The 132,448-nt window shown below is 40.5% G+C and overlaps 1 protein-coding gene, 1 non-coding gene and 1 pseudogene across 5 annotated transcripts; 2 read left to right on the top strand and 1 right to left on the bottom strand.

The window, feature by feature from the left end:
* Positions 1-26,526: 26,526 nt before the first annotated feature.
* ENTPD1 (ectonucleoside triphosphate diphosphohydrolase 1) lies at positions 26,527-128,927 on the top strand. Of its 4 annotated transcripts, none has more exons than XM_037050860.1 (10): positions 26,527-26,854; positions 76,372-76,499; positions 97,202-97,319; positions 98,676-98,826; positions 102,255-102,414; positions 103,113-103,352; positions 104,618-104,875; positions 117,499-117,615; positions 121,950-122,087; positions 124,181-128,927. In XM_037050860.1, the coding sequence occupies exons 1-10, from the start codon at positions 26,839-26,841 to the stop codon at positions 124,385-124,387; spliced, it is 1,533 nt and encodes a 510-aa protein (XP_036906755.1). In that variant the 5' UTR covers positions 26,527-26,838; the 3' UTR covers positions 124,388-128,927. The 4 variants fall into 4 exon arrangements, with proteins under 4 accessions (XP_036906755.1, XP_036906757.1, XP_036906754.1 ...); XM_037050859.1 differs by lacking the exon at positions 26,527-26,854 and adding an exon at positions 52,756-52,894; XM_037050861.1 differs by lacking the exon at positions 26,527-26,854 and adding an exon at positions 68,494-68,642.
* Positions 91,004-91,516, bottom strand: LOC118990301 (uncharacterized protein KIAA1143 homolog; annotated as a pseudogene).
* LOC118990324 (small nucleolar RNA SNORA66) lies at positions 121,457-121,589 on the top strand. The gene has a single exon (XR_005067199.1). It is a non-coding gene; the product is annotated as a small nucleolar RNA SNORA66 (small nucleolar RNA).
* Positions 128,928-132,448: the final 3,521 nt, after the last annotated feature.

Genomic DNA, 132,448 nt, shown 5'->3' with positions numbered 1-132,448 from the left:
GACTGTCTCACTACTCAATCAGCCATAAGAAGAACTCAAAATACGTTCTGGGGAAGACCGCAATCTCTCTAACCACTCTCTCACTACTTATTGGTCAGATTAATATTTATAATCACATTACTATTTATAATTCATGTAAGTGCAGGCATTTAAAAATACATATTATTAATTATGCTACTATAGTTGTCCCATTACCCACCCCCCTTATTCTCCTTCACCCTGCACACCCCCTCCCACCTACATTCCCCTGCTTAGTTCATGTCCATGGGTCATACATGTAAGTTCTTTGGCTTCTATATTTCCTATACTATTCTTAACCTTTCCCTATTGTAGGTAGAAATAGTAGATTTCAATCTACAATTTATGCTACTTATTCTCCGTACTTTTTCCCCTCTCTCCCCATCACACTCCCCTGTTGATAACTCTCCATGGGATCTCCATTTCTGTGGTTCTGCTCCTGTTCTAGTGGTTTGCTTAGTTTGTTTTTGTTTTTGCTTTTGTTTTAGGTGTAGTTATTAATAATTGTGAGTTTGCTGTCATTTTACTGTTCATATCTTTAATCTTCTTTTTCTTAGATAAGTCCCTTTAACATTTCACATAATAAGGGCTTGGTGATGATGAACTCCTTTAACTCAACCTTATCTGGGAAGTAGTTTATCGACCCTTCCATTCTAAATTATAGCTTTGCTAGATAGTGGAATCTTGGATATAGGTCCTTGCCTTTCATGACTTGGAATACTTCTTTCCAGGCCCTTCTTGCCTGTACGGTCTCTTTTGAGAAATCAGCTGTTCTTATGGGACCTCCTTTGTAGGTAATTGTCTTTTTTTCTCTTGCTGCTTTTAAGATTCTCTCCTTATCTTTAATCTTGGGTAATGTAATTATGATGTGCCTTGGTGTGTTCCTCCTTGGGTCCAACTTCTTTGGGACTCTCTGAGCTCCCTGGACATCCTGGAAGTTTATTTCCTTTGCTAGATTGAGGAAGTTCTCCATTATTTGTTGAAATAAGTTTTCAATTTTGTGGTCTTCCTCTTCTCCTTCTTGTACCTCTATAATTTGGATGTTGGAACATCTAAAGATGTCCTGAAGGTTCCTAAGCCTCTCCTCATTTTTTTTGAATTATTGTTTCTTCATTCTTTTCTGGTTGAATGCTTCTTTCTTCCTTCTTGTCCACACAGTTGATTTGAGTCCCAGTTTCCTTCCCATCACTATTGGTTCCCTATAAATTTTCCTTTATTTCACTTAGCATAGCCTTCAGTTTTTCATCTATTTTGCGGCCAGATTCAACCAATTCTGTAAGCATCCTGATTACCAGTGTTTTGAACATCTGGTATGTTGGCAATCTCTTCATCGCTTAGTTGTATTTTTTCTGGAGCTTTGATCTGTTCTTTCATTTGAGACATTTTTTTCTCTTGGTGTGCCTGTTATGTTGTAAGGGGTGGAGCCTTAGGTGTTCACCAGGGCCAGGTAACCCACATCGCTGAGTTGTGAGGCCATATGTGGGGAAGGGGTCTGAGAGGAAACAATGGCACTTGCTCTGCCCTCTGCTGAATTTCAGTCACTCCCCCTACTACCCACAAGCAAAGTGGGCCCTTCTGGTACTGATTCCTGGGTGGGTGGGCTTGTGTATGTTCTAACACCCTGTGGGTCTCTTCAATGAACTCTCCTGTGAGGCTGGGAGTTTCTTCCACTGCCGCCTTGACCCCCACAGGTGTTTTCAATCAGAGGTTTGAGAGGCTTTCTTTCCCTGCACTGGAATCCTGGGTTGCAAGGTCTGTTTCAAGCCCCAGCTGTTCCTCCAGGTTTATCTGCAAATAAATGTGGGACCACCTAAGTGCAGGCATTTTTAAAATCTAGATATGGTATCCACTATTGTTACTTTTATCATGGCTATTGACAAGTAATTGTGGAGTAAAATAATTTTTTCACAGCTAAAGAAACCTAAAATATTAGTAGGCAAGTGGTAGAAGTATTTTAATTTTGACTGGGGCTCTCTTAGCATCCTGAAACTAACACCAAAACAATATTATTTATTTATTTGATTACTTATAGTAGTCTGATGCAAAAACCCAAACCAATCAAGAATTTTTATATTTGCAGTGGCTGTGGTGTAAACATCAGAGTATACACATAAGGATTCTTTTTTATTTTTTAATATTTTGTTTATTTATTTTTAGAGAGAGTGAGAGTATGGAAGAGAGGGAGAGAAACATTCATGTGTGAGAGAAACATCAATCAGTTGTCTCTCACACACTGCAACTGGGGATCCAGCCTGCAACCCAAGCACGTGCCCTGACTAGGAATCGCATTGGTGACTTTTTGCTCTGTGGGACAATACTCAACCAACTGAGTATGCCCATCGGGGCTTCACATAAGCATTCTGTGAAAGTTAAATTGAACATACCTTCCATTACAAATGTTTTAAGATTTCTGGTCTAGAAAGCAGCACAGGTAAATGTAGTATGTGCATCTTCTCACAGTCGCGTAAAAATTGAACTAAACTACAGAACAATCATCATTTAGAACCACCTAAAATCTAGCTAAACAGAAGTCCTACAACTAGGGACTTAAAGAAGAAGCTTAAAGAAGAAGTATATCAACTAGGAATTTAAGAAAAAGAATGGTAGGAAAGGCAGAGATGTGGAAGCGCCAGTCTAACACCCAAGTGTGGTGGATAACTGGGAGGGGTGTCTTGGCTGTGGAAGTCCCCCCTGGGGAAGGAGGGGTCTCGGTTCCATACCAGGCCCCCCAGCCCAGGGTTCTAATGCCGTGAAGAGAAGTCTCCATTACTTCTGGCTATAAAAACCTGCAGGAATTGTGGCTGAGTGAGACAAAGAACTTCTTTAGTTCCAAGGCAGTTTCTCTTAGAGAGTCCATGCATGGACTTCCTTGGGTCACTCACTCTCAGCTCTAGCCATGGGGCAGCAGCCTGCAGGGCGCCAGGGACGTACAGATGGAACTGAAGTGTCCGGCATCAGGGCAAGAGCTGGGGTGGGGCAGCTTTCCCCCAGACAAAAAGGCACAGGCCATTGTTCTGTTGGCATAGGCCATTGTTCCTTTTCTGAGACCCCCCCTCCACAGATTCAGCAGGCAGGTACCATATCTGAGTCTCCATCAACCTGGATCACACTGTTTGCTCTCCTGCTGGTGATTCACTGACACCCTGTACCACCCAACTTGTAGGCCCAACCCAGTGCATTTCCAGTGGCTTTTCTGTGTTAATGACCTGTCTTGGCTCATGATTCAGTCTTTCCTAAAATCTCTCAAACAAGCAGAATCTGGCCAAAGCTTGCCTATACCTCTCACTAGGGTGCTCAGTGAATTTAATGAGGACTTTCACAACATAAAAATATATATATAAACCATAAAAAATAACTAGTCAGAAATGAAGTATATACTAACTGAAATAAAGAATAATTTATATGGAATCAACAGTAGAGTAGATGAAGCTAAGCATCAAATCAGCAATTTGGTATGTAAAGAAGATAAAAACACTCAATCAGAACAGCAAAAATAAAAAAGAATCTAAAAACCAAATGAGGAGTGTATAAGGGTCCTCTGGGACAACTTCAAGGATACCAGCATTCATGTCATAGGGGTGTTGGAAGGAGAAAAGAGAAAGCAAGAAATTGAAAATCTATTTGAAAAGATAATGACAGAAAACTCTCATAACCTGATGAAAGAAATAGACACACAAGTCCAGAAAGCACAGAGAATCCTGAACAAAAGGAACCCAAAAAAGTTTACACCAATACACATGATAATTAAAATGCAAAATGTTAAAGACAAAGAAAGAATCTTAAGAGCAGCAAGAGAAAAGCAGTTAGTTACCTACAGGGGAGTTCCCATAAGACTGATTTCAGTCAGCTGATTTCTGAACAGAAACTTTGCTGGCCAGAAGAGATTGGCTAGAAATATTCAAAGTGATGAAAAGCATGGACCTACACAACCAAGATTACTCTACCCAGCAAAGCTATCACTTAGAATCAAAGGGCAGATAAAGAGCTTCCCAGACAATAAAAAGCTAAAGGAGTTCATCACCACCAAACCAATATTACATGAAATGTTAAAGGGTCTTTTTTAAGAAGTAGAATAAAATATAAAAATATAAATAAGAAAATAGTGATACATAGATATCTATCAATAATTGGATCTAAAAAACAAAATAAATGAGCAAGCAGAAGAGAAACAGATTTTTAGATAGTTGCCAGATGTGGGGGGCATGAGTGAAAAAGATAAAGAGACTAAGGAGTACAAATTGGTTGTTATAATATAGTCACAGGGATATAAAATACAGCATAGGGGCTATAGTCACTAATATTCTAATAACTATGTACGGTAATAGATCAGTATGAGATTTATCTAGATGATCACTTAGTGAGTCATATAATGTCAAATAACTGGGGTGTACACCCAAAACTAATATAACATCGTATGTTAACTGTAATTGAAAATAAAAATGATTTAAATAAAAAAATGTAATCCTAGTATAAGTTTATTATTGTTTTAGGTATTACAAATTGAAAGAATCTTGAGCAAGTTTAGATATACAAAAGAATAAAATAGTAACTGTCTAACCACTGAATATACTTCATTTTACTTGAATACTCAGTTCTCCAATATGCATTTTGTTTCTCTCAGAGCATATCAGATAGTCTAACATTATAAATGGCGTTCCTACCAATTATATTCAGAGAAACAAAAATATAGACAATGAAAACTATCTACATGGACAATGACATCATTTTATAAAGATTTTGAAAAAGTGGTTTTCTTTAGTTTTACTGGGAAGAGAGGCTATGCAAAAAACTTTCTTTACTGAAGTGGTCACTCCTAAGCTGCAGTATCCGAAGTGCAACTTATCAAAGTTCAGGAGGCCAATATCTGTTTCCTCAAGAGGGTATAATAATGGAGTGTGGAAGCTTTCCTGATGTCAATCAGAAAGCTAATTAAAGTAGACTTGCTTTAAGGAAAAGGGCAAAGCCTTTTCCTTCCTTACACTTATAAATCTTCCTGCTCCCACCTACTGCAGACTTGAAACAATAGAGTCAACAATAAGAGTGGCATCGTTATATTCACTCTTGTAAAATGCTTTATTTTATTTTCTTAATGACTTCGTCTCCACCTTCCCCTACCTTGTGGGTGGGAACTGACAAATACTTCTTTCCCTAGTCGTGGTACATTTAAAAGCAAACAGTCTCCCCTCCCCAAAAGTTTTTGAAAACTTTAGCCCAGCTCTGACTAGTGTAGATGAATGGGTTGGGCATCAGTCACCCTGCAAACCCGAAAGTTGCCAATTGGATTCCTGGTCAAGGCACGCACCTGGGTTGCTGGCCAGGTCCCTGTTTGGGGGCCTGCAAGAGGTAATTGATTGATGTTTATCTCAAACATTGATGTTTTTCTCCCTCTTTCTCCCTCCTTTCCCCTCTCTCTATAAATAAGTTCTTAAAAAAAAGAAAAAGAAAAGAAAACACTAGGCCAGCCCAGTGAGAGACTACACTGGTTGAGATCTTCAGGCAGTAACACTGTGAGAGCCAGCGTGACAGCCGTGAAGGAAATATCACCTTTGTTCTACACATTTCTCTGTGTTAGTGATATCCTGAGTCCTTATTTGTAACAGGGCAGAAACTCTTAAATCTCCATTTAGGAGCAATAATGATAAGTTTATTATTTACTTGGACTTGGTGAATGCACACAGATATTCTGCCCAGTATTTCTTACTATAATCTAATGGCGCCTCCATCATTAGGCTCATTTTTTGACATTATAAGGGAAGTAAAAAGAGAACTAATTGAGATGTTGGGCATAATTACGAGATCATCGTAAATGCTGAGGTACGTAAGGATAAAAGAGGAAGGGTTTAAAAGAATTAAGCACAATGTCCAAAATAAAAGGAATAACTAGTGGGGAATGAGTGAAGAGAGCAAAATGGAATCAGTCCAGCTAAGCTGACTTAAAATGGAGCCTGTATAGTCAAGCCAACAAAACCAGTTCAGACCAAGTTGGTTGAAGCATGAGGAATAGATTTTATTTTACTTTAGCCCGAGGACTTAAACATTTGAACTTTAGAGTTGTGCGTCAATGCCTGGAGATAAAAATGTAAATCCCGTAGATAACCCTCTGAAAAGCTTAGGAAAGACTGTTCACAGGTTCAGACCTTCTGACATCCATTTTCCAGACAACCGACATCTGGAAGATTACTATCTCGGGCCAGTTCGAAGGCTTAAGAATGCAGGAGTGAGTTTCTCCAGAATGAAGTTTTTATTGTAAGAACTCTTAGCTTTTCTTTCGTCTTCAGAACACCCTGGGCATTGTCTAGTTGCATTTCCAGTTTGCAAACCCTAAGGCAGCTGAATAAATCTTTGCCATTTATCTCTAGTCAAAGCCTCCTAACTCTTTGTGCTCAGTGACGCTAGAGAAAAGAATGAATATGGCTGTTTGCTAGAAACTGATGTGTAATTAATTGAATATAGATCTTTTGGGTGGGGCATCAGTGGTAAGAAAATAATTGTATGTAAAGACATATTATTTACTTATACTCTGTCTCATTTAATAAAAAATTTGTGGCAGTAGATATTTTATGTAAACATCTTCCTAAATAAAAAAACATAATGAAACAAAAACAGTGACACTCCTTTCCTTAATGGTTAGGAAAGGTGGTTAAACGTGGCATTGCTTCTCGTCTCTCTGAAACGGTGAAGGTATACTAACACCTCACATTGGTAATTATGAAAACCTTTGTAATCATTGAGCATTTTCACAATATTTTGTTAGGTCAGTAGGACCTTGTCCTATCATAAGGATGAAGAAACTGCATGAAATGCTAAGTGACTCCCCAAATTAGCATCATTCTTAATTATTAGAGCCAGAACTAGAACTTAAGTCTCTTCTCACTTAAAGTAGTGTTCTTTGTACTCCTGGACCAAGGTTTTTTCTAGTCACAAGTTTCTTTGGTTTTAGTGAGTATGCAAATGTATCATAATACTCTTACAGTCAAACAGCGCTGTCCAAGATTTTAAATGAAGAAATTTGGAAACAGTGGAAGGCAGATGTACGGGGCACTCTGATCCACAGATCCACTGTTTATCTCCTCCGCCCTGCTGTGTGCCCTGGGAGGTCATCTGGAGCAAACTGCATTAATGGGTTTCCGGTTAGGTTCAGCAGGAGGCTGGAGAGTGTGTGAAGGGTAAGGTTGGGTGGTAGTTATTTCTCAGGTCCTTTCCTGATGGCAGTAGCTGTACACCTTAACTGAGAGTGTAACAGACTCTGTGGTCCCCACCACTTACCATCGGTGTTCGCTGTTTCTTATAAACAGTGGTGGCTTCTTCCTGCTACTCTCTGCCTGAGGCCTTTTTCTGGACATGAAAGCATGCCCAGCCCATGTGCAGGGCAGGCCCGACGTGCTGGACAGTTGATATCCCCAGGGGGCAGCCCTTAAGCAATGGTACATGGGAATTGGTGGACAAACAAGTCCACTGCCTCTCCCCTAAGTTGGGACAACTCTGAGCTGTGTTCTTTACCATCTCCCAGAGGTCCCTGTTAAGAGGGACCCCACTTGCACTCAGTGGTGATCTGCTGGTCAGAAAACCCTGCCCTGGCCTCCTTTCTTGCCACCTCATTTTCCTACCCTCTTCCAGTACCTCCTGGGATTGCTTCCTAAATAAACCATTTGTGCTGAAATCTTAGTTAGCTTCAAGGTCTGCTTCTGACAGAACCCAGCCCATTACAGAAGATGCAGTTCTTATCAGGCAGCTGTCTCCTGTGGCCACAGCTTACTCTGTGGAGTCCAGGAGCCACTTCCTTCCTCTCCTTGCCCGTGCAGGCCAAGCGTAGTCCTGGATACCCATTGTTGCTAGTTCCAGAGTGATTCATCATCCTATCTACGCACAGCTGCAAGACAGGCTGGGCAGTGTAGTTTGTATGCCGGGTGGCTAAACAATGCGTATTCTTTTAGTTAGGAAGAACATGAGAATAAGAGTGAACGTCTAGCAGTCTCGGCCACAGGGGCACACTTTACATTCCAGAATTTTTTGGAGGCATGTTGTGACATAATTAAATGATTGAAAGCAACACTGATGCAGTCAGCAAGGATTACAAGGCAATTGCCATCATCATATGGTCAAAAGCATCACGGTTACCTACGGGCTGCTCTTCAGAGTGGCTGCCGTCTGGGAAGAGCTGGTTCTGCCCCGGCTGCACTCTTCTTGGAGGCAGGGTTCTTGCAGTTTCTCTGTAGCGCCGATCTGTTGACACGCGAACCTCATGCTTCTTAGTTACAGCAAAACTGCTCCACACCCAGTATCTGATATGCTTGGTTTCATATCTCAGGCATTGCTGTAACAATATTTATACTCATTTGTAGCAAAAATAAATTTTCTCTTTACAAGTCAATAAAAATTTGGAGAGACTGCTGGGTGGAACTTGATTTCATTGAGTGCAGTGTTTGACCACCCCTGTGTTAGGTATTTAAGGGCATAAAAAATGAGTAATAGTCCCTTCAATCCAGAACACTGAGTCCAGTGGTGATGGAGGGTGGGGTGAGGATTGACTGGAAAGTTGGGGTGGGAAGGAAAACACCAGGGTAATTGTCTGGATACTTTGTTAAGATGTTAATTACCATGAGTCCTGAATCCTACCCTGGTTTATTGTTGAAATTACAGAAGGTGCCCTGAAGCAGTAGGGAAGAAATAAAGGCGGGCAGCTCTGAGGGCTGGAGGGAGAGTGGAAATTCCGAAGCACTGAAGAGGGGCTAGATGTCAGTGGGCCACGGGTAGTGGGGACTCTCTCGTGTTCTGTGGTCCTGTCCCGGGCGGTAACATCTCACAATGGATGGCCGTATGGTGCCCATTGAACTTAGCTTGTCCTTACTTAGCACTGGAACACAAAACCTGTCACATTTCTAGGCTGGGCAGTCAGAATATAAAAAAGGATCAAGGTAGGTGAGAGCTTAGAAGTCCCCTCTCCATTTTCTGATCCTTGCACATATCTCCCAGAGATATGTCCCTTGCACATTCTGGTGTAAATCAGGGAGATAAAGGGATTCCAGTAATGACCGTGATGGACTTTCTTGCCAGCTCAGAGGAGTTGAGAGGGAGTTAAGCTGATATAAACAAAACAAAGATAACAACAGGTGGACACCTACATGTGGTGGTTTAAGAATGAATCTGCCCTGTGCATAAATAACTGAGACAAAAAGCAGAATATGGCTCTATGGGAGGCTACGTGACAAAACATAGCTTATAATACATCATGGCCCATTATTTGCTGTGTGGAAATACTATAGTTTCTTTCTTTCTTTTTTTTTTACAAAGCTTTATCTAGGCAGAGGAAGCAACTAGAGGGCAGTTAAACAGAAAATGTGGAAAGAATTCTTTTCCTCACTGATTCTCTTCTGGCTTGCTCCTATTTTATAACACAAAGCACAGTACCAAATAATTGTCCATGTGGTAACTATTTATGTAAGTCGAGTATTGATGAAATATTTTCTGATGATTCCTTCTACTTTCCCATAGTCTGATGGCAACGCTTGAGCGCTTCCTGTCAAATGCATGTCGCTCATCCTCTGGGTTAGGGAGGCAGAGCAAACAGTGTGTCGTCTGCAAGGCATGATGGCACACAGTGCGGATCTCTCTGCTCCCCCAGCTCTCCCTCCCACAGACACCCTTCTCTGCCTGCAGCTTACTCTTTGTCATTCCAGAGGCTTCAGAGCAGAGACCTCTATGCAATTTCTATTTTTCCTGGAAGAAATTATGGCGAACAGGAGTGTGGGTAGGCTTAGAGACATTTTCTATATATAGTCTGTATGTTCTTGATTCTAAAACACTTGGTAGAAACAGGTTTTTAATGGTTTGAGATTTAGCATGGATCTTGCAGTCATTGTCAAAAGAAATCTGTCCGTTTCCCAGCAGAACTGTAAGTTGTGCTGTGTTTGTCATTGTGCACGAGCATGCTCAGTGTTGCGTGGAAGGGAATCTCTTTATCTGATTGCCAACTCGGAAGGGCTGTTTGTCAGGGTTCTTAATGCAAGTGAATTTTAATTTAATTCTATACTCCTAGTTGGCTTTTAAAACCTTTTAAATATTATAATCCAGCAAACCTAAACTTTTTAAGTAAAGATTACCTGTTATATGATGAATTACTTTTAAAACAATAGGGGTTATCACAATCTTTGAATCGGGTCAGAAAAATCTCAGAGGTGGGAGAGATTTGTTTGACCAATTCACATTCTGAGAAAGAAGTTTGCTTGGGAGCGATCCATCTAATGAAAGGTTCTAGCTAAATTTTCCCCCTGAAGTGTTTTAAAATTTTTGTTTGTTAATTTGAGAGAAAGAGAGAGAGAGAGAGAGAGAGATCAATTTGTTGTTCCATTTAATGATGCATCCACTGGTTGATTCATGTATGTGCCCTGACAGGGATGGAACCCACAACTTTGGCGCATTGAGAGAATGCTCTAATCAACTGAGCTACCCCGTCAGGACATTGTCTAAAACTGTTACAAAAATGTTTAATATTTAGTAGAAATAATAGAAAAGGTGTATGAAGAAAAAAACAGTAAACACCTTTGCTCCCCTCCATCCATTTCAACCCTCCATTCCTCACCCAGAAGATGGTCCTTCCATGTCTTTTTGATGCTCATGCATGAGGCGCATCAGTAGGTTTTTGTTGAAAAATTGCCATGATTGATTTACATGAAGCCCAAGACAACCTACAGCAGATTTGCCGGGGCTGCCCTCAATGCCCTCAGACCTCTTCAGTATGTCTGTGTGCGCCAGCCCCTGGTGTAGTAGGCCACCCGAGAGTCCCTGTGTCCCTTTGCGAGCAGGCCCTAGGGTTGCTGGAACACGCTTTGCCTGTGTCAAGAGGGCCTAGAGGTGCCTAGGCATTCACGTCCCACCCTTTATCTCTGGGCCAGTGACTGATTAGCACAAATACCACCTCTGGTGCTCTTGCCCGCCTCATCACTATGACCTAGTCAATCCTTCCAGGGGACTTCCTGACTTTGGTTTTTGACACTAAAAACAATGCTGTAATACACAACTTTGTACAGATTGTCCCCGACTTATGATGGTGCAAAAGTGATACAAATTTAGTAGAAACTGTGCTTCCAGTTTTGATCTTTTCCCGGGCTGGCAATGTACAATAGGATACGCTCTCTGCGGTGCTAGGCAGTGGCGGTGAGATGATTTTTCCCAACTGTAGGCTCATATAAGTGTTCTGAGAACATTTAAGGTGGACTAGGCTAAGCTATTGGTAGGTTAGGCGTATTAAATGCATTTTCAACTTACAATACACTTAACTTACGGTGGTTTGTCAGGAGGTAACCCCATTGCAAATTGAAGAGCATCTGTACATACAAGATATCCTTAAGTATTCATTTACAGTGGCGTTTCTGGGTAAAAGGCATTCTCTACTTGAGCCTGCTGAGGTTGAACTGTGCTGCTACTTGCTACAAGGTTGAGATGAGGCAGTGGAGCTGGAAGGCTGTAGTGGGGTCTAAGTGAAAGAAGTGGGCAAAAGAATTTTGGTTCTTTCTTTCAACAAATATTTACTAGTCTCCTATCGTGTGCAGATTTTGTGTAGGCTCTACGTATTCAATGGAGAACAAAACGGAAGTGGTTCCTGCCCTCCTGGAGCTTGTCAAGTGGGGGCAGAGGGAAAGACATTAAGCTGTAATCTTACAAGTAAATCTCTGCAGACTGAGTAAGTGCTACAAAGAACGAACAGGGTAACCTGCAAGAATATAACTGGGGGTAGCCAATTTCGAATGGCAGGTCAGGGACAACTTCTCTAGGGAAGATACAGTTATTAGAAAATAAAAAATTAAAAATTTTCCAATATTTAGATTATTTACATATCCTACAATTCATTCTAAAACATCTTATTTTATTTTGTATGTATTAGAATTAAATAGACTTGAATTTGAGTTTTGCTTCAACAGGAATGACGGCATCTTTTTACTACATTCCTCAGAAACTCCCTTCTCTATCTTATCCTGTCCAACACCCCCTCCTGTCATGGTTATCTTATTTTAAAAAATTGTCGTATTTGCAAGGTGGAGTTTTCTGACCTTCCAGCCTCACCTCTTTCCTGGCTCACTTCAGACTGGATGCTAGAAGGAGCTTTAACGAGGTGGGGAAAAGTGACAAAGAGCCTGCAGCAGAGTACCAGGAAATCCATAAGCATGAGAAGTGGCCGTATTAGCAGGAGAAATGTTTGTCTCATAAATGTATCAGGCTGAGGAGTCTAGAGGGTCTGAATCCTACCACGGCTCCCACTTCGTGAAAATACCTGATGGAACTCATTAACTAAGGACGGGAACCTCGAGGATGGGGTGCAAGGGAAGGCAGTGAAGTTAAAGAGACCAGAGAGGACAGAAGAACTCAGAGGCCCAGAATAGTCTCTGAAACATGGTAGATGTTCAATAAATATTTGCATAAATGAATGTGTAAACGATGCTCATCAGGGGTAGATTGTCCATAGACTGATCAGCAGCTCTGTGGGAAAAAGTAAGGCACTGTTTTGCATTGTGCGAACATGACAGTTTAATGATTAGAATGTTTTTTAGTGATATCCTGTGCCTGCCTGGATTTTTAAATTCTAAGGGCTCAGGTAAGAACACATCCCATCCTCTCTTAAGATGGGGGAAGTATTCAATCTGAACAAAGCAGGAGTGTAGGCAAACCTGGGGCCCAGGCGGGGCTGAATGTTGAGGCCGTGCATCGAGGGCTGAGTCCACTTTGCCTGACCAGACCACCAGTTACTGTCCGGAGGCTTGGGTACCATCCTCTTCTGGCCTCCAAACAGGATGCAGTGGTCAGTCAGTTGGGAACCAAGAAGTCCTGTGTGACTGGAGTCCTGAAAGGCAAATTTGTCAGAGAAATGCATAACCCTGTTGGTGACAGGGAGCAGACCTCTTCTCGCCTTAAACCAAGTCTTATCATAAGTAGACTGGGCATAATTATGACCACCTCCTAACTATGCTGAATAGCTAGCTCGAAGGGTAAGATGTGAAAAAGTCCTGATTTACGTTTAATTTTCTTATGGAAATTTGAGAGAGATTGGAATAGCTAATTAAGGTCAGCTATTTATTAAGCACTTACGTAAAACACTGGACTAGGTGCTCTAGGATATGGGAGGATGTGGACGGGGAGGAATGAGAGAGGATTTGTAGTCAGATTGAAGAATATGAAGTCAGACTCTGGATTGTATACATGAAACACTGTAAATGGGGCGGGGGGAAAGCCAGTGAGGCATAGAATTAAACAAGGCACTTAATCAGGCTCTCAGAACTTGGAGGAGGAGGGGTTGGCTGGAAGACTAAAGGTTTAAGGTTTGGACTAGACCTTGTTGGATGAGTCAGGAGAACCACCTAGGCTAAGTAATGATCTCGAAAGTCTGGAGATCGCTATTATCTTTGCCTGCTCTCCCATTTCTTCAGGCTCCACTGCTGGCCCCAGGGGATGGAGGGCCTAATGTAAAGGAGAGCAGGGTGCCTGACCCGAGTGTTGCCCCCAGGGTTTGTCACCCCTGTTGACCTCTGCAGAGGCAGAGGCATTAACAGTAACACCGGAGCTTTCTGCTATAGACTGGCCTGGTATTGTGGGCTATTGTCCTCAAAAACTGGCTGTGTGCCGTCCTGCTGTTACGGTCTTGAACCTCAGATTCTGGAGGCTATGTGTTCTTTACAAGTTTCCCCTGCTTCTAGGACCAGCAGTGTCTGGAATTAGAAGATGGAAATTTATGCCCTTGGGAATCTTGATTGCTTGGCAAATATAATCCTGGACATTGTGAGTCAGTTAAATGTGGTAAATTTTTCTTCACTCCAACTTTGCCCCTTCTCAGAGCTACTTTAAGTTCTCTGGCAATGTTCCCATGTAAGGGTGGCCCTTTGGAGAAGCGTAGGCATTTTCCTTCCTTTAATTATTTTGTTCAAGTTCAGGAACCAGCAGTCAGTAACTCCTTCCTGCCCAACCCTGGCCACAGAGTTTCTGACTTCTCCCTAGAGATGGTTATTTGGAAACTTTTTGAGCCAGTGGAGAATCAACTTAGAGGCTTTTTTTTTTTTTCTTTTAGACCAGTGGGGATATCATGTGTCATGGATAGAAAGATTTGAATACTACCATTATCACATTGAGTCTATATAACCAAGCTATTTCCATGTCTTGGCATACAGCCCGAGTTAACTTGGCTTTGCTGGATGTAGCTACAATGAATTCTGTTTGAACAAGAAATCATGTGTAACAAATGCTTTTGCAAAACCATGTCCATTTAGCAGTGACTTTAATAAAGATACGTTTCAGCAAGAGGTTTTGGTACAGCAACCGAATTTAAACATCTATACGATGCTTGACTTAACATTTAAAAAATAAACTTTTTATTTTAGAATAAATTTTGATTTACAGAAAAGTTACGAAGTAGTACAAAAAGTTCCTATATACTCCACACCCAGTTTCTCTTGTTATTAGCAACTTCAGTTAGAGTGATACATTTGTTCTAATTAATATGGAGACATTATTATTAACTAAAGTTCATACTTCATTCCAGTTTTTCAACTTTTTTTACCCAATGTCCTTTTCTGTTTCAAGATACCATCCAGGAATGAACATTACATTTAATCCTCATGTCCTCTTGGCCGTGACATTTTCTCAGACTTTCCTTGGTTTGGATGACTTTGACTGGCCAGGTATTTGTAGAATGACAGTCAGCTGGCATTTGTCTGGTGTCTTTCTCATGATTAGACTGGCGTCACATGTCTTTTGGAGGAGGGCCACCGAGGTGAAGTACCATTCCCATTACATCCTCCCAGGCGTGTGTGTGATCGACATGACTCATCGCTGTCGATGTTGACCCTGGCCACCTGGCCCAGGTGGTGCTTGCCGGGTTTCTTCGCTGTGAAACCACCTTGTCTCCCTCCCTCTTCGCACTCCAGTCTCTGGAGGTAACCACTACGTGCGGCCTGCACTGAGGAGTGTTACAGTCCACCTTCTAGGGGTGGAGTATCTACGTAACGCATTTATAATTCTTCTGAACAGCAGATTTATTTATTCTCTCTCATTTATTTACTTATTCAATAATTTATATCAGCATGGAGACATTTGATTTAAATTTTGGGTTATAATTAAACACTGCTTCGTTGTTCAAAGTGTTCTAGTTTTGGCTGTTGGGAGCTTGTACAGTTGGCTCCTGTGTCAGTTTAATACTCCCCCACTGTGATGTTTTTTGGTCACTTCCTTATTTTCTAGTCCTACGAGATGCTCCAAGCTCACCTTGTCCATTTCCTGCCCCCGGCCTAGAATCAGCCATTTCTCCGGAGGACACACAGATCTTGGGCTAGGTATGCTCGTTGCTACTTGGGTATCATTGTTTCTAATGCTTTGAGCAAAGGAATAAACAAAGATTCTAAACTTTGTATACACACAACTATAAATATTGCTGTATTTATCCACGTGCAGTCGAAACTAGGGTTCATACCGATGCTTCCAACTGTAATCCGTCACCACACGGATTGTTTCGGCCGCCTGCCCTTTCTCGTCTAAACCCTCTCCCTCCGACAGCGAGAACCCCAATTCCTACTGTCGTTTGGAGTGTTTCCATTCCAATTGACACGGATAGTGCTCTCAGAATGATGAACCACCATCCCCATGGGAAACGGTTTTAGCAAGTAGAGTAATGTGGTTTTGTGCAATTCCTTCTGCCTTTAGTCTTACATCCTCCCCCCTAGGTCAGCACTTTTCCCTACCAGCCTCAGTGCAGTTTCATACATTTGTAACATAGTTACATTATTTTGTCATAATGTACACTCCATTCTGGGATCCCTTAACTTACTGAATGATTTAAAAATGTTTGCGTACATTAAAGTTCATTCTTTGCCCTCTAGACTTCTGTAGCTTTGACAAATGCACAGTTATGCACCCACCATTACCGGATCACACTGAGGAGTGTTCCCTAAAATCCTCTGTGCCTCACCGATTCCCTGCGAATCTGTTCCCTTACCCCAGTGAATCTCTGGCAACCACGGTCTGTGTACTCTATTTAAAATAGCTTTTAAAAATTAGTTTTATAAAGTTTTGGAGCTTCTGTACATTGATTGGGCCTCTCTAGATGGTGAATAGTTTCTTTGGAAATGAATGTCTTTGACCATAAAGAAACTACAGCTGTTATTAATTATTATACCAGCAACTCATGGATTCGGGGCATGCCTCTTGAAGTGGCATTAAAATTTTATGATTTTAAGGAAGTGGCATTTTACTCATTATCTCTGCAGACCTTGAGACATTTAGAGGAAACAGGGCACTTGGGGTGGGGCAGGAGGATGAAAAAGGTAAAGAGGATATTGCAACAGAAAATGTGACAGATTTCACCTCTTGCAGGGAAATGGAGGGGCACTGGTTGTAACTCAAATAAGAGTGGTCACATGCAAGTTGTGAAACACTTCCCATAAGATGCAGTGTATACCACACAAACTTCACTGAATACCAAGATCAGATTAGACATGTACCTGTAGTTTAGGACCTTCGCTTCAATTCTGCAAACTCCTTTATAAGCGTGTTCACTGCTCAAAGTTGCTATGCTATATATACTCTAGGCCTACCTTCTGGTGCCACTGTGTGGCACATACTTGCCCTGTGGAAGAGGGGGCCATTCTGCAACATTCAGGGGCATTCCCTGCATCAGAGTTCAGGGCATTGCCCTCTGGCTACCCAGGCCACTGGCTTATCCCAGAAAGACAAAGACATGGGTGAACTCAGGTCATCTTACACCCTTCAGTCCCCTCTCTCAACATGGCTCCAGTTCCACAGTTGTTGAATATATAAGATGACTTTAAATTTGGGGAAGGGGGTGGAGAGGTCCTTTGTACAGTAGGAGGGAAGGAACTTCTGCTCTCGTTTTCCTCAGGTACCCTTGGTTGCTTCTGAAAAATAAATGGAAGACATTGAAGAGGGGAAAGATAAGAGGCATGAGAAGAGAAAACAATGTATTGTGTAATCTGAACACAGATATGTGAGAAGGAAAGGAACGCACACTTGTTCCGTGCCAGCTCTGTGGTAGAGTGTCTGTTAGAAGTGCGGACCCTGAAAAAGAAGATATCTACTAAGAAGGACTCCTAACTAAGAAGGTGGCTAACTGGGCTCAAATTAAAACAAAAACAAAAACCCAGAGCCTAGCAGCCATTTCTATACAAGGATCTCTCATGCAACCTGTACTGCAGGGAGAAGCTTGCACTGAACTGCCTACCTGCACTATGTTTCTGCCATTTGGGCCAATCCTTATAAATGAGTTCTTGGAATCCTATTTCAACCAATCCTATTTCAATCCTATAGGACTGAGACTTTCTCCATCCAATCAGAGTGGTACAGCTATATTTCCCCCATCAGCTTCTTCACAAACCAATCGGGACAGTGCCTTTTGGACCAATCAAATTGTGAGGATTTGGGGTCCTCACTTGCATGAGGACAGGCCAGTCAGGGACCAGGGCTGGGACTTCTGTCTATGTAAGTCAGCTCCCTTCTGGCTTCAGGAGTGCACCTTCCCTTTCCACTGAAAACAGAAGACTGCGTCTTCTCAGCTGGAGCTGAAATACCAAACGTATCTCTCAGAAGCAGAGCAGGCCAGCGCAGGCCAGGGCAGAGCACAGAGGAGCAGAGGAGACTGGCGCAGAGCTATCTGGCTGGACAGGGGCCTGACTACTGGGCCACCCAACTCCAGGGCCACCTCAGAGCTGCACTGTTTTCACAGCTGTGCTGTGTCTCAGTTGAGCCTGTTTGCGCTCAATAGTTCCCTCCTTAACCGTGTCCCAAATTAGAGATTCCTATTGGCACTGAATTGGCACCAATGACCATCAGTTGACAGAAGTTCTCCCCCATCCCCTACAGTGACTCTGTGCAGTAGATGTAAAGAAAAGAAATCTGTATGGGACAGATAAAGAAACATTCAGAGAGGCTCACTAACTCGTCTAAGGTCTCCCACAGTAACGATTTGCACCTAGATATAGTTAACTCTAAAGCCCTGGCAGCACAAAAAATCAGCTAAGCTCTTTAAAAAAAATTTTTTTAAACCTTGCCTGGGTCGTACCCCAGACCAAATAAAATTTCAATCTCTAAGGGCGGAGATGGGCAGCAGCATATTTTGAGTGTCCCAAGTGATTACAATGTGCAGCCAGGGCTGAGAGCTGTGTTTCTGCTCTGAGAGACAGCGTCTTTCCTACTTTTCCCCTACAAGAAGGGAAGGGGCATTTTCTGCACCAATATGCCTTTTAAATACTCTCAGAGCACTTCTAGATCCACCCCACCGCTGGTTCCGACCCCCTTACACAGAGAGATGCTTATCATCTCTGGATAACTGGAAGCAAGCAGATGAACCGGAGCCAGAGGTTATTATTGATGGTAGAGAAGTACAAATTCAATTGAGTTACACTGTCAAAGCACTATGTTAAATAGTGCCAAGAAAATTTGCTATTAGTTTCAAAATGTGCTGCCAGTTTTGTTTTTTGAATATTAACACATGAACACCAAATAGTACTGACTTGCTATCTTGGTTTATGGCAGGAGTGGGGGTTTGGGGAGGGGTGGTGGTTAAGAAGATGGGGGTTGAGCCCTGGCTCGTGCAGCTCAGTGCCCTGAGTGCTGGCCTGCAAATCAAAGGGTCACAGGTTCAATTCCCAGCCAGGGCACATGCCTTGGTTTCAGGCCAGGTCCCTAGTAGGAGGCACACAAGAGGCAACCATACATTGATGTTTCTCTCTCTTTCTCCATCCCTCCCCCTCTGTCTAAAAATAAATAAAATCTTTAAAAAAAAAGAAGATAGGGGTCGGGTCTATTGCTGGTGGGAAAAAATCTATGAATTCCTAAGGTTAGATTTGCCAATTACCATACAATATATAACATTTACCCCATGATTCTTGAAGTACTGTTATTTAAATGTCTATGGTATCCTTATCAATTATAAAAATCCACACTTTACAGTCTTCTTTTAGCTTTGAAAGCGACCATGAACATGAACAAGGACTTTTAAAAAATATCAAAAGGGGGCCCTGGCTGGTGTAGCTCAGTGGATTGAGCGCAGGCCTGCGAACCAGAGGATCGCGGTTCGATTCCCAGTCAGGGCACATGCCTGGGTTGCAGGCCAGTTCCCTGCAGGCCAACTCCCAGCAGGGGACGCGCGAAAGGCAACCATACATTGATGTTTCTCTCCCTCTCTCCTTCCCTTCCCCTCTAAAGATAAATAAATAAAATCTTTAAAAAAATATCAAAAGGTCAAACATTTTGAACACTGTGTCACAGATTACAAAGAACATTTTAGTTCAAATATAATAAAAGTTGAATGGATAAATAAATGAATTCTTGGAATTGACAAAACATGTTATTTTGTATAATAGTTTCCCTGGGCATTTATTTTAAGATACATAAAACCAGAGCACCTTCTTTCGTTAGTTTTATCAATAGACTTCTGTTTTAATGGAGAAATAGAAACAATATAGAGACCATAACACTCGTCACACCAACCACCCGGCCCTGACCTCCAGTGAGGCAGAAACTACCATCACTATTCTGTCCAATTTGCGTGATGCCTGCTCGGGCACTGTTGGGTGTATGGAGAGCGCCTCAAGCCATCAAACCACACCATGGATATTGCACACTGGACAGAAAACCACACTTTGGATATGGTCCTTCTGTTATTGAACTCAAGGGTTTCACCACTTAGGGTGTTCCCTTTAAGAATGAGACATGGTTGTCCTCAGGTAGTTTTATTTACTGGCAGCAAGTACAGGACATTGGGGGTTCGTGTCCGAAACTTAGAGCAATGAATCTGCATCAAATTTTGCGTTAAGCTTGAACATTCCTTCACAGAAACTATTTGGATGATTCGAAGGCTTTTGGGGACGATGCCATGAATGCAGTGCAGGTGAAAGTGTGGCACAAATGCTTCAAAGATGGTCGAGAGTCTGTTGAAACTGATCCACGTTCTGGAAGGCCTGCAACAAGCAGAGCACCTGAGTATGTTGAACATGTGCTGCCTGCAATCCACAAAGATCAGCGACCGATGGTGTGAAAACTAGAAGCTGATCTGGAGATTCTGACGCAGGATCTTGGCATGAAATGTGTCATGGCAAAATCTGTTCCATGGCTTCTGGTACCAGAAGGAACAATGTTCCCAGAGCAGAAGGAACGTCGTGCTGCAGTTGCTAATGGCTTGATTCAAACTGTTATCAATGAACCAGATTTCCTCAAGAGTGTTTTGAACAGGGGAAGAGATGCTGGGAGAACTGTGTGAGGTCCAAAGGGGCCTACTTTGAAGGGAACTGAGGTGTCACTGTCCTATATACAATGTTTCTGGTATCTTCTTCAATAAATGTCTCTATTTTTCACATTTACAGAGCTGGATACTTTGTGGACAAACCTTGTATATGGGCAAAAGTAGGCTTACAGTATGCAAAACACAGAGTTTTTGTTTTTTTTAAATCCTCACCCAAGGACGTTTGTCTCTTGTTTTTTAGAGAGAGGAAGGGAGAGAAACACTGATGAGAGAGAGAAGCATCAGTTGGTTGCCTCCCATACACACCTGGGCCAGAGATTGCAGGCACCCCAACTGGGATTGTACACGCAGGGGATCAAACCTGAAACCTAGGCCTGTGCCCTGACAGGGAATGGAACCCACAACCTTCCAGCTACGGGATGATGCTCCAACTAACTGAGCCACACTGGCCAGGGCTAGAGTTAACTCTTGTATTATTGTTTATTAATTACTGTATTCTTTTTCGTATGAAAAACTGTGCGTACTTTTGTAATTTAGTATACACACATGCACGCTAAATTACCTGTTGGTTTCCCTTTTGCAGTTGGCTGCACCTGTGGGGCTGGGTTTGGGTACCTGTCAAGCTTCTCCTGTTGGCAGCTTTCTCTGCAACATACTGGATATTTTACATTTTAACATTTAGTAAGAACCACCCAGACCTTGAGACTCTCGTCCCAGTTAACACTTTCCGACTTTTTACATCTAATATTACATTCCATAAATAAATTTAAGAATGCCTTGCCTTGACTGGTGTGGCTCAGTGGGTTGAGTGTTATCTTGAAGGCTGAAAGGTCACTGCTTTAATTCCCAGTCAGGGCACATGGCTGGGTTACTGGTCAGTCCCTGGTCAGGGGCATGTGGTAGGTGACCATTCCATGTCTCTCTCAAATGCCAATGTTTTCCTCCCTCTCTCCCTCCCCTAAATAAATAAACAAATAAATGAATAAATCTTTAAAAAAAGGAAATTTAAGAACACCTTGATATTGTTGCCTGATTATTGTGCTATGGACAGCTTGCACAGTGAATATATTGTTCTGGTTTACATTGGTGTAACAGGTTTTTAGCTTTAACCAGTGTGTTGTTCAATTAACTTTATTTTCTTATAAATAATCTGTAAATGAAATGCTCAGCCTGTTTTGTGGTGATCACCTTGTTGATTAGGGCAATTTTTAAAACCGAACCTTGCCATCCCCACTCCCAAGTATAACCATCCCTCACTGCCTTATGTAATTACTGCATTCCCTCCCTGCCTTATGTAATTACTGCATACCATCAGACAATCTTACACTTTTAACCTAAGATTCTTCTCAATTTTTTATTGCAGAAAATTGCAAGTATACAAAGTGAACAGTAAATCAAACCCCTGCATTCCTGTTACCCAGTTTCGACAAAGATGACCTCGTCCCTAATCTTATTTTAGCTGCACCTCATCTACGCCTTCTTTCTTAAACCAGTCCCAGATTTCTTCTGTACATATTTCTGCATATGTCACCAAAAGAAAGGATTTCTGCACAATAATAGACTCAATACCTATATCATGCCTTAAAAATTAAGTTCTTAATATTATAAAAGATATCCCATCAACATTCAGTTTTTTTCAATGGTCTCCGAATTTCTTTCAAATTGGTTTGAATCAGAATTGAAGGTATTGCATTTAGTTGGCATATCTTTTAAATCCTGTTTAGTCACAGGTATCTGATATTTTTCCTTCCTTGCAATTTATTTGTTTAAAAAATGGAGCTGTTTTATAGTGTTTCCTCCAGACTAAATTTTACGGATTAAATTCCTATAGTGTCTTTTAACATGGTTCTCTGTGCCCCGCATCCTGCAAATGGGCAGTTGTATCTAGAGACTCCAGTTTTTTGGCAAGAACACTTCAGTGGGGGTGGCGTGTGCTTTCATCAGAAGGCCTGCAATGCACGGCTGCACTTCCTTTTGTGACATAAGCCGTCATTGACTATTGTCTAGCGTCATTACTTGATTAGCTGCATGCACAATGGTGATACCCTAATGTTGCCAATTTTATTCATTATCTGGGATACTTTGAGGAAATTTCCCCTCATCAAATATTGGGTTGTCCTGTGGTATGTTTCGTGCAGCAAAGGCCTGCTGAATGTTGCTGTTTCCCCCTCTTATTTACTTGTTTTAAGAAAAATGAATTGGTTCTGAAGGTGAACAATGATTTATAGCATCTTTACAAACACCTGGGTGGTAACATATCTGGTGTGTTTCAATCCATTTCACTTATTATTTCTTATTGCTGCTCCCATTTTTACTACATTGGCTAGTTGGCTCCTGAGTCCTTTTGACACAACTCTAGCAGTTTTAGATAGTGTTCTTGCTTGCTGGTGTGACGAAATATTCCAGTCTCATCTTTCATACTTCCTGCCTCAGTCTTGGAATCAGCCATTTTCCCAAAGAGCCTTGGTTTGTTTGAACAGAAAAGAGTATTTACAGAGCACAGTCTTGTGCTGAGGTAGGAGGTAAATAAAGACCTACAGGGAATGAGAAAGTGAGCTGTGTGGATATTTGGGAGAACAGCATTCCGGGCAGCAGGAACAGCAGCTGCAAAGACTCTGAGGCTAGAACAGAGGAAGCAAGGAAAGGCAAGTGGCAGGAAATAAAGTCAGGGAGGTGGAGGGGGCCGGGCCAGTTGGAAGGGCTTTAGTTTTGCTTGGAATGAAATGGAAGCCACTGGAGGGTTCTGAACAGAGAAATGATATGATTTATTGTTTTGTTTTGTTTTCATCGGATCACTGTGGGTTTGGGGGGTTAAGAATGGACTCAGCAGGGTTAAGAAAAGAATCTGGAAGAAGGCTATCACAATAAACCAGGGAGCAGTGAAGGAAATGAGAAGAGGTCATGTTCTGGAATATTCTGAAGATGGAAACCAAAGGGTTTGCTAAAGAAGTGGACTTGGATTGTGAGGAAATAGAATGCAAATGTGACTCTGTGGTTCATGGTCTGAGCCATAAATGAAATTGTAACACATCATGGTAATATGACGGGCATCTCTCTGTGGGTCAGTGCTCTGTCTGTGGAGGAAGGGGGAAGCTGAAGTGAGAGCAGGCAGAGGCTCACGAAAGACTGGACAAACTGAATCACAAAGGATATGTTGGAGGACAAGGTGAACGGGAGGGGGGGGGAAGGGCATTCTGAGCAGAAGGAACGACTCGTGTAAATGCAGAGTCATGAAAGCACTGTGGGTTGGAAATTATAACCCATTTTTAGGGAACGGGGACCTTTGGCAGGTAATGAATCTAGACATGTAGAGAGAGAGAGAGAGACCTTGTGTATTCCATGGTAGGAAACTGAATTTTATTTTATGAGTGATAAGGAGACTAGAATTTTAAAGCCTGAGAATGACATTATCAGGTGTACATTGTAGATGTACATCCCCACCTCCCTGGCCCCCTCCACCTCTCTGACTTGATTTCCTGCCACTTCCCTTCCCTGCTTCCTCTGTTCCAGCCCTTTTCACAAGCCCCTTTACCCCTGGGAGTGCAGCTTTTATTTTCTACGTCCTGTTACAAATAACAATAATATAAAGAGTGATGATATTTTTGTTCACACATCTATTTTATAAGATAAAATCTCAGGCCTTTAAAAAGATGCACAAAACCCCCATCTTTTTTGTAATTATCCTTGAACAAATGAGAAGTAATATTTACTTATCTATCGTGTTTTCATGATGCCAAGGAGGGTGTGAACACCGGACCATATGATTCAATTGTAGCACAAAGCGTATTACCATAAAAGCATTGAATGTCAAACAAAGGTTCATATAGTATGAGTTGGGGCTAAAAACATTCTTCTGTTACTGTGTAACTCTGATGAACTTTAAATTTTTATGAAGTGCTAGTTATTATGATGACTTTTTCCCTCTTCTGGTTGAACCAGAAGTTGGGTACTTTACTTGATGGCTTCTCTCTCTGTGACAAAATTAAAGAAGATTGTGTCGATTGTTGAAGTAACCTTTAGTCAGCAACGTGATGTCCAAGTGGACGACAGGAGTCTTTGAATTTTAATTTTGTGTGGAACAGAGAACCATTGCCTCGTGCCCAAAGTGGGCTCTCCAGGGCTGCTCAGGGCGGTCTGTCTGTTCCTCTCACCTGCCTCCTCACTCCTTCCGGATCTGCCCCACCCCCATCACTGTTTCCTTTCTAGCTTGGATGGTCTGTTTCCCATTCTGTTGTTCACAGGATGTTCTGTGGATGTGCTGTTTTACAATATTTTTTCCAAAACAATGATGCAAGGCAGTTACAAACCCATTACAAAAACTGTTGGTTTTCCCACATATCCCGCTGTGTTAGTTAAAAACAATTTTATGTCAATAGGACAAATATCAAACAATGTTCTTTACTAGAGATGGAGTCTAAACTGGCTCGTGAGGAGACATCCATTGTTTTCTTTTTTCATTTACTATAATTAGTTGTTATTACAAATGAAAAATCCTGTGACTATGAACCATAGACACAGGTTAAGGCATCAAACGTTTGCTGAGCACATACTGGGGGCAGGCACTGCGCAAGGTCACAGCAGAGATGCCCAAATGAAAGAGTCAGCCCTGCTCTTACTAAAAAATGAAAGTGATTGAAACACAGGCATGCACTAAATAACATTTTGGTCAACAGACTGCATGTACAAAGGTGGTCCCATAAGATTATAATGGAGTTAAAAAATTCCTATCCCCTAGTGATATCGTAACCATGGAAACAGCATAGTGCAATGCATTACTCAAGTGTTTGTGGTGATGCTGGTATAAACAAAGCAACTGTACTGCCAGCCATGTAAAAGCGTGGCATGTACAATTACGTACAATGCGTAATACTTGATAATGATAATAAACAACTATGCTCCTGGTTCATATATTTACCACACTATACTTCTTACTGTTATGTTCGAGTGTACTCCCACTTAGATAAAAATAGTTTGCTATAAAAGTGTGCCATGTTATGTGGGCAGCAGCCTCATACCTCTTGTGTTTAGAGTGTTTCTTGGTTGCATCATTTTGTCTTGCACTTGATGTAATCTGTTGTTTAGTACAGTAACACGCTGTGCAGGCTTGTACCTAGAAAAAATGGTCTTTACCATAGAAGCCAGGTGTGTAGCAGGCCACCCCATCTAGGTGTGTGAAAAGGCACTCTGCCATGTTGGTACAAGGACAAAATTGCCTAGCAGTGCAATTCTCAGGACATAGCATGTGTCATTAAATGGCACATGCCTATGTGGTTCAGAATATATTTTCTATATAGGAGTCAAATACAATCTATAGTGGTTAAAAATGTACTGGTTTATGTGAAGAAAATGTCTTATTGTATATTTGGATTAAAAAAAAAATTTCTTGCTGGAGAAGCAATGCAGAAAAAAAAAACCATGAACTGGGAATCAAGAACCAGATCTATATTCCTCCTTTGCTGCTATTCATTCATTCATTCAACCATTCATCAAATACTCACAGTGAGGCTGCACCGTGGGAGAAGCTGTACTAGGTTCTGGTGAGTGTGGTTGCAACTAGGAGAGACCAGCTACCCGCTCTTTTATCTTTGTGAACATGCGTGGCTTCACTGTTCCACGGCCCAAACCCTGGTTAGACTAGATGTCTGAGGTTTCTCTCAAAGATAAAATGCTCGGGTTTCTGATGGCCTCTTCCAGGGAGAGGCTCCCCAGGCAGCCTTAGGACTTGAGGACTTACCTTCCTCTCAGAGGGATTAGCTTTTGTCCTGATTTCAAAATAACTTCACATACAGTTCTGAAAATCTTTTGGTCAGCGTCTTATCAGCATTTGGCTCATCTTGGTAAAGCCTGGGTGTGGTAGTTCCTCTTCAGAAAACTTCAGAGGCAGGAGTCATAGTTTGGAAGAAAAGAAAAAAGTGTACAACTTGGGTCAGTACGGCGCTGGAGCTGTTCTTCGCAAGCAGCCTCCTCAGTGTTCCATCAAGCCTTCCCTCCAATTGCAGGACTTCTCCTGCCTCGGCATCCTGGTCCGTCGCTTGGGTGATCCATTGCTTCTCGGGTCTAATAAGCCCCATAAAGGGCTTGCTCATCAGGAACCAGCAGTGCTCAGCTTCCTGGGAGGGGGAAGAACTGTCCCTGCATCCCAATTTTCCCAGTGGGTATCAAGGTAACAAGTTTCTTGTTATCTGGCTTCAAAACTGCAGTACGTAAATAGCATTTTTGCTTGCAGCCAAGATACATTTTGCAAGGGGGATGGGTGGGTTTCTGTAACAATGAGAGAGGAAGAGCGCGCGCGTGCGAGACATTTGAACACGAATACAAAAAGTTACAACCCTGGGAAGCTTTCTTGTAGCTTTACGGAAATGAGCGGCAGGACTTTCCTCGCCAAGGCCAATCTGTCGTTTCCAGTCAATGAAAAAGACGGAGTTTGAGGTTCCTTCCTAAACGGGCCGGCTAGTTTAGCCCCTCCCACGAGCCGGAGGGTCTGTTATATCTCTGTTCCTTGAGTACCTCTCTCACTGAGACCGACCACAGCAAGCAGAGACTGAAAAAAAAAAGAGCAAAGAGGAAGAAAACAAAAGCTGCCAATTATGGAAGATGTAAAGGGTAAGAGCAAAACTGATTTGATCCGAAATCCTTAAGAACAAAAAAAGAAAAAAAAAAAAAAGAAAACAGAGGAAAAAAAATCCAAAGCCCAGACCAAAAGCAAGTACTTGGAAAACCAAGAGGCAAAAAGCCCTAAATGAACTTTCCCACCCTCTCCTTCTGAGAGGAGGCAGAGAAAGAACTTTGGGAAACTTTTTAAGACTGCAAAGCCCCGTGGTTGTTGTCTAGGGTGGCTCTTGAGGCAGCTGAAGGGGATCATGAATATTCATTATCCACTTGTACTCAGATTTTTTTAAAGAAGTAAATGACTTCTTCCGTCCCCTTGCAGTTTAAGAGGCAGCTGCCTCATTAATAGTCCAGAGTCGTCTTGCTTCGGTCCGCGTACCTCGGCGTGTTTGCTTGAAGATGCTGGGCTCAACGTGCAGATTTGTTTTGTTCTCGAATTTCCTGTGTGCTTTCCTGTTGTGAAGTTAGCAAAGGCTTCTCTGCAGGGAGTTAGAGAAGTTAATGTGGCAAGAGGCTGTCACAACAGGACCCTAGAGTATGTCTTGCAAAAGACTGAAAATTTCTTGGAAGGAGTCTGGGAGTGTGTACTTGTATGGAAGGGGAGGGGTGGGGAGCCGGGGAGAGAAGGGATGGAGGGCGGGAGGGCGGTTTTATCTTAAAAAAGCAAGGCATATTTGACTATGTTTAGATTTTGTCTAAAAACTACAACAGCAGGCTGCTTTGCACAAATGGTGTGCAGTCTCTGTCTTTTACCTCTTTTGGTCATTTTCTGCGGGGACGGAAAGCTAGCTGCTTGCCGGTCTGCGGGAGCCAGGAGGAATGTCTGCAGCCGTGTGGGTGCCTGGGGTTGCAAAGCTTCTTCATTCTGTCTCATGTCGAATATCCCCACACGTTTTATCACATAGAATGTGGAGGAATGGGATGAGCAACCGGCAGACTTCTTAATAAGGATAATAATGATAGCTGTTAACATTTACTGAGCCTTTCCTCTGTGCCGGGAGCTGTTCTAATAAGCTCGTTACTCGTGTCATTTACTACTCATGTTAACTTATGAAATGCGTGCTACGTACCATCCCCATTTTATAGATGATGGAATTGAGGTAGTGCGAGAGTAGCTGGCCTCCCTTGGCATCAGACAGTAAGTGGTGGATTTGGGTGCTGGCGGGGGGACACAGCGTCCGCCTGCTGGCCTTTCTTTCCTCCCCGACCCCCCCCCCCCCCACGTTGCTCTCACTACAACCAGCCCCACTGATTCCAGGTTTGCAAATTCTTGGGGCCACCGGTGTAATGATACTGGTGAAATTGCATGTCTGCAAAGGAATTTGTGCTTTCCTATCAAGTTAACATACTTTTTTTCTCATTTGGTACTCATGGTTCTTCTTTGTGGTAGAACCTAGGTATTGTCATTATTTCCTTTGACAAAAGGGAGAGGCTAAGGCCAGGAGGGGTTAGGTGACAAGAATGACATAGTGAAGCTAGACCAGAAATCCCCGCCTCTGGTTTCCCCTCTAAGCAGCAAGCCCAGTCATCAGTGTATTTTTGTCCCCACCCCAGCCACTTTCAGTTCCCCAAAAGACCTTGCTTCTTTCCTCCCCGCCAGGCTGTTGCTAGAAACTTACCTCTTTCTCAAAGGTTAATCTGGCTCTCTCCTTCCCCTTTAGTCTGGAGCCACACTTCCTGGCTTTGAATTCCAGCTCCACTGTTTACTGCGTGCCTCCGTTTCCTCGCCTGTAAAAATGAAGGGATAGAATATCTACCTCATAGGTGTGTTGTAAAGACTAAACGAGGGATTCATGCAATGTTCTCTGAACAGAGCCTTCTGCATATAGTACATACGCAATACCTATTAGCTGTTGCAATCTCTCCTTCATACCTCATCTTGATTGTTAGCTTCCTGTTTAAGCCATCTCTAACCCTTCCAGCCTTGGATTAAGCTCTGCCTTGGGCGTTTCTACAACACCTCTGATGGTCTAAGGCGGCTTATCAAACTAGTCTAGTTGCTGCCTTCTGCATTGGCTCCTCCCTCCCCCAACTCTAATTTCTTTACTCACCTTTGGATCTTCAGTGTCTAGAGCAATGTTTAGCCTATAATGGGCACTCAGTGAATGTTTAGTAAACTAACTATTACTTTAGTTGATGTTCATACTAGAGTAAGGAGGCTTGTTAAAGAGGGGAAATTTAAGTTTGTTGTGGAGCTCCTGCCAGTACATACAGCTCCTGAGCAATTGCTAAAGACAACCCCTCTAAGTAAATGAAAAACAAAACACGTCCCTCCTAGGCGGGCAATATTCAAAGCTGATGCGGCCTCCGTGCCAGGGCACCCACTTTGGCCAGTCTTTCAGAATCCTCATAGAACATCTGGTTCCAGATGAATAAAACATCTGGTTCCAGAAAAAATGCGTCTCCAGCCCCATTTTATAGCATAGTCTAAAACAATGGACTCTGGTAATAGAAGAAAACAAACACTACCGAGGTCGGCCCTGGGTAAAATCATGAAGTGCCTTAAATTTGCTTCTAACGCCCTTTCTTTCCTCTTCTTGGCATACCTTCAAACCAATTTGACAAATATTATTGCGTCTACCATTTGTAAGTCGCTGTGCCAGATGTGTGTGATATAAACAGTTTGCTCACAGTCTAGCAGGAAAGACAGATGCATATACAACCAACTCTAATTAAAGCCAGACTTGGTAAAATGCTAGTAATAATAGCTGACATTGACTCAATATTTATTATGTACCAGGCACTGTAATTTTTTTAATGCATTGTCTCATGTAATCTTCAGAACATACCTCTGGTATAGGTTTCTGCATCTGACAGCTGTGAAGGGAAGTTACATGGACAAGGTCATACAGCTAGTCACAGGCAGAGGAGGAATTTAGATCCATATAGTTAGGCTACAAAGCCCTGGGTCCTAATGAATAAGTTCTCCTACCTCCCTAATATCTGTAATACAAAACCAAAGAAAATGCCATGAGAAACAGAATAGGGACTGATGGTTTCTGGGAGAACTTCTTGAAGGATGACACTCCAGTGGGACCTAGAAAGATGGGTAGAGTCTGGTGCCCGAAACAAGCCTCTCCTGAGTCTGAGCAAAGCCGCAGCCCAGATCTAAAAGTTAACAGCTCTTTTACCTTTTCCACATTCTGAGCAGGGAACCTATTTACATGTCCGTCCTGGAGATTTGGAGGCAGAAGTCCAAAGTTCAGCCCTGACTATAAATTTGGGGATTACCATTCCTTGACTAGTGTGGCTCACTGGGCTGGGCGCTGTTCTGAGAACCAAAAGGGTGCTCGTTCCCTTCCTGATCAGGGCACGTGCCTGGGTTTCTGGCCAGGTCCCCCATTTGGGGGTTGAGAGCATGTAAAAAGCAGCTGATTGATGTTTCTCTCACACACCAATGTTTCTCTTCCTCTCTTTCTCCCTCCCTTCCCCTCTCTCCAAAAACAAATAAAGTCTTAATAAATTTTATATTACCAGTCATGTAATAAAATAAATCTTTACAAAGTAATCAGCTGCATATGGAATAATTTTCTTAATCACGATTATCTTGCATGGTCATCAGGCATGTGTGGCAAACAGTTTTTACAAATGCCAATGATTAATTAGTCTTGCTTTTACTTGGCTAAACTGCATTTTAAGAGTATTTTCTTCCTTGCATTGTCTTTTGGGTTGCTTCTGCACTGTCTTTAACCAGTAAGCGATTGTGCCCACGGGCATTAGCATGTAATCCCACTGTGAGGTGAGTGGTGCTGGATTCAGCCCCAGACAGTGGTGAGGTCTGGGACAAGCCACAGAGGGTCTGTTCTGTTGTGAGCTCTGTTCCTTGTCACAGTTTAGAGCAAGGTCAACATTGAAGGCAGCCCGTGTGGTGAAGAATCGTCAAACCTCTCGATGGTTTAATGGAAGTCTACAAGAGCAGAAGCACTAGCTTTGTCTCGGTGACTGCGCGTGGGTTCTGAGGCAGTGTTTCTCAAACTTTAGCAGATATGTGAGTCACTGGCGATCTTGTTAAAATGCAGATTCTGATCCGGTAGCTCTGGGGTGAGGCCCGAGATTCTGGGTTTCTAACAAATTTTCAAGTGGCGGTAATGCTGCCCCTCCCTAGGCCACAGTTTGACTAGCCGTGTTATGGGTCCTTGCGTGCCTTAATCTTGGGGTTTATTTTGGTACTAAATGACCAACCCCTCCTCCAACCATCACTTTGAGTCATTGATCAGCTTTGTCATTGCAGGATAATGGGAAGCATAATTCATTCATTCATTCATTCCTTTGTTCATTCATTAAGTTAATACATGTCCAGAACAGGATGTGGAGGCCCACAAGTTGTCATGCAAGAAACAAGCCTGAATGTTCATCGCACAAAACTATTATGTATCAAAAGTCTTTGCATTGGATTTTGTAAGCATCTCTCACCTTTTCTCCATAGCTCCAAGTTTTCCTAACCTAGTTTCATCACCTGCCTCCAACCTGAGAATCTCTGGAGCAGAACGTTCTGCCTCTAGAACCTTTTGCTGGGTGATTGGAACGTCAGGGAGCTGGGGTTAGCAGGGACTCGGGGCTCTGAGACTGGGAGCAGCGTGCCTGGGGCATTATCCCCACCCTGTAGGAGTGAGCGGGAAACATCCCAGGTGCAAAGGAGGGAGAGAGGACTGACGGAATTTCCGTAGGTTTGAAAAAATGAAGGAATCATCAGAAAAAAGAAACTGTTGGAGAAAAGATGGGAGAAGTTGTCTGACATGCCTTTATCCTGCAGTTTTTGTGCTAGAATATCAAAATGACTTTAGAGACTCAGGAACAGTGGCAATACATTCCCTACAGAAAGAGGTGTTTCCTTTCAATTTATAGGGATAGTGTAGAGGTTTCTTCATATCTGTGAGGGTGTAAGTAATATGGCACATGTCCATTAAAGAAAACATCAAAACATACATTAGAGAAGAAAAGAAAAGAATCACTTATGACAATACTTTGGTGTATTTCCTTGCAAGTCCTTTTACTGAATACTATGCCTAGGCTGTTTCTGTCTTTCAGCAGTTACTTGAGTAGGACTTTGGAAAATTAGGAGGTGGCCTTGTGATCATTAGGCTGCGTGTATGTACAATTTGAAAGCCTGGCTCTTAGTGTAGCAGTGAAGCACAAGCACTTGTCATGTTATAGCATAGTCTTTGTTAGCATAATTTTCATAGTTACATCATTTATGTAAATGTTCTGTAAATATCCTGCTGTTATCGAACATTTGGGTTGTAGCCATTTCCTATAAACATCTTTGCGCGTGACGTTGTTCAGTATTTGGGTTGCAGACTCAGGACGGAGTCCCAGAAGCAGAATTACTGGGTCAAAAGCTGTAAATGTGTTTTGAAGATCTTAGTCACTTGACCGAGGTGCCATCCCTAAGATTGGATCCTTTGGCTTCCCATAGGCAGTTTCTGTTTTGCTTCATTTTTGACAGTTTCGGTGTTTTTGTTCTCGTTTTTAAAATAATTTTGTCTACTTTTATGTTGTTTTAATTTGTAGCTCTTTAATTACTAGAAATCTGATTTTTTACATAAATTCTTCTTTTGTATTTTGTCTGTTTATATCCCTTGTGTGTTTATTATTTATTTGGATTTTATGTTTTTAAATTAATTTATGTGAGCTTTTCATAAAATAAAGATATTCAAGTTTTTCTGCCATGTTTGAAATTGGTTCCCTGAATCTTCTCCTAGTATTTTATACAGAGACTTATAGCTAAGGATATATTCAATACATGTTTTATCTGTGGTGTTGGTGTTTTCAAAGTAGTTTGATATTGCATTTTTAATGTCTCTTTAACCCATGATAATAAATTTTTAAGTTCCAAGTAATTGTTATTTTTCAATTAACTTTTATTTTATTTCATGATAGAGAACATGACTTTATAGTTTCTGAAGCTTCTCATACACAAGCATATAGTGAATTTTTATAAATCTATGAACACTTGTGAATAAGATATAGTCTGTTTTTAAGATATAAAATTGGGTATTTATAAATCTACCCAGTCATTTCAATTATATGGCAATCCTTCTCCAACCATGACTTTCTTCTATGCAAAATTATAGTATATATGCATTTACTTTTGTATTCTTTTATTGATACCTGTGATAATTTCAGTGTCAGGAAAAAAATGAGATGTGAGTCATTTTTATAGTAGTTTATTAGAAAAGGAGGGGTAATGGAGAGTTGGGAATATAAAAGGAATGTAAAGTAGATACAGAAAGGAGTCTTAGGAAACAAGGTTTTGGGACAGATAAGAGAAGGTAAGATAAACTTCTCAGTTTATCTTACGCAGCTGGGCCTGGAATAGTTACATGCCTTTAAAAGTATGGAATGGGTGTGTGTGAAAATTACCAGTCCTTCCCCTCCCAAGTAACCATGGCAGACTCCAGGAGGCGGAGTCAGGAGGTAGGTCTGTTGGCAGGATTTGGGAGGTGGGGGTCAGAATTTCTGAACCATGAAATCAGAACAGTAATGCTCACTGGATACAGAATCAGACACATGCACAAAAAGACATCTGAAGTGATGTGTCACCAGCAAAATAATTTTTTAGACATTGCACTGAAAAGGTAGGGTAGGGAGGACCTGAAAAGTTTCCAGGGAACAAGCAAGGGTTGGTAAATAGAAATTAATAATGTGGTACTCATATTTTCTAATTTAAGCTGTATAAAATGTTGCTACCATATTTTGATTAATGCCCTTTTATTACTTTATTTTGCTAATCTTGGAAATAATCATGAAGAGTTTTTTGTGTATTTTCTTTCTCTTTCTTTTTTTTAAATTAAAAAAAATTGATTTTAGAGATATAGAGGTGGGGAGGGGGAAAGAGAGAGTGAGAGTGATTTGTTGTTCCACTTATTTACGCATTCAGTGGTTACTTCTTGTATGTACCCTGGCCGGCACATACAAGAACCTGCAATATTGGCGTATTGGGATGATGCTCTAACCAGCTGAGTGACCTGGCCAGTCCTTTGTTTTCTTCTTTTTTTGGTTGATATGGTAACTGGTAGTCTGCAAAGATTATAGCTCCTAATCCCAGATGTCTGAGTGTTACCCTTATATGGAAAAAGAAAAGGGTTTGGGATTCGATTAAACTAAGGATCTTGAACTGGGAGATTATTCTGGGTTATGCAGGTGGGCCCTAAATGCAGTCACAAATGTCCCTTTAGTTGGGAGGAAGAGAGAGACTTTTTTAAAATTGAGTTTGTCGTGGTGACATTGGTGACATTGGAAACAAAACCATGCAGGTTTCGGGTGTACAACTCAACAAAACATCATCTGCCCACTGCCAAAAGTAAAGTCTCTTACCACCCCCATTTGCTGTAGTATGAGGGTTTATTTCTGGACTTTCCGTTCTCTTCCACAATCCACAGGTCTATTCTTGTGTCAGTTCTACACTGTCTTGATTACCATGACTTTGTAGTGCTTTGAAATCAAGAAATATGAGCTTTCCAATTATGTCTTCTTTCTTCAAGATTGTTTTGACTATTATGGATCCCTTGAATTTGCATATGAATTTTAGGATCAGCTTGTCAATTTCTACCAAAAGATGTATCTTCTGTAAAATATTGACTTTAAAATCCAATTTTATTCTTTATTTTTATTGAGGAATTTAGTTCAAATTTATTTTAATGGCCATTCTTGTTTTATTCTCCTTAGTGTTTAATGTTTTCTCATATAATGCTCTTTGCTGTATAGACTCTGGACTTTTGGTTTTTTTAATACATATTTCTACAAAGCTGCAAAAAACAGACATTTTATTTTTATTCTTACCTATAGATATCTTAAATATTAAAAGAAAAACATTCCTGAACTTAAGTTTATCTTAATATCAGAATAATAAACATAGCAGCTTTTGACTCTGTTGTGAAAGATAAGAATTCAAGAGCTTCTGTTTCCTGTGTTTTCCTTTCTTATTTAAACTGATGTTATAAATTGCAATATCGAAAATTATTTTTTTAAGATTTTATTTATTTTATCTTTAGAGAGGAAAGAAAGGAGAGAAGGAGAGAAACATCAATGTATGGTTGCTTCTTGTGAGTCCCCTGCTGGGAACTGGCCTGCAACCCAGGCATGTGCCCTAACTGGGAATCAAACCGTGATCGTGTGGTTCGCAGGCCCACACTCAATTCACTGAGCTACACCAGCCAGGGCTGAAAATTATTTTTAACATATTCTATTGATTATGCTATTTACAGTTGCCCCATTTTTTTAATCCCCTTTGTTCCCCTCTGCCCTGCACATCCATACCGCTCCCCTGCCCCCAGCCACCAGTATTCCTCCACCCTTAGTTCATGTCCATGGGTCGTACATGTAAGTTCTCTGGCTTCTATATTTCCTATAGTATTCTTAACCTCCTTCTGTCTATTTTGTACCTACCATTTGTTTTTTATTCCCTATACCTTTTCCCCCATTCTTCCCTCTGCCCTTCCCTGCTGATAACCCTCCATGTGATCTCCATTTCAGTGATTCTGTTCCTGTTCCAGTTATTTGCTTAGTTTGTTTTTGTTTTTTTGGTTCAATTGTTGATAGTTGTGAGTTTGTTGTCATTTTACTGTTCATAGTTCTGATCTTCTTTTTCTTGGATAAGTCCCTTTAACATTTTATATAATAAGGGCTTGGTGATGAGGAACTCCTTTAACTCAACCTTATCTGGGAAGCACTTTATCTGCCCTTCCATTCTAAATGAAAGCTTTGCTGGATAGAGCAATCTTGGCTGTAGGTCCTTGCTTTTCATGACTTTAAATACTTCTTTCCAGGCCCTTCTTGCCTGCAAAGTTTCTTTTGAGAAATCAGCTGATAGTATTATGGGAACTGTTTTGTAGGTAACTGTCTCCTTTTCTCTTGCTGCTTTTAAGATTCTTTATCTTTAATCTTCGGTAATATAATTATGATGTACCCTGGTGTGTGCTTTTTTGAGTCTGACTTCTTTGGGACTCTGAGCTTCCTGGACTTCCTGGAAGTCTATTTCCTCTGCCAGAGTGGGGAAATTCTCCATTACTTGTTGAAATAAGTTTTCAATTTCTTGCTCTTCCTCTTCTCCTTCTGGTACCCCTATGATTTAGATGTTTAAACATTTAACATTGTCCTGGCGGTTCCTAAACCTCTCCTCATTTTTTTTTTGAATTCTTATTTCTTCATTCTGCTCTGATTGAATGTTTATTTCTTCCTTTTGTTCCAGATCATTGATTTGAGTCCCCGTTTCCTTCCCTTCTTCACTGTTGGTTCTCTATATATTTTCCTTTATTTCACTTTTCATAGTCTTCATTTTTCCCTCTATTTTGCCACCATACTCAGCGAATTCTGTGAACATTCTGATTACCAGTGTTTTGAAACCTGCATCTGATAGGTTGCAGATTTCTTCATCACTTAGTTATATTTTTGGAGTTTTGATCTATTCTTACATGTGGGCCGATTTTTGTCTCAGCATGCCTGTTACGTTGTAAAGGGCAGACCATAGGTGTTTGCCAGGGCGGAGCAACCCACATCACTGTGTTGTGGTGCTGTATGTGGGGTTGGGGGGCGGGATCCTAGAGGGAGCGAGCAATGCTGCTTGCTCAGCTCTTGGCCGACTTTCAGTCACTCTGCCTGCTACCCACAAGCAAATTGGGCTCTTCTGGTGCTAATTCCCAGGTGGGTGGGCTTGTGTATGTTCTAGGACCCTGTGGGTCTCTCCAATGAACTCTCCTGTGAGTTTGAGAGTTTCTCCCACTGCTGAAAACCCCACAGTTTTTACAGCCAGGGGTTTTGAGTATTTATTTCCCTGTGCTGAAATCCTGGGTGGTACAATCTGTCTCTCTCCCCAGTTGTTCTTTTCAACTATTCTGCACTCAAATGTGGAACCACCTTGTCCACCAGCCACCCCCTGGCTCGCCCTGGTCTGCCAGCCACTGCCTCACTCACCTGGTCCTCCAGCTGCAGCCTTGCCGTGTATCCTTTCCATCCAGGCTGCCCATCTCTGCCCCTCCTACCAGTGTGGATGAATGTTTCTTCTCCAGCTTCTTGGTTGTCAGACTTCCACACAGTTTGATTTTCTGGCAATACTGGTTAACTTTTGTTTTCAAATTTGTTGTTGCTCTTCTTTTGGTTGTGTGAGGAGGCAAAATGTATCTACCTATGTCTCCATCTTTGCCAGAAGTCTGAAAATTCTATTACTAATTTATTTCACAAGGCTTTAACTTTTTCTTTAGATATTAATAATCAAATGCACCACTCTATGCATTTAATTGATTTCAAAATAGTTCTTTTCTCACTATGTCTTTCCCCATTCTTGAGGTCTTAATTTTGGCTTCTTTCGTGATGATCTGATAAGAATATCAAAGTAATTTTTAGAAAGGTTATCAATATGGTAAGAGAGTGACAACTCATCTAAATACTCATCTAAATTTTATCTCCCTTAAGTAATTGGAGATACTCCTCTATTGTCTTGAGAATTTTGATTCTTTGAGGATAGCTTTTTTTGACCTGAATATCTTCTTTCCTTCCCTTCCTTTCCCTACCCTTCCCTTCCTTTCCCTTCCCTTTCCCTTCTCTCCCCTTCCTTTCTGTTCCCTTCCTCTTCCTCCCTCCCTCCCTCCTTCCCTCCCTCTGTCCTTTCCTTCCTTCCTCCCTCTCTTCCTATTCTTCATTTATTTTTCTTTGTATCCTGAGAATATTTTCCTAAGATTGTACTCTACTTTACCAATTACGTTTTCCACAATTATCTCCAGTATAAACTTTCATTCAATTACAGTGTTTTTAGTTTCCATGAAATCTTTTATCTTAGTTTGCTCTGTTCTCACAGCAACATCCTCATGTATCTAACAAAAAAGTAAACAAAGAAAGATTTCCCATTCTTTCCTGCATCATAGCTCTTTTGGAAGAAAGTTTTTCCTCTTTTATTCTTTCTACTTTGTTGCAAAATTTATTTAATCTCTGGCCTTATCCATGAAAGAAAAGAGATTATTTTTGTATGTGCATATAAATGAATGTGTATTTCACCATATTTTAAAAGGAGCTAAGGAAGCTTTAGGGAGAGCCATTGCCCCCCAGTGTTAGCGGGTTGGAATGCAGGGTCTGCCTTTGGCTCCCCCAGATTCTGTTTGCATCCTAGAATAGAATCACCAACTGCTTGATTTGCCTTCTATTGAAAGACAACCTTCCCGCCAGAAAAGCTCATTCAGATGTGAGAAAGACAAAAGTCCTATCATCATATAATCATGTTTCAGAGGATAGAGGGGCTAGTCAGAATTTGGTCAATATTATTTTCCAGAGACAGAATTATGTTCAGGAAGCACCCTTCTTTGGTCCCATTTTCCTGCTTTTGCTCCTTCCTCACTGAGAGCAAGCCTCTATTGAACTGGGGAGTGAGCTCCTGTTTCATTTAGAACCTTGCCCAAGTAATGCCTTTTGTAGGAGATCACTTGTAAAGCTTCTTTATACTCATGGTGGACACATAGCTGCCAGTTTAGAGGCAACAAGCAATACCCAAAGAGATAAAACAAAGAAAGACTAAACAGCAAACCCAAGATTTCCCAAAGACTTCCCATTCCACTGTGTTGTTCTTTCCCACAGTGGACTTTTGTTGTTCCCAGGTTAATGGGCGTTGGAAGGGCCAACGAAGTCCTCTATTTACTTGGCCCTGGTCATGCTGTTCTGTCTCAGAAGAGGTGATACTTGCTATCAGTGCCATTTCTTAATTATAATTGGGGAAAAACTCATTTCTTTTAGGATACAAATGTAGATTTTCATAAGAATGTGGGAGAGCATGGCAAAGTATTTTCATTTATGCTATCATTATACATAAGATTTGGCTTTGTGTGACTGGTGTTAGTCTAGGGAATGAACCAAGAAGTTAGTGAGCAATAGGGAGAGACAAGTATTGGGCTCCTGCAATAGTCCAGTAGGTGAGAGATGATGGGGACCTTCGTCTAAGGCATTAAATAGTGGATGGGTGGGAGGGGCTGGATTTAGACACTGTTTCCAAGGTAGAGTGTGAGTTAGAGGGCTAGGTGGTTTGTTGGGAGGGAAAGAGAGGAAGGTGTCAGGATGTCTTCAGGTTTAGATTTGGATGGCTTGGTCAATAAATGTTTGTATGTAAGGCCGGGAATGGTGGAAGAGAGTAGATTTGAGCAGGGAGGAGGGAGATTAGTTCACCCTAGCACGTGCTAGATATGAACACTTATACATTAAGGAAGAGATCTTAAGTTGGTTGCTAGAAATTTGGGTCCAGAGCTTGGAGAGGTCTGTCAGAAGTTGAGAGATAATGGAAGTTGGGGTTGGAGCATGGAGTCAGTGGTTAAAAGTGTGGGTATAAATAAGTCACCCTGGAAAGGGCAGAGAATCAAAGCAATGAGGATGAAGAATGGGACCTAAGGAAACACCAATATTAATAAAGGGATGGGAAGAGAAAGAATTTAAGAAAAGAGATTCAGAAGGGATGCCTTAAAAGGTAGTTTCTCAAGAAAGCCAAGGAGAGAGTCTGAATCTTGTAGTCAAGGGAGAGGGCGTTTTGAGAACCATACCAAGAAGTGCCAGAATTGCAGGCTAGGCAAGAAAGAAAATGAGAATAGGTATTCATTTTCTCCCCTTCCAGCATACCCCCTCCTGCTGTCTGTCCCTGCCCCACAGTGTAAATAATGGGTTTGGGAATTGGAGTGTATTTTATAATGTTTCCTACCCACAGTCTGTACTCTCCTCTGCAAATGAAAAAACCTCTAATGGTACCTTTCACAGAGGAAGAACTACAGTGATTGGGTTTGAAAATTTGGTGCTTATAACTGTCCTCAGTGAAAACAGATTTAGTCGAATATTTAGTCATATTAAGAGGTTTAAGAGCACATGTTAAGAAAGCAGGAACAGTGAGTTGGTGGAGGGCAGGAGAGAGCCGACTTGTGGGATGAGTTGCATCGAGGGAAGAATGTGAAAGCTGGAGTGAACTTGCTTTTGTTTGATGGAGAAGAGCCAGCAGAATGGAGATGGACTCTTTCATTCAACAAATATTTGTTGAGCAAAGAATATGTCAAGCCACTTTTTGAGCCACTGAGAATACAGCAGGAGATAAAACAAAATTTTTAACCACCTGGGGCCTATGTTCTGGGGTGGGGGGTGAGGGGAGACATACAATAAGCCCCCCCCCAAAAGGAAAATGTGTGGTATATTATGTGATGATAAGTACTAAGGAGAAAATTAAAGCAGGGAAGGGAAAATAAGAAATGTTGGGAGATTACAATTTTAGATAGGATGGTAAGATAGAAGGTGCTTTTGAAGGAAGACCTTAAAGAGGGGAAGAAGTGACTATCTCCAGGAAGAACATTCCGGGCAAGCAAGTACAAAGTCCTAAAGAGGAATTAGGTGTTTAAGGAACAGCAAAGAAGCCAGTGTGGCTGGGTGGGAGAGAGCAAGGAAGTAAGAGCTGAGAGGTGGGTTTGGCCTAAACAGATCTTTCAGTGCCTTGCAGGCCGTTGTTTAACCTTTGCTTTTACCTATAGTGAAATAGGAAATCATCCTAGGTTTTGAGCAGAGGAGTGACTTGATCCAATTCACATTTTGATAGGATTACTCTAGCTGCTATATAAAGAATACACAGAAAGGAAGCAAGGGCAGAATGGGAGAGACTAGTTGGGAGAGAACTTTTATAATAAAGGTGAGAGATGATTGTATCCAGTTCTGGGTGGTAGCAGTAGAAGTGATTGGATTTTGGATCTATTCTGAAGACAGAGCCAACAGTATTTTTTGATGAATTCGGCTGGGAAACAGGAAAGAGGAAGCTGATCCTAGACTTTTGGGCCTCACAAGAAACTAAAAGGGTGAAGTTGCCTTGAGCTGAGGTGGAAAAGGCTGTAGGAGGGACAGGTTTGCATGGGAAGATCAGGATCTTGATTTAGATGTGTTAAGTTTGATAAGAAATGTCTGTTTGATAAGAAATGCCTATTTGACATGGAGATTTTGAATTCAGCAGATGAATATGGAGTTCAGGGGAGAAGACTGGACTGAAATACAAATTTTGGTCATTGGGTAGTGTTTAGACTCAGTGAAACTGGATTTCAATGTAGTAAGACTGGATGAGAGCACCAAAGGAATGAGTGTAGAGATAGAAAAGAAATTTCAAGGACTGAGCCTTGGATGCCCGCACCCTAAAGGCTGGGGACAAGAGGAGACACCATCTTGGAAGATTGAAAAAGTGTGTGTATGTGTGTGTGTGTGTGTGTGTGCGTGTGTGGTGTGTGTGTTGGAGTCACGGACAGGGAATAAACTAGGAGAGTATGGTTCTGGGAGCCAACTAAAGAGTATTTCATGAAGAGGAAGTGGTCATCTGAATCTATTGCTCAGATCATGGGTTAAATCAGGTGACACTGACTATCGAATTTAGCACAGTGGAGGTCCATGGTGGTGCTGATAGGAGCATTTTTGGTGCTGTGCTGGGAGCAAAGTTCTCACTGGAGTTAATCCTATTGCTTCTGCTTCCTTCCATTTCCCAGCTCCTTGTCCCCTCCCTGAATTAAGGAGAAATAAGTGATGTCTGAAAAACATGACTGAGTGTGAGGTTCCTCAAAGGAAATTCAGAGTCATGGTACCAGAAAAAGGGGAAATGAACTCTTGGGCAGACAATACAGCATATGTTCACTTCAGCTAGAAATCGCCTGTTTCTGTCCTGTGTATCCTCTTTACGGCCTCTACCATCAGCTAGCTGTAAACTGTTCTAGGAATGGAAACTTTTATAGGAAGGTATAAAATCTGCTGCTAGAAAACCATCCAGAATGCAGACATTTTCTGTGAAAGAAAAGCCAGGATCCCTAGGGCCAGAAAGTGTGGTTTTTACAAAAGTGTCTTTCCAGTGAGTCACTCCAGGATTCAGACTGTGAAGACAGCTGCAGACTCCAGGCCCCTACCTGCTGTTGCGTTCCCCAGACTTGCCTCATGGCTTCAGAGGGTATATCCATTTGCAAAACCCAATGATTTGGAAGACTTTGCACTTTAAGGGAGAACTTGGGTAGGCTAGGAGTGGGAAATCACAGTTTAGATGTGGTCTAGGCATCCCTGCATTTGGCATTTCAAAAGGACTCAGTAAAGGTTAGTGCTGGAAGAAACTTGAGTCTTCTCAAATCTCTTCATTGAAGTAAAATTAATTTTATGTGCTACCTTAAAATTACATAAATAATACATTTATTGTAAAAATTTGGAGTGTATAGAAAGCAAATAAGAAAAATAAAAAGTCTCTGTAAGTTCACTACTCACAATTCTTTGTTAGGTAACTTAATTCTTTGTTATGTAACTTCCCAACTTTTATCTTATCTTCCTCTCTCTCCTCCTTTTTATTGTTTGTTGTTATTATTTGGATTCTAAAAATTAGGGGTCATGTTATGTGTACCAATTGCAGTCATCTAGTTTACCTTATCGTTTGTCATGACAATCGAATGGCTTTTTCCATATAATTTCTACTTGCTGCAGACAGTACATCATTTGAACATATACAATATATTTAACTATTTCCTTTTGTGGGACATATAGGAAATTTCCAAATATTTTACTGTTATAAATAACTGCCTGTGGATTGATCTCCGCGTATGTGTTTGAAGATTTCTTTAGGATAAATTCCTAAAAGTAGAATTCCCAAGTTGCTTTCCAAATTACAGTAGTATGTGAGTGACAGAAACACTGAAGTCCTGAGTTGGGAAGGAACGCACCCAATTTGTCCAGCTGGTTGGTGGCTGCCTTTTAAAGGCCCCCTTTCTCGACACCACACTTCCAGTTACATTTAAGCCTCTTGTTATTCATGTCCTGTAGGACTCCTTGGACCTTGATGACCTGCTATTATTTTTCCTGCAAAGTAAATGGCTCCCACTCATGCTAGGCTAGTTCTCTAACTCATCTGTGGGGATTAATCTAAACAATAATCTAAGCGGTTTTTTTTTTTTCATGAGAGAAAATGGTGTGTCTCAGATGCCTTTCCCCTTCAGGGCTGTAAATGTTTCCAGCATTGTTAGTCAAGCACCATCACCCACTGGGTATTTCCTCATCCACTTAAAGTATTTCTGAAGTTTCTCTAACTTCTTTTTAATTTTACTTGTTATATGTTTTCTCTCTAAAATCCTACTTCACAGTGGCAGTTCTCTATAGGAAGGCCATCTTTCAGGGGACCCCAGTGATGGGGTCCCCATCACACCCTGGTGTGATTCACTTTGACTCGTCCCGGCCCATCCAATCAGGTCGGCAATGTAGAGAAGGGGATGAAGAAACTTTCCTCTACCCTTCTAGTTCCTTCCAACTGGTCTTATAACTAAATCAACAAGAGCCACATTAACAGGAGAAAATAACCACGTTTAATTACATATGAATATATGGGAACCTCACATACATAAAAGAGTCAGAGAGCTGGCATACATGAGACGTGCAGACAGAAAGTTAAAATGGGTTTTATATGGCGTTCTGAGCTAAGGAGGAAATAAGGCATAGCAGGGCTTCAGAAGGGGGAAATGTCATTCTCAGGATGATAAGAGCAGATGTTCAGTTCAGTAATTATATACTTGCTTTGCCCTATACATAGGTCACAAAAAGCTATCTCTGGTGATAACTCCTAATAGGAAAGGCCCCTAATTTAGATTCTTTAAGGGAGAGGTAAAAGTTTCTTGTGAATCCTCAGGGTCTCAACTGCCTTTAGCTCAAAATAATTCACACACCGAAATGGTGCGCCCTGCGGAGGCCTGTTCCGCACTCCTTCGGTAGAAGCACAGCAGGGTCTTGCCGTTAGAGCAGGTTGTACTGACAGCTCTTCCGTAACTGAGAAGCTTTTCAAAGGCAATGGCAATCTGGCCCATTCTTTACCTGCAACTCCTTTTCCAATTTTACAAATATATTTCTTAGTCTGAGCCATTTGAAATGGACAGTTGTGTAAGTCACAAACTGTCAAGTATTGGCAATGTCTTATGATTCATCCTAATATGTAAAATGATCCCACGTGTCAAGACTATGCTATAGAAAACATCCCAGTTTATCCTCAAGATAAATTTTGGAGGCTCTGCTATGATTCCCAAGCACCCATTGCATCATGTATTTCTCACATAATGCAAGGCAAAGCTTTTTATTTAAAAATGTCCATTGTTGCTGAAAAAAATGGAGGGAATTAATATTCCCAAATTGTTGGTGAGAGTCCAAGCAGTAAACTTTCCCAGAGGAAAGTTTGGTTGTAATTATTTTAAGCCTTAAAAATATCTGCACTCTGAACCAGCACATCTACTGTGAGCACACACCCTAAGTAAAGCGGCCGGTGTCTGCATCGATGGATCGCGGCTTATTTATTAGAACACTGTTTGTAATACCAAACAATTGGACATAACCTAAACTAATATGTATATCCACATATGAAACAATAATCAAATAATGTAAAAGAATTTCCAAGGACAAGAGAAATAAGCATTGTCAAGAGAAAAACAAGCTATAAAGTTGAACAACCAAGACCCCTTGTGTCAAAAAAATTTACCATAATAAAGGTAGACATCAACTACGCACAGGGGGAAGACCTGCAAGGTATACAGTGAAATACTGAAAAGATTATTCATGGGTGATCAAAAGAGAGGGCATTTTATTTTTCCTCTTTTATGCTTTAATGTATTTTCCAAATTTTTAACATTGAGCATGCAATAATTCTGCAATTATAAATTAATTTTATTTAGAAATTTCTAACATGGGAAATGTTAATGTTAGGTGGAAATTAATTGACTAGTAAAAAATGAAGCATGTTTCAAAGGAATATGTGAAATATAGCAAATTGCCTGTTAGTGCTATTTTTAATTTCCAAATAAAATTTGCCTGTTAATTTCCCCTAAGTCTACAAATATGTCTTCTTGCTTTCTGAAAGCCAGTGCTATAACAGAATATTTAAAAGTGAGATGTGAATAACCCAGAAAAAAAATCCCAAAGAAATAGACAGTACACCTGAATTTGAAATAACAAAAGCAGGTCAAAATAAGAATGAAACTGGAATGAGGAAATCATCATCTTGGATTAAAAAAAGAACATGTGCTTACAACACTGAAAATTGATAAACTCTTAGAATATCAACTTAGTAAGATTGGCATCGTTTCTCCTTACTCTGCCCTGTAAATGAAGTTTTCCAGCAATAACGACAGCTCCACTAGGAGACACGGAATTAAATAACAGTCTCAAAGCAGAGCAGACCTTGATAATCATGGCGGAATTTTTCTTTTTTAAAAAGATCAATATTATCATTTACCAATGCAATACATGCATATACAGGGTGGGGCAAAGGAGGTTTACAGTTGTGAGAGTACGTGAAAGAGTTTATTGTATTATTATTTATTAATGATTGTATTTTCCCTACGAACATCTGTAAACCTACTTTTGACCCACCCTGTCATTAAAAGTCGAGCTCATAAGTCATAATAAAGAACTACCTTTGCCTATCCCATCACTTTTTGCCTTATGTCTATGCTTAAGTCTTATTCTCCAGAGTAGCCGCTTTTAATCTTTTTAGGATTTCTTCTGGTATTCGTGCTCACACTGCTAATTTAGATGTTACTTGTTCCTTTCATATTGTTGCAGCTGAGTACATTTTAACATTCCCCCAGGGGCTGCCCTCTCCACACCACCCCTATGTAGTGGTATCACAATTTTTAGTTAAATCGATACCCAGTGTTTGTTTACCTTACCATGTCTGGGTAAGTATTGTTTGTGCCTCAGATTTCTTTTCCTGTATGACTTTTTATTTTTACTGGCATTATTAATAAGGCCTCATTTCTTCCTCTGCTTAGTTTTCTATGTCTCTATTAATTCTGTTCTGTAAATCATTCAGTATAATTTCTTACATAGTCAGTACTCTTTTCTTTTTCATCCCTCTTCTTTTCCCATTTTTCTATTCTTCTTAAAACTCCTCTCTAAATTTATTGTTTTGTCCTGGCTGCTTTCCTGGTCTGCTGCATAGTCGTCTTCCTGGGCTTTCCGTGATCTTTCTTGTGTGCTGATTCCCAGTTTGTATAATATCTCTTCCTCTTTCTAGGTTCACTACCTCATTTGGGTGGAACACATCCTCCAGTCCCTTCCTGAGAACAGGTGCACGAGAGTAAAAATGAAGAGGCCTTTGTGTGTTTTGTGGCCTTTCTCCAGTCTTGTAAGACACATAAAGTCCAGTGCTATTCTTAGTCCCGACTATTTTTTTGGTCACTTGTTTCTCCCACCATACTGTTTCCAGGAAGCATTTAGGATTTGTTTCTTTACCTGTTACCTACTAACAATTTATGCTGATGTACTTTGGTTGGAGTTTATTTTCATCTGTTGTGTTGAGTGTTCTGTTCCTTGCATCTGGCGACAGATTTTTCAGTTTGGGGAAATTTTCTCATGTGGTTTCTTTGACAATTTCCCTTTTCCCAGTTTCCTCTGTCCTCTCTTTCTGGAAGGACTATCAGTCAAATGTCCCTCTTATATTAAAATTTGAATTTATTTTGTTTTCTCTCCATACTCCCTGACAGCTGGCTCTCCCTTCTGGGATATTTCTTCAGCTTTACCTTTCAACTCATATATTAAAATGTATTTCAGATATTATAGTTTAAATTTCTAAACACTTGTTTTTATTTTTTGGTGTTTTCTTTAGACAAAATTGTAGACTCTCTTGGTCTCAGGTGCGGTATATTCTCGTCTTTCTGAGAACAGTAATTGAAGTTTTCTTCACTGTTTTCTATGCTTCAGTGTTGTTTTCATTTCTGTCTTTCATGTTAAAGACTTTTTCACATTCTATGATCTTCACACAGTTCTAACAGGTTAATATTATTTTTCCCTCATTTTGTAGTTAATGGGTTTTAGATAGTATATCATTGTTTTATTTTATTTTTTTACCACAAAAGCCTGAAAAAGTTATCATGGACCAGCCAGATCCGTAGTCCAGCTTCTTGGTCACGTTGGATTCTCTCCACGAAGTCTCTTCTTACCCTCCAATACTTTACCCCCCCAACCCCCAGAGACAGCTGTCTTACCATCTTAAACAGCTCTGTTAAAGAGATCTGATCTTTTAAATGTGTAATGGGATTATTTCTGCTTCCCTGCACCTTCCCTCTGCCGTTAGCACTACTGGCTCTGCCCCCTGGGCCACAGAGATGGACCAAATCTAAGTCCCCAGGAGATCATTCCTCACATGTTTGAAAGGACATTGTCATGACTCTTCCATGTCTGCCGTCCCTAGCCTGAGGAGGCCTAGGCTCTCCTCCTGTATTTCACTCTTTTGTCAAGCCCTACCTACTTAACATTTTGGAATGCTTAGAAGGAGCTCCTCACTGTTAAGGTCTCACCAAGCGTGGTGTCTATAACTTAATACAGAGACCACATATGCTTTGGAGACAGCCTTGAAGGGGATGCTGTCATTTTATTAATGTGTCTTATGATTAGTTTACTTTTAACCTTGGGAGTTTCGCATACTCTTACATCTTTCCTAATCGGTGGTCGTTTTGGTAAGTTTCTCACAAATTTTAATTTCGAGGACGGGGGGCTGCGTACTTCTGCTCACTTCCTTTTTAATTAGGGTTGTGAGTGTGTTGTCTTCGTTGTTTACTGCTCTGTTTGACCTCCTTTCAGGACCTCTTGCAGTTGACCTTAGTAACCCCAAAGGGATGTATTAAGGTAATATTGAAAAACAAAAAGATCTTGTTAATGAAATGTGCGTAAATAAGAACATATACGCATATTTGAAAAGGGAAATACAGTGTAAATGAGGGTTTTCCAGGCACCATATTGAGTACTTTGCACACATGACCTCATTTGAGTGGTGAACTACTGTTCCTCCCATGTTGGAGGTGAGGAAGCAAGGCCAAGGCCATGCAACTAGGAGGCCAAAGGTATGAAGATCTAGAAATGCCAGAGTTGGGACTTACAGAAGTGAAGCTCCCACATTCCCTTTTGTGCTAATTAAGCTGATACTGTTGAATGTAATTATCTTCTACAGTTGACTCTTGAATAACACTGGGGTTAGAGGCACTGACCCCCTTGCCCTCCCACAAAGTCAAAAGTCCCTCACAAGCTAACCTGTCCCTTGATATCTGTGAGGGATTGGTTCTAGGGCCGCGCCACTCCCTCCCCACCATGGATAAGAATATCTGAGCTCAAGGACCTCATATAAAGTGGCACAGAACAGTGCATACATATAATCTACTGCATCTTTCTCTTTTCTTTAACAGAGCATACCAGACATAAAAACTTCCCCTTGCTCAGCGAAGGTGATAATATTGACATTTTGAATACTAATTTTTGTGGTTCTTTAAGAGCAAGGATTAAATCTTATTCATATTTACATATACAGTACCAGGCACATTCCAGGTAATCTGTGATTCAAATCAGTGCAGGCATGAATATATGAATAAATAATGAATGAATGAATGAAATTGTAAGACAGCAATGACTACTAAAACATTTAAGTCTATTAAAGTTATTAGACCTATTTACCTCTACACTGAATCCTCAATAGATTGCTTTGTTTTATGAGTTCATATGTCTGCTCTTTGTAATTTTTTCCCTTCCTCACTGTCAATGTTCTAAATGGAACATCTGTAGACATGAAATGTGCCTGAAGCTCTTTGCAGATGGGAGAGGGTAAAAGGAAGTTACCCTAGGTAGATCATTGTGGCCAAAGGAGAGTAATAAACTCATATTTGATCCAGTCCATGGCTATATTCAAGGGCTTTGATCTGGGGCGTGGGTTGCAGCTGTAGGAGCATCTGGGGAATATATTCTTGCTCTCTGGCCAAGTCATTGGACAGGGAGGCTTGTCCTATGAGCACCGGGAAGACGCTGGAAACACATTGGAAACAGACCAGATCCTACAGGAAAGGAGTGGACTGAAACCAGTAGAGGGAGTCAGCCCCCTACCAATTTAGTCGACATTTGCAGTCAGGCTCGAGTGCTAGGGTGAAAATGAAATGAGAACCAGGACCTGGGTAGCTAGGCAGACTGTCACACACTCTGGGACAGATCTAGCTAAGGAGGTTTGCCCAGATTCTCCCAAAGAGTGGGTTAAATTCCTTCCAGGATACTTGTTCCCAGGCATGGGAGCAATCATGGGTTTTCTGATGTTCTTCCACTAGGGCAAAGATGTTTTTATAACACCTGAGATATTAAGTCGAGTTGATACTCGGGAGACAAATCTATTATGTCTTCACCAGGGCAGGACAAAGCTGGACAGGAGCAAAAAAAAAAAAAAAAGAACAAGCTGCTGAAGGAAATTCTGTGAATAGAAGCTTCATTCTCGTCTTTAAACCTTCCACCCTCCAGTTTGTTAGTGTCTCTGTGAAAACCCACTGCTCTGAACTGAAGACAGTACGGCAGAGACAGTGCTGTAAAGAAAGGCACTGGTCTGCAGGGGTCCATAAAGGACTTACGTTGTGCCGAGCCCTGTGCTAAGTACTAGGCTTTTACTACTCCATCTACCCCTAAAACAACCCTGTTGACTAATCAACATGTAGAGCATTTTCATCACTCCAAAAAGTTCCCTCATGATTCAGTACATATTTATTTATTTATTTTTTAGTTGATTTATTGAATGGAAAGCTGAAAATCACTTTATGGGTAGTACATTTTCATTCTGCATTACATTGGAAGTGAGATTTTGACAAACTAGGTGGGTGAGCATGTCCAGAATGGGAAAATATTCAGAGAACATGTCCAATAAGGAACATGTGTCAACGGAGACAGTGACATGAATGTGACTTGTACTACTACGACAGTTGGAAGAAAAAAATTAGTTGAAGTATTTTAAAGACTACCAAATATTGCAGGAACGAGCCATTTGGAAAGTCCAGCTATGAGCAGGAAGGATGTGAAGGAGGAAGAGAGAGAGTATTTTCTGTTCCCTTAGTGACTCTATCTTGCACTAGTTTGTCTCCATTCTTCCTGTTTTGTTTTGGGGTTTTTTTTTGCCAGTCTTGCCATTGTTTTATCTATTTCCGAATTGATTCTCTAAAAGCCCTACGACTGCTTTCTAACCCCCCACTTCTCTGTACCGCAAGTCCTGTTAGTTCCAGGATTCCTGGGTGATAGAGGGAATGGTGGGGTGTCTAGGATAGAAAGACATGGGGCTAGAAGTGGAAGCCTCGGTTGAATTATATACCAGACCACGCACAGGTTGGGCAAGTTTCCTCGCTCTTTAGTCTCAGTTTTCACTTCCCTGCAAAATGGGATTGTGTGTGTGTGTGCAAATGTGTACATGTAGCCTCTGTTGACTCAAGGAGTTTCTCTGAGCCTCAAACAGCAGAGTGGACATAAATGTGTTTGCAAACTGTTGTCAAGTCTATCAAAATATAAAGTTTGTTTTTTTCAAAATGTAAAGTTTTATGAGCAGCACTATTACTACTGTAACACGGCCATTTGCTAGCCTCCATTTAATTTGGAAGCTCCCTAATTCACAACGATTTGTATGGTGGAGTCATTACTGTGTTGGAGCCTTAAATGGAGACTTTATCCCGGATTTCTGAAAGGCCATCCACCCCACAGTCACATGAGAACAGAAAGTAAATCTTGTTTGCTAATTGGTTTCAAGTATTGTCAGCTTCAAATGGAGGTCTCTGGGGGTCCTTGGCTGGCATAGCAGGGGGCATTTGAAAGGAAAAAGGCTAAACCTTGACTAGACCTCAGAGCAGATGTGTACTCTTCTCTTTGCTACTCCTTTTCTTAAAAAAACAAAAACAGATTCTACTGTTAGGGTGCATGTGAGCCTATGTGTATCAGCTTGTTTTCATTCATTTTCCGAAAGTTTTCTTTTGCTTGTTTTCTTTTAAAGATGTAATAATCTAACACCCCAATTTTTATATTATCTTTTATTTTAAGACTTTCACAAAATTCCTAGAAGTTTTGCTCAAGTAGTGTTATACCTTCTCTATTTCACAGGTATGCACGGAAAACCAATATCCATTTATATTCTTACTGGCATTTTGATGGCAGGAAAACATGTCTGAGCTTATTTTAGAAAAAAGTCCCATGGCAGAAAGAATAACAAATATTTGTGGTTGCCTTGGGAACTCAGCTTCTAGATATTACTGATTATGGAAAGGAGGAACGAACTTGGAGATAACACATTTTGGTGACTAGTAGAACAACAGGAGGCCTGCAAAGAAGGGTGGAACGAGAGAGAAAATCTATGTAAAAATATAAGTTCCTGGTCAAATGTTTTCTTTTTGTCTGTTTTTCATTACTATATCCTGCCTTCCTAAGGAAATAATATGGTGGGATGCTTTGTATAACCAAGTGATTTTCTTGTTCAGCTTTTTTGTTCTTGTAGCAGTAAAGATCAGGATAGCCCTTTGACCATTTGCCAAATTAGTCATAAGTGTTTCAAAGGGAAGAAACACTGAAGCCAGGAAACCTGCTCTCTGTATTCCTGGATCTTTCTTGGAATAGCCCATCCTCAGAATACACAGGCTTCATGGGAGCACTAACAATGTCTCTGTGGCTTGCTGCTAGCATTTCCAGCAGACTCAGCAGCAGCTCGTGGCTCTGGTCAACTTCAAAGATGTAGGAACTCCTATGAGTTCTGATATCTTGTTTAGAGATTGGAGGTAATTGCAGGTCTGGAAGAAGATTCTGGCTTTGTTCCCAGTCACCCTAAGACCTTGGTGGACCTGGAACCTGGAAGTTATGGGGGTCAACACTTCCATGGCCTTCTGAGATGCATGCTGCATCTGACTTGCTGGTCCCTCAGGAAGCATTTGGTGTACACCCAGAACACTGTTGGAAAGCACCCCTGGGCCTCATTGCTCCTTCCTCTGGGGCTGGCAGACAATAAAGAAGGAGGGAGAAAGTTATTTGTTGGAGGAGGAAGTAAAGCTGGAGGCTGGGGTTGGCAGTAGGGTTTAAGCATCAAGGTCTGTAAGGCTCCAAGGCTCTTGCCACTCCATTCCACCAGGACAAGATCATAGTGGGGTGTGTTGCAGGGAGTTTGAACCCAAGGAGTGTATATATATATATATATATATATATATATATATATATATATGAGGCACAGATAACAATGACTGGGCTCAGTTTCCTGAGGTGATAAGGATTGACAGGCCCACATGTAAAAGTGAAGAAACACAGGTAACATTCTACTGCTGCATATCAGCTGGAGTGGGAGGCCTTTTGTGAGGGCATAACGTCAAATCACATGACTGGACAGCTACTGTGGACATCTATCTGATCACCCTTCCAGTGTAAAAACTCAGCTCCTCTCTGACTCTGTACTCTCTCTGCAACTCCTGATGGAGTGGCTGGACCATTCTCCTCTGTTGTCACAGACTATATTCGAGAGGGTCCTTTGACTTCCCCCCAAAAGGAGGTACAGCAGAATGTTCAAGTGTTTGGATGAACCAACCTTCTGATCCTAGTTCTGCCTCTTACCAGCTGTAGAGCCTCAGTCAGGTGACTTAACTTCTCTGAAGGTCAGTTTTCCCACCCCTACAATGGAATTTATGTTTAGTACTTGGTTTAGAGCTTTGTGATGAGTATTAAATGAGATGATGCAAGTCCAGCCCAGGCTTTGGTTGAAGCAGCAGTTGCTGGAATAATTGTGGCCATGATCATAAGGTCACACAGGACATGAAGGTCAGCCACAAAACCCAACCTAGCAACTTGTGAGGCAAATTTTCTCAGAAGATGGCTCTGTAAACTGGCCACACTTGGCTGAAGGAAGTGGATAGGAGGCTAGGTTGAGGGGTAGGGGGTATAGAAGAGAGAAGAGTTAAAAGTGAGTGTCAGTTCTTCTTAATAATTAAGAGAATAGAGTCCCCAGAATCAGACAGGCTTGTGTTCCAGCTCTGCACTTTCTATATGACCATGAGCATATCACGCAACTTTCTGATCCCTGGTTTCTTCAAGTGCAAATGCGTTAATGATAGCTACAGTGTTGTGAGGGTTTCATGAATAATGCATGTAAAGTGCTTAGCACAGTGCCTGGTACCCAGCTGGCAAGCGAACAACAGATGATGATGATGAGGGTGATTGTGAGGATGGCGGTTTTCCTGGTCTAGAGTACTGCAATGCTGCTCTTTTCATCTGATGAGGTAGGGAGGAGACAGGGTGAGTAACTACCCTGTTACTGGGTGCTGGCGAAGTGGATATGTTGTTGTCCAGGGCCTCATTTCTGAGCTTCTCTTCTGCCTTTTGACTCTAGGTCCTTCTGCCCTGTTGCCCAGTGCCCGGGTGCTGCCTGAAGCCCTTTGCTCCCCAACCATCCCAAGGGGTGGTATGCCCCTGCCTGTCCTGTCCTGTGTCCGAACTCCTGTTCTTTCTGTTTAGCTTTGTTGCAGCTGGGGTTTGGGGAACACAGTCCATCTCAACAATTCACTCTAAGGTGTGAAGGACCACACAACTTTCTTTCACTTTTAAGGCCATCAGAGGTATTTCTTATTTAATTCCCTCAAACTGGAAATTAGTAGAGTGAGGAGCCATGGAGGATAGAGGGGACTTCGAGCCCAAGGACTTCCATATTGCCCTGAAAGGAACCTGCAAGGCAAGCCTGGAGGAAGGGGCAAGATTAGCAGGGGAGGAAGAAGGTATGAGTTTCTCCTGCCTCCTTACCGCATCCCCTTTCTTTGCCTGAGAAAGTGAAACTGATTCTAGAACTTGAGGCTAATGTTGTTAGATAGAGCATGTTTGTATCACAAATTACAGAGCAAGAAAGACGCAAAATAGACTATCAATGGAATATTTCAACTAAGGGAGGGTTTTGCACACTTGATATGCAAATTATTAGTATTTTGAAGATATCTTACCACCTTTGTCTTGGGAAATTTGCTTAACCCATCTCATGTACATTTTTCTTATCTGTAAAACAGAGACTAAAACAGTACTTAACTTATAAGACCTTTAAGAATGTTAAATGAAAAAAAAATTATGTGAAGTGCCTAGCATAAAGAAGGTCATAATAAATGTTGGCAACACTTTCGTCCATTATCCCACACCCCAGTCCCTTTCATTTATGAAATTATGAAACACTGTACTTTATCTAGATAGGTATTGCAAATAGAATTCACCAAAAATAGAACATGCAAAAAAATTGATTTTCCTTGAAGATACTTTTTGCAAATTAGACAAAGATATTAGTACCCTTCTTCCTTGATTTAATTCTCATTCAAAAGAAAGTCGTGGTTAGGAAGGTAGTTTGTTTAGGCACCAATAATCCTGAAGAAGGAAAACGTAAGGCAACTAGACACATGGTATCAATTTTTAGGTAGGTAGATTTTAAAAAAATATATCAGAAAAGTGATGAGTGAGATCTCATACTCAGATTTGCTAAAGAATGTGGTTCAAAAAAGATAAGAGCCTAGCCTTGGCTGATATAGCTCAGTGAATTGAGCGTGGGCCTTCAAACCAAATGGTTGCCAGTTGAGTCCCAGTCAGGGCACATGCCAGGGTTGAGGGTCAGGTCCCCAGTAGGGGGGCATGCGAGAGGCAACCACACATTGATGTTTCTCGTGTTTCTCCCTCTCTTCCCCTCTGTCTATAAAAATAAATAAAATCTTTTTTAAAAATAAAAAAAAAAGATAAGAGCCTAAAAATAAAATAACCAACTAAATGAGAAATCTGATTATGTAATCATAAGTAATCTTAATGGGTAAAAAATGAAAAGTATTTAAAATACTTATTTCACCAGAGGAATTTTGATAAGATGCTCAGAAATTATGGGTGAATTTAATTTTCTTTTATATATTTATTTATTTTCTAAAAATTTCTATGATGACCATGACTTTTATAGAATAAAAAGTTTTTCCGTAAAGATTTGTACAATAGGGGAAAAAATGGCAAGTAATTGAGAAGACTGTTTAGACACTTGGAGATGCGGCATGCAGGAAAAATGCTAAAGACAACAAAAAAGATGTTATTTTGGTTATGGTTCAGTGCTAGAACATGAACAGGAAGAGGAATGCACAATGAATTGAAACCTCTGAGTTTATATTTTGCTTCAATCTAAAAAATGCAGCTTAATCATTCAAAGAAAAACATGCATCATTAAGAAGTCATTGAAACACATGGGAAATTATTAAGAGCCTCTAGTTTTTCTAAATGACTATAAAGAATTTTACAAAGATGATGTTCTTTAAATTCTCAGTAGCCACTTAAATCATAAATATGGGAAAGGATGGATTCAGAAAACTCCATGTGAAATTGATTCTTGGAAAAACCTTGAAACAAATATGGAAAATGTGTTAGCATCACTTGAAACTGGCATGGATTTGCTAAATTAAGGTATATCAAATTACCCCAATTCGGAAGACATGCAGAAGGGTGCTAGTTAATAAATTTTGCCAGTCTCTCAAATTTATAGGAATGGTGCATTGTATTTTAGCAAGAGGTTCACAAAATTTTGTATTTACAGAAAATTTCAAACAAAAACAGAATAGCATGACAAACCTCTATATACCCACTCCTCATCTACAACAATTAGCAATATATTGAGATTTTTGTTTCCTCTATTTTCTCCCCTCTACCAAATGTTTTTATTGTTGGTTCTGGAATATTTTAAAGCAAATCACAAATATTTTGTCATTTTACTTGTTAGTTCTTCAGTATAAGGAGATGTATAGCAAAGTCTTTTATGACACGCTTAAAGATGAGTTGGAGAAATGTGGACTGGATAAGAATCGAATAGGACAATTGGTGCTAGCATGAATCATGACTAAATCATGTTGATGAATGATTTGGAATCCACCTTGAAGAGAGGTTATCAGGGGAATATACCACAGGGTTGTTGTACCCTTTCTCCAGTCTTGTAAGACACCTTTTACCAATGAATTGGGAGAAGGCATAGAAAGCATGTTTAGCAAATTTGCCAACAATACACAGCTTTTAGTGAGTGTGCAATGTGTTAGATAAAAGAATCAAATACCATCAAGCTGGAAAGGTGGGCTCTTGCCATAAAGATTGACATTTAGAAGATACGTGCAGGGTGAGAATCCTAGCGTGGACATAGTGCACATGAAAAAGATCTGTAGGTTTTACTGGACCACAATTCTTAATATGAGTATCTAAAATAAATAGACATATCAGGCGGTTCAATTAGAGTTTCCAAATCAAGGATGTAATCCCTTTGCTATATCTGTAGTGTTATCCTCCGTTTAGAGTAGTGTGTTTTGAGAGGGACATTAACAACCTGGAGGGAATGTAGTGGAAGGTAGTTAGGGTGCATGAGACCTGGCACATGGGGTATGTGAAGAATGATAATGGAACTGGGTTTATTTAGCCCTAAGAAAGGGAAACTCGAGGATAGGATATATATACTGGCTATCTTTGAGGATTTGAAAAACAATTTCATATTGAAGAAGTAAACATACTCTGTGTTTCTTCATAGCTTAGAGCTGGGATCAGTGAGTGGAAGTTAAAATGAAACAAACTCTTGGGTCAAGATAAGAAAGAGCTTCCAAGTAATTACAGATGTTTGGCAATGGCCCCAGCTACATGGACATGCTCTTCTGGCCCCATTAGAGAAGTTTATTGCAGAAGCTACATATATAAGAATTCCGTAGGCATGGATGGGGCACTTGAAAGACATTTGGAAGCTTGGTTGTACACTGGAATCACCTGCAGGGCTTTAAAAACTGACCAGTGTCTGGGCCATCCCCAGACATTCTAGTGTAATTGCTCTGGATAAGGCTGGAAAAAGTCCCAGCTGATTATCCTGTGCAGTCAGGGCTGGGAACCTTGGAGTGGTTGAATTCTAAGAATCCTTTCAACTTTGGGACTTTTTTCATCTGAAGAAGATATATCACTTTCATGGGGTATTTTAAAAGTTGGAATGGTAGAAAGCCTGAAGATGCCAATAAAGTCAGACAGAAAACTGAGCTCGGGGAAGAACACACAATTATTTGAGTGATGCTAAAATTGCCAGAGGGTACCAGTGTTGGTGATAGTTTGAACAGAACCCAATGTTAGACCAGTGGGGCCAGACTGGACCATGATGCAGCAACCTCAGTACTTGGGTTCTCGCTAGGGAAGAATTCAGAGCCCACATTCGAACTATAAGAACAGTTTTTTTGGAAAGTTATGGAGGTAGAAGTGAGTGACAGAAGAACTGAGTCAGGAAACAAGTTACAAAGGCAAAAAAAGTGTCCTTAGAGCTTAAGGGAGAGGAAGGTAAAGGTAACATGCCTTGGGGGGAAGGAGACGGGGAGGGAAAAGGCCCAGCTTGTTCCCAGAGGGAATGTGCCCTGGGTTTTCTGTCCTAAGGGCTTTTAAGGGAAAGTTCAAAATTTGTGTTCACTAGCTGTTTTTTCCAGGGGTAGTGTCTCGCTTGCTTGCCTAGCATCTTGCCAGGACGCTGGTGCTGGGCTCACGAGCATCCTTTGGGGTGACCTGGAATTCCTTATCCTACCTCTCCCTCCCAATCCCTGCTGAAACTGTAACAGCAGGGAAATGGTAACCCCTCCCTACACACACACAATTCTTCTGACATTGTTTTTGTAAATGCTGACTCTGGCTAATATGTAGCTTGCAGATAAACAGCATGTTTGTTTAAGAATCCCAGGAACTAACTTCAAAAGATACTGCCTCTGACCTCCAGGCATCCCAGCTCCAGGAGATTTGCTCACCTCTAAACATAAAGCCAGAATGACTGAAGCCAGGATGACTAAATCAGGAGGACGCTCTCGGGGCCATCTCTGTCCTTATTGGAGTGGATTGGGCTCATCTGCACGTACAGAACTTTTCAACCTCCTCCCTTGATCTCTTTGTTATAAAAACATTGGCCTGCAGAGAGGTGGAGATGGGCTTTGAGATTAGAGTCCCTCCTCTTCCAGGTGGCTGGCATCTGAATAATTTTTCCTTTACATCATCACCTGCCTCTTGAGTATTGGCTTTCAAGGCAGCAGGTAGCCAGACCTGCATTCAGTCACAAAAATCTCCAAAGTGATTCTGAAGCTCATTTCTTGGAGAGCTTCTTGGCAATTCCCTGGCGGCCGGTTCAGTCGTCCTCCCACCCTTGTGTTAAACGATCCTGAGGGTGATTTCACAAAGCCGGCTGGCTTCACAGAGGCAACGAGAGTGGCTGAGGGAATTGCCCATTAGGAACTGACAGGAGGTCTGCTGCCCCCACACATCTTTGTGATCTCTTTCTTATGAAAAGAGAAAATCAGAGGTGGGAAGGATGTGTTGAGTTGTTCTCAAAAAGAGCACAGAGAAAGTGCCTCTGAGGTGATGGTAGAAAGGCTGATGATAGTGCTTCCATTGTGAAGAGCAGACTGGGTGGCCCCCCCCTCTGTACCCCTAAAAGGCCTCACAACTGCTCTTCTGGTTTTTTAGTTATTTATCATTCACTAGCGGGTAGCTACAGAGTGCTGAGTCAAAGCACCGGTTTTCAAAGTTCGGTCTGTGGAGCAGCAGCAGCTGTAGCATCACCCAGCGACTTGTTAGAATGCAAATTCTCTGGCCTCACCCCAGACACACTGAATCAGAAACTCCGTGGCTGGTACCCAGCAGTTTTTGTATTAACAAGCCGCCCAGGTGATTCTGAGCAGGCTTATGGCTGAGAACTGGGTTACAGGAACTACGTTTTCAGAAGGTTCTCTGAACAGGAAAGCTACGAGCCAAAAAAATTCTAGTCTTAACCACTAAGCCAGGTTGGGAAGTGGGGTGGACAATTTCTTACTAAAATAGGTCAAGTTAGGGGAGAGAAAATCTGTAAGAAAGGTTAAATAGTATCAGAATGAGAAAGCAGTGGCCCATCTGACTCACTCGTGTCATTACAAATTTAGAAAGGTACTATTGAAATGGCTATGATTACTGATACATACCTGCATAAACAGAAATTGTATAATATGAATTGAACTTCTTAATATGCTACATTTTGCTCCACCTTGGAGATGTGGTTTGTTGTGAAAACATGTCTAGTCTGTTCTAGCCAGTCCTTAATTGAAGCTGTATGTCAACAGGAAAATAGAAACTTGCTGAATTTTAAGAAGAGGACTTGGCTGTTACAATTTTATTTTCCGGTAATAACAGGTGCCAAAAATGTGAAAAAATGTTATGATCTTAATCATAACAAATTGACCATAACAACAACAACAGCAAGCATAACTGCAGTTACCATTTGTCGAGTGCCTGCTGAAAGCCGCCCCTACTTGTTCGGCGGTTGTGGATAAGCAGACATAGTCCATGCCCTCTGAACCGGTGGTGCTCAACCTTGGCTGCACATTAGGCGCACCAGGAAACCATTAAAAAATAACAACGCTGAGCTCCACCTCAGTGATTCTAATTTAGTCAGTCTAGGGTGGAACCCTGCAGTTGCTATTTTCACAATGTTCTCCCGTGAATCTGATGTGCAGCCAGAACTGAGAATGACTGGAATGGTGGGGCACTTAAACTCGTAGGTAATTGCAGTGGCCTTGAGTGATATGCCGAATGAGTTTAGGGTGATATGAGGAGTGCCAGCTGGCGCGGGGTTCATGGAAGTGTTCTCTGGGGCATCCTTGAGGATGTGACTTTCTAGCTGACATCTGAAAGCTGAGTAGAGAATAGCTAAGTAAAGAGAGTTGGGGGAACAATGTTCTAGGCAGAGTAAAAAAATGCTCTAGGGCTCTGTGGCGGAGGAGGAATGGTGAAGTGAGGGCTGAAAGGAGGCCCTCCTTTAAAAAAGATGATTTGGCTTCTACCACTTTATCTTCTTGGGGTTATAGTAAAGAATCACAGATATAAAAAATGTGAAAAACATTGGGAAGTATGAAAAGAGTGAGGAAATGGCTGATAAGAAGCTAGAAACCAGGAAAGGGGCAGAACATGTAGGGCCTATGGTTTACATAAATGATTTTGGTCTTTATCACAAAGTAATGGGGAGCTTTGAAATCCTTTAAGTTAGTAGGTGATGTGATCATACAGACACTTTGAAAAGACTTCTCTGGCTGAAGTGTGGAAAGCAAATTGTCAAGAAGCAAGGATGGATACAGGGAGACAAGTTGGGGGCATGCCGTGGGAGGTGGTGGTGGTTGGCCTAAGAAGCAGGCAGTGTGATGGAGGAGGGTGGGTGGACATCAGAGTCTTTGGGAGGTAGAATCTCAGCATTTGACACAAGGTCTCAGTGCATTGCTGGGATATAAAGGGCCAGGGTGACAAAGGAATGGAGGATGATGCCATTTTTCCTGGTGTCACAACTGGATGATTAGAAGAGATGTTTACTGAGCTATGGATATTGAGATATGCAAAACTATAGGGTGAACAGGCTTGGGGGAAAAGGAGGAAGAATGAATTCTGTTTGGGCAGAATAGGTTTGAGGCGCCTAGGAGTCATCCAAGCTAAAAGGTCTAAGAGGCAGCTGAAAGGTCAAGGACACTTAAGTGTGAACTAAAGATAAGTTAGAGTATTTCTCGAAAATGGACAGTAGTAACTGAGACCATGGGGCTGGTTGAGCACTCTTTTCATACAGAACTCTCTATGTCCTCACATCAATTTCCTAAAGTAAGTGATAGAATTTTGGCCTAGAAAATAAAAAGTTTGAAAGGTTAAGTAACTTGCCCAAGTCACATAGCTAGTAAGAGTCAGGGTTGAGGTTCTATCCCACTGGGTCATTACATAGTTATAAAGGAGATGCGTTGGTTGTACCTAAGTGTACAGCCTCTCTTTGATCAGAGTGATTCATTCTCTGAAACAATGCAGAGTTAGCTATTCTTGCTTAGAAAGGACTAAATGTGTATTTCCTTCTATTATAAACACATCACTTGACTCTATTATTTCTGGTAATTCAGTGAGAAAATATTTCATGGAGTTCATGACTAAGCTCTGGGATCCAGGTTTGGGATTTACTGCCCAAACATCTGCCTTCCTGTTTCCTACAATACATGCAAACTGAAGATGAGGTTGCCTGGCAGCTCACTAAAAATAGAAGCATGGAGTTGAGACGTTAAAACACATTTGTAATAATCAAACAGCAACCTCCCTGCTCTTGATAGAAACCATTGTGTGATAAACATTCAAATCAATCTTATCCAGTCATTTGTTCAACTAACATATGGAGTAGTGACATAGGCCAGACCTCTGATGATTTCTGGAGATCTAAAAGGTACACTCTGTTCACAAAGTGTTCTCAATGAGACTGACATGGGTGAAAGGCTATGTATAGCATTGTGGGAGGGGTGCTGAGACAGATGCAAAGGAGAGTATTTAATTCATCATTAGAGAAGGGCAGAAGACTTTTAAGAAGACTTCCTAGAAGTGGTGACATGTAAACTGATGATCCCCAGCCTCAATTTCCTCATAAGCTGGAGTTAGCTACATAAAGAAGAGAGAAAATAGTATTTTAAGGAGAAGAAAGAAAAAGGACATTGTGTGAGAATATGACAAAGAAGGGCCAGTTTAGAAACTAATACCTCGACCTATGTGTGGGGACATGGCCTTAAACTTGTTGTTAAAGAGTTTGACTTTTATTTTGAGACACATGGGTATCATTGAAGAAGTTGACATGGTGGATTGCATAATTAGGTCTGCACTGTTATATGGGTCATGTTGGCTTCAAAGTTGAAGATGGATTGGAAAGGGAAGAGCTAGATGTGGGCAGGCCACTAAAGAAGCTGTTGTAGGAATCCAGTCAAGAAATAAAGAATAAATAAATAGATTTGAGAGATTTTTAGTGGGTATAATCAATAAAACCAGGAGTTTGATTGGAAGAAAAAGGAGTCGGGAAGCTGGGGGCATGGTAGTGACCTTCGCTGAGAAGATCATGCAGAAAAATTAGAGTGAGAAAGAACATGGTGAGCTGGAGTACAGAAAGAGAAATGTCCAGTGGGGGACTAGAATTATAGATTGGGAGTCAAGAGAAAGTCCTGGACTGGAGGTACACATCAGGGAATCATTGCTATAGAGATTAAGGAGTCATCCCCATAAAAATTAGGGAATCATCATCGTTCAGTTGGGTGAATGTATTTAAAATGAGATGTGCCAAGTTTCCAAGATGGAGCTCTGTGGTACATCCCTATTTACAGGGTACACGGAGAGAGAGAAGCCAGCAAAGTAGAGGTCAGAAAAGTAGGAGGACTACTAGAAGAGCCCAGTGTTCTAAGAGCCAAGAAAGAGTGTTTGCAGTGTCAAGAAATTAATAGTGTCAAGCCCTGGCTGGGTGGCTCAGTTGTAGTATCATCCTGTACACCAAAAAGGTTGTGGGTTTGATTCCCAGTCAAGGCACATACCTAGGTTGCAGGTTCAATCCCTGGTCAGGGGTATGTAGCAACTGATCAGTATTTCTCTCTCACATGGATGTTTCTCTCTCTCCACCTTCCTGCCTTCCTCTCTTTATACAATCAATAAACATCCTCAAGTGAGGATTAAACAAAAGTTAACAGCATCAAATTCTACAGGGAGTATAAATATGGGAAATTGTTCTTTGGATATTTGTGTGAGTGGCTTTCATACAAGGATGTCCAACATGTGGCTCACAGGCCACCTGCAGCCCAGGATGGCGATGAAGTCAGCCCCAAACAAAATCGTAAATTTACTTAAAACCTTTTTTTTTTTTCACTTAGCATTTTTCATTAGTGTTTGTGTATTTAATGTGTGGCCCAAGACAATTCTTCCAGTGTGGCCCAGAGATGCCAAAAGGTTGGACACCCCTGCTATAGGAATGGTGGGGCAGAATTCAGGAGTGGTGATCAGAGAGTGAGTGAGTTGTGGGGAGGTGGAGTTTAGGAATGCACAGTGCAGGGGGAAAAAAACAACCAACCAAACAAACAAGAATCAGTGTGGCCTAGATTAGCTCACTGGGGATGCATAGGGAGAGACCTGAAGGTAAGAAAAGTGGAACAAAAATACCAAAGCTCTGAGGAGATAGGAAGTAACCTTTCCCCTCCCAGTCCTGAGAGAATAGGTGGAGGGTGGGCCCAACATGTCTTTGTAATTCAAGTTAACTGTCTTGTCCCTAAAGATGAGTCTACCATTGCGTCATTCCCTGAGGTCAATTGTAGATAATGAAGACTTTCCCGGAAGGTAGAGTAAAATTTTCCTCTTCAAATCACGTGCGCCCAGAGTCTTTGGGTTTGCAGATATTTCTAGGAAGAATTTAAAATATTTTATCCATCACCCCCAAGTACCATATTTTATGCTTCCTTTTGTTGGGTATCCTGAGTTTTTTCTGAGGTCAATACACTTTTTCCTCCATTCAAAACATTGTAATTCCAAAGAAGAAAAAGCATACAGAATCTCTCTTTTAAATTTTTAAAATTTTAAATTTTATTTACTTAGTTTTAGAGAAAGGGGAAGGGAGGGGGAAAATCGAGGGAGAGAAAGGATTGGCTGCCTCTTGCATGATGCCAAACAGGGACCTGACTCATAACCCTGTCTGGGTATAAACCAGCAACCTTTCCATTTGTGGGATGACACCCAACCCACTGAGCCACATCTGTCAGGGTAGAACCATCCCATCTACTTTGACCTTCCAAATCTGCTTCCTTGTCCTGCTGCAGCCCTCCTACCTTGGTGAGTCTGAGCAAATTCGAAAGAGCAGACCGCCTAGTTGTGAGCAAGAAGGGCACATATTGTGCTGTACTTGGGTAAAAGATGATCTATTTTCCCTTGTGGAACAAAAAGAATGAGAATCTTCTGAAACCAAACATGTAAAAAATAGACATAAAAGATGGGCATTCACACCCACTTACTGTTTAACAATGTCCAGCTAATTTTTTTTTTTCAAGCTATCATGGCAAGATAACTTGGTGAACATCAAGTAATAGTAGGAGCTGTTAGTTTGATTATTGATATTTTAGGAGGCTCATCTTTCATCACTATGAAGGAAGAACTTTTAGGAAAATGGCATACGTGAGTCATGGGCCTAAGTAAGTACCTTCTCCTCCTAGACCTTACTGGAGACATACTACACTGATCAATTCTTTTAGTTGTTGCCTTTTCACTCCATGCAGATGACCTGAAATCACTATATTCACACATTCTTTCTTCATTTAGGGTACAAAATTGAGAAGGACACCACTTTCTTAGTTGTACTCTGGATTTGAGAAAATACTCAGGTCAAAAGATTGAACATACTTTTTAAAGAGTGGGCAATTTTGGTAGGACCTGCTCTCATCTGTCATGTATTGGTCTTAACGAATTTTGCTTGAGGAGGACACTTCTTTCTCCAAGGTCCAGGGACCTTTCTCTAACCCTTCCTTCCTTCTACCTTACTAAATAAATACAGAAAATATGCTTTAAGAAAATCTGGGGACTCTTAGATTGCCCCTCCCAAGCATCAGTTGTATCTGCCACACCTTTGACAAAAACTAGATGCTAATCAATGTAAGATTGAGTTTTCACGCGTTAGTATCTGAAATGTCGTTACTCAGTGTTGATGGCTGAAGAGAGCCAGCTGCTTAGATACCAGATGGTCTGTGACAGAATTACCATGGGCATTTAGAAACTGTGTTACATCGCACTCAGACAGCATTCCTTCTTGTACTGATATATAACAGAAGAGGTGCTTAAGAGGCAGTGCCAAATTTCCCTCAAGACAGAGCTTTGAATCTATCCAAAGTCCTACCAAGTGAGACCTGACAATTCCGTCCCAAAGTATACAAAAGAGATGATATTGATCTGGAAAGAATTAATCAGTGGAGACCAAGAGATGGCTGCTTGGACTAACCAGGTTGGTGAGTGGCTAGTAGGGTAGGTGAGTGGGCAGATAGCAGAAAAGTCAACAATAGACCACCAGGGTACAACTTCCCACCTCCCATGCCCATCTTCCAGGCTCCTACCATCTTTACCATTTACTCCAAACTGGAAACATTCTTCAACCCAAAGCCTGTGGGTGATCAGAAATTTCTATTAAGAAATTTAAATTTTTTAGAGAATTAAGGAAGGAAGGAACAAAGGAAGGAAGATAGATAAGGGAGGGCCAGAGGAAAGAGAAGAGGGAAGGGAGGGGGAAAAAGAGGGAGTATGGAAGATCATGTGGTAAAATATTTTAAGAATTGTTCAGTGCAGAAGGGAATTAACATGCAGGCAGGAACTGCTATCCTTGGGGGACCCACTTGCACGGTGGGCCCATGGCTGGTGTCGGGGAGTTTGGGTTTCAGGGATGTTCTTACCATTCTGAGAATTGACGGGGTTGGCTTGCTGTGCCTGGACTATTTGTGCAGGGCATCTGGTTTGTGCTGGGCATCCACTTTCCTTTGGGGGATTTGGAATATTGGTGAATGCTAGATGGAAGGTGCCTATTGTACTAGCCTTTAATGAAAACTTTGGGAACAGGGTCTCTGGTATGCTTCCCTGATAGACATTTCACATTTGGGGGAATTATGTCCTATGGACTTTACTTCCCTCACAGTTGAGGGAAGACCCTTGGGACACTTGCATCTGGTTTTCCCCAGACTTTGTCTCATACTTTCTCTTTGCTGATTTTGCTTCATATCCTTTCACTATAATGAATCTTAGCTGCAAGTATGAGTATATGCTGAGTCCTCTTAGTGAATCTATAACTTTTCAGAGTTGACTATGCCTTTACCCAGTAAGAACATACTGCACACATTATTCTATATCTTGCTTTTAACATATAAAACATTTGAAGACAGTTTGCATCAACATTCATGGATCTCAACCTTTTCTATGCCTGCATACTATTATGTATAGCTGTACCAGAATTCATATAGCCAGACCTCAATTAATGGACCTTATGGACCTTTAGTCATTTTTAGTCTTACTTTTACAAATAATGCTACATTCAACATCCTTATATGTGCAACTTTTTATACATTCATAAATGTCATCAGCATATTAAATTTCTAGAAGTAGAATTCTTGGGTCAAAAGATATATGTACTTTTTGATAATATTGCAAAATTTCCCCCCCCCGCCAAAGAGGTAATATGAATTTTTACTCCAACTAATATGTAAGAAGTGCCTGTTTCCCCACACCCTTGTTGATATATACAATTTCTTTATTGAATTTTCAGTTAAATTTACCCTTTTCAGGTGTACAGTTCCATGAATTTTAATAAATATGTATAGTTATCTAACCAAAAGTATTCTTTTCCAAGAGTATTCTGTCATCTCAAAAAGTTTCCTTGTGGTCCTTTGTAGTTGACTTCCTGTCTCTGCACTTTTGCTCACCGATTTAATTTTTTGTCCTTAGCTTTGCCTCTTCCAGAATAGCATATAAATGAAATCATATAGTACGTAGCCTTTTGAGTCTGCCTTCTGTCATTTAGCATAAGGCTTTTGAGTTTCATACATCTCATTGCATTTATCAGTAGTTTATGCCCTTTCCATTGCTGAGTAGAATTCCATCATATGGTTTTATTACAATTTTGGTACATTCACTAGTTGGTGAGCATTTGGATTATTTTGAGTTTTTGATAATGAATAATGCTATTAGAAATATAGGCACAGTTTTTGTGGACACAGGTTTTTGTCTTAATTCTTCTTGGGCAAATACTTAATAGTGGGATTGCTTGGTCATAGGGTAAGTACATGTTTAACTTTATAAGAAACTGCCAAACTCTTTGAAAAGTGTCTCTGCCATTTTACATTCTTTTTTTTTAAGATTTTATTTATTTATCTATAGAGGGGAAGGGAAGGAGAGAAGGAGAGAAATATCAATGTATGGTTGTCTCTCTTGAGTACCCTGCTGGGAACTGGCCTGCAACCCAGGCATGTGCCCTGACTGGGAATCGAACCACAATCATGTGGTTCACAGGCCCGCACTCAATCCACTGAGCTACACCAGCCAGGGTCATTTTACATTCATAACAGCAGTGTAAAAAAGTTCCAGTTGCCCTGCATACTTGTCAACATTTGGTAGTGTCAATATTTTTATTTTGGCTATTCTAATATGTATGTAATATTATTACATATTTATCAAACTTTTAAAATTTGCTATTTTGATAAGTGATAAAAGTATCTTATTGTTTTTTGTTTACATTTCCTTAATTAAGGTTAATTAGAATACATTTAATATATTGAGGATGTACATATTTCTTTTTCTGAATTGTATATTCATATGCTTTGTCCATTTTTCTATTAGGTGGGTTGACAATTTTCTTTTTTTTCTTCTTTTTAAATTTTTTTATTTTTATTTTTATTTATTTATTTATTTATTTTTATTGAACTCTTGTTGATCATTTTCTTAATGTGTTTTAATGACTATATATATAAAGGAAACCAAGTATTTCATGGTCATAAACATTTTCCCCAGTTTGTCATTTCTTATTTTGTTATGCCATATTTTGCTGGAGGAATATTTTTATGTTGCTTCTGACTTTTGTACCTTATATATACAAAAACAGGCAGGTAGAAATGAGAGGAATTATGAATGTAAGATATAGAACACAGTGAACTGTAAGGCTAGGTGACGTGGGTGGGTCAGTTCACTCCCACACCAGTGATATATGGTCAGTACAGATTTTCTCAATCTTTCTCATTGGCTACAAATAACCAAGGCTTGTTGAGAAATGCAGCTGCTTTGAGAAATTGTAGAGTCCCCAGGGCATAATTCTTCAATTTCAGATGTGGAAGAGGATTCATTTAGTGGAAGCAATGTGCTTACTGCAGAGACCATCAATACACGAGATTGTTACGCTTGTTGGCTGGGACACAGGGAATTCCTGTCTGCAGTCTCAGTGATATCACTTTGACGGAAACAACCCTCCTCCTTGCTAACCCTCCCTTGCCTCTATTTGACTATGAGATTCCACAATGCCCACAAAGACCTATTGTGCTCCATGCAATCTATGTCCAAAAGAATTTAGGAAAGGCCAAAGGGTGTGGATGAGGAGGTAGATGGTATGGTGGGAGGAAGTGGGGAGGAAAGCAAGGGAAGGGGACTCTTTTGCTTCCTTATTTCCCACAGATAGAGCCCACGTTGGCATTTGATTTTTGCAGTCATTAACGTTTTTAGAGTCAGTCACACCAAGTGCAAAGTCAGTTATTTGCTACTAAGCTGAGAGGATTGCAACCCACAACAAGAAGAACTATGGGGTAGGGAGCATGGGGATTGGCAGGAAGAGCTTGTTTCCCCACCCCCAAACGCCTCTCCTGTTTCCACTTCCTGTATGTCACTAAATGGGCTCTTTCCACCCAAAGCTGAGCCTCTGAGGCATTCACCTAGGATCACCCAGGCTAATTTAAGGTAAATGCACTCCTTTTCTGACCAAAGAGCTGTGAACCAAGAATCATCAGATAATTAACATTTGAAAGAGTAGAAATAAAAGATCATAAGTAATGCAAATAACTTTCTTTGAAGTCTGTGGTTCAAAAAATCAGTGAGATAGGACATGGGTTATGTACTCAATTACCTGTCTTTCTACTTCTCTTTTCATTTCCCTAAACACACATCTTTCTTCTGCCCTTATTCTCTGTCATTCCCATGCCCATCTTGTTTTCCCTCCATCTCCTTTCACTTTTGCCCTTTAACTAACTGGTCATCGCTGATGCCTCGAAGTTCATTTTTAACATTTGTATATTTATTGACATTGCACTGACTTCCTTGATTTAAAAGCAGGCAGGAAAAAACTCCAACCAAATTAAACTGCTTTATCTTCAAACTTGAGTCTGGATTTATTAACTGGGAAAAAATGGGGTTGGGGAATATGAAATAGACTAAGATCTTCCCATTGCCATCTGGGTGAGTTCTTTTGCATCGGGTAAATGAAAAGGAATGAACCTGAGTAATTTCTACATGTCTCTAATTCAGGGCCATGGATGAAGCAGTGGAATGGAGAGACTAGGATCAAATCCTTGCACTGCCATTTGCGAGAGTTATGACTTTGAGCAAGTCCTCAAACTCCCTGAGAATCATAATTTCCACCTTGGCCACCTAGCTGTCAGCTTCTGACTCTCAGGGACCAATCACTTTTATATTTTTAAAGGTATGACATTGTCTAGTATCATTATTGATCATGGTCCAGACAGCCCCTCCAGCCAAATCATCAAAGCCAGTCATTTTTCATTTCTGGGTGATGAGACTGACTTCCACATACAGCATTAGTACCATGTACCAGGCACTGCAGTAAGCCACAGTTATATGATATAGGGCAACACAGTGGTGAAACGCTTAGCCTCTGGACCCAGGATACCCGTGTTTAATTCTGGACACCAACATTTACATCTGTGTAATTTTGGGCAACTTAACCTCTCTGTGACTCTGTTTCTTAATCTGTAAAGTGATAATAATGATAATAATAATAGTACCTGTAATTATGACCTTATTTAGAAGTAGAGTCTCTGCAAATATAATTAAGGATCTTAAAATGAGATAATTCTGGATTTAAGGTGGATCCTAAATCCAATGGTTGCTGTCCTGATAAGTCAAAGGAGAGGAAAAAAGGCCACGTGCAAATGGAGGCAGAGATCGAAGTGAGATAGCCACAAGCCAAGGAGCTCCAAGAGCCAGCAGAAGGTAGAAGAGGCAAGAAAGGAAACTTTGGCCCTGTTGACACCGGGACTTCTGGCCTCCAAAGTGTGAGAGAATAAATTTCTGTTAAAGCACCACCAAGTTTGTGGTAATTTGTTGTGGCAGTTCTGGGAAACTGATATAGATAATAGCATTACCACATAGGGTTGTAGTGAGGGTTATATTAGTTGGTACATTTAAAGTGCTAAGAGCAGAATTTGGAATTGAAGGCTCTAAGCCCAGGCTGTTATATATTGTTAGCTGGATGAATATGACTTAGCAACGCTATGATGTAGGTACTATTAGGACTCCCGTTTTGCGCATGAGGAACTGGAGACTTAGACTGAGCAAAGGTGAGCTTGTCTGGACTCTGCTTGCACTTGAGCCACCCCTCAGAAGTCTATGGAATCTGACTTTTTGCTGATGGGTACTGGTGACTGTTGGCTTGGTAACTTCTCATGATAATGCTCACTCAGTCAATGTGCTTTGGTTATCAGCTGCCAAGATCACAAGGTATAGAGAAGACCTTCATGTGATGGTGTTTACTCCTTCTTGCCGCATCTTCCCAGCCTTGGTCTTGGCACAAGCTCAATTCTAACAGAGCCAGGACTTCAAACTTGGCTGTGTGGTTGTCTCATGACCTGACCTCATTGAAGTACCTTTAGTACCTCCTCACAAGAGGCAGGGATGTGCTGTCTAAAAAGCCATACCCTCCCTTCTCTGAGGACTTTAAAGGCCCCAATGCTGGTGCTGAGTGTGGATTATACAAATGACTAGAAATAAGTCATAGCATTTTAGGTAAAGGAAAAACTCTCAGTGGAACCTGCAAGGTCTTACAAGCAAGGCAACTAGCCACCCCTTTGACCATCTCTTACTATTCTCCCCTCATCACTCTTCTGGCCACATTGGACTCCTGGTCAGGCATTGTCTCATTTCAGGGCCTTTGCACATGCAGTTCTGCTTGCCTTATATGCTCTTGCCCTAGAGGTATACCTGCATTCTTCTTATACTCAATATCATCATCTCAGAGAGGCCTTTCCTAACTACCCTATCCTCGCTTTTCATTTTTCCTTTCTTTCCTTCCTTAACAGTTATAATTAGGTAACACACTATAAATTGTACTTATTTATCTTGTTCATTGTCTTTTCCCCCAAAGTAGAATATAGCACCATGAAAATGGGGTCATTTATCTGTTTTGTTCACTGCTGTAGCTCAGAGCCTAGGGCAGGTCTAGTGCATAGCATAACATATCTAACAAATAAATGTTGAATGACTAATTTAAAGAGTAAATGAAGCACAGCCCTCTCCCCCAACAACAGCTATAGTACTCCCAAAATGAAATGGGTGAATCCATTAAATATCTAGAGATAGCACAGGACGAGATGACTACCAGAAGAACAACTGAGCCCTGAAGCACACTGAGGGGAGCACATCCTCCTATTGAGGCTGATTTTGAAGGAGACAAGGAAAAGACTTAGCAAAGAAAGAAAGACATTGGATTCCAAGTGAAGGAAATCTCAGAAATTTCCAGGAAAAGTCAGAACCCAAAATTCACCTATTCATTCAATTGGGAATACAGCAATGAACAAGCCAGGGGAAAAAAAGTCCCTTCACTCAGAGAACTTACATTCTACTGGTCATTATGTTAACCATTATGATCTTTCAAACAAATATCTGTTTATTGGAATGGTGAGATGGGAAGAGCTTAAATTTCCAAAGGGCTGGGAGATCTAGGTAGACCAGTGTAGCTTTCACCTGGAAGTAAGAAGCTACCTTAAATTCTTGATCAGGAAGAGCTCCAGCAATGTCAAGTATGGAAGGTTTCTGCAGCCACACAAGGTATGGATTCTGATAGGGAAAAGATTTAGAAAGGGAGTGAGGGATATCTGAAAGTGCTTTTGTAGAAGAGGTGGGGACAGGAACAGGAGCGGATAGCATCACAGAAGGTGACTGGTCTAAGGCACCCCCCTAAGGAATGAAGTGATTGAGAAAGAACTTAAAGCCCTAGTGTGAGAATAATTTAAATATGTCACTAAGAAGAACTCCTTGATGGAGAGAAAGAAAGATGGTAGAGATGGTGTGGAGACTTTGACTCTGGGAACTGGGGGAATAGCAAGGCCGGTTTAGGACCAGTTTCTTGAGCTTCAGTGACGGTTCAATCACTGGGCTGCGTAAACATAGGCAGGTCCATAGCGCTGCACTGTTTATTCACTGGTGCTTGTCTATGTTTGCTGCTTTGTTCTCTATGTGACAAGCCAAGCTTAGTCTGGATGTGACCTGTCAGAAACTGGAAACAATCGGAATCTAGTGAGTCACACTGGATCTGCAGAACTGGAAAAGCAAAACTTTCATTTTTGCCTGAGACCCACCACATCTGGCCAACACCCCAAATCTTATTATTAATGGAGTACAATTTTAAGATATCTTTGGTATCATGAAGTTAAGATGCTGAGATTTCTCTGTACAGAATTTTGACTGAGGATAAAATTAAATAATTCTGATCTTCACTCTGATAGTATACTAACTTCACTGTAATAGGATGTCATAATGAATGTTTCTGCAAGAATCAAAAGCCTTTCTTTTTCTATCTCTGACATAGCTACTTGTCTTGAAATCAGTCTGTGTCCACTCAAAGCTTGGGTTTCCTTCAACTTTGTTTCTCTGTTAAATGAAGAGCTGAAACTTCTACCTATTCTCTTACTTTAAACGGAAAATCCTTCTCATTTATCACATGAAAAAAAAATGGAAGGGAAGAGGTAGTCTTGAATTCTCCAGCATAATGAGACGATTCAAAGGAAAACAAAACACTTTGCCATAAGATACTTTTGATGAAAATATTTCATGAAATCATTTCCCATTGTATGATAGAAACCACATTGCTGTAATCCACAAGGCAAATGAAGGGCTTTTCAGGGGCCAGGCAGCCACTGTGAAATTTCCATACTAGAACTTGGCTGTGGCAGGCACGGTATTTGAAAGAGCACTGGGGGGTCCAAGAAGAGGAGGTAGTCACCTGACTGGTTCATTTTTCATACGTCCACCTGGACCCCCATGTCTAGCACTACCTGCCATAGGCCATAGAAAACAGTATTTTAAATTACGTCTCTCTGGGTAATCTAGTCAGTTACAAGAAAAACAAACCTGACTACTATTTTTTGTTACTAAAACTTTTGAAAATTGTGCATGAAAAATTCTTAAACTTTCTCTCTGATCCAAGTTTTTTCTTATCAGTTTCTTTAATAAGGAGAATGTAATGAAAGACCTGAATATAGTCTAATAATTTGGATATCATTGCATAGGCAAGGCAAATATGGGAAACTATATTTTCAACTGCTCAAGGATAATAATGAATTAGTAAAAATTCTTATTAGAAAAAGGAAGAAACACCAGGCTGTTTCCCACCTCAGAATGTTTGCTGTTGCTGTTCCCTCTTCCTGAATGTCCTTATTCTTTGTCGTCACTGGTGTTTAGTCATCGCTTAGGTCTTGGCTCAAATGTTACCTTCTCAGAGAGGTGTTCCTGCCCTTCAGTTGACTCCCTCCCCCCAACTCATCTTGCAAGTTACTATATAACGTTCCTTGGTTTTAACTTCCTCTTAGTGCTTATCATGACCTGAAGTCACTTATTTATGTACTACTTTCCTGGTTTATCTATCTCCCCAACTAGATTGTGAACTCCAAAGAATAGGAACCTTGTTGGTCTTTTTCACTGAGTGCTAAGATTAGTGCCTAGATAGATGGAGAAGAAAAATGAGATGGCAAAATTCTCATCCTTATGCAAACACAAGAATTAAATAAGGAGACCTTTTTGAACAGCTGGAAGAGGGTAAAGCATTCAAAATTCCAGTACAGTAGAAGCACTGTATGCTGCCATTGGATACTAGATTTATAACTGTTCATCCAAATCGTGTACTTGCTATAAGCTGTTTGTCAGTATCACGACTTTGGGAACCCAGAGGTAGGTAGTGAGTACTTAAGGGGCTCTCTTCCAGATTCAGAGCCCTGGCATCAAACAGGGCATTTCTGCCACACCAGTTGTATCAGGATGTTCTGACTTCAAGATATTAAAATCCTGACTTCAACTGGATCTAAGCATAAGTTTTTAAAAAGTATTTTATTGATTATGCTATTAGAGCTCCATTTTTCTCTCCTCTTTATTCCCCTCTGCCCTGCACCTCCCCTTCCCACCATAATTCCCCTACCTTAGTTCATGTCCATGGGTCAGTCATACATATAAGGTTTTTGGCTTCTTCATTCCCTGTACTATTTTTAACCTTCCCCTGTCTATTTTGTACTTACCATTTATGCTTCTTATTCTCTATACCTTTTCTCCCACCCTTTCCTTCCCCCTCCCCACTGATAACCCTCCACGTTATCTCAATTTCTGTGATTCTGTTCCTGTTCTAGTTTTTTACTTAGTTCATTTTTGTTTTCATTTTTTTTAGGTTTGGTTGTTGATAGTTTCTTGTCATTTTACTGTTCATATTTTTGATCATCTTAGTTTTCTTAGAAAGGTTCCTTTAACATTTCATATAATAAGGGCTTGGTGATGAACTCCTTTAACTTGACCTTATCTGGGAAGCATTTGATCTGCCCTACTATTTTAAATGATAGCTTTGCTGGATAGAGTAATTTTGGATGTAGATCCTTGTCTTTCATGACTTTGGATACTTCTTTCCAGCCCTGTCTTGCCTCTAAGGGTTCTTTTGAGAAATCAGCTGATAGTCTTGTGGGAATTCTTTTGTAGGTAACTGTCTCCTTTTCTCTTGCCGCTTTTAAGATTCTCTCCTTCTCTTTAATTTTGAATAATGTAATTATGATGTGCCTTTGTGTGTGCTTTCTTGGGTCCAACTTCTTTGGGACTCTCTAAGCTTCCTGGACTTCCTGTAAGTCGATTTCCTTTGCCAGATTAGGGATGTTACTCTTAATTATTTTTTTCAAAAAAGTGTAAGTTTTATGGAAATATTGGATCAGGGTTGGTTGTTCCAGGAGCTCAGAATGCCATCAAGAACTCATTCTCTTCACTTCTGCCCCGCCATCATTCAATATCATCCCATCCAGGTATGGCAGTGTCTGAGGAAGAAGAGAGAATGCTTCTTCTCCTTTCCTAGACTTGCCATAGCAGACTACCTCCAGAATCTCATGGACCATTTGGGGTACATACCCATTGTTGAACCAATCACTGGTGAGGGAGTGAGATTACGTAGATCAGTCTTATCCCTGAGTTGGGGGTTATCCCTTTCCCATGAGGTGTGTGGCTTGATTGGAGGAGTAGCAGGGATCTGAACAAACCTGAGGTTCTTTGGGGAGTGGAAAAGGTAGGAAGTGTAGTATACTTCTTCTGTTGTTCTTTTGTTTGGAAGCAGTAGATAATTGTGTTGCTAAAACTTTCCCCCCTAAGTTTTATACTGTTTTATCTGATGCATAAGTACTGGTTCAAGATTCTAGAAGTTGACCTTGTGCCCTGTTGGTGGGATTGCAAATTGGTGTGGCCACCATGGGGAACAGTGTAGAGGTTCCTCAAAACATTAAAAATAAAACTATCTTATTGAGCCAGCAATTCCACTTCTGGATACTTATGCAAAGAAATCCAAAGCATTAATTCAGAAAGATATGTGGACCCCTATGTCCATTGCACCATTAGTTATAATAGCCAACTATGGAAGTGACTTAAGTGTCCATCAATAAATGACTAAATAAAGAAGAGATGGTGTATACTACAATGGAATATTACTTGGCCATAAAAAGAATGAAATCTTATCATTTGTGACAACATGGGTGGGTATAGAGGGTATTATGCTCAGTGAAATAAGTTAGAGACAAATACTGTATGATTGCACTTATTTCTGAGATCTAAAGAACAAAAGAAATGAATAAACAAAACTGAAACAAAAGCATAGATATAAAGACCAAACTGATGATTGCCAGATGGGAGCTGGGGTGGGGGCTGGATGAAAAAGGTGAAGGAATTAAGAAGTACGAATTGCTAGTTAAAAAACACTCACAGGGATGTAAAGGACAACATAGGGAATATAGTCAATAATACTGTAATGACTATGTACGGTGCCAGGTGGGTACTTCAAATATCAGAAGGATCACTTTGTAAATTATATAGATGTCCAATGACTATTCTGCATACCTGAAAGAAATGTACAATAATATTGAATGCCAATTGTAACTGAAAAATGATTCTGGAGGTTAATGCAGATTGGAGACCCTATAGTTACTATCATTTGTATTAAGTCCAAGCCTCTGCTCAAGAGCTTGAGGTGGAGCTCCAATCTCAGTGTACAGATGCTGCTGCTGACCAAGAGGGGACAAGGAGGGGATGCTTGGGCTCCCTTTTTCAGCTGTTTTAATACCAGGCCTTGACCTTAGAGAAGTGCAATCTATCCTGGAGAACCCATCTTACTTCCATGTGTCTTTATTACTTTATTTTAGCTTGCTTTCCCAAAGCCTAAAAAAAGTTTGGAGATAGTTTGGGAATCTGGAGAGGAAGAGAGTGAATTGTCAGAGTGGAGGGAATGGGGCAATGATTCCCTATTTCCCTATACTATATGCTGTTCATTCTGATCAAAGTAACTTTGCCTTTTATATAATTCTCCTGAAGCTTTTCATGTCCCAAAACAAGGTGAGATAAGGAACAGAATAGATAAGATAATGAGAATGATGAAACAATCAAAACCTTACAGCCTCTACATTATTATTAATTAATATATAAATGTGGTGGAAATGCCAGGGGTGTGTCAAGCCACGAAATGTCATGTAGTTGTGGGACTTTGGTGTTTGATGATGTATTCTGAATACTTTTTCACATCTTAAACATTTTGTGGTAGATTTTAAAAACAAGGAGGGCATCCTTGCTTTTTGTTATTTGTTATTTGTACCTTGATAGTCTCACATGACTTATTAAACAAACTGCCCATGTGGGATTCTTCTCTCTCCTTGCTCCATACCTGGTCACAGATCTCATTCTGACCATTTTCCTCATGACAGCCCCTAACTCAGTCTTGGCCTTGCCTCATCACGTTTCAGACAAAGCCTTTTGTTTCTGAATGATCACTGAATTACTTCGAAAGTATGGATAAGGATTCTTTTTATCTGTCTTTGATGCCTCCAGGTAGATACTAGACCATATAGAAAGGGGAGGAAAATCAATGTTTGTTGATTGCTTGTTGACATTTTCTGTTTTGCTTTTGGTTTTAGATTCTGGGCTGAAGAGATTTTGTTCCAGAAATATACTGATCATCCTTGGCTTCTCCTTTATCATGGCTGTCATAGCTCTGATCGCTGTGGGGCTAACCCAGAACAAAGCATTGCCAGAAAATGTTAAGGTAATTCAAATCTGTGTGTGTGTGTGTGTGTGTGCGTGTGTGTGTGTTTATGAGGAGGCATGAGCAGAGGGAAAAGGGAGGTTATGGTAAGTCAGAATACAGGAGGAGTTGAGGTTCTGGAATCCCAGGAGCAAGTCACTATTAGATTAAGGAAGTAAAATGGAAACGGATGCTCATCTGGAAGAGCGAGTGCCTTGAATCAATTCACAATGGGAAGACAACTGTCTTTATGATTGTTCAACAAATAATTAAATAAATAACAGAAACAAAGGCTTCATTCACCACATCCATATTTGTGTTATACTGTGCTGATACTCTACTATCTGGTGCTATCTCTACTTCTTACTCTTTGTTTCACTGTGGATGTGTCACAACACTGTACTCTTTGTTCTTCTCACTCCATCATTATTACTATCACCAAAGTAGTCGGAAAGCTCTGAATGAAGCACTTTGGGAGTCAAAGATTGTGGGGAAGACTTGTTTCTCATCTCCAAAATATCAAAGAGCACAGCAAAATCAATTAAAAACACACAGAGAAACAAGTATCAGCTATAGTAATTTGAAATAAATTTATGAATGAACAGATTTCTTGTGAAATCTGTGAAATTTCCACATTTGAAGAGCGAGTTAATATTACTAAAAATAATAAGGGTCATTAACTCTGCTGTGATTTATTTCTCCTTCCTTTCAAATTCATGAAGGTAAAATTTCAGACATGCGTATCTCACAAGACCTTGTAATATGGTCAGTATTTTATTTAACCCATTAATTAGAAAGCATGTGGGTGAATTTAAATTTATGTTGTAAATACATCATTTTAATCTTTCATTGAAATTATAGTAAATACATATACAAGGATAGATCCAGAATATACTGATATATTATTGAGCACATATGTACATGTGGGTGGTGATGTAGTCAGAAGTCAACTTGACTGTGGAGGTCCTAGAATACATGTGCAGAAGTATATTTTCTTGTATTTAAAGATGGTAAACTGTGAGCCTAGAAATATAGATGCATATTCCAGGCTGCTGAAACTTTTACCACCCACCCAACTCACTTGCTGTGTAGCAGAAGCCTGGATGTTACACTGGCATCTGTTCACCATACAAATTCAAGTCAACTGGGACTGTGCACAGCAGCTCCTTTGTCAGCACGGAAGGCTGACACCATCTCATTGGCAATGGTCTCTTGCCTTTTAATGTTGAGTGATGTCGGCTCTCTTGGCAAAACTTCACTCACAGTTGAAGCCTCATGACATCTCAGTGCGGTTATTTGTTTACCAGTTCCAAAAGTACATGATTGCTTTCTTGATTTGACCTTTTTACATGTTTATTATTGCATCATTGGAGGGGGAACTGCCTAGGAGGCAAAATCCATGACAGACTTGAGTTGTGTGTTCCTAATTAATACTTGCCATGAATGACCTTCTTTCATTCTCAGTGGTCATCTTAAAGTCTACTGTGATTAATACTGTTGTGTTGGCCTGGCAAAATGGAACAGGGTCTTTGGCATTTTTTAAAAATAAGAAGCATGAGTATTGAAGAGCAGATGTTGGCATCTGAAGTGAATCTTTATACCAATATCACTGGTTTACTTTACTCAAAGATCATTTTATATATGCAAACGAGCCACTTGTTGAGGTTATACACTCATTTTAATAAGAACCCTGGCATATATTGAGGGCAAAAATATTTTAGGAACTTGTCTTTGGTGATGGCTTTAAGCAATGCATGCTGTCTAATTTGATAGTCATTAGCCACACACAGCTCATTTGATTCATGTTCTTCACTTACATTTCAAGCCACATTTCAAGTGCTCAGTAGCCTCATGTGGCTGGTGGCTACTAAACTGGTCGGTGCAGACACAGAACGTCTCTGTTGCTGCATAAAGTTCTGTTGTACATTGCGGCTTCAGAACTTGCTCTATGATAGTATCTCTGAAATCATTCAAAACTGTTGGATGAAGAGGTTACATGACAAAACATGTTTAAAATCTAAAATTAGGACCAATAAATGAGACTTTTTTCTTGCATGGTTTGTAAATTAATACCAAATATCATGAGCCACTAAATTATTTTGAGTAATTTGTTGGAGTAAATGTATTTCCTTCCAAAAAACTATGATTTATAGATAACATATTTAGATATTTATACCTGATACATTTGTTTTAAAACACATCATTTCTAAAATAAAATAATAAAAAACAATTAAAATTAAAAAATTAAAAACCCCACATCATTTCTTCATGACCATACCTCATTCAGCATCTCTTTATTCATTTGTTCACAAGTTTATATATCAATAATTATTAATTATTTAAGTGTTTAAGCATCTATGTCAGGTACTGGGCTACACAACTGGGAAGCCAGTATCGCTTTGACTGAGCTTATCATCTGGGGAAGGAAAAACATTTGATAGATGACACAAACTACTAATTACAATTATGATGAATGCCACCAAATGTAAGTTCTGGGGGCCAGGGAAGTTTCCTCTGGGAAAAAAATGACGTTAACAATAATATCTGAAGGATTATTAGGAGGTAGCTGGGAATGAGCTGGGTAAAGAGTATTCTAGGCAGAAGGAAACAAGTGCAAGAATCTCACAGCAGGAGATAGTTGGATACCTACCAGAAACTGGCTGGACAGCGAGAGTAGATCATACATTGGGTAAAGATGATGAGAGAGGTGGTGTGGACAGGGCCTTGCAAGTCAGGTCGAGGATTTTAGTTTTAATCCTAAACCAATGGGAAGTCAATGACATGGTCAGATTTGTGTTTTAAAAAGATCACTCTGGCTGCAATGAATTGGTGGCAGGAAGGATAAGAGCAGATTTAGGAGATTAGGTTAGAGGCTATTACAGAAGTTTGGAAGGAGGGGAAGGTTTTGAGTTCAATTTTTGAAGAATTGTTTTGTAGGTATTGAGTATGAAAAGGGAAATGTCAAAGAAGCAGTTGGACATTCAGATCTGGACCTCAGAGAAGAGACCTGTACTACCGAATGGAAATGTCACAAGTCACATTTCAATTTTTCTAGTAGCCACATTTTTAAAAAGTGGAAGAAGTTAGTTCAGTTTGTTCTTTAGATCCCATATATGAGTGAAATCATGTGGTATTTGTCTTTCTCTGATTGGTTTATTTCATTTAGAATAATGTTCTCCAGGTCCATCTACACTGTTGCAAAGGGTACAGTTTTCTTTTTTTTTCACAACTGAGCAGTATTCCATCGTGTAAATGTCCCATAGTTGTTTTAGCCACACATCTACTATGGACACTTGGGTTGTTTCTATATCTTGGCGATTGTAAATAACGTTGCAGTGAACACAGGGGTGGTTATGTTCTTTCAAACTAGTGTTTTGGGTCCTTTTGGATATATTCCCAGAAGTGGATAGCTGGGTTGAAAGGCAGCTCCATTTTCAGAACTAATAAGGAAAATGGGGACAGACTCATAGATGGAGAGCAGAATGACAGCTGGTGCAGAGGAAGGTTAGGGAGTGGAGGGATTGAGCAAAAAGGAAAAAGGACTCATGAACATGGACAACATTATGGTGATTGCTGGAGGGAGGGGGGTATAATGGGACTAAACAGTAGTGGAAAAATATACAATAAAAATTAAAATTTAAAAATTAGAAGATGTATATTAATTTTAGTAACATATTTTATGTAACCTGATATATCCAAAATATAGGGGTGGGCAAAAGTAGGCAAGAACTTTGACAAAGTGTGCTTGAGTATAGTAACTAGACTACAAGATGTGTAAATAATGAGGGCTGGCAATTTGAGCACTGAAGAGATTGTACCTAAGTGCACTGTGCCATTGTGCCATTCTTTTGAGTTAATGAAGCTACTGTAATAATCATAACCTGCATGTCTTTTTCCACATGAACAACTGTAAACCTATTTTGCCCACCCCATATTATTATTTCAACATTTCATCACAATAAAGAGTTATTAATGAGATATTTTACATTCTTTTTTAATTGTTGTTCAAGTACAGTTGTCTCCACTTTACCCTACCATGCCCCCCACCCCACTCATCCCCACCTCCCACTCTCAAACCTACGGCATTTGGCTTTGTCTATGTGTCCTTTATATATGCTCCTTGATGGCCCTCCCCCTATTATCCCTCTCCCCCCTCCTCTCTGGTAACTCTCAATCTGTTCTTTATTCCAGTATCTCTGCTTATGTTTTGTTTGCTTGTTTGTTTCATTGATTAGGTTCCACTTATAGGTGAGATTGTATGGTATTTCTCTTTCACTGCCTGGCTTATTTCACTTAGCATAATGCTTTCTACTTCCATCCATGCTGTTGTGAAGGGTAGGAGCTCCTCCTTTCTTTTTACATTTTTTTTAGACTGTCTTAAATTCCAGCATGCTTTTCCACTTATAGCACATCTGTTACAACCAGTCACATTTCCAGTGCTCAACAGCCACATGTGGCTAGGGGCTACCTCATTTGATAGCATAGGTCTAGACTAAAGACATATCTCTGATGTCATTGATGTGTTGTAGCCTTAAGAATGGTTAAGATCATAGGAATGGAGTAAAAAGTGAGAAAAGAAGAGGGTAAGGACCAAATCCTGAGGAATTCTATAATTAGAGGGTAAGTAGTAAAGGAATTTCTCCTAAACCACAGTGATAACATTGCTTTATATGGTGCTTAATAGTTTATGAATTATTTCCACTCTTAGTTCAATTTCTCCTTCCCATCAGTGTCGTGAAGAATGAAAGATTATCCTCATTTTATACATAGCAAAATGAGAGTCTTGAAGTTCTTAAAGGTGGAGGTGGGGCTAAGTTTTCTGATCCAGAGATTAATGTTCTTTCCATTTATCTTAGTTTTGCCAAACAACACATCTTAAAAGCAGGAATTGAATGCAGGATGTTTATATTGGGAAGTAATCCCCAGCAAACAGGGAAGGAGAGAAAGCTACCCCCAAAGTGTATTATGAGTGTATCACCACATTGGGCCCCTGCCTGATCCTCCCAGGACCCTCAGAAGAGCTGCAGAGAAAGCACTTCAGAATCATCTGCCCAGTTCTCATCCTCTGTTGGTTAAGGGTTGCCCCACTGAGTAACTCCCTGGCATTTCTGGGTTGGAACATGATTCAGCAGGGCTATGTGAGTACCATAGATGACCTACTAGGCACAGGAGAGAAGACCCTGAGCAGAAATAGAGAGATGAGAAGTATAGCTGGGGCTGGAGTAAAAGGTTGGCCAAGAAGATGCGAAGTGGCCACAACAGGTATCTGAAGCATCATTACACCTATTGCTTCTTGTAGGGGAGAGAGCATTTGTATAAATAGTTTCAATACAATAGACACATATTAACATAGAGATAAGTATACAGTGCTGTAGAAGCCCAGAGGAAGGAGTGCCAATATGCCTGGTCCAATATACCTGGTCCTGGTCCTGTGAAGGAGTGCCAATATGCCTGGTCCTATATCACAGAAGAGGTGACTTGGGGCCAAGGAATAAGGAATACTAAGGAGTTTGACAGAGGTGAGGTAGGGACCTCTTCCAGACAAAGGCCACATTGTGAGTTGCAGACCAGAGGCTTACAATAGCAAGCAATCTCTGGGGAATCACCAGGAGTCCAGTGTGGTTGGAATACTGACCATGGGGGCAGGAAGGAATTGTGGGAGAGAAGAATTGAATCTGAGCTTAGTATGGTGGGCTCAGGGGTGGACATCTCATCCATTAAACTGCAGTAGTACTCAAGGTTGGCTCTGTATATAGAAGCATCTAGAAAGCTTTAAAAATATACTCATGTCTATTTCTCTTAGCAATATTCTGATGTATCTCCTTGTAAGGGAAACAAAAGAAATAAATAAACAAATAAGACTACATCAAACTGAAAAGTTTTTGCACAGCAAAGGAGAAACCATCAACACAATGAAAAAAGTCAGCCTATTGAACTGAAGAAGATATTCACCAATGACACATTCGATAAGGGGATAATATCCCAAATTATAAAGAATTCATACAACTCAACACCAAAAAGAAGCCCAAACGATCCAGTTAATAATGAGCAGAGGAAAGCCCTGGCTAGTGTAGCTCAGTGGATTGAGCGCGGACCTTCGAACCACACAATCACGGTTCGATTCCCAGTCAGGGCATGTGCCTGGGTTGCAGGCCAGTTCCCAGCAGGGGACTCACAAGAAGCAACCATACATTGATATTTCTCTCTTTCTCTCCTTCCCTTCCCCTCTAAANCCTCTTCCAGACAAAGGCCACCTTGTGAGTTGCAGACCAGAAGCTTACAATAGCAAGCAATCTCTAGGGAATCACCAGGAGTCCAGTGTGGTTGGAATACTGACCATGGGGGCAGGAAGGAATTGTGGGAGAGAAGAATTGAATCTGAGCTTAGTATGGTGGGCTCAGGGGTGGACATCTCATCCATTAAACTTTAGTAGTACTCAAGGTTGGCTCTGTATATAGAAGCATCTAGAAAGCTTTAAAAATATACTCACATCTATTTCTCTTAGCAATATTCTGATGTATCTCCTTGTAAGGGAAACAAAAGAAATAAATAAACAAATGAGACTACATCAAACTGAAAAGTTTTTGCACAGCAAAGGAGAAACCATCAACACAATGAAAAAAGTCAGCCTATTGAACCGAAGAAGATATTCACCAATGACACATTCGATAAGGGGGTAATATCCCAAATTATAAAGAATTCATACAACTCAACACCAAAAAGAAGCCCAAACGATCCAGTTAATAATGAGCAGAGGAAAGCCCTGGCTAGTGTAGCTCAGTGGATTGAGCGCGGACCTGCGAACCACACGATCACGGTTCGATTCCCAGTCAGGGCATGTGCCTGGGTTGCAGGCCAGTTCCCAGCAGGGGACTCACAAGAAGCAACCATACATTGATATTTCTCTCCTTCTCTCCTTCCCTTCCCCTCTAAAGATAAATAAGTAATAAAATCTTATAAAAAAATGAGCAGAGAACCTGAATAGACACTTCTCCAAAGAGGACACACAGATGGTTAATAGACACATGAAAAGATGCTCAACATCACTAATCATCAGAGATATGCAAATTAAAAGCACAATGAAACTACCTCACACTTGTTAGAATGACTATCATCAATAAATCAAGAAACAAGTGATAGAGAGGATGTGGAGAAAAGAGGGTCCTTATGAACTGTTGGTGGGAATGTAGACTGGTGCCTCCACTGCAGAAAACAGTGGCCATTTCTCAAAAAATTAAAAATGGAACTTCCTTATGACCCAGCAATTCCATTTCTGGGAATATGTTCAAAGAAACCCAAAACACTATTTGAAAAAAACATATGCACCCCTATGTTTATTGTGGCATTATTTACAATAAACAAGGTATGGAGGCAACACTATGCCCTTCAGTAGATGAGTGGATAAAGAGGTAGGGGGCCATTTGCACACTGGAATGCTACTTGGCCATAAAAAAGAAGGAAAGCTTACCTTTCACTTACCTATAGTGAAATAGGTCAGTCAGAAGAAGATAAATACTATATGATTTCACCTTCATGTGAAATCTAAAGAACAAAATAAATGAACAAGCAAAAATGAAATAGACTCATAGACAGAGAGCAGCCTGATGGTTGCCAGAGGGGAAGGGGGTTGGGGGACTGGGTGAAAAAGATGAAGGGATTAAGAAGTAAAAATTGGCCCTGGCTGGTGTAGCTCAGTGGATTGAGCGCGGGCCTGAGAACCAAACAACCGCGGTTTGATTCCCAGTCAGGGCACATGCCTGGGTTGCAGGCCAGTTCCCAGCAGGGGACGCATGAGAGGCAACCATACATTGATATTTCTGTCCCTCTCTCCTTCCCTTCCCCTCTAAAAATAAATAAATAAAATCTTTAAAAAAAAAGAAGTACAAATTGGCAGTTATAACATAGTCATGAGGATGTAAAGTACAGCATAGAGAATATAGTCAATAATATTGTATGGTGCTAGGTAGGTACCAGAAATATTGGGGGGATACTATGTAAAGCATATGCTTATCTAACTGCTGTCTGAACACCTGAAATTAATACAAAATAATATTGAATGTTAACTGTAATTGAAATACTAAAACATAAATAAATAAAATTTAAAAATACTCATGTCTGGGCCTCCCCAGGTCAATTAAATCAGAATCTTTGGAGGTGAAGCCAGGCATTGGTGGGTTGGAAAGGCTTCCCAGGTGATTCTAATGAGTACTCATGATCGCAAACCGCTGCTTTGAAGGTTTCAAATTCAGAGGTGATGCCCAGATATGTGTTCCCAAGATTCCTTGTAAATAGAGAGCAGATTCGAGGAGGAGAGACCAGTTAGGATGCCCCTGTCATGGTCTAGACAAGTACATGAGGCTAGAATTAAGGTATTGTCTATGGGGTGAGGGTATAATGTGAGAGACACTTAGGCTGACCAGATCTTAGTGATCCAATTCCTTAGAGGACCTTTTAAGATAAAAATGAAGCACCTTGAGACAGGAATGTTGAGAACAACCTCTGTGTGCTTCTGTTTACAGAGGGTGGTGGCCATAGCCCCTCCTGGTGCAACTTTATACATGTGAAATCTTCTCCTGTCTCTCCACCTCCTTCCTTTGATTCTTCATTCCTGTCCCCTTGCAGCTATAAATTATTCTGCCTGCCCAACGTGTGACACAACACAGGCCATGGACTCATACTGCCTGGGCTTGAACCTCAGCACTGCTCTTTCTAGTTACTTTCTAGTTTCTAGGACTTAACCTTTTTGAGCCTCAGTTTCTCCAAGTGTAAGATGGAGCTGATAATTGATATCTCATAGATGACTGTAAGAATTAAGTGGAATAAAGTAAGTGGAGTGCAAAGCACTCCAGGTGGAAGTCTGGTCCACTGGGGGCACTAAGTGTTAATAATTCATGTGTTACCATCTTTGGCCTGTCTGCCTGGTGACCAACTGCCACTTATCTCTATCCCGGCTCCTTCCCATCTGACTTGCCCTTGTCTCACCCAGCTCAGGTCACCCTTCCAGTCCTAATGATCTGGACTTGTCAACTTCTTGCCTAACCCAGTTTGGGTTCAGCCTTGCTGGGGAGGTAGTGGCCTCCTGACTGGCCCACATTTGGCAAAATACAAGAACTCTTTAATGTAGTGATGTGTTTACATACCAAACTACTTAGGTTGTAAGCACAATGAGGACAAGGACTGGGTTTCAGTTGTCTTTGCATATATTGTATTATTTACTTCATTCATTCATTTAACAAATAGTCATTGACTTTATTTTCTGCCCAGTGACCACGACTGGAAAACCTTACTTTCATGGAGCTTATAGTCTAGAGTGAGAGATAATCATTAATCAAATAATCACAAAATAAATGTTAAATTGCAGCCACCACAGCATCTGACTTGGGTGGTTGCCTCATAAAAGTTTGCTGACTCTATGAATAGAGTGAACAGGTAAACCTGCTCCCTCCTTGGGTGTGAAGAGCATGTGAAGGACCAACCTGACAGCAGGGTTCGTCAGTGTGTGAAGCAGGCTGCTTCTTCAGGATCCCCTAAAGATCCTAGTTCCCCAGAGCCTCCTCATTTCCAACTTCCAGGTTGCAGGGCCTGGGAATCAACACTTTTAACAGGCATCCTGGGGCATTCTCATGTCATTAAAATCTGGGAACCACTGTCCTGTAGCTAGTAATGACCACTTCAAAAAAAGAAACAGCATGGGCCTTAATGAAGCATGATTAGCTGTACCAAAGCATCCCCTGAGAAAGTTGCGCGGCCCATGTAGAACTGAGAAAGTGCTTTTATCATGGTGAACCTGGGTGGGGAGATAGTGGGGAGGTCTGCTTGGTTCACCGCTTCCTTAAGTACCCACTCCTCGTTGAACCCTGGCAGTTAACGAGTTGCCAGACATTCCCTTTAGCATGAACATTCCATATTCTGGCACACACAGAAGCCCACAGGGCACTCTCAGAGGCACCAGACCTACCCAATACCAAACTGTATGCCTTCATTAGAAGCTGGTCACTTCTATGGAATGCTGGCTCAGGTACCAAATGGCTCTGACTTCAATCCCAGATCTGCTGCTTTCTAACTATGAGACTTTGGGCAAGTAAATTCCTCTCTGTATAGCTCAGTTTCCTTATATGTAAAATGGAGATAGTACCTACTTTGAGGATGGTTGTGAGGAATAGTACCAGTAACTCACTTATCAGAGTGCCCAGCACATTCGAAGCCTTCAGTGGAGAGCACCTGTCAACACTGCTTCGAGGGAGATGAGTTCTAGGCAAGGCTTTCACCTGTTAGTGTGTTGTGGTCGCAGAGCCGGCATTCTCAGAATGTCCAGCTGCTGTTCAAAGGTAGTGGCCTGTCCCCATGCATCTACTTTTTTTCACAAGTAACTTAAGTATTGTCCTTAATAAGCATTTGTAATTTTATCTCTTTATGGAAAATTTGTAAGGATTTGCTCTAAATTTTAACCTTAAATACTCCTGGACAATAGCTATATTATTTTTACTCCACTGGCTATTAATGTTTCATTTAAAAAACAACACCTGGAGATAGGTGATGATGATGATGGTTTAACAAGAATATAAATGTACTTAATACCACCGAAATGTACATTTAAAATGGTTAAAATGGTCAATTTTATGTTCTGTGTATTTTACTACATTTAAAAATGTAAAATAAAAATGAACCACAAAACTGTGGTTTGTATAGAAGGTCTAGAAACTCCAGTTAAAGAAAAAAGACAAGAAGAAAATGGTCTCTAATCATTTATAGGCCCTGCTAGCATTGCTATAGCTAATGGAGACGCGGTTTGTTTATGGAGGACTAGAGTTCCACTCAAAAGGATAAGCTTAGTTCATTCAAAAAGATTTGCAGAGATAGACTGATGAGGTTGTTGAAGTATCTGTTAAAGCTACAGAAACTTTTAAGAAAGATACCGAAGAACCAGTTATGGCTGAAGGGGCTGAGAGAAGGGGCTTAGTTATCACACTGTTGTCTGTGTCACCTGGCTTACGGTTTTTTGGGGAGTGGTGGTGGTGGAACACAACCCTAATGGCACTACTTTTTATTAGACTGTGAATACTAACCTCCTTTAAGACTGAAGAAGTTTAGGAGCCATATAGTTCTATTCCCCCTCAATCAAACATTTGATCCAACAATTGTCTGTTGAATTCCTTCTTTGTGCCCAACATGTAGTACAGCACACCATGGTGGATGTTGCCCATAGCAGGGTAAGCAAAACAGACCCGCCCTAATGTAGTTTATAGTCTGATAAGAAAGACAGGCATCAATTAAGCAGCCACATAAACATGCAGTTACACATTGTGGTAAGTTCTGTCTTCAGAGAAATACTACAGGCACTCTGAACACATGGACTAGAAGGGTACAGTCTAATCTGAGACAGTCAGAGAAGGCTGGGACTTCCAGTGCAGGGCTTTCTGGGCAAAGGCTCTGGAAGAGAAGCTGGGCGGCCCATGTGGAACTGAGAGCAGGCCAGCGTGAGGGCAGGCGTTTTCTGAATGAGCAGACTCAGAGGAGAAGGTTAAATGCCCCACTTCTGCAAAGTTAGGAATAGAAGTAGGTTATCTGATGCTCCAGTTTCCTATTTTTTTCCATATCTAGGGAGATGTACCCAAAGGCCTGGGCCTATAACATTTGCACAGGTAGAATTATTTCCGTACTAAGGAGTCAGCCCCACTTCCACATGGCCTCCACTCTCCGTGAGCTCAGGGTCTGTTGCTACCCACCTCTCCAAGTCTTTAGCAAGCCCCTACATTAGTGTCTCTGTGAACCAAGCAAGGACATTTTGACACTTTTCCCCCCTAGGCCACTGCTTCTGTTCACTCAGCATACTTCATGAAGATCAGTTACTATGGCTAACCTTATGTTCCTGACCACAGACTAGCTTAGGACAAAACTGTCTACACAGTAAGATTACAGCTTTATAAAAATCACCATGCACTTAAAAAAAACTTAGAAGGAATAAATAAAAATAACAATGATGTCTAGTTGGTGGGATATTAAATAAATGTCTTTTTCCCTTTAGCTTCATTTTCTAGATGCTATTTGGTAAACTTTTGTATTCTTACAACTGAAATAATAATATTAAAGAAATGTCAGATCTTTTCCTCACTACTCAAACCTTAGGTTTTTCTTCAATGTGAAGGACATACTCATCGCTTTTAGAAATGTTATAAATATGAGCTACAGAGAAACACTGGGTAAGGGTGGTAGCATGGCAAGGCACCCGCACTTCTCAAAGCATTTCGGTAGAGTAGAGCTTATGTTTAAAACAGAATTCTGTGGTCACTGACTCTGGGGATGCTGGCTTGCCTAAGGTTAAGCAGGTTTCTCCACTGTCAGACTTCCCAGAAGCATTCACTGCTTCTCAGGTTCAGGCACCAAGGCCAAGGACAGAGCGCACAGCATTCTCCAAACTTCCGGGGAGGTTATTTGCCCAGATTCTCGCAGGCTTCCTATCTCTGGGATACACACTAGGAAATACTGGTGAAAGAGAACGAAAAGTGGTTCTTGATGGATCTGTCAAGGCACTAATTATCTGCATCTATTAAGTAAGCCCTTGAATAGTTCTGGACACAGTGTATCATCTTTAAAATAAGATTAGAGGAATGAACATCTAGCTGTTAAGTGGACCAGCTATGAAAATGAGTATATGTGCTGACAGTTTTGTTATAATGAGAGGCAAACTCTTGAAATGCTCAAACAGAATTCTCAGTCCAGCTTTATCTGTCCTACAAGTGACAAGCAATATAAGTTTTATTCTGCAAACCATTTTAGAAAACAAAAACATTTGGCACAGTGCAACAGGTTAGCATTCCAGTCTGCTGTAGATACAAGGTGAAAAAAATGTCCTTAATTCCTGTGTTAAAAAGTATGCTGGCCCTGGCCAGGTGGCTCAGTTCATTGGGGAATGTCGTCCTGTAAACCAAAAAGTTGCAGGTTCAATTCCTGGTCAGGACACATACCTAGGTTGTGGGTTTTATCCCTGGTCAGGGCACATATAAGAAGCAACTGATAGATGTTTCTCATGTTGATGTTTCTCTTTCTCTCAATCTCTCTTTTCTCTCCCAAACATCCTCAGGTGAGGATTAAGAAAAGGTGGGGTGAATTTGCTCCTTTCAAACACTTGCCAAATGAGTAGTAAAAGCTTTCATTTCTCAACCACCTCACTGTGTAAGGCCTTGGAGAAACAGCCTTATAGAAGCAATGCTTGTTCCTTTGTTCGACTGGAAGAGTGACTTTCATGTCAACAAAGACAAAATGTCCTGATTCCAGATAAAGGCTGCTTGCTGTTTCTGCCTCACTAACTTTGATCATTTGTTGCTGTGGTTGGAACATTTTCTGGCAGGAAGAATCCAGGGCCCTGCTAGGGAACAACAATATTTTGTCCTGTTTCTCACGGCTTCAGACTGCTCAGTCAGACCCCTCTCGGCCCACAACAGTCACCACCTAAGGCAATTCTTGGTTTCCACTTGCTGCAAGCCCAGCTGCAGAGGAATCTGTCTAGCTTACTTTCCTTGCCGTGCCCAAAGCAAGTGCCCTTTCTTTGTAAGGGCATAATGCTAATTACTACAGGGAATCCTCTGCTGTGTGTACAAGGCAGAGAACACTGTGGAGGTCATGGAGGTCAGGGATCCTCACGCTGTACAGTGATGATACTCCCAGGTCTGTGGTTAAATAAAGTAAGACTTGATACCTCAAAAGAGTTCATTTTTCCCAGTGGTCCAGGGAGGTCTCTTCAATTCTCATTCTTGTCTTTTTTCTCTCTGGAAATTCTTAGGTTTTTTTTTTTTTGNAAGCAAGTGCCCTTTCTTTGTAAGGGCATAATGCTAATTACTACAGGGAATCCTCTGCTGTGTGTACAAGGCAGAGAACACTGTGGAGGTCATGGAGGTCAGGGATCCTCACGCTGTACAGTGATGATACTCCCAGGTCTGTGGTTAAATAAAGTAAGACTTGATACCTCAAAAGAGTTCATTTTTCCCAGTGGTCCAGGCAGGTCTCTTCAATTCTCATTCTTGTCTTTTTTCTCTCTGGAAATTCTTAGGTTTTTTTTTTTTTTTTTTGGTTAAAAAATATAATTTACATACATACACTCCCCAGACAGGAATTAACAAAGTGTTATTACTGTACTAGTTAATGTCTACAGAATTAACATTTCAAGTCAAAGGAGCATTGATGGATAGACATAGTTTTCATTATCTTAATAAACTTTTTTTCATTTTCTAAATTTTCTATAATATACTTGTATTATCTTTATAATAGGAAAATAATGTTATTTTTAAAAACATCCCACCTTGGCTGGTGTAGCTCAGTGGATTGAGCGCGGGCCTGTGAACCACATGATCGCGGTTCTATTCCCAGCCAGGGCACATGCCTGGGTTGTAGGCCAGTTCCCAGCAGGGGACTCACGAGAGGCAACCATACATTGATATTTCTCTCATTCTCTCCTTCCCTTCCTCTCTAAAGACAAATAAATAAAATCTTTTAAAACAATCCCATATGCTCCTAAAAACTAAGTCCAAAATGTTTATATTTGTTAATTTTCATCTTTACTGTCAAAAGAAAGGAGGCTACTGTTTTTGATTGGCTTTTGTGAGTTCTTTTTAACTGAGTCCTGCTTATTTATGTATCTTTGTTTGTCTTTTTCTTTTTTGAGCTTGCTGTTAAACCTGAGCATTTTTCATCTGAGGAACACTTGACTGGTTTTTGATGCATGATTCTTTCATCCGCTGAAGCTGGTTCTTCATCTGCTTTGGCAGCCTTTATTTCTGCTTTAATTTCATGACTTCTTCAGCTGACAGATCTCCTTTTTTTAAAACCACCCCTTGAGGCTGTTTATCTTCTTGGTCACTGTGGTCACCATCTTCATCTGGGAGCTGACACTGGATTCTCTTGGTCTCCATGGTGGGCCCTTCCCTGTAGCTGACCTGTTCCTTAAAGCGGGACAGGAAAGCAGGCTTGGCTGGCTGCACGATACCTGGTTCCATTTGCTCATGGTTGCTCAGGGGAAGACTGGTTCTCCATGTTGCCTTGAGATTGTGGAAGTTCTTAGGTTCTAAGCATGTGATAAGACAATATGAGGAATATATATATATATAAACTGCTAACTTAAGCATTGTGGTTTTGTGTGTATGTGTGTGTGTGTCTGTGTGTCACCTGGATACCTCAGAGATTTCAGGCTAAGTGGAAAGCACGCGGAAGTATGAGCTTATATAGAACAAAAATGTCCTACCTTAATATTTAAAGAGCTTCCTATGAAACCCCTTTATTTAAAAATCTATAATCTTGAAAGAATGACATCAAGCACAGTGAAGGTGAAAGAACAAGCAAAGTGGAGATACTACGAAGTAGTTTGCAACTGTCATAATTCTATTCTCAGTATGACTCTTACTTAGGACTCCATAGAACTAATGTTACCATAAAGTAACTGGATCTGGACTGGGTGTGCCTTGGGCCAGCCTGTAGTGTGTAGGTTCTTCATGCAGGAAAGATCTCACAAGTCCAGGTGATTCTGAGAATATGTTTATTAAAGCTGAGCCTAGGATAGAAGAAGCAACAGGAAAGAGCCTAGGTAGGGTTGCTTTGGTTCTCTAGAAATGTAGTAAGACAGAAATAAGCCTGGGCAGGTTACTTTGCTTCCATGGAAAGTCAGAGAAAAGGGGGCCTTGAAGACATGTTCAGGGGGTTAGCCCGGGACAAGCTGCCATTGCCTATTGCTCCCCTGGTTGCAAGTCTCGTGGAGACCTGTTGAGTTTAGGAGATGCACACCTATGGAGGAAAGAAGAGGGGGAATGGAAAGGCACAGGCGTGCTCCCGGGAGGCAGAGCACTGAATCATCAGCATCATCAATGGCAGACCACACTTGGAGGTACACAGTCCAGATGAGCCACAGAATGTGATGAGAGTAGTTAGCTCACACTTCAGAAGTGCTACCTCTGCTTTTCCTTTTGCCCCCCCCATTTACTTTCCTCCATTTTTGTCTCCAGTATAGGGATAATAAATAAAAGTATATGTGCCCCTCACAAGCCCATAGCAGACATTGTTATTCAATCATGGCATTTTGGTCCCTGATTAAACCCAGGGGTATAATCAAAGATGAACATTAATTGGTCAATGTGGGCATTCTTTAGTCTACTCCTGGGTAAGTACCCCAGAGAAATGAGAGCTCATGTCCACAAAATGAAATGTGTAAGAATGTTCCTGGCAGCTATATTCTTAATAGTTCCAATGAAAAAACCTAAATGTCCATCAAGAGTTGAGTGCATAAAAATATGCATATAGTATATTAAAATATGAAATACTCTACAGAAATGAAAAGGGATCAACTACCGATACACACAGTTTGAATGCATCTTTGAGACATAATGCAGAATGAAAGAAATTAGACACTGTAGGGTAAGTGGAGGCAGTCTGGCTTCCTCATCCAGGTGTCTGGGTAACTAAGGGGAGCAGTGTTCCCATAGCCTTGGAGGGGCCTGGTTACCAGTGTTCACACGGCCTTGAGACTGGATCCCATAAACTATTCCCATAACATGAAGTGAGCTCCCATGCGCAGAATTATGTTATGTCATATAATGTTCTGGCAGTTTTCTGGCTTTGTTCCCCTCTAGTACTTAAACAGGTAGGGACTCCCTGCTGGGGGTGATGATGATGAGTGACACGCAAGGGGACATGTGCCATGCTGGGTGCCATGCTGGGGAGCAGGGGCCACAACATGAGACATGCAGACAGACACGTAGCTTGCAGCATGTGTGGCTGGCCCACCCATGAATAAAGGCATGCCAGACATCCCAATGGTTCCTTGAATATTTTTATGTCTGCACAAATATCATGAACCTGCCTGGCCTTGAAGGGTGGCAACACAGACATAAATAAAGGAGGCACATTATGTCACTCCATTTACTGTAGTTCAAAAAATAGGCAAAACTCATCCATGGTGATGGAAGTCCAGATTGTAGTTACTCATGAGGGAAACTAAGAAGGACACCAGGAAGCCTTCTGGAGACTAGAAAATGTTCTGTATCTCCACCTTGGTGATGATTTATATGGATGTCCACGTGGGCAAAAATTCATTGGGATGCACAGCTAAGATCTGCATATTTTGCTATAGTTCTCTTTCATTAAAAGTTCTCAAAAGGGGGCACCAAGTCACTTCTGGTCAAGACAGTGGCGTAAGCATGGCTTGGCTCCTCCCACAACCACATCAAAATTAAAACTAAAATATAGAACAACCATCACTCAGGACCATCAGAAATTGAGTTGAATGGAAGCCTGACAACTACAGAATTATAGAAACCACATATATCCAGACTGGTAGGAGAGGTGCAGATGCTGAACTGGGTGGTCTCTCACTCACATGTGGTGTATAAAAATTAGGGACGGATATTTCAGGAGTGAGAAGTCCTGGCCTCATACCAGGCCCCCCAAGTCCAAGGTTCCAGTGCCAGATAGACAAGTCCCCACAACTTCTGGCTGCAAAAACTAGCTGAGATTGAGTTGCTGGAAGAAACTTCTGGAGCCCTAAGCAGTTCCTCTTATAGAACCTACACAGGGACTCACTTACTCAGACTCACTTCCTCTGAGCTCCAGAACTGGTGTAGCCACTTGTAACACACCAGTGGCAAACAGGGAGACACTGAGGTCCCTTGCAGCAGAGGCCATTGTCCCTTTTCTAAAAGCTCCCCCAACAGAGCCAGCAATTGGGGCCATATCTGAGACCCCATCAACCTGGCTAACACTGTTTGACCTGCCTTGGAAATCCCCAGAGATTCTGCCCCACCAAACCTAGGGGCCCACCCAAGCTGCTTTTCCATATGAATGGTTGGCCTGGGCTCATGCTTCACAAATTCCTAAATCCTATCAAACTAGCAACGGTTAGCCTCACTGAGCCCCAGGCACAGCACAGCACAGCACAGCACAGCACAGCAGCAGCCAGCCTAGATTAACAGCTTGGCTTCACCTGGGAATCTCCAAGCCCAGTACAAGTATCAGCCACCTCAGATTGCTTTATAGTTCAGGCAGGATGACCTGGGGCAGAACACAGGTGGGGGCTGACCTTAGCTTTCACTACCTGGGAAACCCTAGGGCCAGTGCACCCAGTGGACAGACCATGTTGTAGCACCCTACCTTGCCCCTGCACAGCTAATCCTCCACGAGGGTGGAGGTTGGTGGTCAGTGGTCAGAGCCAATCCTTCCTTGCAGCTGACTGGCCTGGGTAAATCCCTTTCATTGATCTGCCAACAGCAACCAAGGCTGAACTACAAGAGAAGGGTGTATAGTAAATCCATACAAAGGGCATACCTTGAGTACCCTGCTTGGGTGTAGCGGAGGCTGTGCCACTGGATCCTACAGGACATCTACATCATTAGGCCACACTACCAAGACACAGAGTCAAAGCAGCTCTCCCTAATACATAGAAACATACATGGAGAGGCTGTGAAATGAGGAGACAAAGAACCATGGCCCAAATTCATTTGGACAGATCAAACTCCAGAAAAAGAGCTAAATGAAATGGACATAAGTACTTTATCAAATGCAAAGTTCAAAACACAGGTTGTGAGAATGCTCAAGGAACTTAGTGAGAACCTCAATAGCATAAAAAGATCCAGTCAGAAACAAGGGCTATACTAATTGAAATAAAGAACAATTTATAGGGAGACAATAGTAGAGTGGATGAAGCCAAGAATCAAGTCAATGATTCGAAACATAAGGAAACAAAAACAACCAAACAGAACAAGAAGAAGAAAAAAGAATCCAAAAAAAATGAGGAAAGTAGAAGCAGCCTCTGGGATAGCTTCAAGAGGTCCAACATTCACATCATACACTGGGGTGCCAGAAGGAGAAAAGAAAGAGCAAGAAATTGGAAACCTATTGGAAAAAATAATGAAAGAAAAAATTCCTAATTTGATGAAGGAAATAGATATGCAAGTCCAGGAAACACAGAATCCCAAAGAAGGTGGATACAAAGAGGCCCACACCAAGACACGTCATAATTAAAATGCCCAAGGTTAAAGATAAAGAGAGAATCTTAAAAGCAGCAAGAGAAAAAGCAGTTAGTTATCTACAGGGGAGTTCCCCTAAGACTGTCAGCTGATTTCTCAAAACAAACTTTGCAGGCTAGAAGGGATAAGCAAGAAATATTCAAAATCATGAAAATCAAGGACCTATAGCCAAGATTGCTCTACATAGCAAAAATATAATTTAGAATCAAAGGGCAAATAATGGGCTTCCCAGACAAAAAACTAAAGGAGCTCATCATCATTAAACCATTATTATACAAACTGTTAAAAGGACCTATTTAAGAAAAAGAAGATCAAAACTATGAAAAATAAAATGGCGATAAATACATATTTATCAACATTTGAATCTGAAAGCAAACTAAGCAAACAAGAACAGAGGCAGAATCATGAATACAGAGAGCATTTTTATGGTTGTCCGGTGGGAGGGGGTGTAGGGGAATGGGTGAAGAGGTGAGGGGATTAAGAACTACAGGCAGTTATAGAATAGCCATGGGGATATAAAGTACAGTGTAGGAAATGGAGTAGCCAAAGAATTATATGCATGACCCATGGATATGAACAATGGTGTGGGGATTGTCTGAGGGAGTGGGGAGTGTTGTGAGAAGGGGGGCAAAAAGGGAAAATCAGGGCAACTGTAAACATAATCAATAAAATATAATTTAAAAAAGTAGAAAGTCTAATTAAAAAGGGGGCACCAATATGAAAACTATTGTCTAGTCCTTGGTCCTATATTTCTCTATATAAGGATCATAAGTTCTGAAGTCTGATTCAAATCCATGCTCTGCCACCCATTAGCTGTGTCTCTTGAGTACATTACATAACCTTTTGTGCTTTAGCTCCTTGCCTATGCAGAGGGGATAAAAATACCTTCTAATTTATAGCACTGTTCTGAGGGTTAAATCAGGTAATTCTTATAAATGCTTCATAACACACCTGCCTGGTACACTTAGTATACTCATGAAATGTGAGCTGGGGACTTTGTTTTTCTCCTGTTCTCTGACTGTATAGTTCTAACTCATGCTGTCTTCCCCCACCCCAACATTCTTTCTTCCTTTCATCACCCCCTACTCTTCTTAAGGGCCCCAAACATGAAGTTGAAGTTCATATCTCTTAAATTTGGGGGGGTACAATTTATAGTGATATTTATAATAAAAAAGAAAGCAATTGTTTTTCATGCCTCTCTTCCAAAGCCTAAACCACATGACAGACCAATTACATTAATATTTGGGTAGTGGTGGGTAGACATCAGCAGCCTTCGAAGCTCTCCAGGTAATTCTAATGCTTTCTATGGGGACACAGTTTGGGAATTACTAAATTAATGGCTCTCCATTCCCTCCATATTGTCTCAACCACTTCAGCACATGGTTTGGAAACGAGCTGCACATGAGAACCACCAAGAAGCTTCTAAACAAAACTGATGCTCAGGCCCCACCCTTGCAAGGTCTGGATATTTCTAATGTGCAGCCAATATCGAGAGCCCCTATGCTAGAGTGGTGGAAGTTCTGGACTTCTGGTGGATCTTGTGCCCAGGGCGACTCTAGGCACCTTGCCCTACCCCTGCCTTCCATGTTCCTCTTGGATTAAAGTAATTTCTCCTCATATTTTTGAAAACTCTTGTCTTTGTCTTTTTTTTCTCTTGCAAGCTGAATATGGAGAAGAACAATGTAATGCTGATAAGTTCTTGGTTTGTTTTGCCCTCAGTATGGGATTGTGCTGGATGCAGGCTCTTCTCACACAACTTTGTACATCTATAAGTGGCCAGCGGAAAAGGAGAATGACACAGGGGTGGTGAATCAGATACACGAGTGCAAGGTAAAAGGTAAGATGAAGGGAAAGGGAAGGGCGGGGGACAGTGGGACAAGAAACGCATATGGCAAATGAAGGACACGAAGAAAAGCAAGTCAAGGGAAAAACATTGTGGAGCTGCTATTGTTATTTTGTCATTATTATAAAAATAATTTGAAATCATTACATGATTGAGCCCTTGAAGCATAAACTTAAAAATAACTGAGTAATAGTACCTCCCATCAACAGGACACTTCTGTGTGCTGTGCACCGACCTAAGTGCTAAAAATGTTATTTCATCTTCACGGTCTCCCTTGAGGTAGGTAAAATTATAGCCGTTATTTAAAATGAGGGGACTGAGGTTGAGAGAGGTCACGCCACTTGTCTCAGCTTGCTTGAGCAAGGAAGTGATGGACCGGGGATTCAAAGGGAGAGCTGCCGAACTTCAAACCCGAGTCTTAGCCAGTGGTCCTCAAATCTGAACCCTCTGGGGGGTTTGTTAAAGCACAGACGCTGGGCCCCACCCACCTTGAAGGCCAGACATTTTAAATGAAAACAATTAGTTGACAGCCTTGAGCTGATTTTCTTATTACAGTTAAGTAACCAGGTTGTTTAAAAACCTGTGAATGATAAGGATAACGTAGCTGGATAATCATCTTTGAACCAAATCATCACTGTAAAGCACTTAACAACAGTGTGGATGTTCATTTTAAAGTGAATTGAAATTGTTAAGTGTTAACTTCAAACCTTAAGGAATCTTGGCTCTAATCCCTTCCACGGCAACAATTAGATTTACTGTAATACTGGAAAAACAGTATTACTAGGGAGGTAGGTTATCAGAGTGGAAAAATCACTGAGGGGACACGGAAGAAACTCTGCTTCAGAAATGTTTGGGTCTAGCTATGATCACAGAGCTAGTTAGTTGCAGTTCCTATGTTTTCAGTAAAAGCCAATGTGCCTGGTGCTTATTTTAAGTTTTGTTTTAAATGTCATCTCCATCCATTTAGATCTAGGAATTAATGTGATTAATTATAGTTTTGTGGAAGAAATATCAAAAAGTAGCTACATAGAGTAGTTACCTATAAAATTCCCATTAATATCTGAACCTGTTAGAAAGGTTATGCAAATGCATGTGAAAATTGCGCCATCCAGTGGCAATGTTATTGAACAGCGAACAGACCCAGCCCGAGGTCTGAAAATATGTCCTTACTAATAAGCCAACGTTGGTTCAGTAAGTTACCCTCTAAGTAGAACAAACTAATGCATAATCACATTAAGAGATTGTCTTCTTGAATTTTATTAGAAAACACCAGTCTTTTGCTCTAATATTGTCATGGTGTGTTCTATACTTAAAAAATACATCGTCATCTGCTTCTGTATCTTTTTCTAGGTCCTGGAATATCACAATATGCTCACAAAACAAGTGACTTGGGCACTTATCTGACTACATGCATGGAAAGAGCCAGGGAAGTGATTCCAGTATCCCAGCACCAAGAGACACCTGTTTACCTGGGAGCTACAGCAGGCATGCGGTTGCTCAGGTACAGCAATGTGTAGGGAGAGTGCCCCACTTCCCTAACAACGCAAACAATTCTAAATATCCCGAATCTCAGTGAGTGGGTAAAACTCCCAAATTCAGTATGTGTAACTTGGGAGTTTAAGTATGTTTTTAAAAAATTCCCACTTGCCCTTCTCCCCCAGGAAATTCAAGGGAGCAAGGGCACAAAGAGAGAAAGATCAAGTCTATGTGAGGCCTGTTCAGAAAGTATCCAGACATGTCATATGAAAAATAGGGACATTTATTGAAGAAGATAAAGATACAAGAAACATTGTACATAGGACATTGACACCCCAGTCCCCTTCAAAGTAGGCACCTTGGGACCTCACACAGTCTTCCCAGTGTCTCTTCCATTCTTCAAAATACTCTGTAAAATCCTTTGTTGGAATCACCATCAGCTACCCCATCATATTTTCCTGAATCTCACTGACAGTCTGAAATCTCTTCCCTTTCAAAGGTGATTTTAGTTTTAGGAAAAGCCAGAATTCATAGGATGTCCAATCTGAGCTGTAGAGGGGCTGAGTCACCTGAGTGATTGGATTTTTCACTAAAAAATTCTGCGCAAGATGTGATGCATGAGCATTGCATTGTCATGCATTGCATTGTCCTCGAAAGCCTTCTGAACCATCTGAATAGTGTCTGTGGAGGAATGGTCAAGCTTAATGGAGAATTTGAGGCAGATTCGTTGCTTTACTGGTTCAGTCATTTTGAATGCAACAACCACACAGTACACATGCTCACTCAATGGCATCTACTCCCCCCACTGACTAGCACAGTGAAGTTGTCATTGTTCACATATGCTCATTCCAGTCCACTCTCCTTGACTGCCAGGTTACAACGATGTCATGCAAACCATTCTCATTATATTAATAATGGCTAGACTTTTTCTGGACAGACCTAGTATACTCTGGAATTTGGGGCTACAGATTAGCTGTTCAATCCCTGAGAGAGGTATGACTCAAGGAGAGTCACAGATGTCCCAAGACACAAATATTCACAACTAGCATATCTTTATTGGTCACCTCTTAGCATTTGTGTGCAGTATGATTCATTCATTCATTCATTTGCTGGTTTGTTCATTCACTCATGCTGCATGCACTGACTGACCACTCTGTCCCAGGATATAGAAGTAGGTATTCAATCAAAAACTTCGCTTGGTTTTTCTTCCATAAGATGGCTCTAGTAATGCTTAGTTGTCTTTAACATCATCCAAAATAATTTTGTTAGATTGTATTGTGACAGCTGTCATATAAGCACACATTTAAAAAAAACTTATCAAAATTGGTACATTGTTGCATGGTCATTTTAATATTGAAAATGGAAGAAAATATGTGACATTTTTGGCATATTATGCTTTATTATTTCAAGAAAGATAAAAATGCAACTGAAACACACAAAAAAGATTTGTGCCGTGTATGGAGAAGGTGCTGTGACTGATCTAACGTGTCAAAGGAGGTTTGTGAAGTTTTTGCTGGAGATTTCTCACTGGACGATGCTCCATGGTCGTGTAGACCAGTTGAAGTTGATAGCAGTCAAATTGAGACACTAAGAAAGAACAATCAACGTTATACCATGTGGGAGATAGCTGACATACTCAAAATATCAATAAGTAAAATCAATAAAGTTATCAATGAAAATGAAAAATGTGTTTTTTATCTTATGGAAAAACACTAAACAGAATTTTTGACCAACCCAACTATTTCAGCCCCCAAGGAGATTAGAGTTTCAGGACAGGTGATCAGTGTTTTAATAGAAGGCTGCTCAGAGCTGCCATAGGAGTGTACTTTGCCCTGCCTAGAACGGGAGGAAGTCAGGAGGACTCCCCAGAGGAGGGGACGTGAGAGCTGAATCGTGAAGGAGGAGTTGAAGGGTGGGCAAGGGCATCACAGGCAGAGCAGACACTATGTATTCCATACCTGTGTTTTTTTGACAACTATTATGTTTCAGGCACTGTTCTCAGTGCTGGGGATCCAGTGAAGAGGACAAAGTCCCTGCCTTCCTGGGGCTTGCTTTCTAATAGAAATGCAAAGGCAGGAACATGTGAGAGACCATGACATGCTCAGAGGACTATAGATAGAACATATTATTATTATAGAAAAAAACAATAGTAGTAGTAATAATATTAGCAGCTTGTATTTGTTGAGCCTTTACTGTGTTCTTTTCACTATGCTTTAGTCATAGTGACCCTCTGGAGTAAGAGGCATTATTAACTATCATTAACCAGGTAGGGAAGCTGTGACTTACAAATGTTAAATGAGTTACCCAGGGTCACACCTGGTAGTGGTAAAGTCAGGATTCTGAGTGCGATTCTGAGAAGGTAGGTTCTGGATCACACAGTGCCTTGTAGGGCGTGCTAGGGAGTTTGGAGTTTATCTGGAGAAAATGAGAAGCCATTAAGTGATGTTACACATCTGGTGCCAGTAGCAGAGAAGGTGAGCTGGAGAGAAGGAAAACTAGGACTAAGGGGGCCGGTTGGTAGGGTATGGAATTCATAGAGATGAGAGATTACGGGAGTCTCATGCCAGTTGGAAGGTAGCGTCCTCTAACCCTAAGGGTCTCAGTGTTGAGTATTCTATATCTTGGAAGCAATCGCATCCCATTTTCATTATGGCAATTCTAGAAGGTTCTTCCTTTAGGTCTCAAGATCTCAGACATACCAGAGAGCTGAGGCACAATATGAGCGAGATTTTTTCCAAGTCTAGCACCAATGGGCATTGGACATCTATCCTAGGACATTTGCCACCTGGTGCCTATAATAGACCTAATTAAGAACCTCAAGCAGAGCCTGGATATGTAACCAGCTAGTAGTCACTAGCAATGGCTTGTGTCATACCATATTTTTAGGACCATAAGACGCACCTAGGTTTTAGAGGAGGAAAATAAGTAAATAATTTTTAAAGCAAAAAATGTGATAAAATATTTAATAACCTGTGACCCCGCTTCACCACTGTCCCCCCTCCCCCCACAGTGAGCTAGGTAAGCTACATTCAGACTATAACATGCAACCCCATTTCACTCCCAAATTGGGGGGTGCATCTTATAGTCTGAAAAATCACAGTATTAGTTCTAAGTGTGGGGATCAGAAAATACCCAGCTGTGACCACCGCAGTAATTAAAAGTACCTTGATAAGTTTTTGGAGTCAGGAAACAACAACAAAAATGTTCCTTTAGGAAGACAAACCTATATAAAAATTGGAAGGATTTGGATTTGGAGAGAAAGGGACAAGAAAATAGTTCTGCCTCCCCTAAAAGGAGGGCCCCTCAGGCAGCCTAGGGTGGGTATCTCCATCTTTCCGTTTATTCCAGTGAGTTATGATGCACTCCCTGGGAGAGCTGGCTGGAAGTTATGGCTGATGGATAGGTGCATTTACTAGAACAAAACCAGTAACCTCAGCTCTTCCCTTCGTGTAGACTTGAAAACGAGCGGTTGGCAGACGATGTCCTGATGGTGGTGAGAGATGTCCTCAACAACTACCCCTTTGACTTCAGAGGTTCCAGAATCATCTCTGGCGGAGAGGAAGGTGCCTATGGCTGGATTACTATCAACTATCTGCTGGGAAAATTCACTAAGGTAATTGATTATCTTACAGCACCCACTGAATGGTTCCCTAGATGCCAATGCCATTGCTATATCTCAGACAATACTTGGTTTGCCAGCCAGAGTGAATGATGGATAAGTGAACAAATTAATTCATCCCCACATTTGCAAAGGTCATCAGAGGTATAATTCCCTTAAAAGAACTTTTAGTATTGGAGAATAAGGAAGCCATATGTTCACTTCAGAGAGACATAAAAATCTATCATTAAAAATTAGAATAGCTAATATTTGCCTAGTGCTATGTGTCTTGTGCTATACTAAGCACTTTCCTTGTAATATATAACTTAGTCTTCATAACAACTATGTGAGGTGTTCTCTTATTTTAGAGGCACAAATTGAGGCCTAGAGAAGGTTAATTATTCTGCTCAAGGTTACATGGCTAGACAGCAAATGAATGAAGACCTGAACTTGAGTCTTCCAGCCCCAAACCTTGTATTCACCAACACTATATTGCTTCTATATTGCTGCAGTCTGAGCTTTGTGTTTGAGGCCCCTCTTTTCTTCCTGTTGACCTGATGTGGATTCAGGAACCTCTAGTGAGCTTTGTGTCACCCTCAAGCCCCTGCTCCTTCACATTAGGAGGTTCCTGAGTCCAAGAAATAGTTTAAGACACAAGGTGTCCAGAGACTTCTACCTGGACACTGTACTTAACGGTAACTACTCTCTTTCAGAAACTGAGGTGGCTCAACCTGTTGCCAAATGACCATGAGAGTCAGGAAACTTATGGAGCTTTAGACCTTGGGGGAGCCTCTACGCAAATCACTTTTGTGCCCCAAAACCAGACAATTGAGTCTCCACAAAATGCTCTGTACTTTCGTCTGTATGGCAAGGACTACAGCGTATACACACACAGTTTCTTGTGCTACGGGAAGGATCAAGCACTCTTGCAGAAAATAGCCAAGGACATTCAGGCAAGTATAACTGAATCCAGACCTACCCTGCACACATCTGGGCCGCCAGCCCCCACATCCTGTTGTTTTCTCTTTCTACTTCAGTAATTGATCTGAAGTTGGTTACTGTACTTTCCAAACTTTTTTAGGCAGCATATCTAAGCACATCTGGTAGATCCTTATGAATTGTTCCCTCCAGACATCACCCACTGTATCTGTTTACTGCACTGTCTCCAAGGACACAACTCAGATCCTTTCTTGGGAAATAATTTCTCACCCCTAGTCGGGGTTGACAATGAAAATTACATGTGAGGGTATGTTACAGGGAAGGGTGTGTGCAATTTATAACCTCTTTACCAATTCTTAATCTCCATCTCCTGCAAACTGCAGAAAACAGGGTTGTTGGAAACAACCTGGAGAGGAGGGGAGAAAAAAAGGCTTCAGGGAACACACTAAGTTTATGGATCAATACTTCAAATCTTGTCCCTAAATGCTTTCTGCATTTTGAAAGCGAGAAAGGTTAAGCACACTTGCAATTATGGGAGTATCAGGCACACCCTGATAAACAAATACAGAGCAAAGATGTCATATCCAGCTGTTCCCTGTCTCCACTAAAAGGACAACCAGTTCCCTGCTCTCCTTCAAAGCTCACCCTCTGGTTCTCAGAAGCACTGTGCATAAGATGACTTCCACTGGAGTGGGGGCTTCTGAGAGAGATGCCTACTGAGCACCAAGGCTCCATTAAGCCTCTAAGCCACAGGAGTCCCCTTTCTTCACTTGGACATACCGGGTTGTGGGTTAAAAACTGTTTTGATGCCCCTGGTTTAAATAATCTAAAGCACATCCAACTCTTGGAGCTTCTGATTTTTAGCTTGGAGGTGGAGGTGGGGGCATAGATCGACTCCTGCAAAACTACTCGCTCAGAATTTTAAATCTTTCTGGTTGGGTTTTTTTTTTTTTTTTTTTTTTTTTTTTGGTAAATCTGCTTCTAATCAGGTGATTAGAACTAAGCACTAAGGAACATTCCAAACCAATGGCATTTCTGGGTCCAGCTTGAGCTGTATTAGCTTTCTATGACTGGAGAAAGTTTATATCTGATACCATTTCTAGTGCCTGTTATATAAATCTGACTATTCCCAAGGCTGAAAAAGGCAGGACAGAGGCGCACTGATGCCAATGCTGAGTGCTGGGAGGTTGTACAATTCTGACACATTAATGAAGTCAGGCTGGTGCTTTTGTACCCAAAGCATTTACATATGACCTTTCAAGTGATTTTTTCCATGCAGGCTACAAATGGAATCATCCAGGACCCATGTTTTAACCTCGGATATAGGAGGGTAATGAATGTAAATGACGTCTACAATAGCACCTGCACCTGGAAATATAAGAAGCCTCTTTCATTCAATCAGTTAGAAATTCAGGGCACTGGAGACTTTGAAGAATGCCAGAAAAGTGTCATTACACTCTTCAACACCAGTCAATGCCCTTACTCCCACTGTGCCTTCAATAAGATCTTCTTGCCACAACTTCAAGGACAATTTGGGGTAAGTTTGTGAAATGATAAGATATATTGGTTAGGATGATTTTTGGCTGCAAGTTGTAAAATATGTACCTACAAAGAGTTTAACTAATAGGATTTATTTTTCTCCCATATAATGATAAGCCTTGAGGTAGATAACTTAGGGTTAGTTATTTGGCTTAATAATATAAAGACACAAAATCAGTTTTTCCAATATCTTTTTGTGGTCCTAAGATGGCAGCTATTGCTCTCAGCATCATGTCTTCACATGCAAAGCCAAAGCAGAAGGAAAGTTTCTCTTGCATACATCTTCAATTCTGCAGAAGGGCCAACAAATATCTTTACAGATACCATCGGCTAGAATTTAGTGAAATGCACACCTTTAAACTAATCTAAGATAAAGGGGAATGTATTACCATGGTTGATTTAGATTAATCATCATTCATCCTCTGGAAGTGGGGAGTCTCCCCTGAGCACAATGCTTTCTCCTACCTGGGTAAAATCAGGAATCTGTAAGCCAGAAGAAGGAGGCTGCCTGTTTGGCAGGCATCCATTAGGATCTGGTACAGGTACCTTCTCAGATAGAAAAGGAAAAGCAGCAGTTAGATGTCATCTTAGTTAAGACTTTCCTCTATAAAGACATTTAGGAAGTAGAAATTCAGAAAACCCCAAGGAAACACTGAAGATTGATTCATTTTCATGACATTTTGAAGAGTTCCAGACTATTTGAATCCCAACTTCAAATTCCTTTTCTTAATTGCTCCAAAATAAGATAAAATATTTGAGCAGTGGTAGAAGAGGTGCCCCTTGATCTATTCATTATTCAAATTTTATATTCTCATCCTGGAGACCAAGTGTTAGTATAATCATAGTACAGCAGCATATTGCAAATTTACCTACCATCAATTAAGTGCCAGTTATTGACTAAGCACTATATATCCATCATCTCACTCAATCACTTAAGATATCATTCAAAGAAGGAAGGACTTTTGTCTGCTTTCACCCTTTTTCTCCCTTTTTCAGAAAACAGATCAGCCTTTGAGGAGGAAGTTTTAACTATCCTCCAGGACTCTGGCAGGAGAATTTCTCCCCAGGTCTCTGGGCCCAGCCTAATGTCACAGAAAGAGCTCCTTGGAAACAATATTTACACCAATTTTCATGGTGTAAATATTCCCACCATGGCCTCTTTTAAGCTATTAACCTGACATCAGCTAACTCTAAAAACTCCTGAAATTTTTAACAGTTAGCTCTCACGAGTGGGTAAGAGCCAGCTCCAGTATATCCCTGCAAATAGCGAAAAGCTAACATGCCATAGCACGAGGTGGTTAATTCTCTCTCCAAACAAACCTCATTCTAGGCCTTCACTCCTGCAGAAAGTTACCACTGTGAAGTCCTGCATCTTGAGGCATAATTGTTAGGAATACAAAAGGTTAATTGTATTTTAATTATTTCCAAAACCAGTTAGCCTGGGTATTCTCAAACCACAGAGACTTTTCAGTTTGGTAATTTTTGCCACAATTGCATTTAGCACTGATGATCTAATTCTTAAATTGGAAATTGAGTCCAATTTGTAAGCAAATAAAAAATATCAACAAGGCAGAAGGAACATCTGTAGTGAATTATTTATGTGGTAATTTAGGAATTTTTAAAAAGATTACATTGTACCATTTGTACAAAAAAAGGTTATAAACAAATTCAATTGGAATTGAAGAACATTAAAATATTTGTTTGTTTACATATGTATGTATTTGTGTGTATATTTAGCTCTGAGTTTCATAGTAGCCAAGGGGAAAAATAAGACATAATCAGATACGTAATTTTCGTTATATCCAACATACCCATTCCTAGGCCAAAGCAGAGTTATTCCAAAATTGAATCCCAAGGATATTTTATGATTTTTCTAGACAATGTCTTTGACCATACTCTTTAATAGCAATTTTAAATTTTTTATAGTAAATTTAATCCAGAGGCATAATATTAAAAAGCCAATTTAGTGATGGCAATTTTGTCATGGACTGAGGCAATATAAATTTTTGATACACATCTTGACAGAAGAATTGAGTAGTTGGAAGAGGAGAGAGACATATGTTCTTCAAATAATCTTCCACAAATTTTTATTATCTACACGAGGAGGAGCTGACTTTTTGAGGTCATGTTCTCTGACAGTGTCCTAGAGCATTTCTATCTGAGTTGCTGCCTAAATATGGACCCACAGGTTGTAGACACCGATCAAGTAAAAGTTCACAAAGTAAAGTAAGGTTGATTCCTACTGTGGAAATTAGGGAGCTAATCACAGAATTTGATCTCAATGGGAGGGCATCCCACTTTGTACCCAAAGGAAAAGTCAGGAATTCCTAAAGCCAAGTCAGCATTTTCCTTCAGAAGTGCCCTGGGGCCCATTCTAGAAAAGGAACATCTGATGGATTGAATCTCCAAAGCCCTACGCCAAGAGTAGGATCAGGATTGTTTTTTTCTTAAAAACATTTAAAGAATCACCTCCCATAGCCACAGGAGGAAACTTGAACTATCTGATTTTGAGCCACGTATCTTGCTGAGGTACTGAAAGAAGAAAACGGTTTTGTCATTCAATTTAATTCTCAGGATTAAAAATGGAAGTATTATGAGTAAGATTAAGGTGTTTTTTTACATTATATAATATGTATAAATCAAGGGGGGAAAATCACTCTAAATTCTACTACTCCATTCCATTAACACTTTATTTTTCTGGGTTGAATTCCAATGCATGTTGGTATAAGCAATATTCCATGCTATAAGAGACTTTTCTAAGGGTTTTAAGAGGCCGTCTTATATAGTACACCCAATAAGGTGGATTTCTTGAAGAACACATACAGACAGGAAAACTACCATCTAGGCCCTGACACAGAGAACACTTTCAAAAAAGATAGAAAGGTAGATAGAGTGAAAAAAAGAGAGAATATAATATGAATAAACTAGTCCTGGAGTAGGGGAGGAGAAATAGGTGGCCTTATTCTGGAGCACAACTGTTTGAAAGAGAAAGACTAATAGATACTTTCCCAGTTCAGACAGCAGGGTTTGCACTTGAATCTCATTCTAAGTCTTGGTTTCTGCTGTGCTACTAAGAGAAATGTGTATGTGTGCGTGTGCATGTAGAAAAGTAACATGGTTATCTTAGAAATTTTTTAAAAATATAAAGGACAGGGTTATAACTTCAATTTTGATTCAGATGTTTATAATAGGAGGCCATCTTCATTTTATTTTCTATTTCTTATATAATAGTATTGCATAATTGCATTCTGCTTAGTTGTTCTATTTTAAGAGGGAACTCTAAATCATAACCTGCTAAGTCAAGATGACAACTAAAAGCAAAATACTGAGGCTGTCAAGACCAGTCATTCTTTATGTGTGTGTGGTAAAATATTCATTTAAATAATAGAAAAAGTACCATTTTAACTACTTTTAGGTATAGAGTTCTATGAAAGTAAGTACATTTACCTTATTGTACAACTATCACCATCATGTATCTCCAGATCTTTTTCATCTTCCAAAACAGAAACTCTACCCATTAAACTAAACACTAACTCCCTGGTCTTCTTTCCCCTCAGCCCCTGGCAACCGCTGTTCTACTCTCTGTTGCTATGGATTTGACTATTCCAGTTACCTCATATAAGTGGAACCATACAATATTTTGTCCCTTATGACTGGCTTTTTTCACTTTACATAATGTCTTCAATAAACCATTCATTCTTAACTCTTTAAGGGATCACCAGACTCTTTGAAGAATGTGATGAAAACTAAAGGTCTTCTAAGCAGAAAAATGGACATATAAATGTATGCCAAAATCTTTGCATACAATTTAAAAGACATCATTATCCCTTGAAGCGGCCCTATGAATTCCACATTAGAGCCCTAATCTGAAACAAAAAGTGCATAAGAACTAGACATTAAAGTAGAACCATGAGCCTACGCAAGAGAGTGGCTGGGAGTGAATGCCACACAAGTATCAGAGGTCAAGTCTATTTAGAAGTATGGAAAGCAAGTACAGATACGTATGCTACAGACAAACAACCCTGCAACTGATGCTACTTCTGCCTCTGAAATGCTTCCTGCCAGGGCAGAGCCAACCTAATACCTAGTAATACAAGTTAGAATGAGTAGTGAAGTTAAAATAAGGGGTTGGGGAACAAGTCAAGTATTTAGTTTGGAGCAGAATCTTGAGACTAGACTGTAATGCCTGTTCCTTCTATTATTACAATGCTTCATTTTATTTTTTTTCCCCAGAGTACTACAAGTATGTTTTCAATTGGACCTTTGGAAAATAATTTAAGATACCCTTTTTCTTCCTTTATGGGAAAATTTGGCTTTAGATTAGTGTTCTGGATTTGTTTCCCTGGAAACCCGGTAAAGGTGGAATGTCAGTTACATTACCAGGCAGCAGTTCTCGTGATAAAACGACCCCAGAAATAAGTTGCAGCAGGTTTGGAAGAAATTAGAAATGAACTCTGCCTATTCTGTGGGTTTCTCTAATCTGCACAGAGGCTCTCTAGAAAGGTGGGCAAATGTAGGTTTAGAGTTGGTGTACCCAGCAGGTGGGTATGTTGAGGAACTGGTGGCATGGCCACCACAATCACCAGACCTCCCACCCCAGTGGACTCCTTCTTTGAAGGTGTTGTCAAAGATAAAGTCTCTTCATGGAAACCATGTACCGTGGGTATCTATATGATTCACTGCATAAGAGAGGCATGCCAAGAAATTGATGGCAATAAAGAACTCTATGCCAAAGTGTGCTTGAGTATAGCAAGTAGACTACAAGAATGTGTAAGTAACGAGGGCTGGCAATTTGAGCACCGAAGAGATCGTACCTAAGTGCACTGTGGCATTGTGCCATTCTTTTGAGTTAATAACGTTACTGTAAAAATCGTAACTTGCATGTCTTTTTCCAAACAACTGTAAATTTCCTTTTGCCCACCCCTGTATATGTGGGATATGTAACAAGAGGTTTTATTTTTATAGCACTTGTTACCATCCATCGTACTATCTGTTACTTGTTGGTGTTCTGCTGCCTTCCACTAGAGAACGGGGATTTTCATCTGTTTCGGTCACTGCTTAGAACATAGTTGGTACTCAGCAAATACTGAACAAATGAATGAATGATATGCAGCCAAAAATCAACAAAGGGGTGGAATGAAAAAAATGACTAGTGATTTTGGCAGTTAGGAGGTTACTGGTGATTTTGATGAGCAGTTTCAGAAGCCATGTCAGAGGGGACAAAGGGCTCCCTGGGAGATTCTCTGAAGTCGGGGGAGCAGGGAGGGAGATGGGTAACTGATATCACAAAAACAAAAAAGAGTTTGAGAGAGGATAGACTGCTCTACTTCAACCAAATCAATTAAACTGAACAGGAATGGATTGCATTTCTATGTGGGTTAAAATTACATAAATTTGGCTGATGTGAATGTGTTTGTCTTTATAGTTGACATGTCTGTTTTCCCATATGTCCTGAGGCCCTGGAAGGCAAAGATGGTGTACTTTTTCACTTTTTCATTTGGGGGCCTGACAGAGTGCCTGGAATGTTGTGTATTCACAGAAAGAACATGGGTGTTTGGAATATTGTAGGGAGAAGACCAGCGCGCACCGTTTGGCAACGGGAAAGAGTAAAATGTGTTCAGAGACCTGAAAGTAGTTCGGTGGGTTCTCATGTGGACCAGGCAGGATGCTTGCCTCTGGTATTCTAGAAGCTTTTCCCCAAGCTTAAAGATCATCTTTTTAAAATCTTTATATGCCTTTGTTTGAGGCTTATGGTCCATAAACTCATATTTCTATAGTACAGGAAAATGGTGATGATTTTAGGAAGACTGAGGATGCAGGCATGGTTCAGGAGTTTGGAAAGAAAATAGTTCCAGGCTTTGGAAGTACTGAATAACCCTGTTTAGATGGGCATTTAAAGAAAGGACCACTACTGGGACTCATAGAAAGTAGAACATATTTTACATTCTAGGGTAAAAAGAAAGTTATCTTTTATACTTGTAAAGGGATCCAATCTTATTGAAAGAGGATCTGACAAGATGTGTATGGATATTTAAAATATGCTCGCCTCTATTTTTAAAATTGAAGTCTAGCATACCTGCAAAAATATGCATATTTGAAGGCCAGAGTTTGATAGTTTTAAGGGATACCTATAAGCCCTTTGTCTAGATGAAAGTATAGAACATTCCCAGCACCCTACAAAGCTCCCTTGTCCACTCTCCCAGTTGATTTAACTACCCTCTCAAATGACGGCACTACTTTGACATCTATCACCACAGACTAGTGTTGCCAGTTCTTGCAATTGGCATGTGTCCTTTTTTTTCTGACTTCTTTCACAGTAGTGTCTGAGATTTATCTATGTTGTTGCATGTAATAGTAGTTCATTCTTTCACTCCAATGTGGCAATCCTTTGCCTGAATACACTATTTATCTAGCCCTTCTATAGTTAATGGACATTTGAGTTGTTTCCAATTTGGGGCTATTATGAACTGCAATATGAACATTTTCCTGTCTTTTAGAGTATATCTCCACTTATAAAATATAGTTGCCTTCTGCACAAACATTTTTACCCCAAGGATGTTGTCCCAAAGTAAGGGTACAAAGATGCAAGTACACTGTAACATATTTATAATAGTGAAACATTAGAAAACCTAAATACTCATGAATATGAGATAGTTTAAGTTAGTTATGATATATCCATACACAGTACCCTTTTATAGTCACTTAAATGGGTAAGGTAAATCTGCATAGGAACCCACCCATGATGTATTATTATCAAGTGAAACAAAGTAGGATTATAAAACATTATGTCCAATATGTGTTATTATCAAGTGAAACATAGTAGGATTATAAAACATTGTGTCCAGTATGATCACATTTATGTAATATATACATATATATATATTGATCTTTTACATATATATGCTGCAGGTATTAAACAGGAAATTATAAAGTGTATTTTTTTTCTAGGGGATGGTTAGATTAAGGAGAGACTTTCATCTTTTACTTGTAATAATTCTATATAATAAACATGTTACTTATTCTGTTTTTTTTCCAAGGATTTTATTTCTTTATTTTTAGACAGAGGGGAAGGGAGGGAGAAAGAGAGGAAGAAAAATATCAATGTGTAGTTGCTTCTCATGTGCCCCCTACTGGGGACCTGGCCCACAAGCCAGGCATGTGCCCTGACTGGGAATCAAACTGGCGACCCTTTGGCTTATAGGCTGGCACTCAATCCACGGAGCCACATCAGCCAGGGCCCTGTGTTACCTATTTTGATGGAAAAACAATGAAGAGGGCACCTTTTATATTTTGAGAAATGAATAAAAGCAGGATTCTGAGATGCTAAAGGGAGGCTTCTGAAAAATTTCAGGAGGAAATTTTCAAGAGCCCACGGCACACAAAGCCTTGGGGGTAGGGAATGGCGCAAACCAGGAGACCCTGATGACTTGACTGCTATGCATTGCACTGAAGGCTCAATGTTTTACTAAATTCACCTATAGAAAGTTTGTTTGTTCATACTTTAAAATAATTTTTATTTATTTAAAGAGCACATAGCAAAAGTAAGAGAATTTCTTAATTCTTCAATGAGGAGGAACCCTTGTACAGTGTCTGTGGGAATGCAAAATGGTGTGGCTACTATGGAAAACAATATGGAGGTTCCTCAAAAATTAAAAAAAAAAGAACCACCATAGGGTACAGCACTCTCATTTTCGGGTTTTTATCCAAAAGAATTGAAATTAGGACCTGGAAGAGATATTAGCACTCTAATGCTCATTACAGCACAAGATGTGGAAATAACCTAAAAAGTCTATTGATGGATGAATGGATAAAGAAAATGTGGTATACACTTATACTACACTATTAGTCAGCCTTAAAACGAAGAAAATCCTGTGATATGTGACAAAAATGAATCTTGAAGACATTACGCCAGGGAAATTAGCCAGTCACAAAAGGACAAATGTAAAAGGACTCCACTCATATTAGGTCATCTAAAATAACCAAACTCCTAGAATCGGAGGGTAGAATGGTGGTTACCAGGGGCCTGGGAGAGGAGGACATGGGACATTGCTACTGACAGGCATGAGGTTTCTGTTATACATGCTGAGTAAGTGCTGGAGATGTGCGTATAACATCGTCCTAATTGATCACGGTGCTGTATCAGACACCTAAATTTTTTTAAAGGTTCTTGCACTATAAAAATTTTTAAAGTAAAACAGAAAAATCTTCCCCTCTCCTGCCCCACAATCAGTTAACTCTTAACATATGTAGTTGTAATGAATGAGAGGGAGCTTCTCCAGGCATTAGCTGTGTACATCATAGCTATCCAGTCTCAGAATTAATCCAGTCTCTCATTCAACAGGGATTCAGTAAGTGTCTCTTAACTTTTTAAAACACATTTTCATTACAGTTTACATTCAATATTATTTTGTATCAGTTTCTGGTGTACAGAGCATGGCAAGGCAGTCATATAGTTTACGAAGTGTTGTCCCCCATATTTCCAGTACCCATCTGGCACTATGCATAGTTATTACCATATTACTAGCTATATCCCCTCTGCTGTACTTTACATCCCCGCAACTATTTTGTAACTACCAGTTTGTACTTCTTTTTTAAATCCTCAAGGATATGTTTATTGATTTTTAGAGAGAGAGGAAGAGAGAGAAACATCAATTGGTTGCCTACTGTGTGCGCCCCGACTGGGGATCAAACGCACAACCTAGGTATGTGCCCTGACAGGGAACAGAACCTGCAACCTCTTGGTGTACAGGAGGATGCTCCAACCAGCTGAGCTACCTGGCCAGGGCCCCACTTGTACTTTTTAATACCTTCCCCTTTTTCTCACCCAGACCCCCAATCCCCTTCCCCTCTAGGAACCATCAGTCTGTTCTCTGTATCAATGAGTCTGTTTCAATTCTGTTTGTTCATTTATTTTGTTCTTTAGATTCCACATGTGAAATCACATGGTATTTGCCTTTCTGGGACTGACTTATCTCAGTTAGCATAATACCCTGTGGGCCCATTCATGCCATCACAAATGCTAAGATTTCATTCTTTTTATGATTGAGCAATATTCCATTGTATATATGTACCACCACTTTTTTATCCACTTGTCTACTGATGGGTATTGAATTGCTTCCATATTTTGGCTATTGAAAATAATGCTGCATATGTTCTTTTGAAACAGTATTTTGGGTTTCTTTGGATAAGTAGCCAGAAGTGAAATCACAGGGTCATAAGGCAGTTCCATTTTAAATTTTCTGAGGAAACTCCACATTGCTTTCCAATCTGCATTCCCACCAACAATGCATGAGGGTTCCTTTTTCTCTACACCTCCACCAACACTTGTTTGTTGATTTATTTATTATAGCCATTCTTACAGGCATGAGGTGATATTTGATTGTGGTTTGAATGTGCATTTCTCTAATGATTAGTGATATTGAGCATCTTTTCATGTCTATTGGCTATTTGTATGTCCTCTTATGAGATGTGTCTGTTTAGATCCTTTGCCCACTTTTTAATTGGATTATTTGTTTTTCTGCTGTTGAGTTGTATGAGTCCTTTATACATTTTGGATTTAACCCCTTATTGAATCATTGGCAAATACCTTCTTCCATTTTGAGGTTATCTTTTCATTTTGTTGATGGTTTCCTTTTCTGTACAAAATATTTAATTTGCTGTAGTCCCATTTTTAAATTTTTTCTTTTGTTTCCCTTTCCTGAGAAGATATATAAAAAATATTGTTGAAAGAAACATCTGAGATTTTATCACCTATGTTTTATTCTAGGATTTTTATGGTTCTGAGTCTAATATATGTCTTTAATCCATTTTGAGTTTATTCTATGTATGGTGTAAGAAGGTAGTCTAGTTTCATTTTTTTTGCATTTGTCTGTACAATTTTCCCACCATCATTTATTGAATAGACTGTCTTGACCCCATTGTATGTTCTTGCTTCCTTTGTCAAATATTAATTGACCATGTAGGCATGAGTTTATTTCTGGGCTCTCTATTGTGTTCCATTGATCTATGTGTCTGTTTTTATGCCAGTACCATGCTGTTTTGATTACTGTAGCCCTGTAGTACAGTTTGATATATCAGGTTGTATGATACCTCTAAGTTTGTTCTTTTTCAAGATTAATGTGGATTTTCAGGGTCTTTTGTAGTTCCACTTACATTTTTAGGTTATTTGTTGTAATTCTATAAAAAATGCTATTGGTGTTTTGATAGAAATTGTGTTGAATCTATAGGCTGTGTTGGGTAATATCTCTTACATTCTAGGCAGTGCTCTAGGAACTAGAGGGAAAGCAGTGTTGTGCCACTTGATAATTTATAGAGCTCTTCCATGTGCTAAGTGCCAGGTTATTGCAGTTGAGAATAACACAGATGTGGTCCTGCCATTCTAGATGCAGGTAGATAAGAGACCAGAAACACAAATGAACAAAAGCAAATCAGACCGTGGTAACTGCTGGGAAGAAAGAGTCCTTTGAAAGGGAATAACAGAGGGTACTAGTCTAGATAGATGACTAGAAAATCTTTCTGAGAAGGAGATGTAGAAGTCAAGGAATTTCCAACAGAGGGAATAGCAAGTATGCAACCCCAGAGAAGAAAAACTTGGCAGAGATTGAAGGCGAAGGTGGCTAAGGTGTGGTGGGCAGGGTGGGAAAGAGTATGAGATGCTATTGGCAAGGTAGGAAGGGTTAAAACAGGCCTGTCCTTGAGAGACCTGGGAGAGTTTGGACTTTAATCTAGGTATAATCAGGAGTCACTGACGGCTCTAGGCAGAGGAATGAGATTATCAACTTTGTTTTTAAAATATTTCTGCAACTGCCAGGTGCAGGGTGAATTAGAATAGCACTAGGAAGCTAACATAGAGATCAAGTAAAAGGCCATTGCAGTGTCCACACAAGAGATGATGGTGTCTTGGGTTAAGACAGAAGAAAGAGGACCATGCCAAGATCTTGTTCTGCAACCAGCATGATATTTAAAGTGTTGGAATTCCCAAGTTCCAGGGATGTGGAAGCTGTCTTTCCAAATGAGGAAATGGATGCTCGGATGGGGACATTAGTGAGGAATAGAGAACCACCATGACCCTGCTCATCCCTCAGTCAGCCCCTGACAACTTCATTATCCAGGTGAGAGGTGGCACATCACTCAGCCAGATCCTGGGAAGGCGTCCAAACCCTCCTTCCACATCCTTACTCTCCAGCCCTCTTTCAAATAGTATAGTTTATAAATCATGTAACCCAGCTTTCTCTTGCCTGTCATGCCTTCAGGGAGGAGTTACAGGACCATTCAAGTATAAGGACATCTGAGAGTCAAGCACCTTAATTGCCAGCTAGATAAACTGGGGCATGAGTTCTTCATTTTGTTAGAGGAGTCATGAGAGAGTTCCTTTAAGAGACGCTCTCACATCTGACTTTCAGGAGTTTAATTGCTCATATAAGCAGCATTTCAGGTGTGCTGACACTCCGCTCTTTACTTGGTTTATTCCTGGAGACAGACAGGTCCACTCACAGCACTTATCTTGCGTGTTTGGTGGCTGTCCTGCCAATATAAAGGCTCATGGGGAGAAGTGCCATCACACTGGGCACCATCTCCCACGGTCACAGTTGCACTGCTCTCATTTTTCCTGGTTCCCTCTCCTCTGTCTGTCTATGTCTGTCTTTGGGCAAGAAGAAATAGATGTAGCCTCTAGTTCAAGCTTTAATCACCCCATCCTGTCAAAATAAGTCCATCGCTTCGTTCTACAGGGAACAGAAGACATTCACATTGTTAAAGAAACTCAGGTGAAAAACATGTTTCTCCATCTCAGTAAACTTTTTGGAAATATTCCAGTATGTAAATGAAGTTTCACTGAAGCTCATTTGATGGAGATCTGGAGTCATGTATTCCCTACCAGGATGCTCAAGATTCCCTCCTGTCGTGGGTGGCCACATTCCTGGGGCAGATGGTGGATGTTTAGTTGGTAATCACCGGGTCCTGAATGGGACAGAGGGAAAGTGTAAGTTATGTGAAAAGAAGCTGATGTAACCCTCAAGGCTGACATTCAGTTGACCTTCAGTTTTCTCTAAGTGATAAAATTTAGGTTATGTTAATCAAATGTCTCCTTTTTTACTCATTTGTACTTTTAGCTTTTTCTATAGTTCTCATTTGTTATAATAATGATTTTTAAAAACCTTTCAGTTGTACCTAGTTCATGATAAGATCTGCAGTAAATATCTGTTAAATAAAGATTGACTATTTAAAGAAAGTAGTACAAAAACACCTCATAATTGCTATTCAGAGATAACTTTTAATATCCCTGTATAGAATTTTCCAGGTTTTATTTGATAAAAAATTTATATAAAACATAGTTTTTTGAAGATGGGACTTTAGTAACCTCTTCCTCTTTTTCTGTCTTCTCTTTCACCCATCTTTCTCCCTGACCCTCCCATTAAAATTACTGAGAAAATTAGCTACCAGCTGGCTCAGAAATGCATGTCAGAAGCAAAGTGACCCATCTTGCTAGGGTCTGAAATATCAAGAATCCTGTGCATTGACTCAACAGGGACTTCCAGGCCCCTTCACTAGGGGTACGACATTCTGGAGAGTCAGTGTCCCTCTGTGCTGAACACTGCAAAACTCTGCGTTTCTCTCTTGCAGGCATTTTCAGCTTATTACTATGTGATGAAGTTTTTAAACCTCACATCAGAGGAACCCCTCTCTCAGGAAAAGATGATTGACATGATAAAAAATTTCTGCTCTCAGCCTTGGAAAGAGGTGAGTGACTACAGACAGCAACTATTACCAGTGTTTTGTGACCTTAACAACACAGAGGATGTGAATCTGCCCTTCAAGTTGCACTAATTTGACCAAGATACGGTAAACGTATTAGGGAAGCCCGAATGGGGCAATCAGAAATGAGTTCGTAGACGTTTTCTAATAACTTGGCATTCAATGGCTTAAACAAAAAAGGTCTCCTGTTCCTCACCTATTGCGAAGTCTGGCAGTAGGCAGCTGCTGGCATGGGGTCGGCTGCAGCTTGACTCTCTCTCAGCACTACTTCTACTTTGTTGTTATGCCTATTCTTTCATGGACACAAGATCTAGCTTCAGGGATCACAGACACATTCAGGGTCCAAAGAAGGGTAGAACCAGACACATCTATTCTTTTTTACAGGAAGGCAAAAACAATTCCAGAAGCTCCTTAGCAGTTTCTCTTATATTTCATTGGCCAGGACTGGATGGGAGAACAGAGTGCATGGGATTTTAACACTGGCTGAGAGCCTCAGATCCATCATGAGCTGCTTCCTGGATCTGGGCATATTGTCACCCACTCCCCTCCCCAAACACCCAAATTAACAGCTTTATTAGCAAGAAAGATGGGCAATTCACAGAACCTTCCACAGACACCATTTTATTAAGACCCTTTCTCCACTTCCCAGGTCCAGGGTATTTCTGACTCACTCATGAATTTGAAGCACAGTGTTTTTCTTGTCTGAGGCACTCAAGGTTTGGTGCTATTTGATGAAAGTTTCCAGGAAGAAAAGAGCTATGGGGTCTACTCTCATTTAAACAGACAGATCATCTAGGCCCCTAGATTCTAGGGATAGTGCAAAACAGCAGCTGTTTTAAATTGACACCATTGCAAAATTGAATGGTGCTTTCATTCTGCAAAAATGCAATTAATTACAAATGGATGCTGTTCTTATCAGCCATGACAAAGGGGGAAATGAGGTTGTGCAAGAACCTTGAGGTTTGGAATTCTCCCTAAGTATTTTGAGTTAAAACAGGAAGGAAGGGTATTTAGGGCATTTCTTTTTTACAAAACTTTTAAAAAATATTTTATTTATTTTTTTAGAGAGGAGAAGAGAAGAAGAGAGGGAGAGAAACATCTGTGGTTGCCTCAAACACCCCCTATTGGGGACCTGGCCCACAACCCAGGCATGGGCCCCGACTGGGAATCAAACTGGCGATCCTTTGATTTGCAGCTCGTACTCAATCCACTGAGCTACACCAGCCAGGGTTCTTTTTTTCTTTTTAATTTTTTAATCTATTGATTGATTTTGAGAGAGAGAGGGAGACAGAGAGACAGAAAGAGAGAAACATCAGTTTGTTGTCCCACTCATTTATGCATTCACTTGTTGCTTCTTGTAAGTGCCCTAGCCAGGGACAGAATGCACAATCTGGCCTATCAGGGACAGTGCTCCAACCAACAGAGCTACCCCACCAGGGCTCAGGAATTTTCAAAAAAGCTGCCCGAATACGGCCCAGCACCTTACAGTTTGCAAAACACTTGGGGGGGGTGCATTTTGCAGTTGGTGGTGATCTGTGGAGGAAGATGAACATCTTGGAGTTGAAGAAATTTGACATCAGGTGTATGTATGGCTGCCGAGGAGGCAGATTGAGGCTGCACTTTGAAAAAAATTACTTCTTGTTCAGAGTGAAAATTCTTGTCAGGGTTTCTCTCTTTACCCTCATCTACTTCCTATTTCATCAGATTACATTAAGTTGGGAATCTTACTGTATGTGGACCTGTAGGTCTGCCTAGGTTAAGTCACACGAGGAATTGCTCAGGAGCTGAAGCCCTGGAAGTAAGGTCAGAGGCCTGCATTTGGGAGAAATTCTGAAACATTCAGTGGGGTGGGGATGTGGGAATACAGAGGGATGGGGAATGGAGTTGTAGGTGAAACACAGACCCTCACCCAGAGCCTAGAATGTTGAGATGGGTGTTATCGATCAGTGTTCGTTCGTTTTTTTCTAATTGCATTGTTCATCTGCAGTTAGAAAGAGCAGTTTGGGGGGTTTTTTTGGTAAAATGTTCTGCTATAGGCTAATTCTTTTCTTCTTTCCTTGCTGTCCTCAACATGAGGAAGAACTGCTGTCCCAGTGTGACTTTAGTCTGGGAATGTCCCTTCCAAACACCTTTGACAGACAGAGTGCTAACAACTGTTGAGCACGTATTATGTGCCAAAAAGTGGGCTAATGCTTTATACATACTGTAATGGTACTGCCTGTACGTGCTTTGGCGGGGGAAACAAAATGCAAAGGAGGGCGAATTATTTTCCCATTTGGAGAGCACACAGTATTGAACCTACAAGCATTAATGTGTCAGTTCTGGGATATAAAGGGATTAAGAAGTACAAATTGTCTTAACGTAAAGTATAGACACGGTAATATAGTCAATAAGATAATAATTAAGTATAGTGTCAGTGAGTACTAGATTTATTGGGGTAATCACTTTGTAAATTATGTAAATGTCTAATCACTATGTTGTACACCTGAAACTAATATCGTATTTTATGTTAACTGGAATTGAAAGAAAAACATGATCAAATCTGCATTGATGTACCAGGTAGATGCCTTTGGCTTCTGTATTGTCGGCTAGTATCATAAATAATCCTCAGCAGGTTAGACTGCTTAGCAAATGTACAGTTTCCCAGAAGGAGGAGGGGCATAGGAATGTTGAAGGGTTCAAGGAAATTAGGCCAAAATGGCATTCCCTCAAGGGATAGGCAAGCCTTCAAGAACCTGTGGGGTTGCTGGCAGTGGATTCTTGAAATTCTTATCCCTTAGGGGTTTTCTGTTTGACAGGCCTGCCAAGACTACATCAAATGGGAGGTGTGTTTTGACAAAGGAAAACCAGAGTGCAGAAAGAAAGGGGTAGGGACCTAGTCAGGCGAAGTCAATTGATGTCGCACGAAGATCTCAGATGAACATCATATACAGAGGAGGTGATCGAAGAGTAATTTCAAGGACTGTGATAAAAAGTTTCCAAGCTGGGTCATTTGAAGAATTCCATCAGAGCAGGACAATTCAGGTTAGGTGTGGGATTAGTTTTCCAGAGATTGAGGGTTACTAGGAGCCAAGTGAGAAAGACTTCGGCTAGCAGTTCAAGGTTAGAGATGGGGTGTTCCTTGATAGGGAAGAGAAATCTGGGCACAAGGCGGGTAGGCAGGCAACCAGAAGACCTACATATAAAACATCTGGCGTAAGTCCTAGTACATGCTTAACAAATGCTGGCTCTCTCACTTCCTAAGGTGTACAGGAGGGAATGCCTTTCTCAAGGGCTGAGGAATAGGGCAGTAGAAAGAACTCTGAGCTGAACTAAAGATGTCCTGGCTGTTGATCTTGAGGGGAGAAGAGGAGCAGAGCCAGCTGTGCTGAATATATATGCTGAATATATCCAGCATATATTCACAACAACTAGGTAAAGTAAAGGCAGGGGTTGGCACGTAGCTATTAATTCCTTCATTCAGGAGTAGGGTAAACACATGAAGAACTCAAAAAGACCCCTTTGCATGACTTACATGCCAAAAAAAAGTAAGGACAAAGAACAGAAGGTGAGATATTGGTAATTTTAGCAATCCTGAGCACAATGCTCCCTAAACTGTGTTCCAGAGCTGTTTCTCAAACTTGACTACATACATGATCACACTCGTCTTGGCTGTTCTGTGTGAAGGACTACCAAGCTCCTATGGGATGCTGATGCTGCTGGTCTAGGGATTAAATTGAATGGCTCTTTATGACACTATTTCCTTAAGATACTTATAGAGGCTCTGAACCAAAGACTCTGGTCAAGAGCATATAGGAAACTGATTACACAAAAATTAATGGGTTTTGTGCAAACTCGATCACTAACTCTGCATGATGTTTCAGAAGTGAAGGAGACCAGGTTTGCTAAAGTAATTGTGGTGATAGAAATGTATGGGCCTCAGAAGCTACTGAGGTGGTCCATTCTATCCTAGGACAGTGTAAAAAAAATTAATGGGTTTCTTTTGTGCAAGATTTTTCACACCTTTAACACGCTAATCTGTGAAACTCAAGTTTCACGAGGGACGAAAGTGTTTCTGACCTACTAGATAATAGAAATGACTTTTTCCTGGAGCACTTATTACCATCTCATAGAATCTTAGAGAAGAAGTTCCCTAAACATCCTCTATAAGCCCCGGCACCCACTGAAAAAGCACAGCACCATTCCCAAAACCTGCTGGAGAGGCGGACTTTCAGGGCCATGTGAGCTGGGGCTTCCCCCTCTGTTGATCAACTGAAAAAGAGATCTTGGAGAGTTGTGCCCATTACACAAGTATGATATTTCCCTCACTTCATTTCCAGCTGAAGATGAATTTTGGTGATGTGAAGGAGAAGTACCTGAGTGAATACTGCTTTTCCGGGACTTACATTATCTCTCTTCTTCAGAAGGGCTACCATTTCACACCTGATAACTGGAAGACTATTCATTTCATGGGCCAGGTACTTATGGGGTTTCAGGGAGGTTGGGTTGTTGTGATTGAAGCAGCTTTGGGCTTGAAAGAGGTAGGATTCAACCTGATTTAAGTTTTGGCCTGACGTCCTATTCCACCACTTCACCTCTAACCTACACCGACATTTTGTGCCAAACCCATCTGGGTTTGTTGGCCATCCAGTTGTGGATATCCTATCTAAGGAGAACTTCCTGCATTCTCAGACTCTTTTTGCTTACATGACAGTGACAAATTCCTTATAAAACAAAAAAGTGAGAAGTTACAGTAATGTTACAGTATTTTAGTAGCCATGGTGATTCTGTGTGCTAAGGTCAACATCCATCCTGAAGACCCCTTCCATGAATCAGGAAAGGATGATCATGGTTTCTCATAAGGGGTGAAGGCTTTGTTGGTTGTACCTTTAAGGTTGACCAATCTGAAAACTCAGTGCGAAGAAAGCGATGAGTGGCTGTGAATGAGGGTCTCTGCTTAGAAGCCAGGCTCAGCAGGAGCCTTAAAGGGGAAACCTCACAGCTGTGCTTTAGCATAGCGCCACCTGCAGGTATCCAAACAAAGAGAAACATTTACACCTGCAGCATGGCTCATGTACAGGCAACTCATAGTGAAAAATATCAAGAATAGTATTTCTCTACATTTTATGCCTATACCCAGTAATGGCAAAAGTTTACCCCTTTATTAAATTTGGTGACTTTGAACAAAAATAAAACCATTGAGGCAGGGGACTTGTAGCAGCCTTGGATCATTTAAATGCAAATCTTTCCTTGTTTTAATATCCCAGTCTTCCTTCTATCCCATCAGAGTTTATTTTGTCTCTTTGAAGGACGTATCTATATCAAATTTACAAGTGATTTATATTACTTGAACTCCAATGAATAATCCAGTATTTCTAAACCCTGGACGATAATTCTAGTTCTGGAGCTTTCCTTGACACACCACAGTCAAGGTTCCTCTCCCCCAATTAATCTCTAAAACCCCAGAGATTTTAGAGATTAATTTCAGTATTGGTAACAGGTTAGGAGGGAGGAACATTTCCATACAATATTGGCTGGAAGGTAAATTGGCACAACCTTTGGGGAGATTGTATTAGCAATATGTGCTAAGAGCTCTAAAATATGCACTTTACTTTATCCACTTACTCCATTTCTGGGATTTATAAATAATGGATAAGGTGAGTAAAAATGAACATATAAGGCAGTTCATGCCAGTGATGATGTTACTGAAATGCCTTAAAAAGCATGGATGATGCTTACAAGGCATTGTTAAGTGAATGATTCTACATACAACTTAATCACATTTTTTGTTAAGAAGAAAACTTCACAGAGAGGACTGGAAGGATATTTCACAAAATAATAGCAGTGACTTCTGAGTGTGAAGTACAGGTGGTTTTCTTTTTTAGGATTATCTGTACTTTCTAACTTTTCTACATGATCACGTATAACTCATATAATAAAAATACTTCAAAATTATGTATTATTCATAGGCTATATACTCCAATAAGTGAAGAGGCAGCTGGAAAATATTCCTAGGAACAAGGCAGGGTCCGAGCATATTTTAATCATTTAATAAGAATGCTTTCTCATGCATGTGCTGTCTTCCAACTGCCATAAAGACTCATTTGCTGAGATTACTCTCCAATTTTCACTAGTTGAATCATAAAGAAGTCCTGGTTTTACATGGATGAGACTCCAGCCCTCACGAAGATCATTATCCCTAATGCTTTGCCGGCTTTCTGTCACCTCCCACCTCCCTTCTCCACCCCACCACCAACACTGACACACACAACAAAAGAGGAATGCAAATCTCCAATGGCCTATGTAAGTTCTCTTGAAACTCTGTGGGAGAATTAGGCAGTCTGTCACAAAGATCCTCTCTGAATTTTGAGAATACAGTAGTGAGGCTCCAAACTCTCCATAATCCCTTGCTGCTGCTCCCTTTTACCCCACAACTAAACCCCCAGTTTAGAACATATAGGTAATCCCTGTAGAGAACTGAATGCAGTGCTCTCTATCCTTTGGCTGCTTAAGTGTTATGAATGGGGTTGCATGAAAACTCACCAGAAACAACTTTCCTCACTGTTTGCAGATCCGGGACGCTGATGTGGGATGGACTTTGGGCTACATGCTGAACCTGACCAACATGATCCCAGCTGAGCAGCCAATGTCTACACCTCTCTCCCATTCCACCTATGTCTTCCTCATGGTCATCTTCTCTCTGATCCTGATTGCAGTGGTTCTCATAGGCTTGATTGTCTTTCACAAGCCTTCATTTTTCCGGAAAGACATGGTATAGCAGGAGCAGCTGAAATCTGCTGCCTGGAGAAAAAAAAAAAACTTGTCCAGGGGGCACTTTCCTCCACAGTGGTGTACAAGGTTTACCTTCCTTGTTCATGAAGGCCAGTCTTGACCAGTATAAAGCTTCCTTGGTTTTGCTGAAGCCTTTTCCTGGAAGGTAATCACCACCTTCTGCCTCAAGGACTTCCTGGTGGATATTGTCTCTTTTGTGAGTCTTTCCCAGCTCCAGCCCCTCCTTCCTTTTTTGTTCTGTGCTCATGTAGGTCTTAAAAGCCTGCCACCTTTCATGATCTTTGCTTTATAAAAGAACAATATTGGCTTCCTCTAGAAGAACAGAGTCTTGACTCCTGTGCTAAGACAGTGTGCTGGCTAAACGAAGAATCTCAGTTGTATTCTTACAGATCCCTTTCCCCTTGTTTCCCATTTATTAAGAAAGCCATACAGTGCCTTTGGAGAGGACACACATTCCACTCTCAGCCTGCCTTTGCATGGGAGAATTTTCTAGACCAGACAAGTATGTCTAGGACCAAAGAGTCTTGCAAGGGAATTTATGTGCTTGTGCCGGTTAATACTATACTTAACCCAAGCCAAAACAAAAATGGGTCACACATTTCAGGGTGATGCCAAAATGCTACAGAGTTGAACACCCAGACCAGATTTCTAAAAAGCTAATGTATAGGCATTCAGATATTAGAGTATATATTGGTAGATGTATATGGTATATACCATATACATGGTAGATGTATATATACCAGGAAGAAAAATATAGTTGGGTTGGGAAGTGTATCCTCCACTGCATTGATTGAAGGTTTTGTTTTTATTATAGTAAAATACACATAACATAAATTCACCATTTAACATGTACAGTTCAGTGGTACTGCACTCACAATGTTGTGCAACCATCACCACCACCTAACTGCAGAATATTTTCATCACCAAGAAATTGGCTAGAGACAAGACCATGACTGGGGAGGCTCAAACCACCAACCTTTCAGTTAATAGGCAAATATACTAAGTGCGCCATAAAGACACTATTGAATTTTAAAGCCATGCCGTATCTTATTGTCCCAGGGTTTACTTTAGGGAGAAAGTTGCATTAGTCTAGTGTGCCGTATCTTTTTGCTATTATGATATTTATATGTCAAAATGTGCCGGGATCAGATCTGAAAGTGCTGATGCTTCTCCTGTCACAGGAACATGGGTTCTATTTACTTACTCCGTGGAATATTTTGTGAGAGAAGCAGCAGCTGTGGACCTTGTCACAGAAATATGAAGAGACCCTGTACCCACTTCCTTTAAGGGTTACCTTTTGAGCAGGACGGAGTGGCATAGTGTTTACTCTGACCTTGTCCCAGGCTCGCCATCTCTGGATCTGGGGAGTGACTACTGAGCTGATGTGGGGCAGGGTGGAGGGGAGAAGGAAAAGCTCTCCCACAAACTAGAAGCCAAATATCCCTACATTTCTTGAATAACCAAGTCAATTTTTACAATATCCAGGTGAATATGAGTATAATAAAGCTGTGGACAGGAACAGTTTCTTCTCTGATACCCAAAACTGAACTTGTTGTATGTTGATAAGGAATATGAAGCCAAATTAGGATATGTTTAACCTCTTTCTAATAGTAGTTAGCTATGTTCTTAGATCTAGTATTTATTGAGCATTTATTGTGTACTATGCTCTGTGACCAAATGCATTATGTTCACTTTTTCATTTAATTCTCACAATAATATGAAGGTAGGTACTATCATTCCACTTCGTAGGTGCAGCAGGTGAGGCTAAGAAAGGTCAAGTTACCTGCGCAAATGGCTGAGCTAAAGCCTGGCATGCACTTAACCATTATTTTCTCTCCCGAATATACTACTAGAGTCTCCTTATAACTTCAAAGCATGCACTTAAGTATGCATGAATACAGGGCATAGTGGAAAGGGAAGTAGACACATGACCCATTTCCTAATGGACTTGGAATTTAACATTGCTTTAAGTTCACAAAGGCTGTTGTGGCAATGCTGATATTCTGTTCATATATTTTGCATGGTAACCTATGTGATGTATGATGCTTATCAATGATTCCCATACTCCTGGCTCCTTAATTATATGGCTTGCTCACTGAACAGCAGAATCACATCAAATCAAATAATCAAAATCAGAATAAAATAAATAGTAGTTGATAACGATGAAAATAAAAGGTCATATAAATACAACCAATAGCAGCAGCTCCTTTCTTATGTCTGCATATACAAAGCACTGTCAGGCACATTATCTATTCTGGCCCTAAAAAACCCACAAAAGTGTAATTTCCATTTTACAAACAGGGGTCACTCACACCAGTACATGGCAGAACTGATACTGAAACTCAAGTCTTTGCCCCAAGTTTACGGCTTTTTATTTTCCAAACACTGCCCCTCAGCAAGCTGAAATTACAATTCACAAGTTTCCTTTTGTAAACACTGAAATCTTTTTCTATTCCATTTCTGTCTTATTGCCTGGACTCTCCCTTTCTGCCCCCCACCAAAATCTTAAAGGTATCTGGGAGCCAAACTCCACTGACAAATCTCAAATCATGGAGATGATCAGCAGGCACAAGCTAATCAGTTACAGGGAAAGAGGGTTTTGAGGCTGATGAAGGAAACTGCTATCAGCCATTCTGGATGAGGAAGACCAAATAAAATACATTACTATCAAATAATTTTAATATTGGATTTCCCACTGGTCATAAATGATTACCATTCCTTCTTGGACTTTCACCCAAACTTGGTTGTGGTGACTCCATTCCTTTAGAAAAGTGAGAAATTTTCTATTTCTATGAAACCACAGGGATTAAAATTAGAAGTGGTTATTTCTGTAGACAAAAAACTTTGCAGTTAATTAGGGTGTGCATGTGTGTGTATGAGAGAGACAGAAAGAGAGAAATATAAAAGTTTTACCTGAATAAGAAAATAAAACATGACATAAATAAAAGTTTTTTAAAAGTATATTTTATTTTAGCATTGTATCAATCAAGACCTCTGTAAGAAAAATATAGTACAATCAAACTGGGTTACTATAGAGAGTTTAATAAAGTGACTATATACAAAATATGAACACTTTAACATGTAGTTAATATAAATATTGAGATGTTTATTTTTTCATATTAAGCTTTTGAAACCTATTATGTGTATATTATACTTACTGCAAATCTTAGTAAGGACTACTAGATTTCAAATGCTCAAGGTCTCATGTGACCAGTGGCTGCTGTACTGAATAGCACGTAGTCTAAAAACTACAAAGCCAAAAGGATACAGGCAATAATCATTTGTCTTTCTCTTGAGGGAAGACGTTTTAAAAAACAGGTACAGATGCAACAACCTTCTTGATATTATTTATTATATATGAAGTTTAACATTATTCTTAAACAAGTTTTTAAAATTCCAGCTCTGTATTTCACTTTATTTCTCAGGTTTTGTTGCCTTTTGGGGGGGAAGGCAGAGATGCCTGTTATTCAGGCCAACATGCCCAACCTCTGGAAAATTCAATCTGGATTAAAAAATAATACAAGTAGTTTTGATGCTTATATTTTATAGTCAAAATGTATATTTGAATATTAAAGTAAAGATAAGCCTCTTAACAGCTCACTCAATTTACCATAAAATCATAAAATCACTATTAAAGTATGTTCTTTTTATTGTCGCTTAAAAGATGAGCCAAATTTCATCCATACTGGTCTGGTCCCTCTCTGATTCAGGTCCTAATCATTGGTATCTTGTTTGAACATGACAGTTGGTCCTGGTCAGCTGTGCTCATTAGTGATATACTTCAGTTTTTTTAAATTAATGATAACAACCTCAAGGTTTCAGTGGCTTACCATTCTAAACACTGGTTTTCTTGTTCATGGGTCTGCAATTCAGCTGGGTAGCTCTGCTTCAGGCAGTTGGTTCAGGCCTGCTGCGTGTGTCTCACATTGCCCTTGTCTGGTGGTTTCCTGACTCTTGTTCTCATGCTGAATGGCAGGGGCACAAGAGAATGAGAGGAAACACAGACCACCTGGCCATAGACAATGGCCAGGACAGCATGTCGCTTCCATCCACATTCTACTGACCAAAATTTTAAGTCATATGACCAAGCTCCACATTAGCAAGTTGGAAGAACACTGCGAAGAATGGCAAAGTCATATGGCAAAGGACATGGATGATTAATTCTAACAGAGAAGGAGTGAAGCATTGGGCCCAGGTTTCAATGTACCACATTAACTAAATGAGGTGTCTCATTAACTAAAATGTAAAGTATGTTTTCTGTAAATTACAATCTACTTATTCTTCCATGGAATATTCTTTTAAAAACATGTCATTACTTCCAAGATGTCATCAATCTGCAACTTCTTCCCACAGCCTTAACCAGAGTTCTCCAAAAGCTCCCAAATTAGCCTCCCATTCTAAAACAGATATTCTAAGAGACCATGCCTCCATTCATTGTCCTTATTTACTGTACATAGGACCATGTACAGTTAACTACCCAAGTTTTTATTTGTACGAGTCTAATAAACTGAACACAACCTGTTTTATCACAGTTATAACAGATTTTTTAATAATGAGGAAAGAAGTGTCTCCACAAGGCTTCTCTTCAGAAAAGTGGCATCTAAGACTGTACATGTGATCAAGTCATTGCTATACCTTTTGCATTTTTCTATTTTAAATAAATTTCTAAATTTAAATTTATGATACAATCATGGCATCATGAGCACCTGAGTTGACTTTTTGTTTTTAGGTACCTTTTGTGTGTTTGTTGAATAGCAAAGTTCACCAGCGAACGATTAGTTATTGATGAGTGAGATCCAATCACCTATGAAACTAACTCCCAATAATGTGAAAGGGAGGAAAATCTTGGAAGTTAGGCAGGGAACAGAGTGTATTTAGGATCACCTAAATTGAACTCTACTTTCCTCCTAAATCTGTCTCTCTTCCTGCATTTTATCATGATTCTAATAGCATCATTGCCTTAAGTAACCAAGATCAGAATCAACTTCATCAATAGGACCTGCCCATTTTGCCTTTGCAACATTTTTCATTCTGATTCCCCTTTCCAATCTTATTGTTACCACCCCAGTAAAGACCTGATACCAGGAATGACGGTCTTGTCACGAATCTATTACTGGCAGGTTAATCTCTATAAAAAGCAGGCCCAATCACATTGCTCCCCAACTAAAACTGTTGGTGGCTTTCTGTTGCCTACAAAATTAAGGTGAAACTCTCCAACAGATATTTGAGTCTTTTGATCCGTGCCTGATTCTTCACCTGACCCTGTTCAATTTATTTGCTCAACTTGGAATACCTTTGTGCCCACTCTACCTTCAAATATCAGTTTAAATGCTCCTTCATTTAAAGATTTGAAGTGTTCTCCAAATCTCCAACTCTGAACAAGCTGCTTTTTTCCTTTGCTACCACAGCCCTTTATCTGTATCTTCAGTAGGACACTCAGACCATTCTATTCAGTGTTTGGGTTGCGCTCCTTGAGGATAAGATTTGTGACCTATTTCATTCTGAAAAGTTGGGCTTAGGGCATTTTAGGAGGAACCAGGTAAAAGCCCTCGTTAATCTCCCTGTCCACTGCCAGAGGGCTGGTCCATATCACTAATTCTGCTTTAATATCCCTATTTATATTATTTCTTGATATGTCCATCCTCTTCCTCCAGCTTTTAAGGACCAGCACAACTCCTGATTCTTCAACGAAGTCTTCTTCGATTACTCACGTTGAATTTTCCTTCTTGGACCATACATTTAGTTTCTGTATGGCTAACCACTCAGTTCTTGATTGTACATGTTAAAGTAGAATTTTAAGGATTAGAATGCACCTTAGGAAGTCACTCTAACCAATATTTAACATGTCTACCACTCCCCCAGGGATCTTGCTGAAATAAAAAGTATTAAATTTTAATAAAAAATGGTTCAGTAGGTCTGGCATGAAGCCGAGGTCTACATTTCTAACTGCCAGGTAATGCCAGTACTGCCATCCGGGGATCGTGGGTGTCAGAGATCTCAACTACTTTACCATTCCAGCTAAGTGGTCACATCTCCCTGATTGCCGTGTTTGTTTGGGCAGCCCATTCCACAGTGGGCCAGCTCCAGTGCCGCTTAACAAAGCTCACTCCCTCTCTTACACAACAGTCCCCAAGTGTTTCTGTACGTCCTGAGATTTGTCTGCCCTGTCTCCTGCCTTTGGGAACTACTGCCTCACACTCAGTGGACACAGGGGAGGCCCAAAGGGATTTCGCCCAGCTTTTCTGCCCTGCCCCTACTTTTCAGTGCACTACCACTGTGTTCTTGGTAGAGGCCTTATGGGAACCTGTTGGTGGGTGATCCATAATGCAAGCCCATACATAACCTTTAAAAATTCTTTAAAACTTCAGCTGCTTTCTTGTTTCTGTCTATGATGAATCTGTCCTTCTGTCCCTCTCTTGGGGGTAAGAGCTAGTGTTCTTCAGGAATTTAGTACTGATTTAGGTTTTAAAACACTCTGTTCTGTTTTAGGTTTTAAAACACTCTGATTTTGCAGTTTAACCAAACAGGTTGAAGCTCAGGTTCCTGCTATATGTACACAATTATTTGTAAGATGAATAAATGAAAAATAGAAAATTAATTTTTACAAAGTTTCCAACCTGAAATGCAACCATTCGTATGTAAAATTAAAAATAGAGCCCCAATAAATAAATGTCCAGTGTTTAAAGCAACAATTATATGTATATTCCACATTGTTAGTTTCCTTATATTTACAAATACTCATACAAAAAATGGAAAGATGTAGATGCCTGATTTTGTAATAACACAAGTTACCTTTTGACACATGACTTAATTTTTTATTATGAAATGATTTTTGTCCAGCAATAGAAAAAAAAGGGCAGATATAAATAAATGGTGGGCAGTTTTTAAAGTGAAGTACTCCGCACTAATTGCAGTCCTTTCCCGACAGTAAATTATAATGTTCTCTTTTTGTTCAGCTCTGCTACCTACAGGTATACCACAATTGTAATCAGTAGTTTAAAAGTAGGACTGTTTGTGCTGTTCTACATCTCTCGAATTTTTACCTCTATAGTAGTGGTCAACTGAACCGTCTCCTTGAAATACACATGTAGATGAATGAAAGTCCCTGTGAAGAATATGCTGTGAATCTGCTCTGTCCCCTTCAGTTAAATCCACTTGAAGGATGTATTCTTTGACTATCTTCTGGACAGACCACTCTAATAATATAAAAGAAACAAGTTATTTTTAACCTTTTTATTACTAGAATCTTCAAATATAAACAAGTATAGAGTAATAGAATACACGTCCATGTGCTCATTACAGAACTTAATCAATGATCATCATTTTGCCTTTTGCAGAAATGTGTTAATTATAATCACAGAGAGAAAAGGATTTAAACTCTATGGATGGCATTGTGCAAAAGAAGTAAATGTGTGCTTTTACCAACTGTCAAATGGTGAAGGTGGACAGAATGATTATATGAGGCAACATGGTAAAAGTAAACAGGTAAGGTGTTTAATAGTACAGAAGGACGCACCTTGCACGAAAGGAAGGAGGTTGTATTTTATAGGACCCTCTTCATCCTGCCAGAAGAATAAGTTACCTTTACATATAATGAGGTGAAAAGCACACAGCTAAATTGAACTAGAATAGAAAGTATCCTGGACAGAAGTGGGAGAAAGACAAGTAAATTTGGGATACTGGTGTGAGTGAAATGAACCAAGTAGTGTGGCTAGACAAGGAAACAAAGTTAATCTGGGTAGAGGCTTCTGCTAATGAAATGGTAGACAAGGGACAGGGTTTTATAAGTATGAAAAAATAAGGAAGAGGGAGAGATGAAGGAACAGAATGGGAAGAGAATGCTAGAATTTAGGATATTAATATGGAACAGGCTTAGAAATTATGGTCCTGCAGACAATCAGTCATGGCATTAAGGGAATTTGGGGTGCTAGGCCCGTGAAGCATAGGACTGTTTTAGTGCCACCATGATCTTGCAGGAACTGAATTATAAAGACTGAGTTGGGTGCTAAACTCCTCAATGAATGTGAGGGAGTGACCAGGAAGCTAA

This window comes from Sturnira hondurensis, unplaced genomic scaffold, assembly GCF_014824575.4.
Source record: "Sturnira hondurensis isolate 20B ecotype Veracruz unplaced genomic scaffold, ASM1482457v3 Scaffold0006849, whole genome shotgun sequence".
Taxonomy (NCBI): Eukaryota; Metazoa; Chordata; class Mammalia; order Chiroptera; family Phyllostomidae; genus Sturnira; species Sturnira hondurensis.
This window is presented reverse-complemented; position numbering and strand designations above follow the sequence as displayed.

Bases quoted from the DNA above. Each gene is read 5' to 3' on its own strand.
- ENTPD1 (XM_037050859.1), top strand. From the start codon at position 52,855: ATGCTGCTCTTTTCATCTGATGAGGTAGGGAGGAGACAGG. The intron at 103,353-104,617 runs GCAAGTATAACT...TTTTCCATGCAG, and splicing joins AAATAGCCAAGGACATTCAG to GCTACAAATGGAATCATCCA. The intron at 122,088-124,180 runs GTACTTATGGGG...CACTGTTTGCAG, and splicing joins CTATTCATTTCATGGGCCAG to ATCCGGGACGCTGATGTGGG.